This window comes from Marmota flaviventris, chromosome 3, assembly GCF_047511675.1.
Source record: "Marmota flaviventris isolate mMarFla1 chromosome 3, mMarFla1.hap1, whole genome shotgun sequence".
In the NCBI taxonomy this organism is placed as follows: Eukaryota; Metazoa; Chordata; class Mammalia; order Rodentia; family Sciuridae; genus Marmota; species Marmota flaviventris.
Window position 1 is genome coordinate 127857399 of NC_092500.1, and position 121443 is coordinate 127978841.

General features: G+C 36.7%; 2 long non-coding RNA genes and 4 pseudogenes across 2 annotated transcripts; 2 read left to right on the top strand and 4 right to left on the bottom strand.

Annotated features, from left to right (window-relative positions):
- Window positions 1–14360: 14360 nt before the first annotated feature.
- LOC114104420 (uncharacterized) lies at window positions 14361–37596 on the bottom strand. The gene is made up of 6 exons (XR_003584840.2): window positions 37447–37596; window positions 35627–35799; window positions 33289–33414; window positions 18493–18671; window positions 17712–17821; window positions 14361–15217 (listed from the first exon to the last, which is right to left on the bottom strand). It is a non-coding gene; the product is annotated as an uncharacterized lncRNA (long non-coding RNA).
- An 8753-nt stretch (window positions 37597–46349) lies between these two features.
- Window positions 46350–74180, bottom strand: LOC114104430 (poly(rC)-binding protein 2 pseudogene; annotated as a pseudogene).
- A 3871-nt stretch (window positions 74181–78051) lies between these two features.
- On the bottom strand, window positions 78052–80111 carry LOC114104439 (uncharacterized). Its single transcript, XR_003584844.1, has 3 exons — window positions 80047–80111; window positions 79824–79954; window positions 78052–78468 (listed from the first exon to the last, which is right to left on the bottom strand). It is a non-coding gene; the product is annotated as an uncharacterized lncRNA (long non-coding RNA).
- Window positions 80112–85697: 5586 nt separating this feature from the next.
- Window positions 85698–86761, top strand: LOC114104431 (rab5 GDP/GTP exchange factor pseudogene; annotated as a pseudogene).
- Window positions 86762–89946: 3185 nt separating this feature from the next.
- On the bottom strand, window positions 89947–110679 carry LOC114104419 (C-type lectin domain family 4 member A-like; annotated as a pseudogene).
- LOC114104432 (rab5 GDP/GTP exchange factor-like) lies at window positions 104878–113234 on the top strand (annotated as a pseudogene).
- The last annotated feature ends 8209 nt before the right edge of the window (window positions 113235–121443 follow it).

The window sequence follows — 121443 nt, forward strand, 5'->3', positions numbered from 1 at the left end:
ATTCATCTTGAATTATAGTTTAAACATTAATATTATTATTTTTCCCTTTCTCAAAAAACTCCATTCATATAGTACAACTACTTTGTCTGCTTTGCAATGCAACCACATTGCCTATGACCTGTTTGTATTCACTGTTTTATTCTTCTGTTTTTTTTTCAAAACTGCCTTTAAAGTTTTCTTTTGACCATTTTCTCTTGAGGTCTTTTGTACTTTCATATTTGCATTTGATTTTTTTTATTTCATCTATTTTGTAGTAGTTCAATAATTTTTTATGTTTTTTTTGTTTGTTTGCTTCACCCATTTTTATTCTATATTAAATTTCTGATTCACAGTGTTTTAAAATACCCAAATGACCAACATGTGAACATTTCATTTATACTGCTGTGTTTGGATATGGCTTTTATCTATTTAGTAGAATACTAGAGTGGAGAAATTTCATCAGCTGAGATGTTTTTATTTGCAGTTTTTATTTCTCTTATAGAAGTTTTATATAGAGTTTTTTTTCCTAATTCTTAATAGTTTATGGGTAGTGTTCATAGGTAAAAATACCTTTTATGTTATTTTACAAAAATGCTTTTTTTTTTCTTTGTACCCAGGATTGAACCCATAGGTGCTTAACCACTGAGCCATATCCCTAGCCCATTTTATGTTTTATTTAGAGACAGGTTCTCACTGAGTTTCTTAGGGCCTCATTAAGTTTCTGAGGCTGGCTTTGAACTTTTGATCCTCCTTTTGTAACCTCCCAAGCCACTAGGATAACCGGGTGTGCCACTGTGCCCTGCCAAAAATAATTTTTAATGAAAAATTATTCTTTTGTTTCTGCAGTCCTTAATAGTATCCCATTGCATCCTTTCCTTCTTGTCTGCCCTGCCTGCAATAGTCAGTACCCCTTCTCTCTTGATCAAATTATTTTCCAGTACAAATGTTGGACTTTCTTTTATTTTGAGTTGATTCAGTGTGTTTCTCCTAATTTCCATGTCATTTTCTTTTATTCTTGATTCTCTTAAACTTTCCCTCTTCAGTTCTAAACACCCGCAAGTGTTGAGCAGTAGTAGGTGCTGTTATCTTCCACTAACAATTGGAAGATCATAGAATTTGTCTCTGTGTCTTAGTCATGTTAATGATATGTCAAGAATATTATTACTTGCTCTTTTTTTAAGTTTGTATTTTCTTATGAAGCTACATGAGAAGATTTAGAATCAAGCAGTTAATATTATCCTCTGGACCTGGGAACACCCATAAATCAAAGGCATTTCTGCATATCAGTGATAAATCCTCTGAAAAGGAAACAAGGAAAAACTGCCACATTTTTAATAGCCTAAAAAAAAAGAAAAAGAAAAAGAAAAAAAAAAACAACAACTTGGGAATCAACTTAATTGCAGAGGTGAAATACCTCTACAAAGAAAACTACAGGATGCTAAAAAGAATAAATTGAAGAAGACATTAGAAGAAGACCTTAGAAGATGAAAAGATCTACCTTTGTCTTGCATAAGCAGAATTAATATTGTCAAAATGACCATACTACCAAAAGCACTATACAGGTTTAATGCAATTCTAATCAAAATCCCAATGACATTCTTCAAAGAAATAGAAAAGCTGTCATGAAATTTATCTGGAAAAATAAGAGACCCACAATAGCCAAGCAATCCTTAGCAAGAAGAGCGAAGGAGGAGGCATCACTACAATAGACCTTAAACTATACTACACAGCAATAGTAACAATAACAGCATGGTATTGGCACCAAAAAAGACTTATGGACCAATGATACAGAACAGAACAGAGACAAACCCACATAACTACAGGTATCTTATATTAGATAAAGGCGCTAAATCATACATTGGAGAAAAGATAGCCTCTTTGACAAATTGTGCTGGGGAAACTGGAAATCTATATACAACAAAATTAAATTAAATCCTATCTCTCACCTTGCACAAAACTGAATTCAAAGTAGATCAAGGATCTAGGAATAAAACCAGAGACCCTGTGTCTAATAGAAAAAAAGTAGGCCCAAACCACCATATATTGGATTACATCCAGATTTTCTTATTAATACTCCTATAGCTCAGGAATTAAAATCAAGAATCGATAAATGTGATGGATTCAAACTAAAAAGCTTCTTCTCAGAAAAACTAAAAATTAGTGAGGTGAATAGAGAGCCTACATATTGGGAGCAAATTTTTAATACATGCATATCAGATAGAGCACTAATCTCTAGGATATATAAAGAACTTAAAAATCTAAATACCAAAAAAATCATAGAACCCAGTCAATAAATGGGCCAAGGACCTAAATAGACCTAAACGTCCTATTCTCAGAATAGGACGATCAATCAACAAATATATGAAAAAGATGTTCAATCAATCAACAAATATATGAAAAAGATGTTCAACATCTCTAGCAATTAGATAAATGCAAATCAAACTACTCTAAGATTTCATATCACTCCAGTCAGAATGGTAGCTATTAAGAATACAAACAACAATAAGTGTTGGCAAGGAAGTGGGGAAAAATGCACACTCATACATTGCTGGTGGGACTGCAAATTGGTGCAGCCAAATGAAAAGCAGTATGGAGAATACTTGAAAAACTGTGAATGGAACCACCATTTGACCCAGCTATCCCAGTCCTCTGTCTGTACCCAAAGGACTTAAAAACAGCATACTACAGTGACACAGCCACATCAATGTTTATAACAGCAAAATTCACAATAGCTAAACTGTGGAACCAACCCAGAAGCCCTTCATTACATGAATGGATAATGAAAATGTCATATATATACAAAATGGAATATTATTCAGCATTCAAAGATAATAAAATAATGGCATTTGCTGGTAAATGAATGGAGTTGGAGAATATAATGCTAAGTGAAGTAAGCTAATTCCAAAAAAAAACAAATGCCAAATATTTTCTCTGACCTAAGAATGCTGATTCATAATGCAGATGAACTCTAGATAGGGAAAAGAGGGGGAAGAGAAGAGAGTGGGCATGAAGGTAGAAAAGACAGTGGAATGAAATGGACATCGTTTCCTAAGTATATGTATGAAGACATGAATGGTGTGACTCTACTTTATGTAAAACCAGAGATTTGAAAAATTATGCTCTGTATGTGTAAAATGAATTATAATGCATTCTGCTGTCATATATAACAAGTTAAAATTTTAAAAAATAAAATTATATAAAACAACATTGTAAAAGAAAATTAATTATGTGTAATTTAAAATGATTTATAAGTTTTGAAATTATCAGTATGATTCCATACTTATAAAATATGTACATCTATATTTATAGAAAACAGGTTAGAAGGCAATATACTAGATGTTCACAGCAGGTATCTATGGACTATAGAATTTTAAGAGATTCTTATGTATAATTTTTAATATACATATTTGTTACAGTGTCTCTAGGCAAAAGTTAGATAAGATGTTTTAATCTTCAAATTAATCCCAGTTTTTCATTTGAATACCACCCTATAAACTTTAAATATCTGTGTTTTTCTTTTTAAGTTGTAGTTAGACACAATACCTTTATTATTTTATTTATTTGTTTTTATGTGGTGCTGAGGATCTAACCTAGCACCTCACACATGATAGGCAAGAGCTCTACCACTGAGCCACGAGCCCAGTCCTACAAACTTTGGTATGCAATTTTTTTTCAGTTAATGCAAACTAGTTGACATAATTCAATGTCACATCCAAAGCACGAAATGAACAAATCAAGAGAAACTTTAACACCTTCTTGACGGAAGGTGTTTAAAAGTTTTTATATCTCATGTTGTTACCCTCTAAATAAGTTAGTGTCTCTTAATTGTTTTTTTAAAAAATATAGATGTTTAGTTCTCAGTGTAGAGAGTAACATAAAATTTTTATAACATATTTATATAATTATAAAATAGTAAATGATATAATAAAATTTCAAATAGTTTGTTATTATTATATATGTTTGTAAGAGAGCATTATATAAAACTTTACTTTGGAGAGCTTCAGCTTAGGAAAATGTTCTTTTAAACCTTATATTTTAAAGACATATTTAGGGCTTTCAGTCCAGCCTCCTCCTTCCTGCCTCTGTGTTGGGTCAGATAAGGACTCAGACCTCTCAATTTTTTTTCCCCTTCTACTTTTCAGCCCAGATGATGTGATTCCAAGGCTTCAGTTCCCATCTGTATTTTGAGGGCTCCTAATTGTACAGACCCTGTGACTTCACCTGAATTCCAGATGTATGACAAATGAGTGAAAGGCTGTCTGTCCTGGATACAGAGCCCAGTTCTCTGTTCTATGCAGAATCTGAAAACAAATCACAGGGAGAATGGTGAGAACCCTGAAAGCCAGGAAATGAATATCCAGAAGAAGGAGGAGAATTAATTGAAGCTTCCAGATTATTCATGAAGGATGGTCCTGGAAATATAAGAACATAAAGACCAGGGTTTCTATCTCCCATCAAGAAAGTCTAGAAAAAGGACCCCAGAGTATCTCTCAGATTCTCTCTCAGAATAGTGTTTGGCATTCATTTGGTGATGCACATCAAAGAGCAAAAGATGGTGTAAATGGACATATAGAAGCTGAACCTCTTTGGTTCTCATCATCTGAAGAAGAGGAGGAAGGTCTTAATGATTCCAAAAATAAGCAGCCGTAGATATTTTCTGAGGGTAATCCACAGATGTGTGTTTCTCACTCATGTGGAGAGAAACAACGTAGACCAAAAGAGAAAGCAGATGGACATGTCCATGAAAAGTTAGTAATGTAATAGAAAATAATTTGGGGACAGCCAAGCCAGACCGGAGGAGGAAGCCCGGTCCTGCCCTGTGTGCTAGTCCAGAGGAAGCCCATCAACCCTTAAAACCCATCAAAGGGGGTGTGGCTACAAGCACGGTTCTGTGGCTGATCCAGGTACCCGGTTTCCAACTCCCCCACCCTTAGCTGCGATAACTCAAAATATTTCCCACAAGCTTTTGGGGGTTGTAGCTATCAACACAAAACAACAACTATACAGGCACCTGGTTTCTACCTCAGAGACTAGAGTAGGGAAGATACAGGTGGAAGCTCATTTCCTTTCACAATGGCTATACCCACCACCCTGAATACAGAGGCTCAAGCTAGGAATAGACAGCATCACCTACTGGAAGCAAGGAAAACAGTGTTCTGAGAGACTTTTTTTTTCTTTTCTCTTTCTTTCTCTCTTTTCTTCTCTCTCTTCCACAACTTCAACCAAGAACTGTGAATGAACAACCGAATTACCAAAGTAATATAATATAGAGGAATTGCATATACCCCACCTTCCCCTGATTTTTTTTCTTTATTTCTATCTTACTTTCCTTTTCCTTCTCTCTTATTTCTCTTTTCTTCCTTGTTATTTTTTTTCTTTTTTTTCATTCGTATTCTCTCTATCCCACTTTCAATCTCCTAACTTTTGCTATCTATACATAGAGTAACTATCTAAATACAGATAGGAGGTTGAGGCTATACATTCTTCCATAAATTACCAGTCTATTGGTTAGAGTTCTCCAAAGGTGCTAAGTTAGTTTAACCTCATACCCTCACTCCTTTCCCTCTAAGTATAACATCCTTCGTCTGAAATTAAGTTTTCTATATGCCACCAGATATGGTATGCCTTTTATGAAACTAATGAATATATTCTTAAGTAATAATTAAAACCAATATCTATAGACTTAGAATCTAACTATACATGTATTAATAATGAAAACTTGTGCTTAGATGATGTACTGTTGATATTGGGAACTGTTAACATTGTCTTTCTCTGCAAAAGAGGGATTTTGGAGTTATACAAGAACAATACAAATATATAAGGGGAAAAACATTTACACAACAGTTTCACAAAGCTAGAAAGAATCATGAGCAGTGTGAAAAGACAAGGAAAGAAAGGACCACAAACAATACAGGTCAATTCAAAATTAGATGAGGTAATATCTGCAGCTGATGGAATGTCAGACAAAGATTTCAGGATATACATGCTTCAGATGATCTGGAGTCTCAAGGAAGACATTATACAGCAAATTCAGACAATGAAAGATCACTTTGACAATGAATTACATAAACAAATCCAAGAAGCAAAAGATCAACTCTATAGGGAGATAGAGGATATAAAAAACAAACAAACAGAAATCCTGGAAATGCAAGAAACAATAAACCAAATTAAAAACTCAAATGAGAGTCTTACCAGCAGAGTAGAACACTTGGAAGATAGAACTTCAGACAATGAAGACAAAGTTTTTCTTTTTTTTTTCTTTTTTAATTTTTTATTAAGAACATAGACAGCTCAGCTTGAATGTTAAGAAATCATGAGTAGAACATCCAAGAATTATGGGATAACATAAAGAAACCAAACCTAAGAGTTATTGGGATACAAGAGGTTATAGAGGTCCAAACCAAGGGAATGAGCAATCTATTCAATGAAATAATACTAGAAAACTTCCCAGAATTAAAGAATGAAAAAGAAATCCAAATACTAGAAGCCTACAGGACACCGAATGTACAAAATCATAAGAGATCCACACCAAGACACATAATAATGAAGATGCCCAACATACAGAATAAGGAGAGAATCTTAAAAGCCACAAGAGAGAGGAAGCAGATTACATTTAGGGGTAAACCAATCAGGATAACTGCTGATCTTTCAACACAGACTCTGAAAGCTAGAAGATCCTGGAACAACATATTTCAAACGCTGAAAGAAAAAGCGTTCCAACCAAGAATCATGTATCCAGCGAAATTAAGCTTCAGGATTGAAGATGAAATAAAAATCTTCCACAATAAACAAAAATTAAAAGAATTTGCAGCTAGAAAACCAGCTCTTCAAAACATCCTTGGCAAAACATTACAGGAAGAGGAAATGAAAAATAACAATGAAAACCAACAGCGGGAGGTAGTACAGTAAAGGAAAAAACTAATCATAGAGGAAAAACAAATCATTTTAAGTAACATACATAATCAAATATGGCTGGAAATACAAACCATATCTCATTAGTAACCCTAAATGTTAATGGCTTAAATGCACCAATCAAAAGACATAGACTAGTAGATTGGATTAAAAAATGATCCAACAATATGCTGCCTACAGGAGACTCATCTGATAGGAAAAGACATACACAGACTGAAGGTGAAAGGTTGGGAAAAATCATATCACTCATATAGACCCTGGAAGCAAGCAGGGGTGTTCATACTTGTATCAAATAAAATAGACTTCAAGCCAAAGTTAATCAAAAGGGATAAACAAGGACACTACATACTGCTCAAGGGAACCATACACCAACAAGACTTGATGATCATTAATATATATGCCCCAAACAATGGTGCAGCTACGTTCATCAAACAAACTCTTCTCAAGTTCAAGAGTCAAATAGACCACAACACAATAATCATGGGAGATTTTAACACACCTCTCTCACCAATGGACAGATCTTCCAAACAAAAGTTGAATAAAGAAACCATAGAGCTCAATAATACAATTAATAATTTAGACTTAATTGATATATACAGAATATACCACCCAACATCAAGCAGCTACACTTTCTTCTCAGCAACACATGGATCCTTCTCAAAAAATAGACCATATATTATGTCACAGGGCAAATCTTAGCAATTACAAAGGAGTAGAGATACTACCATGCATGTTATCTGATAATAATGGAATGAAATTGGAAATCAATAATAAAATGAGAAAGGAAAAATCCTACATCACATGGAGATTAAGCAATATGCTACTGAATGAACAAAGGGTTACAGAAGACATCAAAGAGGAAATTAAAAAATTCTTAGAGGTAAATGAAAACTCAGACACAACATATCGAAATCTCTGGGACACTATGAAAGTAGTACTAAGAGGAAAATTCATTTCATGGAGTTCATTCCTTAAAAGAAGGAAAAGCCAAAAAATAAATAACCTCACACTACACCTCAAAGCCTTAGAAAAAGATGAAGAAATCAGCAGCAAATACAGTAGAAGGCAAGAAATAATTAAAATTAGAGCTGAAATCAACGAAATCGAAACAAAAGAAACAATCGAAAAAATTGACAAAACTAAAAGTTGGTTCTTTGAAAAAATAAATAAGATTGATAGACCACTACCCACGCTAACAAAGAGAAGAAGAGAGAGAACCCAAATTACTAGCCTATGGGATGAAAAAGGCAACATCACAACAGACAATTCAGAAATCCAGAAGATAATTAGAAATTATTTTGAAACCCTATACTTTAATAAAATAGAAGATAGTGAAGGCATCAATAAATTCCTTAAGACATATGAACTACTCAAATTGAATCAGGATGATATAAACAACCTAAACAGACCAATATCAAGTGAGGAAATAGAAGAAGCTATCAAAAGCCTACCAACCAAGAAAAGCCCAGGACTGGATGGATATACAGCAGAGTTTTACAAGAACTTTAAAGGAGAACTAATACCAATACTCTATAATCTATTTCAGGAGATAGAAAAAGAGGGAGAACTTCCAAATTCATTCTATGAGACCAATATCACCCTGATTCCCAAACCAGATAAAGACACCTCAAAGAAAGAAAACTACAGACCAATATCCCTAATGAATTTAGATGCAAAAATCCTCAATAAAATTCGGGCAAATCAAATACAAAAACATATCAAAAAGATCGTGCACCATGATCAAGTAGGATTCATCCCTGGGATGCAAGCCTGGTTCAATATACAGAAATCAATAAATGTTATTCACCACATCAATCAACTTAAAGATAAGAACCATATGATCATCTCGATAGACGCAGAAAAAGCATTCGACAAAGTACAGCATCCCTTTATGTTCAAAACACTAGAAAAACTAGAGATAACAGGAACTTACCTCAACATTGTAAAAGCTATATATGCTAAGCCTCAGGCTAGCATCATTCTAAATGGAGAAAAACTGAAGGCATTCCCTCTAAAATCTGGAACAAGACAGGGATGCCCTCTCTCACCACTTCTATTCAATATAGTTCTCAAAATACTGGCCAGAGCAATTAGACAGACAAAAGAAATTAAAGGCATTAAGATAGGAAAAGAAGAACTTAAATTATCACTATTTGTGGCTGATATGATCCTATACTTAGAAGACCCAAAAGGGTCTACAAAGAAACTACTAGAGCTAATAAATGAATTCAGCAAAGTGGCAGGATATAAAATCAACACGCATAAATCAAAGGCATTCCTGTATATCAGAAACAAATCTTGTGAAATGGAAATGAGGACAACCACCCCATTCACAATATCCTCAAAAAAATAAAATACTTGGGAATCAACTTAACAAAAGAGGTGAAAGACTTATACAATGAAAACTACAGAACCCTAAAGAGAGAAATAGAAGATCTTAGAAGATGGAAAAATATACCCTGTTCATGGATAGGCAGAACTAACATCATCAAAATGGCGATATTACCAAAAGTTCTCTATAGGTTTAATGCAATGCCAATCAAAATCCCAACGGCATTTCTTGTAGAAATAGATAAAGCAATCATGAAATTCATATGGAAAAATAAAAGACCCAGAATAGCAAAAGCAATTCTAAGCAGAACGTGTGAATCAGGAGGTATAGCAATACCAGATTTCAAACTGTACTACAGAGCAATAGTAACAAAAACAGCATGGTACTGGTACCAAAACAGGCGGGTGGACCAATGGTACAGAATAGAGGACACAGAAACCAATCCACAAAATTACAACTATCTTATATTTGATAAAGGGGCTAAAAGCATGCAATGGAGGAAGGATAGCATCTTCAACAAATGGTGCTGGGAAAACTGGAAATACATATGCAACAAAATGAAAGTTAATCCCTTTCTCTCACCATGCACAAAAGTTAACTCAAAATGGATCAAGGAGCTTGATATCAAATCAGAGACATGCCGTCTGATAGGAGAAAAAGTTGGCTACGATCTACATATTGTGGGGTCGGGCTCCAAATTCCTTAATAGGACACCCATAGCACAAGAGTTAAAAACAAGAATCAACAAATGGGACTTACTTAAACTAAAAAGTTTTTTCTCAGCAAGAGAAACAATAAGAGAGGTAAATAGGGAGCCTACATCCTGGGAACAAATTTTTACTCCTCACACTTCAGATAGAGCCCTAATATCCAGAGTATACAAAGAACTCAAAAAATTAAGCAATAAGAAAACAAATAACCCAATCAACAAATGGGCCAAGGACCTGAACAGACACTTCTCAGAGGAGGACATACAATCAATCAACAAGTACATGAAAAAATGCTCACCATCTCTAGCAGTCAGAGAAATGCAAATCAAAACCACCCTAAGATACCATCTCACTCCAGTAAGATTGGCAGCCATTATGAAGTCAAACAACAACAAGTGCTGGCGAGGATGTGGGGAAAAGGGTACGCTTGTACATTGCTGGTGGGACTGCAAATTGGTGCAGCCAATTTGGAAAGCAGTATGGAGATTTCTTGGAAAGCTGGGAATGGAGCCACCATTTGACCCAGATATTCCCCTTCTCAGTCTATTCCCTAAAGACCTAAAAAGAGCATGCTACAGGGACACTGCTACATCGATGTTCATAGCAGCACAATTCACAATAGCAAGACTGTGGAACCAACTTAGATGCCCTTCAATAGATGAATGGATTAAAAAAATGTGGCATTTATACACAATGGAGTATTACTCAGCACTAAAAAATGACAAAATCATGGAATTTGCAGGGAAATGGATGGCATTAGTGCAGATTATGTTAAATGAAGCTATCCAATCCCTAAAAAACAAATGCCAAATGTCTTCTTTGATATAAGTAGAGCAACTAAAAACAGAGCAGAGAGGAAGAGCATGAGAAAAAGATTAACATTAAACAGCGACAAGAGGTGGGAGGGAAAGAGAGAGAGAAGGGAAATTGCATGGAAATGGAAGGAGACCCTCATTGTTATACAAAATTACATATAAGAGAATGTGAGGGGAAAGGGGAAAAAAATCAAGGGAGAGAAATAAATTACAATAGATGGGGTAGAGAGAGAAGATGGGAGGGGAGGGGAGGGGGGATAGTAGAGGATAGGAAAGGCAGCAGAATACAACAGACACTAGTATGGCAATATGTAAATCAATGGATGTGTAACTGATGTGATTCTGCAATCTGTATACGGGGTAAAAATGGGAGTTTATAACCCACTTGAATCAAATGTATGAAATATGATATGTCAAGAGCTTTGTAATGTTTTGAACAACCAATCAATCAATCAATAAATAAATAAATAAATAAAAGACATATTTAGGAAACAGAGATACAATTTATAGATAAAAATAAGAAATAATTGTCATTATTACATTTATGTTTTCAAATCAATCAAGTATAGCTTTAAAAAAAGCTTTAAATATAAAATTTAAAAAGAATTTTAAGAGAATAGTTGTTGTCTTGTCAAAATTATATAAATTTTATTTTTTTTAAATTAGCCCTGTTTTAAATAATAGAACTTACCAGGCATAAAAAATTATTCTATATTTTGGTTTACATTTACATATCAGTATTTGATCTTGGAGAAAAACCTTAAATATTTTTTATTGTTCCATATATTCACTTGCAACTTAATTACACACAAACTTATTACTTACAAACATTTTTAATTACTTACTTAGAATTTCCTGTATATAACCATACAAAGATTTTCACATTTAGAAAAATCTCTTCCTTCCTACTATCAAAGTATTTAATATATAAAGACTTTTTTACCCAGAGACATTTTCTTTCTTGCTTCTAGAACTCTCCATTTTTTTTCTTTTCTCTGTGTGGAAGCATTGTTCTTTCTTTCTAGAATTTTGTAATATGTCTTTCTCATCTGTAGAATCCTCTGTGATTGTATTCTAGAATTATCCCTATAAAACTCTGAATCTAGACAAATTATTATATTTTAATAAGAGAAAATATTCCAGTTAAAATGTAGCCAAAACTTTTGGACACTTTTGTATAAAGAATTATATCTATTAGGACTTAACTTTTAGAAGCCTTGTTCTTAGTGATGGCATAAGACAATCATAAATGTGTACTTTTTTTATAAGCTTAAGAAAACATTAATAATCTAAAATATGTTACTTTATGTCATTTAAGGAGCTAAGTGTACTTGATATTATGTCGAATAGTTAGCCTCTTAATATTTTAAGTCAATAATTGTCTCTTGTAATGAATATTTATATAATTAATGTCATTTACCTTAAATTTAATAGTCAGGGCATGAGGTAAATGCAAATAATAATATTAGTTATGTTTTTCCTGTTGAATGAAAGTGTTACAATAAATGGATATAAACATTATTATAGAAATTAGAAAACAGATCATTTAACCAGCTGGAAAATGTGTATTAATGATAAAGTCATTGTTTTTTTATTATTGAATTACCCAATTCAAATTGAACCTTATCAAATCATGTGAATTAAAAGTATTTTTATCAATTTTTATTTTATTTTTATATTGTGAGTGCATGCATTTATTAATGCTAACTTTGATATTATTGTAGTAGCACCCCCTTCTCCACAGAAAATCTTAATTAGTTTTTTTTCCCAGAAATTCACACCATAATTGATATTAGAAATATTAGCAAAAGAATCTCTACAAAAGAGTTCAATGTAGTTAAGCTTTCTATTTTCTGTTGCTCTATCTTACTTGGCCATAGGACTGAAAGAGATCAGCATTCCAGGTGCTAAACACCACTTACTAGTTTTTTTTGGTTTTTTTACAACATTTATGGACTATTTTGTATTGGAATAATATATAATAGTTTTCAAGTGGAAAGTGTGTTTGCAGATGCAAAGTGTGATAAGAAAGACAGATGATTTAACAAGGCCTCTGTCTTTGGGCCAGAGCTTTACAGAGATGTTTACATTTCAAAGATAAGAGAAGATATTACTAATTGGGCCCCATTGTAACAGCTGATAGGAGGAAGGGAAAAAGGGGAGAAGAGGCTCTTCCCTTCTCAGGTGCTCTCCTTGAGGATTAACTTGCCCAGAACAGTGAAAGAAAAAGCTGCTTTTGTGTGAACTTCTGCAGATGTGAACTTCTGAGTCCTCCTCTACACATTGGGTGGAAAGTTCTGAAACTGCCTGAACTCAGGATTCAGAGGGAGTAACTGATCACAGTGAAAACTTTTCCCTCTGAGCCTGGTTGCAACCAATAAAAATAAATCATAAATCTGCTTCCTGCTGTCTTTAAGTGTCCTGTCTCCTCTGTCTCTACAACATTTTGTAATGTAGTTATAATGTAAACATAATTGTTGTATACATACATTTAATAATCAGAAAAATAAAAAAAATGGCAATTATGAAAACTTTGTGAAGCAAAATATTTCAGGTTTCCAGCTTTTTGTTTTCATAATTGTCAGATTAACTTTTAATAACATTTCTAAAAACCAAAACAAACAAACAAACAAAAAGTCTTAGAAAACATAAGTAGAACAGCTCTTGTTAAAGCTACAACATTTTTGGAACTCTAGCATTGTAGCTTTAAAGACAATTTCATGAAGAAACCTGTTGATGGAATTGTGAATTACATTTTATTAATGAAGCATTGAGAATAAAGGAGAGCCAGGCAGGGGTAAGTTCAAGGCATGGGCAGGAATTTCCAGCAATATTAAACATCAAAGTATGGTCAGGCCAAATAGAAATCTTAGTATTTTACAGTAAAACAGAAATAAAGTTTTCATGACTTTGTGATAGAGATGGCTCCCAATCTTCCAATCTTAAGATGGATTCAGGATGAGTAAATCATATATATATTTGTTGTTAATATTTATTTGGAACAGAAAAAGAAAATTTGCACCTGAGTGCTTACTTTTAAGAAACAGAGGTTGTAAGATGCAGGCTCTGTGAAGCAGAGCTGGAAGGCCCCTCTGAGCGATGGTGGGAGGGACTGAGAGGAAGCCAGCTAAAGCACACTTTGTGTGGGCATGCCATGCTGTGACCATGGAAGGCAGGGTTTGGAAGAAGCCTGCACAAAAGAAAACTCATTTGTGTGGAAACACCCTTCTGCTGCTGCTGTGTGGCCAGAGTTGCTTTTCTATGTGATCTGAAAATATGACCACAGCACTGGGCTTCCCACCCTCTCTGCCATCTTGCCCAGAGCATTTCCCAAATTTGCCCATCTGAAGTTACAATATCCTTTTTTGGTGGAACTCTGTTGGGCTGGGAGCCGCCATGTTTGTTCTGTGCACCACAAGCAAGTTGGCTCCAACTACCCAGTGATGGTTTTGCCTTGCCTTCTCAGATTGTATCCCCCTGTGGCAGCGCTGTGTGGCCCCATAGGCCACTTCTCTTTGCCCCTTGCTGGCTCCTTGTGATACTGTGGTTATTGGTGATGAGTCCTGTTTCCCCACATGTTGAATTTTGAACATCAGAGAAGCACGCCAAGGCAAGCATATGAAGCAAGGTTTATTTGAAAAGGGGTAACATAGACTTCTCCCACAAAGGAGAAGGGGGTCATAGCTGGTATCCTGGCATTCCAAGAAGCGAAGAGGTGTTCTCCTCTTTTTATATGTCCTAGGATTCCTATGTTCTCCTGCCTTCCCACCCTTATCTTTCTCCTTCCTGAGTACTTGACTAGGCCCAGAAATGCTGAGTGTGATGGCCAAAAGGTGTGAAATATGTGGGCTGAAGGGGGAAGGGTGGGGTGTAGTAGCCAAGGACACATTAACAACCTTATAGCTCCATGTAGGGAGGGGAAATTCCTGGGACAGGTTACCTTGACATGATGTTGGAGCAGGGGCAGGTTCTTGATAAGATCTCTGGGGGTGGGGAAGGGGTAACACAGTCTTCAACTTCCCAGACTCACTCAAAATTAGCCTCCAAGACCCAACTGACTCGATCTACCTATCTACAATGACTGCCTGTCTAATTCTGGCTTCACTTGCTCCAACTTTCAGCACCAGTGGTGGGCTGTAGTGGTGGGGTTTGTTGTAGCCTAGGTTCTCCCTGCCCATGGACAGTCTTGGCCAGACTTTTTTTAAAATGCGAATGTTTCTGTGAAGGCCTTGGATAAGTCTTATCTCACAATGCTTCTGCAAACATACCTTCACCTGAGAATTCTTTTGCAGGAATTTTTGCCAAAAGTCTAAGAATAATTATGGTAAGGGTTTCTGGAGAAGCTTAATTAAGATTTTTTTGTGGAAGAGAGGGTGTAACGACACTCTCTGTGTAGTTCCTGGCACTGCTGATCCCATTACCATTCAGGTAGGTACATCCTCCAAATCCTTTGATGGAAAACCTAAAATCTGACACAAAAATATTAAATATTCATAGGCTGGACATCCACATTTCCTTCTCCACTACACTGTCCAGCATCAACCCTCCATGTTTTTTAATGTGAACAAGAGAAATGTGCCAGTGGTAATATATACTATTTCTGCATTTAGTTTCCTTTACATTCTCAAGGTCTTTGCTTGAATAACACAAGTTTATCATTCATCTATCCCAAGCCCACTTATGTGTTATTGATTAGGTATTTAACTGGTGCTTGCTGTTGTCTCCAAACTGTTGTCATTGGTGGCTTTTTCTGAAGATTATTTTTAGTTTGATCTCCACTTGTTTCATAAATGTCTGAAGATATTTAAAAATCACTTACTACTAAATTCCTAAGAGTTTAACATTTATGATGAAAGTGATTGTGCCCCTATATTTTATCTGTTCTGATAGATGATTACTTTACCATCATTGAAATGTTTATAACAATTTAAAGGTGCTAAGATTTCTTTTGGCTCATTGTTTCAGTCCATGGTCAGCTAGGTCCAGTGCTTTCAGCCTTATGTGTGTTGAGAGCTATCCATGGGCTCTGTGGACTCAATTGTATTCCACAGACTAGTGAAAAGGATAAGATGGTGTCTAGGAACTTCCAGTGAACATTTCCTCTTCTGAGACATATTTTGAGCTCCATTGAAGCTCTGTCAATGATCCCACAGAGCACTGTATATGGGGTAACCTGCTGTAGCCACACAGCCCTTCTGAGATGGGTGTGACCTTCCAAGATGCCAATCAACATGCTGACTACAAGACATCATGAAGTATGGCTCTACTCCTGAAAACTTGTCCCTGCCTTTGGTGTCCCTTTATATAAACCTCAGGAGTCATTTTCTAATTGTCTAGCTCCAGCTCCTGTGTGGACTGGACCTATCAGGGGCTCCAAGTTTTTGAAGATAGCTTTCTGACTTTGTCTTTTGTTCTTCATTAATTCTTATAGACTTTCATTTCTTAGGAGGCTTATCCCTCCAAACCAGTAAGAATTCATTGGCAAGGTCCTGGCCACCCCAAGAGATGTGAGGATGAGCATCATGGTAGAAGAGCATGGCAGAGGTAACCTTCTCAGCTCATGGCACTCAGGAAGCAGGGATAGGCACAGCAGAAGGGACCAGGAGCTAAGATTTCCCCAAGTACATACCCCTAGTGTATGCCATTTATCTATGGAAGGATTCTGTGTCTGGGATTGAGGTCTCTAATAGCTTCATGACTGTGGCATGGTGGTTGACTAGGAAGTTTCTGTGCAAAGACACAGAATACCTGGCTGCTGGGAAAACTTCTGTACAAAGACCCAGAATGTCCAGCTACTGGAGCAATGTCCTTCAGGAGGAGGCTCTGAGTTAGTGTCTTATCAGCCTTGACCTTGATCTCACACACACAGCTCCTGGGAATAATGGAACTCTCTTATTAGACAACTACAGTGTTTCACTGTGCCTAAATCTGTCCACATGACAGTAACTTTATACAATGGACTTTCTTGAGAACTACACAAAGCTCCTAACATTGCCCATTGCAACTTAGTATGTAACTGAGGAATAAGCTTCATAATATTGCTGAGTCTGTTACCTGCCTAGTAATACAATGAACAATATGTACCAATGATGTCAATGATCTAAAGTAATCTAAGGATGTAAATAAAGCTAGCAGCTTGGGCGAGCAGCTTTTGCTTTTGCCTAATAACTATGCTTCTGTCTCCTTTTTTTTTTTTTCTTACATATCTATATTTAAAAATTTGGGAAATTATCAGCCTATGTTTGTCATTCCAGCACAACATTTTTAATTCCCCTTTCAATATCCAACATATGCCATTGGGGATGACAAATTATCTAATTACTATATTTCAAAATAGAAGGAGAATAGTGTATTTGATGTTTCAGATTATTCTGTCAATGTACCTACTTCCCTGAGCCATGCCCCAGTTACCAAGAATCCATTAAAATTATTACCCATCAAATGGATTTATCCACTGATTTCCTTCTGATAATGAAACATTAGAAGAGATTCACAATGTTTCTCTGGAAACTTTGCTTTTATGAATGGATGCAGCAGTGTAAATAGTGGACATATATGAGTCTTACAAATGTCAGTCCTTCAATGGCTAGATATCACAGTCCTCTCTGTTTATCAGCAAAGTTCTAAATTAGTGTATGCATGAGACTACAAGAACTATGCTAGATGCCATCATCCTGCTAAAGATGTCAAGCAAAATCACAATAATATAAGTTCTTTCTAAAGACACAGGTAGTAAATGGAAGAGCATAAAAATATTTATATTTTGGGTGTGTGTGGAGTTTAATGGGGATGGAATTTTGGGCCTTGAGCATACTAAGCACACTGTCTACTACTGAGTCCAGGATTCATATTTTTTTATCTGCTAGTGCAATGCACTTTACATGTGGATAATTTTCTCATCTCAAACACACAAATCACACACATGAACACAATGGAAGTAAAAAAAAAACTCTGAAAACTTACCAGGTTTTACATTTAGTGTTGTTTGTCCACTTCCATATGTGATATGATGCTTTTCTGTTAAGGCCAGTCCAATAATCAGAAAGACCTTTATATCTTTTCAGGAAATTCTGCTATACAACACAGAAAGTGAAAACATGTGTTCATATTTTTTAACATTTTTTTAGTTATACATGGACACAATATTTTATATTTATGTGGTGCTGGGGATCGAACCCAGTGCCTCATGCATGCTAGGCTAGTTCTGTACCTCTGAGCCACAACCCCAGCCCTGTGTTCATGTTTTTAAAAAGATCTTGAGTTTATTTCCCTACAGCCTTCTCTTTTGGAGGTGATATCATGGTATAATTGAGAAGCACAGATTTTGAAGTAAGACCAGTCCTCAATTCTCAGTTAAGTCATTTAATATCCGTGATCCTAAATTTCTTCATAAGGGACCATATATTCATTTCTATCATTCCAGCAAAATGTTTTTAGTGCCCACCTTCAATATCCAACATGTATCAATGCAGATGACAAATTATCTGATTAGCATATTTCTGAGTAGAAGGAGAACAGTATATCTAAATTTGCAGGTTAATATGTCAACATATCTGAAAGGACTCACAGAATTCCAGGCCAAGTATATACCTCAACAAATGGCACACACTAAAATGTTTCTCATGCCCCAAATTCTGTTTGAGATGGGGTCCTTTCTCATATTTCAGCTTTAGCTTTATGCAGCCCAAACCACTCAGGGGGCAAAGAATTCTAAAAAGAAAAGTGATCCCAAACCTTTTCTTACCAGTTCCTCCTGGCTTTCAAACTGACCAATACCGGCTTCAAAGTTAGCGCAAAAGGTCTGGCTGAATGTCCAATTCCCCATATCTTCAGCAAAATATAAACACTGGCTTCCAAATGCTATCCAATCTTTTGGGCAGGAAGACAACACAGAGTTCTCTAAGGTCTGCTCCTTATTTTTTTCTAAAATTGAGACAACCAGAAGGAATGATAATTAGCAAACTTTTTTATCTCTTTTATTTAGTTTTTTTCTATTCTAATTCTGAGTTCCATTTTGAAGTATGCTATTGATTATTGCTTTCCCGATTCATCACCAAGTCTTATCCCAAGTGTAATCATCATGTGCCCAGTGACCTTCAATTTAGGTATCTGCTCCCCTTTCTGTGGACAACCTCCATGTTCTTAACAACAGAAAGGAAAACTCCTTACCTGTCCTCGATTTTACTATCATGCATTTATTGAGGGATGAAGAAGCTTCTAGTATACAGTGTATGACACCATTCAAAATACTGGTTTTGATACCAAAAGTACGATCAAGGACTTCCTAAATTTTCTGGTGTGTGTGTGTGTGTGCGCGCGCGAGCGCGCTATTAAATATGTGCAAAAATATTTTGACCAAGGCCACTGTTAGATATCCTGAAACCAACAGGATTTCAGAGTATAGCTTTCTAGAAGAACACATATTTTAATTCCGTAGCTCTATAATTTCTCTCCCTTAACATCTAAAAATTTTAAATTGCTTTTTAGAATGTTTAGTGAAAGCAAAATGAAAAGAGATCAGGCAAAATTATCAAATAACAACAATGACTTATTTTCCTTTAGATTTTTTTTTTTTTTTTTTTTTTTTCCTGGTGTGATATAATTTATTTACATAATTCTGGAAAATCATGAGCAAACCCAAGGAAACCTTCTTGGAGAGAAGGAGAAAGCAATTTTATGAAAATTTCAAAATTATATATATATATATATATATATATATATATATATATATATATATATGTATGTATATGAATGCATTTGAGTACAGTGCATGTGTGTATAAGTCCACAGATATAGACATGGGTATAGACATATACATACTTACAAAGATTTACATATATAGATATTTTAAGACAAAAGTAAATTTAAATGACAAGCCTGGTTTCTAGCCTGTTTTACTTTTTGCTGAATGATCACCCATGGGATTTAAGACTTTGGCAACCCTAAAAAAATAGATCTCATCATTGATTATGGTGGAATGTGATGGTGGTTTATAATTATTCCAGTTTCACCTTTTGCATATGTAATCATCTTTTTGCTAAACTGACCTGTTACAAAACTAGAGAAATCCTTAAAAGCACTGACCAGTTGGCATCTCTCATCACAGAAACATTGTAAAAGGAGGAGAGTTTACCTTTCATGGTTTCTGGAAAAAAAAAAGGGAATTTCTTCTCACAGTGTAGAGTGGTGAAGAAAAGGAAGGTAGAATCTCTCTAGAAGAATAAGTGACTTGTTCCCTTTCTTTAAAAAGTGTACTTTTCATTTCACCTAACATAGATCATAGGCTGCCGTATTTTACTTATTAATTTATTTGCTTCCTGTTTTATCTAACCCTTTTTTTCTCCCTTATTTCCTCCCCCCCTCCTCTAGCTCATTCTTTCTTTTTTTTTCTCATCCCCCCTTCCTTCCTTTCTTCTTTCCTTCCCAATTTCAGACTTTAGAAATTTAGGCAATAGAACTGGGAACAGACAAATCCTGATGAGAGAATTCAGGTGAGAGAAGAGAAGATGAAGAAAGAAATCAGGTGAACTTTTTCGTTACAGATAACTTGAATCATGCATGAGTCTTAAATACCAAGCCACAGATGGGAGGGCTAAAGATTTTGGTTACTTAGCAAAAAAGTTGTGTCATTTTGCTGAACTAACTCATATTGTTCTAGAAAAACCAAGACGGATCTATATTGATATTCTGCCATTCAGGTTTATTCTAAATTTTATAAATACTCATTTTGATTCTTCACTATTTCATAACTGATGATCATATTCCTAGGTAACATGAAACTAAGAATAATTGCTACTTGATAATCATTCTTTTTAGGATGCTGAAATTTTTTCTTGTTCAGAATGGGAGAAGATACTGAGAAAAATAATAAAGTTAAAATCAAATCATTGACCACGATGGAGAAAATAAGTTTAAAAGTGGTCATGATTGGTTTTTTCTCCATAATTGGATTCAACTTCCTTATAAATCTCATATTCGAAATGTAAATAATGTAAGCTACATTCAGATACTGGGACAACTTTTAAGCCTCTTGCAAGATCTTTGTATTTGTAGGACGTTAGAAGGGAAGCTTTGATGAGAAACTTAGAAATCATCTGTACCACACTTGAGACCAATAAAATGTCTTCTAGAGGCTTTGTTCTCTGATCTTGAGAAGATAACATACCAAACTACTCTAGAAGCCGGTAAAGTCAGTAACAAAAGCTTATGTACTGGGAGTGTGTTTAGGTATGGACTATTCATTGGTAGCCCTCTGCATCAACAATACTTTTCAAAATCTATTTTCCATATAAGAATTTTCACCTGATTTCTGTTTACAAATAATATCCACGCACAAAAATTGTTGATAACATTTTGGTTCTGCCACTGAAATAAGAATAACAAAATAAAAAGGTGTGAAAGCAGATGAAAAACTACAGCAATTTTTATGAGGGCTCCTTCTTTTATGAGCTCAACCTTTTATTCTAGAAATTCAATAATGTGTCGATTTTATTCATTAGAAACTCTTCTACTGATGTCTTTTGGGGTTGGGGTTGAGAAAGACTCTGCAAAGAGCCTATAGACTTATTTGTAAGACTGGATTTATGTTCCTGCTAAATCTATGGCTAGAGTGGCTCAGTATGAGTAACACAGTTATCTGTGTTGGACCAAAAATATCAAGAGAGGGATTTTAAAAAGATAGTTGAGAAAAAGAACTACTTGAACATCTGAGGAGGGCTTGAGATATAGTTTAGTGCTAGAGTACTTGCCTATCTTGCACAAGACCCTTAGCATTGAAAACTTAGAAATCATCTAAGCAATGGATCTCTAGCACTGGAAAAAGAAAAAAAAAAAAAGATGAGGGATAGCTTCTGAGGGATAAGAAAATTGTAGAAAAGGGTCAGTTGGATTGTTTTCTCAAACTTACTCTTGTCAAAATCAATCAATAATCCTTTAAGGAAACAGCTGCTTTTAAATCAAGTTTGAACAGTATATTGCATTTTATAAATGAGAACCTAAGGTAAGTTTGAGCCATTGGCATGCCTGAATTATATGGATTACAAGACATGTCTTTTAAACCTATATAAAATATAGTTTTAAAAATAAGAGCTATACCTTTCTATAAAAATAAGAACTATATCTTTCCTCTATAAATCTTCATGTCTTGTTGTTTTATGTGCAGTAGATGATGGTGGAAAGATTTCTAAGCTTATTGCTTTTCAGATACAGGGATATGAGTAAAATTCCTCAAAATATTACAATTGTTTATAGTAACTTCCATTTGTCAACTACCTTAAAGTTTATAGAAGATCTTCCCAGTTTGTTATCTTTGTATCATATCACTTTTATGTCTGCTCTGCAACAGAAGGATGTGCAAACATTATCTATAATCAGAAAGCATTCTATTTTGTAAGCAAGCATAAATTCACTCTAAACACCAAGTTGTTTTTGAGCCCAGATAGAAGTCTACTGGATACTGAGGGGTAGTGGTCTTTTTTTTTTCTGTCTTGTTTATTTTTTTTTTTTTTTTTTTTTTTAACAGATTTTTTTTTTATTTATTTATTTTTTTATTGGTTGTTAAAAACATTATAAAGCTCTTGACATATCATATTTCATACATTAGATTCAAGTTGGTTATGAACTCCCAATTTTACCCCAAATACAGATTGCAGAATCACATCAGTTACACACCCACGTTTTTACATATTGCCATACTAGTGACTGTTGCATTCTGCTACCTTTCCTATCCTCTACCATCCCCCCTCCCTCCCCTCCCATCTTCTCTCTCTACCCCATCCACTGTAATTCGTATCTCTCCTTGTTTATTTTCCCATTCCCCTCACAACCTCTTATATGTAATTTTGTATAACAATGAGGGTCTCCCTCCATTACCATGCAATTTCCCTTTTCTCTCCCTTTCCATCCCACCTCATCTATCTGTTTAATGTTAATCTTTTCTTCCTGCTCTTCCTCCCTGCTCTGTTCTTAGTTGCTCTCATTATATCAAAGAAGACATTTGGTATTTGTTTTTTAGGGATTGGCTAGCTTCACTAAGCATAATCTGCTCTAGTGCCATCCATTTCCCTGCAAATTCTATGATTTTGTCATTTTTTAGTGTTGCGTAATACTCCATGGTGTATAAATGCCACATTTTTTTTATCCATTCATCTATTGAAGGGCATCTGGGTTGGTTCCACAGTCTAGCAATTGTGAATTGTGCTGCTATGAACATCGATGTAGCAGTATCCCTGTAGTACGCTCTTTTAAGGTCTTCGGGGAAAAGTCCAAGAAGGGCAATAGCTGGGTCAAATGGTGGTTCCATTCCCAGCTTTCCCAGGAATCTCCATACTGATTTCCAGATTGGCCGCACCAGTTTGCAGTCCCACCAGCAATGTACAAGAGTACCCTTTTCCCCACATCCTCTCCAGCACTTGTTGTTGTTTGACTTCATAGTGGCTGCCAATCTTACTGGAGTGAGATGGTATCTTAGGGTGGTTTTGATTTGCATTTCTCTGACTGCTAGAGATGGTGAGCATTTTTTCATGTACTTGTTGATTGATTGTATGTCCTCCTCTGAGAAGTGTCTGTTCAGGTCTTTGGCCCATTTGTTGATTGGGTTATTTGTTTTCTTATTGTTTAATTTTTTGAGTTCTTTGTATACTCTGGATATTAGGGCTCTATCTGAAGTGTGAGGAGTAAAAATTTGTTCCCATGATGTAGGCTCCCTATTTACCTCTTTTATTGTTTCTCTTGCTGAGAGAAAACTTTTCAGTTTAAGTAAGTCCCATTTGTTGATTTTTGTTATCAACTTTTGTGCTATGGGTGTCCTATTAAGGAATTTGGAGCCCGACCCTACAATATGTAGATCGTAGCCAACTTTTTCTTCTATCAGACGCAGAGTCTCTGATTTGATATCTAGCTCCTTGATCCACTTTGAGTTAACTTTTGTGCATGGCGAGAGGAGGGGATTCAGTTTCATTTTGTTGCATATGGATTTCCAGTTTTCCCAGCACCATTTGTTGAAGATGCTATCCTCCCTCCATTGCATGCTGTTAGCTCCTTTATCAAATATAAGATAGTTGTAGCTTTGTGGATTAGTCTCTGTGTCCTCTATTCTGTACCATTGGTCCACCCTCCTGTTTTGGTACCAGTACCATGCTGTTTTTGTTACTATTGCTCTGTAATATAGTTTTAAGTCTGGTATCGCTATACCGCCTGATTCGCACTTCCTACTTAGAATTGCTTTTGCTATTCTGGGTCTTTTATTCTTCCATATGAATTTCATGATTGCTTTATCCATTTCTACAAGAAATGCATTTGGGATTTTGATTGGCATTGCATTAAACCTATAGAGAACTTTTGGTAATATCGCCATTTTGATGATGTTAGTTCTGCCTATCCATGAACAGGGTATATTTTTCCATCTTCTAAGAACTTCTTCTACTTCTCTTTTTAGGGTTTTGTAGTTTTCATTATATAAATCTTTCACCTCTTTTGTTAGGTTGATTCCCAAGTATTTTATTTTTTTTGAGGATATTGTGAATGGAGTGTTTTTCCTCATTTCCGTTTCAGAAGTTTTGTCGCTGATATACAGAAATGCCTTTGATTTATGCGTGTTGATTTTATATCCTGCCACTTTGCTGAATTCATTTATTAGTTCTAGTAGTTTTTTTGTAGACCCTTTTGGGTCTTCTAGGTATAGAATCATGTCATCTGCAAATAGTGATAATTTAAGTTCTTCCTTTCCTATTTTTATGCCTTTAATTTCTTTCGTCTGTCTAATTGCTCTGGCCAGTGTTTCGAGAACAATATTGAATAGAAGTGGTGATAGAGGGCATCCCTGTCTTGTTCCAGATTTTAGGGGGAATGCCTTCAATTTTTCTCCATTGAGAATGATGCTAGCCTGAGGCTTAGCATAGATAGCTTTTACAATGTCGAGGTAAGTTCCTGTTATCCCTATTTTTTCTAATGTTTTGAACATAAAGTGATGCTGTACTTTGTCGAATGCTTTTTCTGCGTCTATTGAGATGATCATATGGTTCTTATTTTTAAGTCTATTGATGTGGTGAATAACATTTATTGATTTCCGTATATTGAACCATCCTTGCATCCCAGGGATGAATCCTACTTGATCATGGTGCACAATTTTTTTGATGTGCCTTTGTATCCGATTCGCCAGAATTTTATTGAGAATTTTTGCATCTAGGTTCATCAGAGATATTGGTCTGTAGTTTTCTTTCTTTGAGGTGTCTTTGTCTGGTTTCGGAATCAGGGTGATGTTGGCCTCATAGAATGAATTTGGCAGAGCTCCTTCTTTTTCTATTTCCTGAAATAACTTGAAAAGTATTGGCATTAATTCTTCCTTAAAGGTTTTGTAAAACTCTGCTGTATACCCATCCGGTCCCGGGCTTTTCTTGGTTGGAAGTCTGTTGATTGCTTCTTCTATTTCATCTATTGTTATTGGTCTGTTTAAGTTGTGAGTATCCTCCTGACTCAGTCTGGGTAAATCGTATGACTTAAGGAATTTATCGATGTCTTCACTATCTTCTATTTTATTGGAATATAGGTTTTCAAAATAATTTCTAATTGTCTTCTGTATTTCTGTAGTGTCTGTTGTGATATTGCCTTTTCCATCCCGTATGTTAGTGATTTGAGTTCTCTCTCTTCTTCTCTTCGTTAGCATGGCTAAAGGTCTGTCGATCTTATTTATTTTTTCAAAGAACCAACTTTTAGTTCTGTTAATTTTTTCAATAGTTTCTTTTGTTTCAATTTCGTTGATTTCCGCTCTGATTTTGATTATTTCTTGCCTTCTGCTACATTTGCTGTTGTTTTGCTCTTCCTTTTCTAGGGCTTTGAGGTGAAGTGTGAGCTCATTTATTTGTTGGTTTTTCCTTTTTTTGAGGAATGACCTCCAAGCGATGAATTTCCCTCTTAAAACTGCTTTCATTGTGTCCCATAGATTCCGATATGTTGTGTCTGTATTTTCATTTATCTCTAAGAATTTTCTGATTTCTTCCTTTATGTCTTCGGTAACCCATTGATCATTCAGTAACATATTGTTCATTTTCCATGTGATGTAGGATTTTTCCTTCCTTCTTTTATCATTGATTTCCAGTTTCATTCCATTATGATCAGATAAAATGCATGGTATTATCTCCACCCCTGTATATTTACTGAGGGTTGCCCTATGGCATAATATATGGTCTATTTTTGAGGAGGATCCATGTGCTGCTGAGTAAAAAGTATATCCACTTGATGATGGTTGATATATTCTATATATGTCAGTTAAGTCTAGGTTGTTGATTGTGATATTGAGTTCTATAGTTTCTTTATTCAGCTTTTGTTTGGAGGATCTGTCCAATTGTGAGAGAGGTGTGTTGAAGTCACCCATAATTATTGTGTTGTGGTCTATTTGATTCTTGAACTTGAGGAGAATTTGTTTTATGAACGTCGCAGCACCATTATTTGGTGCATAAATATTGATAATTGTTATGTCTTGTTGGTGAATGGTTCCTTTTAACAGTATATAATGTCCTTCCTTATCCCTTTTGATTAATTTAGTCTTGAAGTCAATTTTATTCGATATGAGGATGGCCACCCCTGCTTGCTTACGAGGACCGTGTGCGTGGTATATTTTTTCCCAACCTTTCACCTTCAGCCTGTGTATGTCTTTTCCAATCAGATGTGTCTCCTGGAGGCAGCATATTGTTGGATTTGTTTTTTTAATCCATGTTACCAGCCTATGTCGCTTTATTGGAGAGTTTAAGCCATTAATGTTTAGAGTTACTATTGATATATGGTTTGTACTTCCAGCCATGTTTGATTATTTATCTTCTTCTTTTTTTTTTTTTTTTTTTTAATTTAGTTTGTTTCTCCATGGTTAGCTTTCCCCCCGCCCTCTGTCTTTATAGAGGCACTTCCCACTGATGGTTTTGGTTATTGTTTTTCATTTCTTCCTCGTGTAGTGTTTTGCTCAAGATGCTTTGCAATGCTGGTTTTCTGGCTGCAAATTCTTTTAGCTTTTGTTTATCATGAAAGATTTTTATTTCGTTATCGTACCTGAAGCTTAATTTTGCTGGATACAGAATTCTTGGTTGGCATCCATTGTCTTTCAGTGTTTGAAATACGTTGTTCCAGGATCTTCTCGCTTTCAGCGTCTGTGATGAAAAATCCGTTGTTAACCTTATTGGTTTACCCCTGAATGTAATCTGCCTCCTTTCTCTTGTAGCTTTTAGTATTTTCTCTTTGTTCTGTATATTGGATATCTTCATAACAATGTGTCTTGGCGTTGGTCTACTGTGATTTTGTGTGCTCGGTGTCCTGTATGCATCTACAATTTGTATATCCGTTTCCTTTTTTATTTCTGGAAAGTTTTCTGTAATTATTTCTTTCAGCAGGTTACTCATTCCCTTGGTTTGAATCTCTGTACCTTCTTCTATCCCGATGACTCGTAGGTTTGGTTTCTTTATGTTATCCCATATCTCTTGGATGTTTTTCTCGTGGTTTTTAACCAGCCTTTCTGAGTTGGCTAGGCTCTTTTCAAGATGATATATTTTGTCTTCATTATCTGATGTTCTGGCTTCTACTTGCTCCACTCTGTTAGTGATACTCTCAATTGAGTTTTTAATTTGGTTTATCGTTTCCTTCATTTCTAGAATTATTGTTTGGTTTTTTTTTATAATCTCAATCTCCTGATAAAGATGCTTAACTTCTTCTTTTATCTGTCTATGTAATTCATTTTCAAAGTGTTCTTTCACTGTTTGAATTTGCTGTCTCGTATCTTCTTTAAGGTTCCATTCCATCTGTCTAAGGTATTCCTTGAGTTCTTTATATGACCATTTTTCTGCTGACTCTAGGTCCTCCTGAATATTTAGGCTGTCCTTCATTGTTTGTACTACTTTTCTTCCTTGCTTTTTTATGCTGCTCATGTTTCTTCTTGTTCTGTTTGACTGCTGAGTTATTGTTTACTCTTGTAGATTTATTTGATGCTTGAGAGGAAAGATATTAGAAGGGAAGGGAAGAAGTCACTAAAGAGAATGAGAGTAGGCAGGTAGAATTCAAGGAAGGGGGAATAAGAAAATTGAAAAGAAATGAAAAGACAAAAGAAACAAGAATAACAAAGATTAGATAATAAAGAAAGAAAGGAAAGATGAAAAAAAATTTTTTTAAGAAAAATAATAGTGATAATAAAAAATTAAAATTAAAATTAAAAAAATAATAATAAAATAAAAAAAATTAAAAAATATAGAAACATTGAAAAAAGTTAAAGAACAACAACAAATAAAAATTGAAAATGAAAGAAAAAGAAGAGAAAAAAAGAAAAAAAAACAAAAAAGAAAAAGAAAAAAAAATGATAATAATAATAATAAATGCAGTCCTAGAGTTCTATTAACTTCTCTTCCAGTAGGTGGCGCTGTGCCCACTGGGCCAAGCTTCTCCTCTCAACAGGTGGGAACCATTCACTGTGCAGCCGCTCTTTCTCCTAGACTGGGCGGGTCTCCAATCCTGAGTGTCTAGGGCCTTGTCTTGTGTTTCCTCAAGCCAGGCCGTGCTCACCTGTGGCGCTCACCACAATACTGGCTACACACCAGGTCTGCTGCTCCTGGGAGCCCTGTTTTCATGAACACCTGGGCTCACTCTCCCTGTTTGCCTCCCTCAGACCCTAAGTTTGTAGAGCTTGGGGCTGAGATCCCCCAGCGAATTTGCTTGCCCTCCTGTAGCCACGCCCCCGGTAGCTGGTGCAAGAGACCTCAGTTGTCAGCACTGGTGGGAGCGGTAGCCGGGAGTTCCGCGCCGCGAGTCCCGCGCTACTCCTGATTCCCTCGGTCTGGTTATTGCGTTCACAGGAGAGCTGGGAGTGGCCCTTAAGTTTTCCCTGCTGTGTGGAGAGAAATGACTAGGGGATTACACACCTGTCGCACTGGTTTCAATGCAGTTATCTCCTCCGCCCGTGACACCGTTTCTCTGCCATGGTGATATCCCATGCAAATGGTGACCGTTTGTTCCCTTTGCCAGGTGACCAATGCAACGGGTGGGTCCTAACTGTCTCTCCCAATCCCCGTTTCAGTCCTGTGGCCACTGCCTATGAAGGCTCGGTTGGCTTTTACCTCTGTAAGTTCCTAAGGGCCGGCCAATTATTTCAGCGGGATCGTTAGTGCTGAGTCACAGGAAGCAGGCGAACCGGAGCTTAATTGCTTCCGATTCGGGCTCTGTGTGTGTGTTCTGAGGGGCCCAGCCTGTACACCCCAGATCCACGTCAGCTCAGCATTGCCTAGTGATCCTGAGCAAACAGCATTTAGACAGTTTACGGCTCCCTATGCCCGCGCAGTTGAAGATGTCAGAGACTTGATCTCTCTGCGCCTGCCACCATGTTACATCTCCTCAATGCTATTCATGTTGCCCTTACAGCTTCCTGGTATAAGCAAGTTCTTGGGATTATACAAACTGCTGCTTCTGTTTCCAGTCCAGATTTCTAGAAATGAAACCCTGCCGCTGTCGCTGTCTCTGGGCCACGCTTGTCTGCGACCGTAGCAGAGCCGCCCTGGCTTCCGCAGCTCTTCAGCCCTGTGCCCGGCCCCAGGGGCCCAAGCAGCTGCCGCCGCGGCTCTCCGTCCCCCTCCTCCGGAGCACGGGTCCCCTGGCAGGGGGGTGCAGAACGACCCCAGAGCAGGCTCTGCCCGAAGGTGCAGCGGCGAACAGGCCACCGAGACACTCAAGGCTGCAGTCCAGCCTTCGGAGGACAGGGCTCGGCACGCAGCCCAGCTCCAACCTCTAGGTGCGGCTGCCGGACAGTGTATACAGAGCCATCAAGACAGCAAGCAGAAAGCAAATGGCGGCTCCCACGGAGTGGATTTTCGGCACAGAAACCACAGCCCCGCCAACAAACCCAATCCACAAACTCTCCCTGTATAAAAAGTATTCAAAAAAAAAAAAAAAAAGGCGGGGCGCACTGAGCTTTCTTTGCCTCGGGTACTTACAATCCACTGCTGATTACACATTCAGCTTCTCCGCCCGGAGCGAAGCGAAAGAGGAAGCAGATGGGAGCAAAGCGCCCACGGCTCTGGGCAGCCAAGCGTCTCTTTTTCGATTTCTTTGTTCTTCCTGCTCCTTGGCAAAGTGGTCCGCTACAGATTAACGGTGAAATGAGCTCTAACAGAAATCTCTATTAAAGCCGCTGCTTTGAGCACCACGCTCAGCACTTCAGCAACCCCCGTACGCAGCGGCCATCTTTTCCCTCCCCCTCCTTTAGATTTAATAGTAGGAAATTCTTTACAGCTCTTCCTAACTCTGATCACTAGAATAAGTCATTAGGTAAGAAGATAAAAACAAAGAGCTGTAAAGATTATTCTCACTGATTCCTTTTAAATTAACAGAATTATTTTCAGAGACTGCTAAATATTTTAGGCGACATTGAATAAAACCCTTTGGTAAAATATTTATCTGACTTTTAGACTTGTGTATTATTAATTGAGCTAGTTAAAGCTAATTTGAGAAAATAATGTTTTTCATATTATGTAGTTTTATGAAACAGTTACTCCAACTGTAGTCAATTCTCATCTTATTTCCTCATGTAAAATGCTTAGTATATTCTTTTGTTATTAACAAAACATAAAAGTAGATGATAAATGCTGGATGAATTAAATGTTGTGGGAGAGAATTAGCAAATTATACAATTCTCATATTCACAGAAAAAAATCATCAGAGGATGAGTTTCTTAATGAGAAAGTCTCTGAGTTTTATCAATCATTTATTTTAATTACTGTAGCAGGATCATACCAGAATCAAATACACTATGTGCAGGTATTTACTGAAGAAGTAGTATTCTTTCTGTCATACTCTCCAACTAATACATACTCATAATTTGAGCTACACATAATATTACATTATGGCAAATTGTTGAGAGCAGGATAGGTGCTAAATCACAATTTAAATTTTGATAAAAATTAAATTGCATTTTCTTTTGATAATTTTCAAAATTTATATCAAATAGTCTTTTTACTATTTTTTAATTTTACATACATGCAGTATCTTTATTGTGGTGCTGAGGATCACACCCAGTGCCTCACACATGGGAGGCAAGGACTCCACTGTTGAGTCACACCCCAGCCACCTCAAATTGTTTTAAAATATAAAATATTACTAAAATTATAATTCTAAATAATCTGAAAAAATATTTTAAGAGAGTCTTATATGATTTTTTAAATGAAACTTCTACATATTCAACATATTAAGCATGAAGAAATAAACAACTTTAAATAGGCATCTCATATTACACTATGATAAAATTCTAGGATATAAATACATTTGAAGAAAACAAATCGACCAGAATTTTCAAACATTAGAAAGGTTTTGCTTCATGTGTTTTTTTTATTATTAATTTTAATTCATTCATTTACTCATTCATTCATTCATTCATTTTGTGGTGGGGGAATCAATCCCAGGTCCTTATGCAGGCTAGGCAAGCACTCTACCACTGAGTTACACTCCGAGACACATTGTTCCTGCTTATTTAAAAAAAAAAAAAAAAAGTTAATTTTTTTTTGGGGGGGTGATTGGGTTTCAAATCATGACAAAATTTATATTCCAATAGATATATTTAAAATGACAATATAAAGATAAGTTTTAATATGCCAACATATTTGATGTGCTAGAAATTACATCATTTACAACTATTTAAATATCTGATGAAAAATTCCAGGTAATATATAGTTTTTAAAATTATTTTAGGTCATGTTTTAGAAATTGTAAGATGGCTTGGGAGGCTGAGGCAGGAGGCCAGTAAGTTCAAAGTCAGCCTCAGTAACTTAGCAAGGCTCTAAGAAACTTAGTGAGACTCTGTGTCTAAATTAAAACATAAAAAGGTCTGGGGATGTGGCTCAGGGATTAAGCATCCCTGAGTTCAATCCCCCTTCCAAAAAATGTGGATAGTAGAAGTTGTAGAAACAACAAAAATTTGAATACCACTTTTGTAAATCAAAATACACATATTTTCTCATGTAAAGTCATCTCTACCTGAGCAGTTCTTTAATAGACCCCAAGCAAAGCTGGTGATATATTGCTCCTATATATAAAGGATGAATATTTTTAAAAGAGATTTATAGTTCTTCTATACTGTCCTGCATTCTCAGTCTTCTTAAGTGTAAGATGAAATACTTCAGGTCAAAGGATAAGCCTCTGCCTGAGAATATTTCAAGTACATACTCTACTTTATTCTTTAATGGAATGACAATTCTGATTGGGACATGTCAGGAAATACTTACCTAAATGGAATTTCTATACCCACAGCTTTGCTCATATCAGTGAATTGCACTTGTATTCTTTCAAGCTCAAAAGAAAATTCTTAAAATTATGATTGACTTTTGTCTTCCTAATACTCAATATTCCATCTAATATGAAATACTGTTGGCTTAACTTCCAAAATATCCACCTTGCCCACAACTCCACACTTTTTTTCATCAGGCGTAAGCCATCATCATCTCAAGTTGATTTCTACAAGATTTTTCTGAAAAGTCTTCCTGCTTTTATCCTGGTCTCCTAAAAGTTTATTCTCAGTATGGAAATCAGTAATTCAGCCATTAAAGTTCAATGCTGCCACCTCTCTCTTTCTATTGCATTCAGAGTGAAAGGCAGTTTTTAAATAGCTTACAAGACTCCTGCTATCCATGGAAAATATCCCCAGTGGATGCCTGAAACTGTGGATAATACCAAACCTTATATATACTATGTTTTCTTTTTATTCCTATACATACAAGCAGCCCATTGATAAAGTTTAACCTTTTTATTTAAAAGGCGGTCGTTATGACTTCTCTTTGGTATATCCAAATTGCCAACATACTACTTTTGTGCTTTGGGGTACTGTTAATAATAAAAATTATTAGAACACAGATACCATGACCATGAATCTGATAATAGAGGCAGCTCCATTATCAGATGCATAGGCAGGTTGTGGATGCATTAGACAGAGGGATGATTCAAATTTGGGGCAGGATAACAAAAAATGGGACAAGATTTTGTTACATTATTCAGAGAAGTGTGTAATTTAAAACTTATAAATTGTTTAATTTCTAAAATTTTCCACTTAATATTTTTGGAAAACAGTTGACCATGTGTAACTGAAACCACAGGTAATGAGGGGATGCTGTACCTTCCCCTATTATATTCCTGTTCTCCATTCTTACTCTACTTTATCTACAGCACACTCCCAAAGTCTTAGGGCTTTACTTTACTTTTTCTTTCTGGAACAGTTCCCCAGTAAACCATGACTTTTCCATTCCCTTCAAAATGCTGCTAAATACCTTCCCAAAGAAGATCATATTGCAACCCTACGTATATTACAACCTGTTCCACTCTTACCTTTATTTGGTTTTACCTGTATTAAGAAATTAACTTTGAAGACAGCAGAAATTGTTTATTTTGGGGTGTGTGTGTGTTTTATATACTAATATATCTCAAGCACTTTACACAGTGCCTGACACATAACAGAGCTCAAAATTAAATAAATACTTATTGACAATATAAATGTGTACAAAATATTGCATAGTTTGGAGGAAAAGTAACTTACGTGACAAAATTACAGCAAGTGCAATGACATTTGAAATTAGGACTGAGATAATAGAAAAGCACGAATAAATTTTGATAGGAGTTACAGGATATATAACTGCTAGAAACTTTTCTTGAAGACTTTTACCTGCAAAACATAAATACCAAAATACTTTCTCTTAGGGAGGAATCTCTTAGGGAAGAAAAATTTTAATTAGCCACAGAATCAACTCCAAGTTTAGTTTGTACTCTCCTAGTGCAAGTCTCTTCTACAAAAGGTCCCGTCCATCAATAATATCCATGAAAGAGGGCTACAAACAAGGGAAATGGAACATTTCCTCTCCAGGATTTTCTAGTTATTGGAAAAAGGGGCAATGAAAGTATAAGACAAAAAAGAGGACAAATCAGGATGAAAAAGAGACATATAAACAATCCAGATTTGCCTCCATAATAAATGACCCAGTTAGAAGTACTAAGGGATACATTAGAAGATAAACCAACATAATTTACTTTTTTTCCATTTAAAAAGTTAGATTTAATTTTTAAAAAAGATAAAAAATTTTCTTTCCACATGCCTCTAAGTAAAATAACTTATGGTCTAATTTCTTCTTCTTCTTTTTTTAATCACTCTACTTGTTCTTTTTAGTTACACATGACAGTAGAATGCATTTTGACATATCATACATACATGGAGCCGAACTTCCCATTTTTGTGGCTGTTTATGATGTGGAATTAAAGTGATCATTAACATAGGAAATTTATGTCCAATTCATTCTACTATCTTTCCATTCTCATCTCCTCTCCCTTCCTGCCATTCCTCTCTGTCCAATTTGGTGAAATTCCACCACCTATTTTGGGTCATCTGCATATTAGAGAGAACATTTGGCCTTTGTTTTGGGGGGGATTGGCTTACATCACTTAGCATGATATTCTCCAGCTCCACCCATTTACATGCAAATACCATAATTTTATTCTCTTTTAATGCTGAGTAATATTCCATTTTGTATACATACCACAGTTTCTTTATCCATTCATCTATTGGCATCTAGGATGGTTCCACAGTTTAGCTATTGTGAAGGTGGTCTAAACATTGATGTAACAGTGATACTATAGTATGCTGATTTTAAGTCCTTTGAGTATATGCCAAGGAGTAGGATAACTGGGTCAAATGGTAGTTCCATTCCAAGTTTTCTGAGGAATCTCCATATTCCTTTCCAGAGTGGTTGTACCAGGTTGCAGTTCCACCATCAGTTCCACCAGCAATGTATGACTGTACCCTTTTCCCCACATCTTTGCCAACTCTTATTGTTACTAGTATTTTTGATAATTGCAATTCTGACTGTATGTAATGCACCATTTTAACAGAATAAGAAATGAGAGGACATAGGGGCATCCCAAGAAATATAGTAAAAGCATGTGAATTTTTAAAAAAAATACAACAAAATGTTTAATGAGTCAATTTGTTTTAGCAAATATGGAATTGCCACAGAGAGAAAGAGAGGGAAAGGGGCCATGGGACTAGGGTGTTAGAGAGAGTCAGGAAGGCCAAAGAGAACCAACTATTTAAGAAATAAGGGGAAACAGGTGGGGTACCATGGAGGACTGAAGGACCAGTGCTGTGGTCCTACAAAGGGGTGAGGGCAGGGCACCAAGGGCCAGTCAACAAAATTCAAAATAGTTTGGCCATAAAATATAAACACAGCATGTTCCTACCTACCATGGGAAGGGGAGAAGAAAAGGGGTCTAAGAGAGAAAAGGCTGTTTTAAGAAGGGCTGTGGGGGTCTTATCTCCCTACTGTGCACCCCTCCTCATCCCAACCCATTCCCTCTGTGTCTGTGTGGGCCTGTGTGAACTTCCCCAGTCCCTTCCCTGTCATAACCTCCCTACTCCCCACCCCCCACACTTAATTGCTGCCATTCCATTTTCTGCTGGCTATCAGGTGGTCATTTGGCTGTCACTCATCTTCAGAGGGGGAAAAGGGGAGACAAATGGGGAGAGAAGCCTCCAGGCAGCCATGCCCCCACCCTCCCCAGGCCACTTCTACCAGATGTCTCCGCAGTGGTTAAGAGTCAGGGGTCACAATATTTTTTGACAACCACTCTGTTGGTGAATTTGTGAAGGTCCTGCATGGATTTCTGACAGTCAGACACAGAGGAGAACTCCACAAGGATCTTGCCACAGTCAGGCACCTGGACACCATCCACAGGCCTGGGATCTCAACAGACGTGAGGATCTGTACTTGCTGCACTTATCCCACAGCTCCTACATGACCTCCTGTACTCCTCATTAGCCAGGAGTGCCTCTGGCAGCACCACTTCATGAGGCACAGGACCTCAGTAGGATGGGCCCCTATCTGTACCTGTGAGCTCATCAGGCCAGGCACCTACAGCATCACTGGTGTCTGATTGCTGGTGCTCAGCTTGGTGTTCTTGGATCCCATGCTGGTCCTCTGTATGAGCAGCTTTTTATCCCCACAGCTGTATCCCATTCAACCCAGCAATGACCTGATCCATGATGATGATATCAAAGAATCTACCAAAAGGATATTAGATGTAATAAATTAATTTTTACAAAGCTATGGTACAATCCTGATCTTTAAAAATAACTTCTATTTTCATATGCTAGAATTACTAAATGCAAATTAAAATACAAGATCAGGACCATTTATAGCAACACCAATTAAGATAAAATATTTAACTTGTAAAGCTATCAAAATATATTCATAATCAGTATAATGAAAACTATATGCAAAAACAACAAACAGCTCTAAGAAGACATAAATCAATAGAGAAATAAAAAATATTAATGGATTGGAATATTCAACTCATGGATTAAATATTCAAACTATTTCCAAACAGGTTTATAAATACAGTGCTATTCCAGTAAACATTGCACTATGATTTATTTTATTTTATTTTTTGGTAGAAATTAAGAAGGTCACTTTTTAATTATGTGAAAAGGTAAAAGAACCAAAATTGCCTAAATGATTTTAGGAAAAAAAAAAAAAGATCAGATTTGGAGAAATCAGAGTTTTAGATTTCATGACTTACAAAGTAACAACAATAAAGACAATGCCAGAATGGTAAATAAACACATAAAGTATGCTTGATGTTGATAGATTTTTGAGAAATTCAAATTAGAACCATAATTGGTAATCTCCATATGATTATTAGAGTAGTAAACAAAACTAAACAAAGTCACACCAGCAAGTGTTGCTGAAGAACAGACACAAATGGAAGGTCCTTGTATTGTGTTTAGCAAGGAAAAATGGTAAACATACGTATGCCACATGCCCTGTTCAGGTGCCCCTAGATGTTCTAAACAAGGGGAATAAAAACTCAAGTTTATATTCAAACCTGTACATGAACATTTATAGCAGTTTTATTTTTTATTGATTATTAAAAATAAAAAATTTTCAACAATTCAAATATTCTTCAGTTGAAGAATTGGTAAAAAAAACACTACTCAGGACTTATAAAGAAACAAAAAATAATAAGAGGAAAAGATAAAAAAAAAATGGAGGAGGTAAGAAAGAGCAATGAAATTGGAAAAAAAAATACTTTCTTACAAGTTTGTACAGATTTGACCACATCTGTGTCTAATTTCAAGTTTCTCTCCCAGGATCGCCTAAATGGAGACTTGCTCAAAAGAATAAATAATTGCAGGAGTCCCAACTCGAAAAAGCTTCCTCTATAGCTCATTTTAATCATCTTGCCCACAAAGAATCTGCAAACTTGAAGTTCCAGCTTTTTCAGGGTAAATTATCTTAGTAGGTGTATTACAGAGTCATTGGCATTGAAGTCTGCCATTAACCCGGAATATAAAGAGCATATTACTGAAAGTCATGGTGTGACCTACAAGTGTGCAAATTGCCAGAGACATAGGCAAGAGAGAGTACTAGTGCTCTGAACACAAGGAACAGTTTCCTCCTCCTCTTGCAACCAAATTCACTATTCATTAGTCTTGCTTCATGAATATTTAAGAAACATATATCATAATACAATAACTAATGTAGCAATTCTATATCTATCCTCACACCTAGTCTATTCCCCTCTCTCCGGAACTTCTTCGGAGATTGTAAAATACTAACATGTCTAAATTCAGCTCCCTTTGCAATTCAGGGGCTGGGGAGTAAAAATGCCCCTCTTATAATTTTTCTAATTTCATCAATTACTTTACCAGGTTCAGCTTTTTCCAGTCCATCTGTGAATCTAAGGTCTGTTTTTAACATTTCCACTGAAGCCTCTGTAGCTGTCATCTTGGTGCTCAGACCCGAGAAGAGTTCACTAGTGATCTCTTGGTGATGCTGGATTGTGGGTGAACCACAGATGCTCACCTCCTGACTGAGCAGGAAGCTGAAAAGCACTGTGAGACTAAAGCCCGCCATGGGAGAAACTTTGAAACCACATATTTAAGCAAATTTTCAGAACAATTTACTGATCTACAAATTTCCAGCCCTGAAAGAAGAAACGTTTCAAAACAGAGAACCACATTAAGGAAAGCATAAACAAAATAAGTTAAACTGATAAATGACTAACTAGAAAATTTGTATTAGAACCTGCATCTTATTACTTTAAGTTAGTTTTATGTTCCGATTGATACTGATACACAAAACAGAGCTCAAAATTAAATAAATTTTACTGACACTATAAATGTGTACAAAATACTGCATAGTTTGGAGAAAAACTTACCTGACAAAATAATGGAAAGTGCAATGACACTTGCAATTAGGACTAAGGTAATAAAAAAGCACAAATAAATTTTGATAGGAGTTACAGGGTATATAACTGCTAGAAATTTTTCTTGCAAAATTTTTTTTGCAAAAAATATTTTTCTGCAAAACATAAATACCAAAATACTTTCTCTTAGGGAGGAAAAAAGTTAATTAGCCACAGAATCAACTCCAAGTTTAGTTTGTACTCTCCTAGTGCAAGTCTCTTCTACAAAAGTTCGTGTCAATCAATAATATCCATGAAAGAGGGCTACAAACAAGGGAAATGGAACATTTCCTCTCCAGGATTTTCTAGTTATTGGAAAAAGGGGCAATGAAAGTATAAGATAAAAAAGAGGACAAATCAGGATGAAAAAGGGACATATAAACAATCCAGATTTGCCACCATAATAAACGACCTGGTTAGAAGTACTGAGGGATACATTAGAAGATAAACAATAGTAATTCACCTTTTTGTTTTCTATTTAAAAAGCTAGATTTGTTTTTAAAAAAGAATTTTTTTCACATGCCTTTAACTTCAAGTAAAACAACTTATGGCCTTATTTCTTTTTTTATTTTTAATTTTTTATCTGTTCTTTTTAGTTATACATGATAGTAGAATGTATTTTGACATATCATATATATATATATGGAGTAGAACTTCCCATTCTTGTGGTTGTACATGATGTGGAGTTACAGTGATCATGAACATAGGAAAGTTATATCAAATTCATTCTAGTGTCTTTCCCATTCCCATCTCCCCTTCCTTCCCACCATTCTTCTCTGTTCAATTTGGTGAACTTCCACTCCCCACCACCACCTATTGTGAGTCATCTGTATATCAGAGATAACATTTGGTCTTTGGTTTTTGGAGATTAACATGAGAGTCCTCAGTTCCATCCATTTTCCAGAAAATGCCATATTTTCCTTCTTCTTTATGGCTAATATTCCATTGTGTTAGATGTCCCATATTTCCTTTATCCATCCATCTGTTGAAAGGCATCTAGGTCAGTTCCATAGCTTAGCTAGTGTGAATTGAGCTGCTCAAAACACTGATGTGGCTCATCACTATAGTATGGTAATTTTAAGTCCTTTGGATATATGCCAAGGAGTGGGTCAAATAGTGGTTCCATTCCAAGTTTTCTGAGGAATCTCCATATTCCTTTCCAGAGTGGATGCACCAGTTTGCAGTTCTACCAGGAATTTCTCTTTTCCCCACATCCTTGCCAATTTTTATTGTTACTTGTATTCTTGATAATTGCCGTTCTGAGGGGATATAATGCACCATTTTAACAGAATAAGAAAAGAAAGGACATAGGAGCATCTCAAAAATGCAGCAAAAGCATGTGAAAATTTTTATTTTTAAAATTTTTATTTATTTATTTTTAATACAACAAAATGTTTAAAGAGCAATTTTGTCATAGGAAATATGAAACTGCCCTGAGAGGAAGAGAGGGACAGGGGCCTCAGGATTGTGGGGGTGGGAGCCTGTTGGGGAAGGCAAAAGAGAACCAACTAAGAAACAAGGAAAACCAGAGCTGGGACCAGGGAGGAACAGAGGGAGGGGGCTGTGGTCCTCCAAAGGGGAGAGGGCAGGGCACTAAGGGCCAGTCAACAAAATCCAAAATAATTTGGCCATGAAATATAAACACAGTGTGTTCCTACCATGGGGAGGAGAAAGGGGTCTAAGGTGGGGAGGCTATTTTGGGAGAGGTCCTGGGGGTCCTACTTGCCCTGCTGTGTGCCCCTCTCCATCCCAACCCCCTCCCTCTGTGTCTGTGTGGGTGCTTGTCTGTGTGGGCCTGTGTGCACTTCTGCAGTCCCTTCCCTTCCCTAACCTCCCACCCCTCCACCCCCCTGTCATTTTGTTCTCACTCCTCTGCCCATCATCTTCAGAGGGGGAGGGAGAGGGGGACAGGTGGAGAGAGAAACCTCTAGCCAGCTCTGCCCCTACCCTACCATAAGTCTCGCCCATGGTTAAGAGTCAAGATCACAATATTTTGTGACAACCTGGTTGTTGGCGAATTTGCAAAGGTCCATGGATTTCTGGTAGTCACACAGAGGTGAGCTCCACAAGGATCTTGCTACAGTCAGGCACCTGGATACCATCTGTATCCAGGTGGACTTGAGGAGCTGTACTTGCTGCACTCACCCCGCAGGTCCCCCACCATCTCCTGTACTCCTCATCCACCAGGCGCACCTCTGGCAGCACCACTTCATGAGGCACAGGACCTCAGTAGGGTGGCCGCCCATCTGCACCTGGGAGCTCATCAGGTCCTGCACCTGCAGGATCACTGGTGTCTGGTTGATGGTGCTCAGCATGGCCCTCTGCAAGAGCAGCATTTTAATCCCTCCAGCTGTACCCATTCAGCCTGATCTGTGATGATGATGTCAAGGAATCGAGCAAAATTCTAGTAGATGTAATAAATGAGTTTTGGCAAAACTGTAAGATACAATACTAATCATTAAAAATCATTTCTATTTTCATATACTAGCAATTATCAAATGCAAATTAAAATACAAATTCAGTACCATTTGTAGTAATATCAGGATAAAATACTTAACTGTAAAGCTATCAAAATATGTTCATAATCAGTATAATGAAAACTACATGCAAGAACAATAAACAGCTCAAAGAAGATCTAAACAATAGAGAAACAAAAGATGTTCATACATTGGAATGTTCAACTCATGGATGGAATATTCACACTATTTCCAAACAGGTTTATAAATCCAGTGCAATTCCAGTAAACACTTCAGCATGATTTACTTTATTTTATTTTTTGTAGAAATCAAGAAGGTCACTTTTTAATTATGTGATAAGGTAAAAGAACCACAATAGCCAAATGATTTTGGAAAAAAAGATCAAATTTGGAGAAATCAGAGTTCTAGATTTCATGACTTACAAAGTAACAAGAATAAAGACAATACCATAGTGGTAAATAAACACATAAAATATGCTTGATGTTAACAGACTTTTGAGAAATACAAATTAAAACACAATGGGTAGTCACCATATGATTCTCAGAGTAGCAAACAAAATTAAACAAAGTCACAACAGCAAGTGTTGGTGAAGAAAAGATGCAAATGGAATGTCCTTCTATTGTGTTTGGAAAGGCCAAAAAACATACATTTGTCATATGCCCTGTGGAGCTTGCCCCTAGGTATTCTACACTTGGGGAAAAAACTTGACTTTACACAAAAACCTATACATAAACTTTTTTTTAAGTTTTATTGATAATTATGAAAAACTGAAAAATTTGCAACAATTCAAATATTCTTTAGCTGGGGAGAGATAAAAAAAACACCACCAGGATTTATGGGGTGGGAGGATGAGGAAAAGTTAAAATTAAACTGGGGCAGTAAGAAAAAGCAAAGCAAAGAAAAAAAACCCACTTTATTAAAACCTTATACAGACTTGACCAAATCTATGCCAAGTTTCAAGTGTCTGTCCCAGGGCCTCCTAAAGTCAGACTTGTTCAAAAGATTAAAAAGGCTGCAATGTGCAAAAGTCCTTTATACCTCACTTGAATGATCTTAACCACAAAGCTTCTCTCTTTCATCTCAGGCTCTCTCACACACATATTTTTTGATAACAATTTTTAACCTCTTTTATAAAACCAAGGCCTCTTCCTGTTTGATTTTTGAGACACTGCATATTTTGAAATAAGTGCATTATTCCTATATCATTGGTCCTTTTGAATAAAGTCCCTCCTTTTCTAAATCCAAATTTGTTTGTAGATGACAAACTATCCATCCGTACCATAGTGTGGATTAATCTCAAATGCATTACTACAGACTCTACTGCAGGATTCTATTTATGTAACATTCTGGAAAAGCAAACAGAAAACAGACCAGCAGTTGGCAAGGGCTTGGAGCAGAGGAGGAGAATGTCTATAAAGGGGCCTGAGGGGATTGGGAGTGGGTTATGGATCTTTACCTTGATTGTGACCGTGACTTCATGATTATATGTGTTTGTCAAAACTCAAAATTCATACACCAAAAAAGTTAGTTTTATTGAATATAAGTTATGCTTTTAGAAAAGTTTCTGATGAGTTCCATTTCTCTATTACATTATACTCATTCTGCATACATCTCCAAATAAACCAGGGAGCCTCAGCTTAAAGCATACACAAGGACAAAGATATGTAGGATTATCTGATTTTAAGCACAGTGTTTTGTCATTTGGATTTTAGCTTGACATAAACATCTCAACTCATTATTTTTAGTTGTATAGTAAAAGTATCTTAACAAGTCAATGCATCCTAATTTTTATTTATTTTTTATTGTCATTGGGCTAGTATATAAATTTCTCCTTGAATTTCAATAAAGCTCCAACTTGCCCCTCTGACGAGTCTTCAAAAAGGCCCTCCTTTCTCATCTCCTTTTCCTTATAATGTATCTCTTCTTGGTTTTTTTTTTTTCTTACTTTTTTGACATTGAAAAAAATCTCAAGCATATACAAAAAGAAAACAATATAATAAGTTCCTATATAACTATTAACTTTTCACCAATTTTCAAAATTATCAACATATAAGCAATTTGTTTCATATGCATTTCTTATTTGCCCCACCATCCCCCCACACACATAGTCCTCAAATTAATTTAAAGCAACTCATTCAAATTTGATAGGGATGGAGTTGATTATGACTTCTGGGTTTTGCATTGTGTTTAAAAATTCTCTTCAAATCCAAGAAAATAATATTTGATCTATTTTTTTTTCTAGCTGGTCCCTGTATGATCCATTTTCTTTGGTTGCAATCTAAAGAGTTTAAGGTCTATTATTTTTAAAATACAAAACTTCCATGATATTACACATATGTTCAAAGTCTTCCAGTGTTTGTCTTCCTGGGCCTGACATTTCACAAGACTGAAATTTAGCTCCCTTTGTGATTTGGAGGCTGGAGAGTAAAAATATCCCCTTTAGTATTTTTCAAATTTCATCTTTTACTTTACCAGGTCCTGCTTTCTCCAGGCCATCTGTGAATCTAAAGTCTGTCTTTAACATTTCCACTGAAGCCTCTGCAGTTGTCATCTTGGTGCTCAGACAGGGGAGGAGTTCTCTAGTGATCTCTTGGTGAAGCTGGTTTGTGGGTGGAGCACAGCTGCTCACCTCCTGGCTAAGCAGGAAGCTGAAAACCACTGTGAAACCTAAAGCCCACCCTGGGAGGAACTTTGAAACCACTTATTCAAGCAAATTATCAGAATAATTTACTGACTGAGTTTCTGGCCCTGAGAGAAGGAACATTTCAAAATAGAGGAATTAGGGAACCAAATTAAGGGGAGCATAAACAAAATAAGTTAAACTGATAAATGCTTTAAGATTCTAAAATGCTTTCTTAACTTTTTGAAACATGTTTTTAAAATTTGATTATTATTATTATTATTATTATTATTATTATTATTTTAACTTCAGAGACCTCTCTCCTTCCAAGATGAAATAAAAAAGGCCAGTTTTAATCTTCTCCTGAAATCAGCTTTTAAAGAAAGCATAAAATGTATCTAAATATCCTTTCAAACTCAGGTATCATGCAATCAAGGAAAGTGATCTTCAGGGACAGGGGGAATAGATAAGCCTAAGGTGTCCAAGTCCCTCATCCTGACCTTTTTCTTGGTCCACACTCCTGCTACAGGCCTCTGCCCTCTGGGCTGAGCCTGCCAGTCTCACCAGCACTCTGTGGTGGGTTTGCTTTTAGTTTCCATACCTTTGTGTCTCTGTAATGTTAATGGATGAGGAGAAAACCCTGGAAACTGGAAAACAGGAAGGCAAGGCTTTGTAGGCTGGCCAAGGACACTTAACCCTCCTCTGACTGGCAGCTCCTGTTCCTAGATCTGCTGGACCCCCTAACCCTGTGATGAGGAATGGTGGGGGGACACCCCTGTCCCAATTTGGAGGCAGAACCTGGGGAATCAGGAAAACCAATCAGAGCCTTGGATCCAGGCCAGATTTCTGAACTGGGAGCAGAGAAAGATGTGTATGTGGAACTCAAGGGATTACATTTTAGATGGTGAAGCTATTCATTTAAAGGAGGAAAATTTTATTTTAGCTTAGGTTTTCAGAGGTTTCAGTCTGTGGTCACTTACCCCCATGTCTGTGGGCCTTTGATGAAGCCAGTCTGCTGGTGGAGCACAGCTACTCACCTTGAGACTGAGAGAGAGAGCCACCAATGGTCATCTCTTCTGTGGGTTTTACCCATTTCTTAATAGCATTAACTGATCACTGATTCAATGAGATCAGAGCCCTCATGATCCAATCACTTCCTGGACTCTGAAAATTGCTGCACTGGGGACAATTTGACACAGGAGCCTATCCATATCCAAACTGTAACACTACTCAAAATAAAGTCTATTATGCTTTTAAAAAAGAAAGAAAAGTAGATGTCTTTCAGTGAATTGTTTTCAGCCCAGTGACATAGGAACCTCTAATCATCTTCCACTTTGTAGTTTGCTGCTGCTTGTATATAGAAAAGACAGACGTCCTCTGCCACGGGATACAGTCAGATAACAATTTCATTCAGTGGCAATGCACTGGTTTCTGTCACATTTCAGAAGTAGCACCTCAATGACTTGCTGTAATTTTTGATTCTCTTAGGAAATATGATGTTAAAAACTAAAAATTTATTAGTTTATTCACTATGAAATATTTTACTATTTATATGTATGTATAATAATAATTTTATCCAATAGTTGAACTGATCAGCTATTTGGAACATAGATTTTTACCCCCATTTTTAATTTTTAAAATATCATATTTAGCTATTCGTTTCTATCTTAATTGTTTTTGGAAATAAGAAAGATACTTTTCATTATTTAATACATATAAATATAGCTGTTTTATTATTGCTTATTAGGGATTTTTCACTTTTTTGAGTAAGGATTTTTTTCAGAAATAAGAAAACTCATGCATTTCTCTGTAAAAATAAAGATTGGATAGGTATACCTAGTATAACATGCCTTTTATACAGAAAAGTGTCTAAGGAAACAGAGTTTGAGTGCATCATAATAGTTTGAAATTAACCCTTTTTGGTTCTTTTTTGAAACTCCAAAAGACAGGCATAAAGGATCTGACTGCAGGCCTTGCATGTTGACCATACTTCTCAGGAACATCATCAGAGAAGGCAGTTTTAATCAATGCCTATTTTATATATTCAGAAAGAAATTACTTCATGGGCACAGAGCTCTTAATTCTTGGAGCTGCATTCCAAATTCTCCTGTCCTCAGAAGAAAGGCAATGTTTTACCTCATGTATTATAATCTTTTGCTTGTAAGAAGGAGGGTACCTAAAAAAGCATGTGATCATAGATTTTTTTTATGACAGGCCCATAAAATGTAAATGGATTTTGAGTGAAATAATTATTTGAAAAGGTTGGGGAAGCTGGCTCAAATCTTCTTTATTTATTATGATCTAATTGAATTAACAAATTGCAAACATATGTGTGAAATGTGATATATAAAGTACTAGATGGTGAAACTGTAATAAAAAGGCCTAAAAGAGAAAAAAAAACTAAGATATTTTTTATTGAAATAAAAAACATTTCTGGGATTTTATTGATCAGCTTATATAGTAACATATCCAGAGTTTCTGTGATAATGATATCCTCATCAGGGGCTGGGGTTATGACAGTGGTAGCAGCTCAGTGGTAGTGTACTTGCCTAGCATATGTGAGGCACTGGGTTCAATTCTCAGTACCACCTTAAAAAAATAAAAGTATTGTGTCCATTTTTTAAAAAAAGATCCTGATCATAGCAATTATAATTTATTTATGTCATATTTTGCCTTAGAGTGATGTTTGAAGTGTAATTGTGGACCAGTGGCAACCCATAAATTGTGTTACCAGTTAAAGGTGAGTTAAATACAGAATTGAAAGTAACTATTTAAACTATAAGTAATAAATTGACATTTCCATGAGGACCAAACCTCACTGAACATGATATGGACTAACACAATACTATTTTCATCAGTGGTGGATCACTATGGCATGAGTTTCACATGAGGCATGAGTAGTAGGCCATACTATAAAGTGTGATGCTCCATTCCATCTTTTAAATTTTTTTGAAAATTTTTAGATATTACAGAATTAAACTAAAATGTATTAATAGTCTACTCTTGCATTTCCTTGACAAAAAGAAAAATTCATGAGCCAAAAAAAAAAGGAGAAGCTTATAAAACTAAATATACATCTCAGCTTTGATGGCAGAACAGAGAAAGGAATTAAAATGCTTTAGTTTAAAAATCACAAGTGAATGATAAAGTGTGTAGAAACTGAAAATTTACAAACTATTTACAACCTAGAATCCTTGACTGTCCAGAAACTACACAGATGGATCATGGTGAACAACAGAAAGGGATTATGGATGAATATGCATTGTTCTAGCCACTCCCCATGCCTCTCATCTGCAAGGAAAGCCTGACATTGTTTAGATACTGAGCCAAGCTAATGCTGGCAGCAGATCCAAGGATGGTAAGCTGCCTATCAGTAGATCCTTCCATGGGGTTTGCAATTTTGATCTGCACCCCAGCCATCTGATGGATCTCACCTTAATGTCACATTATGCAGCTGACCAAGTGATTTTGGATGGTGAGTTCATGAGAAGTAGTCTGAGCAGATGTGTACAAACCTGCCCATAGCGTTTCACCTCTGGAAAGCTGGATTCAATGCCACTGAATTTGGTGTTGTCATGCATCATAGAAAAATGAGACTGTTGCACTGCCAACTGGTGCAGAATGAACAAATCTGGCTGTAGAATGACATACCATCCTTGAATAATATAGGCCTGATCACCAGCAAATATGATAGGAGAACTTGAGGGCTTGGACCAGTAGGATATGGTCACACCCTTTGGGGTGGGGACAGAGAGAGTGTCTCCAATGTCACCTTGCAGATCTGTTTTGACACACTCAATAATGGATTGAGGAATGCCAGCAATAGTGGTGGCCTGCTCAGATGAATTGGGGAGCATATCCCCTGCCACCTGGACTTGAGCCCCTGTACTCTCTCATAATTTCCTTAATCTTGCAATTACCTTTTCCCATGAGAGAGCCACACTAACTTGCAGGCCCTCAGAGTGACAAGGGTTCAACTGGCAGCTGTGCTATTGGTCATAGAGCTGCTGAAGTCCTCTTCTGGTTTGTCCATGATCACAGCAAAGGCTGTGAAGATGGTATTAGCGGGTCCAGCCAAAGTGATAATTCTCCCAGGACAATTCCCTTCTGAGATATTGATATGGGCACCACTCTCCTCGTGCATCTTCTTAACTGATTCTGCTTTCTTTCCCATGAGACTGCCAGCTTCCTTTCCAGGTATAAGTAGCCCAATGGTGAGAGTGACATTGAATCCACCTTCAGTCACACCAGTGAGCAGCGTTATGGGGAGCTGGACTTTGAGTGGTCAAGTCTTTGGTCACTGGTGGGGGTGAAAGCCAAAAACTGCAGATGAGAGACCACTGCAGGGGGAAAAAAGGGAGATGGCCAGAAAGGAAGGCTGGAGGCAGAGAGAGGAACAATTAGAGTGAGCAGGAAGGCACAGGGGACCCACCAACAGGGGAGGGTGGAAAAGGGTGGGAAAGAGGCCCTTGGGCTGGGGAAGGCAGGAGGGAGATTGGGCAGGAGGGAAAGGGCACAGGTTGGAGCTGCTCAGGCTGCTGCTGGTCTCTCATTTTCTTAAGACAGAAAAAATTAATTATAAAATTTAAACGATAATTTATTGTAAGTAGTAATTGATAAGTTTTTACAGACAAAATTTGAAAATACATTATTATTTGAATTACTTTGAATAAGGTTTAAAGATAAATAAACTTAGCTTTTTGAAATTATCTTCAAACATCTTGTTTTAGTCTTATTGATTATATATATATATATATATATATATATATATATATATATATATATATTCGAATATATATATATATTTGAAATGGGTTCCTCTACTATGAGTGGCATTAAAATGAAACAGATACCATTACAGAGGAGAGTGACTATAGATAATAATAATGAATTAAATGTTTCAGAAAACTGGCTAAAAGTATTTTGAAAATTTTCACCACAAAAGTTGATGAGATAAACATGTTGAAGCTGATTTAAATATTTCATATTGTATCCATGAATCAAAATATCACATAATATACTGATTGATATGTACAGTTTTAATGTTCTAGTTCTTAGTTTAAAATAAATAATTTAAAAGTTTTTTTTAAAAATTTAAAAAGAAATTATTACTTCTGTGGGCAACCTCATTTGTCAAATTAAAACTTCACATATTGATATAAATAAAATAAAATTCATTAAAGCTACAGAGGTATGCATTTATTATGAGAAATAAAACTTCACTCCAACTTAGGAATAGTTACAGTTTCAGAATGTTAAAGTCTGGAATGTAATAGTAATTCTTCATAACAGTTATCAATAAGCACATAGTTTAATATTCCTTTCTCCCTGTATTTTTGTTCCAATCATATCAGTTGAAATATAGTTTTATGACTGTAGAATCTAATTTTAAAATTGATTTTTTCCTTGGTCTTTTTTTCTTGTTAAAAATTTTATTTCTGTAAAAATTCCTTTTTATTATATTTTATAAAAGTGTCAGCCTGTGATGGATTGGAGGAAAGACAGATATTTTATTACAGATAGAAGTTTAATTGATATTTGTTAAATGTTCATAATAGTATTCTTATCTCAGTTAATTCTTGCAACAATGACACAAAGTCTCATTTTATGAAAGAAATTGAAGCTTATGCTTAATAGCTTTCTTACGTTACATAGATACTAACAGCACAGTTATGTATGATTCAACATTTCGTCTATCTTACTCTAAAGCATGTAGATTTACTTCTATGTCTACACCACAATTGGACTCTTTCATTTTCCTTTAGTTTCATGCTAGTCTATTAGGTTTGAGATAATTCTGAAAGAGTAGAGCTTTCTTTGAAGCTGCAGAACTTTTGCAGAGCAAAGCGCTGTCTTTATAAAAAAAATGGGACATTCATAAAATCAATTCTAGTTAGTAAAAGTCTACATAGCTACAAGATTTGTGTTACTAAACTGAAATGTATCAAACACTCACAAAACAAAATGCACTATTTATTACTGTGTATCATGTGCTGTAACATCGCTTGGAAATGCAATTCATTTATTCCACCCATATATATTATTATGTGCCTGCCGGGCACTAGGCTTTAAAGAGCTGTGACTAAGACAGGAAATGTGCTGCTGTCTTAGAATTCTCATTCCAGCAGCTATGAAATGGGCAATACTAAAAATGCAGCAACAAAAAGGTGATTTCAGAGAGTGTTAGGCATGACAAATATGGCTGGGATAGAACATCTTGGAAGCAACATTAGACTGAAGCGTCTGGGAAGGTTCCTTGAGAATGTAAAGCATAGAGGTCTGAGCATTCCATCCCTAGAGATCAGCTAGAGCAAAGGGCCTAAGGCAGGAAGGAACTGTCTTATGCAAGAAATTGAGATTTTTGTGGATATTATACAATCATTACAGCAGCAGATGCAGAGGTGGGGAAGGATGAGCAGTAAGAAATGATGCTGAGGTTATAATAAATATTGTCAGCTCCTGTTGGACTTTGTGAAACAATTTTATTTTTCTTTAACTGCAGCAGGGAGCTACTGGAGGAGTCCTTTTAAATGAAGAAAAGATACTTTTACATTTTTATGGTTCAGAATATAATTGTGGCTGCTAGGTGGAAATGGTTTATGGAAGGGAAATGATGCAAGTAGAGGACAATGAGAAGTGTCAACCTAGAGTGCGTAAATGCTTAGATACGAATCAAATCTTTAATTTCTCTGAAATTTAGAGGAAAATAAGTGTCAGTAAGTTAAGAAACTGTGGCCCTTCAAGTGGGAAGAAGAGAATGTGGTGCTTTGGAAAAACATAAGGGAAAAAGCATTGGGCAGGGCTCATTTGTAGTTCTTCTCTTCCACCCTTTGAAAGACAAGGAAAATTATCCAAATTTCCCAATTACTCCTGCTGCTTTCCAATAGTGAGCCATAAAGAATGCCAGGAATATTCAAGAAGCTGAGTGTTATTATTATTTTGTATCACTATAGGCTGCTGTCAAAAAAGTATCACAGCACAGGCTTAAATAGGTAAGGAGGATTTTATTCAAGAAAGTTGTTATGAGAGTCAAGATTATTGCAATAGGGGAGAAAGATGAAATTAAAGTCCACTGGACAAATGACAGTAGAGTTCACAAGCCCTAGAGGGTACTAATGGAAAAGTCTTGGAGAATTTTAAGAGTTAGAGGAAGGGCTCCATGATTAGACCATCTGTGTTGACTGACTGGGACTTATGTAAATCAGATTCTACCCTCCTACACTGACAAACAGATAGAGATACTATCTTTGTTGATTATATTTCAAAGGGATGACTTGCAGAGAAAGATTTCTGGAATCTTTCTGTCCAAAGACTAAAGATTTACATTTCAAAAGATAAGAGGAAAAGAATTACAACCATAAATTTTCTCAAGTAAATTCTCTAAGAAAACAGATTCAGAAGCTTACAGTTGGGAGGAAAACTGTCTACAATGAAATCAATTTTAAGGGCTAATCTAAGGCCATTCAGATCACCATATACATGTTTAAATCTTGCTCAGAGTGATCCTGTTATTAACTCACCCTCAAAGTTTCTAGCTAAAGATGTGATAGAGTATTTTATTTAACTCTGTAAAGTCTAAATAGGGCCTGGGGATATAGCTCAGTTGGTAGAGTGCTTGCCTTGCATGCACAAGACTGGGTCCAATCCCAAGCACCACAAATAAATAAATAAAGTTCAGATAGTATGGGTTACATTTTGCAGAAGCCACAGACTATTAGCAAAGCAATATAATGAATATTTTTTTAATTTATTTGAATTGAGGCAGACTATTTAACTAGAAGCCTTTCTAAGCATGAAGCCCAGGCTCAGAAAAATCTGGGAAGCAGGTAATGTCTATGATTTGTTATTTCTAGTATTCTAAGAGCAACCAAGTGGAACTGTAGGTTGCAAAAGAAGCCAGACTTTTAGAGTTAGAAAATATAATTTACTGTTGTTATTCACTCACTGATAAAGTCAAGAAAACAATCCATAAATAATGCAGATATTATTTCATCAAAAACAATAATGATGATTTAAATGTTTTCCCAATTAACTTCAAATTTCTGACTTCAGTATACAGGTGTGTGTACAAAATGAAGGACATTGTAACATCTTCTGCTGGGAACTGTTGGTCTACATGTTCTGTAGAAAAGAAAAGAAAACATGGATCCTTTGAACATCCACAAAAGAAATCTCATTCTGGGGATAACTCCTTCATTTCTCTACATAAAAATACTTTCAAATGGACTGACAAACATCAACTACAAACTCTTTTTTTTAATTACTTACACATGACAGTACAATGATCTTGACAATTCATACATTTGAATCAAATTGGGTACAATTTCTCATTTTTCTGATTGTACAGGTTGAAGAATCACATTGGTCATACAGTCACCTATATACATACAGCAATAATATTATCTAACTACAAACTCTTGAGGAGCATGTCAGTGTTCATGTCCCCCCTCTCTATAACCCAACCACCTTCTCATATAAGCAGCCAGAGGTCCCGCTGAATGAAATTGTGAAAATAATGGACCAGATTATTTGCATCAATTACATAGGGGTTCTAAAAGTTCAATAAACTTGCAAATCACATGGAGATCTTATTTTTACTTCAAATCTATATTCATTGGGTATAGAATTCTACATTTTGAAAAAACATCCAGGTGAGGCTCCACTGCTGGTAGGAACTTGCAGAAACTTCCAAGGTTGAAATAGAAAGAAACACTTGCAGCCAGATTGGTAAAAGAAACCAATTCCCATAGACCTTAGAAGAATCATCTTCCAGTGCAGGAGGAGAAAGGGGGATCAGTAGAAATTTGCTTTGGGTAAGGAAGTGGGGTACAGCACAATATGAAGGGGGAAATACCCCCCCAGGTGAAGCAAGCATGTTATTAGGCTCCACCTCCCTGCCTCACACCCCACATCCTAGGGCTTATGATTAGGCCCAAAAGGGTCTCCGACCAATGACCTGGGACTGATTTAAGAATCTTTACTCTGATTTCTTCAAAGATGAAGAGTTATTCTGCCTAAAGCTTGACTTTTTCTGAGCCTGGCACTGGGGAAAAATAAAGGAGCAACTGTGTGGCTTCAAAGATGACAAATATGGAAAGAAACTTCCCTGACTTGGAAGGAGTGTTTTAGGAAAATAATGGAGGGATGGTGAGCTGTTCTGGGTCTTCCCTCCTGCCTCTGGTGTAGCTGAGCGATAGATAAAGAGAAATTCAACTCACAAATAGATGGAGAGAATTAAGGGTTTATGGAATTTTCAATAGATGGTGTCTCCAGGATCAGGTTACAGGACAAGGCAGGAGTTGGAGCAACCAGAACAAGGTGTCTATTTAGCTCCCTGACTCCACATCATGCAGACACAAATCAAATTGTTGACTGTTCAAATCAGGTTTTATGTCCTGTGATAAACATTAGTGCTTCCTTTACAGAACTAAAACTGAGAAACTCCTTCCAGATTAGAGAGAGAGAAAGAGAGAGAGAGAGAGAGAGAGAGAAAGAAAGAGAGACAGAGAATATGATTTTGTATCCCACTTTGCAAATTTATTGAATAATATTTTGTGAATGACTGAAATGTACCACATGTTCTGTACATGTATTATTTTACAATGACTGCTTAAGATAGTGTAGCCAACATACATGGAGCATCCTAGGCATGGGCCTACCATAGGCCAGAAGCTCTATTACAAATATTGTCTCAGTTTCCATAGAGCACTATTACCCCAGCTTGTTCTGACTAAAAGCAGATTTGAAGGGTTTCAATATCTTGCCTGAGCTAACAGAAAAAAGTAAATGGGAAAACTGGGTCGTGGTCTCATACAATCAAGTCTATGAAAACTTATGGTCCAAGGATTCTTATGATACCACTAACAGGTGCAACCCAAACCAGTTGTATAGGGCTCTTTCTAAAACTACAAACTCATTGCACTGGAATGTCTTAGTTCATTCAAGTCAAAAGTGTGTATGAAGTTGGCCTTAAGAAAAAAAAAAGTATGATTCCATGGACTACAGTGCAAAAGTTAATAAGTAGTATTTTTGCCTATTAAATTGTGAAATTAGAGAAATACAAATATAATATTAGAAAGTAATAAAAATAGAGTAGAATTGGCACAGTTACAGAGGCTGTAACTTCAGCAATATAACTTTTCAAATTTTAAAAAGAAGTATATGGAAACTACACACAATGCACAAATATAAAACAGAGATAATATACCAAATGGTACCTAAAATACACACATGCAAACACATACATTTACACACACAAAACAAATATGGTGATAAAATTATGAGAAGCCGAAATATCGACAACAATAAATGGAATAAAATCACATATGAATTTAAATTGATGCTTGTATCAATGAGACATTATTGATTATAAAATTCATTAAGCAAAATCAACAAAAATATTGAAAATAAAATTGTGGTCATGTACATACTTGGGACTTAAAATAAACTACAGATAAATAAGTGATTTAAAATAATATGTCTCCCCCATTTGACATGTATTAACACATTTGCCAATATTTCCTATGTATCAGGATGAAAATGAACAAATAAGATTTATAGATCTGAATAAAGATATTTCCCCTTTACTTTTTATCAGAAATAATATCTAATGAGATTTTTACATATTATTTGTGTGCTTGCTTTGTATGCATTTGCCATGAACAATTGATAAACAATATAGAGGATTGTTTTATGTAATTTTCTACCTTGTCTGATGTTGAAAACCGAAGCCTCTTGGTGGCTTGTTCTGGGACTTCTAGGGAGGCCTTTGTGGTAAGTATTTCCTGTTGTACAGAAAGGCAAGTGATCTCGTTTTGTTCACAGTTGGAAACTTATGAAGTTTGAACAGCAAAAGCATTTAGGCAATGCTTTTTCCTGTCATCCTAATTTTGAAATGTTCTGAATATTTGCACATATTATTACAGAACAAGCTGTAGAAGAATTGTCTATTTGAAAGGATTTCTAAGAGATATCTGTTCAGGTGGTGTTTGGAAACCGTGAACATATTTTTTTTATTTATTTATTGATGGGAGGTACTGGGAGTTGAACTCAGGGGCACTCAACCAGCCCTATTTTGTATTTTATTTTGAGACAGGGTCTCACTGAGCTGCTTAGCACCTCACTTTTGCTGAGACTGTCTTTGAACTTGAAATCCTCCTGCCTCATCCTCTAGAGCTGCTGGGATTACAGGCATGAGCCACTGCAGCTGGCCAGAAACCATGAACTTTTGTTGTAGCATCTGCTTATATTAATAGCTGTAAATTCTGTTATAATACCCAATCACATACATACACAAAAATCAGCTTTTTCAGACAAATATAATTACTAGACTGGCTTCAGTGTATAAAATTCATTTGAATATTTTATTAACCAAATCATGTCACATTCCCCCCAAACTTCATATGTTGGTACTTCAGAATGTGACTGTAAATTGAAATGAAGAATTCAAAGAACCTGTCCCTTAACAACTTCATTAACTTAAAATGAGGCTAAGTTAAAATGAGGCTGATAGGGTGAGCTATGACATAATATGACTGGCATCCTGACACACCAAAAAAGAGGAGATCAAGACACAGAGACATAAAGGGCAGACCTCGTGGAGACACACAGAGAAAACGGCCACTTAAAACACAGGACAAAGGTGTCTGAAGAAACCAACTTTGCCCACACTCCAGTTTGAGATGTCTAGACTCCAGAACTCTGAGAATTTCTGTTGTTTGAGCCAGTCTATCTGTGATACTTTTATGTAAGTCCTAGCAAGCAGATAAAGAAAGGGTTTTATATCCATTCCCCACATATAAGAATATGTGCTTATCTTATGCTTCTTATTTTCACTTCCTTCCTCCTTTATATATTCCCTCACATATTTCTTCATCTTTCAACTTGATTTGTGCAATGATTTTATGGCACTATAAAGACAGACATGAGTCAAGGGAAAATTTCCATGTAAAAACAAAAATGAATATAAATTGAAGTTACCGTATTGCAAACACATGATGTTGTACGTGCAAAATATGTAGGAATACAGAGAGAGAAGTAATTATTTGCTTATAATCCCATATTTGAATGAGCTAGTTATGGTGTACACAGACTCATGGGTCAATGTCAAATGAAGTAGACCATGAGCAAGGTGAGATTTCCACATACTCCTTAAAGTCTCACTCTTCCATCTCCATTGTTCTATTGCACTCCTTCAATGAGTCATTTTTCAATTATGTGAATAGGAAAAGAGCTGCTGGGATTACACTGTTCTTACATCTTCAGTGTTTTCATAGAATGTGCCTATCTTCCCTTATTTGTCATTACAAAACACTAGATTTCCCTCAGTTATGAAAAATTTCATTTGTAAATCTTTTATTGTGGCAAAAATGCACAAAATAAAATTTACCATTTTAAACATTTTTCAGTGTAAAATAGTGTTGAGTATATTGACACTGCTATGAAACAGATCTCCAGAACTCTTCCATATTGCAAAACTGAAACTAAGTACCTTTTAAAACCTACCTCTTCACTCCACTGCAGGCAAACCCCCAGAAACCACTTAGTTTCTTTTTGTCTCTGAATTAAATTCCTCTAGGTATTTCATAGAACTAGGTTCATACTGTGTTTGACTTTTTTGTAAGTGGTTTCACTTAGCATAATATTCCCAAGTTTCATCCATATTGGAGCAAATGTCAGAATTTCCTTTTTTAAGGCCAACTAATATTCCATTGTATGTTGATGATAATTTTTTCCCATTCATCTACCGATGAACAATACTTGGGTTGTTCCACATTTCAGTTCTTATGACTAGTGTTGCAATAAGCAAGGATATGAAACTACCTTTCTGAAACTTAGTCTCTTTTTGCAGCTATAACAAAATATCCCAAGCTGGGTAATTTCTAAAGAACAGAAATTTATTTGTTACAGTTCTGGAAGCTTGTAAGTCCAAGATCAGGGTGCCAGTATTTTGGTGTCTTGCTGCATCTGCACATGATGGAAGAGGTGAAAGGCATGAGGTATAAATGATGTGACCTCACATGGCAGAAGACAGAAGGGAAAAAAGGGCCTAAACTAGTTTCAGCCCTTATGTAAGGTACTGCCACTCATGAAGGCAAGGTCCTCATGACGTAGTTTTCATGACTCAATACTACCATAATGGGATTACATTTCAATATGAATTTGGGGTAGGATATATTCAAACCATAACAGAGAGAATCTGCTTTCAGTTATTATTAGTATCTACCTAGGGGTGGTAATCCAGGCTCACATGTTAATGCTATTTTTAGTTTTTTTCCTTTAACATTCATTGACTGAGTTTTTATAGATGAATTATAATTATACATAATAGTGCATAGAAACACACCTTATTTCTGCATGTTGATTTTGTGTCCTGTTATTATGGTTTGGATGTGAGGTGTATCCCAAAAGCTCCTGTGTGAGATGACGCAAGAAGGTTTAGAGGAGAAATGACTAGGTTATGAGAGCCTTAACCCAATCAGTGAATTAATCCCCTGGTGGGATTAACTGAATGGTAACTGAAGGCAGGTTGGGTGTGGCTGGAAGAGGTAGATCTTTGGAGGGGGGCCTTTAGGATATATATTTTCTATCTGGCAAGTAGAGTCAGTGTCTTCTTTCTCTCTCTCTCTCTCTCTCTCTCTCTCTCTCTCTCTCTCTCCCCCTCCCTCCCTCCCTCCCTCCTTTCTGATGTGATGTCTTAAACCACTTTTCTTGACCATACTCTACTGCCATGATGTTCTGCCTCACCTTGAGCCCCTAGAAATGAAGCCAGCTGTCTATGGATGGAGATCTCTGAAACCCTGAACTCCCAAGTAAACTTTTCCTCCTGCAAAATTGTTCTTGTCGCAGTGATATTGTTGAATTTCTTCCTTAGTTCTAACAAGTTTTTGTGTATCTGTATGTGAGTGAAATCTTTAGGATTTTCTAGGTGTAAGATCATTTCTGGTGGTAGAGACCATTTTACTTCTTCTATTATAATGTTATGTCTTTTTGTCCCCTTGCCTAATTTCTCTGGATGGAACTTCTAGCACCAGGTTGAATAGATGGAGTGATAGTAGGCATTCTTGCTTTGTTTCTGCTTTTAAAGGAAAAGCTGTCAATTTTGCCATTAATATTAATTGTTGGCCTTTCATAAATGGTCTTTATTATGTTTATATGTGGTTATTTTCCTAGTTTGTTGTGTTCTCATGAAAATAAGTTTAGTCTTGTCATCCATCAAGATAAATATGTGATTTCTGTTCTTCATTCTGTTAATGTCATGTATTACATTGAATTTCATGTGACAAAACATCTTTGCTTTCCAGGAATAAATCCCATTTTGCTCATGTTGCATAACCCTTTATTAAGCTGCTGAATTTGGTTTGCTAAACTTTTGTTGAGTACTTATCCATCAGCATGGCTATGGTTTGGCTATGGTATAAGTGCTCCCTCAAATGTTGATATGTTGAAATTTAATACCCTTTGCAAAAGGATTGGAACTTAATCTAACTATGATTTAGAAGTGTGCCATTCAGGGGATGAGTAAAATTAGACAAGTGTCCCAACCAGCAGGACACATCAACGTGGGCAGCGAACCTAGATGGGGAGGAATGAAGGGACAAGAGACACAGAAGGATGACAGCAAGACAGGAGTTCTGATCAAGCTGCAAACTTTTATTGTTCACACAGGGGTATTTATGGGCTGGGAATGGGGGAGCTCTCTTATCGGCAGTTGCTGGATGTCTTCACAAGGTGAGATAACCGCAGGATGTTTCAGGAAGATAGGTGGCCGCAGGATGTCTCAGGGAGATAGATGGCTGCAGGGTGTCTCCCAGGCAGGATGTCTCCCAGGGGGCTGTTTCTTGTAATTGTCAGGCTATTCTTTGAAGGAGAACTCCCTTCTAGTCCCTGGCAGACAAGTTCATCAGGGTGGAGGTTCCATGATTATTAGTAGTGGCTTTGTAAGAAGATGGAAGAGAACAGAAGAGACGTACACAAATTCACTTCCTATCTCTTGTCACATGATGCCCTGTTCCACCTGGATACTTTGTTAGAAGACCATCATCCAATGCAACCTTCGAATCTCCAGAAGTAATAGTCTCTTTGCTTTAATACTTATACAGTCTCAGATATTTTGTTGTAGTAATAACAATGTAGTAACATATCCATTTATCATGGAAATTGGTCTGCAACTTTCTTTCCTTGTGGTGTCTTTGCTTGAATTTGTATCGTATAATGCTGACCTCTTAGTACTACTTGGGAATATTCCTTCCTCTTCAATTTTTTTTTTTTTTTTTAAAATATCAGGATGATTGGTGTTAATTTTTTCTTAAAAGTTTGGTAGAATTCTTCAGTGAAGCCATTTGGTCTAGTACTTTTCCCTTTGTGGGAGTTTTTCTTTATCAGTCTTCACACTAGTAATTCGTCTATTCATATAGTCTGTTTCTCCATGTTTCATTCTTGGTAGTTTGTTTGTTTCTAGGAATTTTTTCTTCTCATATAACTTATGCAGTTTTTGTCATACAATTGTTCATATAATCCTTTATATTTCTGTGACATTTGTTCTAATATCCTTTTTTGTTTCTGATTGCAGTTGTTTGAATCTTCTCTTTTTTTCTCTTAGTTAATCAGACTGTAGCTAAAGGTTTAAAGCTTTTGTAGATTTGTTCAAAAACAGTCTCAATGTTGTTGATTTTTTTCTACTATTTTTTTTATTTTGTTTATCTCCTTATTAATCTTTGTTATTTCCCCTGCTCCCTTCTTCTAAAATTGGGTTTAGTTTGTTCTTATTTTCTAGTTTCTTGAGTTGTATACCCTTAGGTAGGTGTTCAAGATAGTTCTTCTTTTCTTTTAATCTGTCCCTTTTCAGGTATGAACTTCCATTTTACCACTGCTTTTACAATGCAAATGAGTATTGGTATATTGTGTTTTGATTTCATTTGTCTCAAGTTATTTCCTAATTGACACTGTGACTTATTCTTTGATCCTTTGAATTCTTAAGGATGAATTATATTTTTAAATACTTTTATTAGTTGTTAATGGACCTTTATTTTTTTTATTTACTTATTCATATGTGGTGCTGAGAATTGAACCATGTGCCTCACCACTGAGCTACAACCCCAGCTCCAAGAGTGAATTATTTCAATTCCACAAATTTGTTGAATTTCCACTTTTTCTTAAGCTATGGATTATCAATTTACTTCACTATGACTGGAAAAGGCACTTTGTGTCATTTCAATTTTTTTAATATTTATTTTTTAGTTGTAGTTGGACATACTACCTTTATTTTATGTTTTATTTATTCTTATGTGGTGCTGAGTATTGAACCCAGGGCCTTGCACATGCTAGGCAAGTGCTCTACTGCTGAGCAACAACCCCAGCCCTCATTTCAATGTTTTTAAATTTGTTAATGTTCTTTCATGGCTTTATACATGCTCTATCCTGCAGAATGTTCCAGGTGCACTAGGAAAGAATGTATATTCTGGTGGTGGTGGTGGTGGTAGGAGTATTCTGTACCTGTCTGAGAGGTCCAGTTGGATCCTAGTGTTCTTCTAGCCCTTTATTTCCTTATTGATCTTCTGTCTGGTTCTTTTGTCAAGTATTGAATATGGGGAATTGGGATTTCCTTCTAGTATTGTATCTACTTCTCTTTTTAATTATTTTAAAATTAGCTTCATATATTCAGGAACTCATAGTTTTGGTACATAAGTATTCATAATTGACACTGTTCTTAAGAAATTAGCCTTATTTCCTTAAAAATTGTCCTTCTTTGTCTTTTATAATGGTTTTTATTTAGATCATTTGCCTGATATTTGTACACCAATCTTGCTCTCATTTTGTTACAATTCACATAGAATATTTTTTAATATTCAATATATTCTTAGGTCTAAAGTAAATCTTTTAGCATTTAATTGGATCTTGCTTTTTTATCCATTCACAAAGCTTATGTCCTATGATTGGGAAGTTTAATTAATTTATATTTAAAGTAATTACTCATGGAAAAAGACATGTTCTGCCATTTTCTTCATTTTGTGTAGGGTTGTGGCTTTTTTCCTCACTCATTTACTCTTTTACTGATATGCTTTATTGATTTTGTGTAGTTATAATCTTGAATTCTCTTCTTATTTCCTATTGTTTATTGTAGAGATAATTTGTGATTATGGTTGCAATTATTTAAATCATCCTAAAGATATAATATTCTTATATCTTTAAACTGATAGTAATTTAATCACATACAAACACAGTACAACTTTGCAGATCCACCACTCCAACACTTCATGTTACTGAAATTGCAAATTCTTGTATGTTGCACAGCATAAAATTATACTTTTTGTATAGTTTTCTCATTTGAAACTTCTATACCAAAATGATAATTGCATGGGTTATGGTATTTGCTCATATTTGTAGTTTAATAGTTTTGTTTTGCTGCTTACTATTGTTTTGATTCCAAAGAATACTTTATCATTACCTTTGAAGCAGGTCTAGTAATAATGAACTCTCTCTCTCTCTGATTTTGTGTATTTGAAAAAGTCTTAATTTCTTCTTTATTTTGAGGGATAGTTTGCTGAATACAGTATTCTTGTTTGACATTAATTTGCTTTTCAGCACTTTGGATATATCGTCTGTATTGATTCATTTTTGGTTTCTATGGTGAAAAAAAAAGTGAGGTTGGGGAAAATATAAAGAAAAGAGGTTTTCTTATCCCACAGTTTGGGAGGCTGAAAGTCCAAGTTCAGGTGCTCCCATCAGTTTAGTCTCTGGTGAAGACCTTATGATGTAAAGCATCACACTGTCTAGAGCATGAAGGTTTATGTGTTTGTGTGTGGTGGGGACACAAGCCAGCACTATGAATTTGAGGCCTATTTTTGTTTTCAATGAGAGGAAGGAGCCCCTGTATAACCGAGGTTGTTCCTCCTAGTTTCTCTGCAGTATGATGCATAGGAGAGGTGCATGAATGAGATGCCAACTGTCACAGTTTCTCTGCTATTTTCTTTGTAATCTCTTCTTGATTTTTATGATAGGCTGGTGTTGTAATTTCTCAACAAGTCTTTAGACTTCTCACAGAGGCCTTCTTGTCTATATAGTGCCAATACAGTGTCTCTGGGGGAAGAAGGTCTTCTAACTTCTTAGTGTGCCATCTTCTGATATCATTCCTTTCTTGTGTATTTTACAGCTTGAAGTTCATTCTATTGGCTCATAATTATCATTTGCTGGCTTTTGTATTTTTACATTCTTGCTCAAAATTATTTCTTTACTCCTCTTATTTTTGTGGCCATCTACTGGCCTCTTTTATACTTTTTCACATCAAGAATGATATTGTTTATATTTAAGCTCTACATTTCTATATGTGCCAACTCCTGGAGTTACCTTGGCCAAGTTCAGTATCAAAATAGGTTACCTGGTCAGAAACATGTCTTTATTATTCCTTGAGATACTTGACTTTAACTTTATTTCATTGCATTAGACAGCCAAGGATTACTTGTGATAGTTACCATTTGAATTTTTTAGCTCTGAGCACCTTACGTGTGTATAACCCCTCCTTATATTTTATAGTGACAAGATCAAAATATTCTTAAATTCTGATATATTTTGCAATAAAATAGTCATTTACGCAGTTAGGAGCTCAAATGAATTTAACACAGCCTAGATAAATTCTTCAGGTGTGAATTCTCAGGAGGGGTTTATTTTTAGGTATGATCTATAATATGTTTCATGCTACATATGGATGAGTGAATTGGTTAATATCCCTAATTAGCTTACATTTTTGGAGCTTAGAGGCATTTGAAAACATCTGTCTGAATCTTCTGTTGAAGAACATTTTACCTTACATCAGTTATTCTTAATATTTCCTTTGTAAATGCCTACAAGACACAGTCATGCTTCAGAACCTTAAGTTGAACTTCAGTGTCCCAAATGCATTATTTTAATCTCCTGACTAGATTCCCAGAGTGACTGGAAAGTCACTCTATTGATCTTTCTAATATATCCTTGATTTTTCACTTGCTGCTTAATTGCTTCTTTAAGCATGGCCCATAAACAAGCTGAAATACTTGGAGTGATTTAGCATTCTCCATCTCAGTACAACAGTATATTGGGCTTCTTTGTTTTGTTTTACAAAAAAATATGCATTACTTGAAAGTTGAAAGGCAATTTCTTTTTTTAACTATATTTTCAGTTGTAGATGGACATAATACCTTTATTTATTTATTTATTTTTTAAATTTGGTGCCAGTATCATGTTTGGCGAGCCCTCTACCACTAAGCCATAGCCCCGGCCCCTGGCAGGTGATTCTTACATATCCTGAAACTTGACAATTGTTCTATAAATACATAGAATTATTCTATGTGTTTGACCACATTTTAGTCAGCTTTGTGTCACTGTGGCCAACAGACCTAACTGGAAATATTTAGAGAAAGAAAAGTTCATTTTGGTTCATGACCTCTGTGGTTCAGTCCATGATTGGCTCCCTTCATAGTTCTAGGTCCAAAGTGAAGCAGAAGAATGTGGCAGAGAAAAGCTACTCAGTTCATGACAGCCAAAAAGCAGAGAGAGAGAGAGAGAGAGAGAGAGAGAGAGAGAGAGAGAGAGAGCGAGAGCACTCTACTCATCAGGGACAAAAGGAGCACTCCTTGTGACCTTCTTCCTCCAGTCACACCCTGTCTGTCCACTGCCACCCATTTAGTCCATTCAAGTGGATTAATACACTAATTAGGTTATACATTTTATAAATTGATCAGTTATCCACTGAAAATTCTTGCATTGTCTCACAATGAGCTCTTAGGGGACACCTCATACTCAAGCCTTACCCAGTACATTGTGCTATAACTCCTAAAAATCTTAAAAATTTGGATGAGGTATATAGCAGAACCATTGTGCTATCATAAGTAAAATGACTGCTCATTATCGAGTAATAAGATAGTTGAAAAGCATTTCAATTGAATCATTAAAAATTGGGTTGTGTGACACTCACACATCTCATTTCATGGTGATCCATAATGATCTTTAGGGAACAAGTGTGTGCCCCATGACTGACAAACTAAACATTTTCAGCTATGAATGGATCCTTCCTATATTCTGGGGTTCAAGGCCTGAAGACTGCTTTTACTGTCAAGTAATTGTGTGGACCTAATATAATTCTGTTCTGATCACAGAAAATGACTTTGGGGAAATATTTGAGTTTCCCCTTCCTTTTCATTTTTAATGTAAGAAAGTCAGATTTGCTGGCGTTTAAGTTCATGCTCTAAGTTTAGGCCTGAAAATCCTTGATATAGTTGAAAAATGCCACAGACTCAAGTCCTCCACTTTCTCTGATTCTGAGAGATTTCAAATACTTATCCTCTTGTGGAGACTTATTAATCATGTGTGCCTTAAAACTAAGTTAAGAGTATTCTGTTGATCTTCTTCTCATTACTTTTTTTGTTGTATTATTAATAATTCTTTCCCAAATTGGTAGCTTCACTTTTTTGAATGTCATAATTTTCTTTCGGGCACAAATATTTTAGAAATACCATAGAACTTCAGTTCAATTCAAATAGTATTATGGACTTTTTTTGGTGTGAATTTATGTACTTTGTATTAGGCATTATTTATCTTAATTGCTTAGTACTTGGGGAATATCTTTACATTTGAACCTTACATAAGTGCCTCATTTGCTTCACTCTGGGCTTGGCCCCCAAAATAGTAGAACAATAATAAAGATGCCATTCCAGAATTTTGTTATGGAACAGACCAATTAATTAAAAAGACAGATAACACATGTGTAAGTAAAGTGGACACCAGTAAATGGATTAGCTCAATAGTTTATGAAAACCCTCAAAGAGAAGTATGGGGAGTGGGGACATAATAGAGATACCAAGGCATTCAGATAGGGCATTTCCTTTTCCTGAACTTGCCTCATAGAACTTCAAACTTGCCCTTCTACACAAATTTGTTCCATATTCCCCAGTCTGCAATGGACAGACAGGGGGTATATGCTGATTTAAGCTTATCCAGGGGGCCAATGCCCTGAGAGTTCTTTACCTCTGTTTCTTCCCCAAGGTAAGTGGCTTTATGTCTCCTTTTGGCTTTTACATAATCAGAGTTAGATTTTTCTTTTAAGTTCATGGTTTTAAGTTATTTCTGGAAAGAAAATCAGTTGTTATATGTTACTGTTAGGTGTAATATAGTTTGCTTGTAGATAATGATTTTGGACAAAAAAAGTGTGTAAATTTATTTTATCAAGGTATTCAGCATGAAATATGATCATGTGGCTTATTGAGTCTGAGATGAATGACCCTAAAACATATTATTTTACATATATGAACAAAGGAAAGTTTTAAGAGAGACATTGTAAGCTTTCTGTAATAGCAACTTAGATTATTCTAAATCCCACTACAAAATAATAATACTACAATTAAGTTGCAGTGCAGTTGCATCTACAGCATTTCTGTCAGTATACAATGTTCAGACTTAGTAATTAACACCCTCTTTCTTCCAAAGACAAGAGAGATAGTCATATTCAAGAATAAAGACTTGAATTATAATTCCAACCCAATAGTTTCTAACTTGAAAAGTGTAACTTAAATGGTCACAAGATACTGGAGCATATTAGTAACAAGCCCATTTAAATTCTGTGGAAATTGCCACATTTCTTTATGTCAGGTGATTTAGTAATCTTAGTGAAAGAAATAGAAAGGCTGAGGAGACATAATATATGATGGCCTGACCTGGGGACACATAAGGAGGCTAGAAACTGAAGCAGAAAATGTGTATAAAATTGCCATGATGTAGTATTACCTTCTGCAGTCTAGTTGAATTTATTGACATCAGTAACATTACAATTGATTTCCAAGTTAATATTCATTTCATATTGTCAAAGTCATATGAATCATAACTTTTAGTAATTCTTGTTGTAAGTTTGAAACTATTAAATTAATTTATGAAGAAGAAAATCTTACAGTCATTGAACAAGTTGCACTATAATCAACACTTGGAATAAGAGGAAATCAGAAGATTTTGATAACTACAGGGAAAATTTGAGTGAGCCAGTCATTTTTCTGATGGGACAAAACAAGTCTCTGTTTTCCTCTGTTCAGGCATGGGAAAAGTGGATTGGTGGGCTTGTTTAAAGGGGGATCAGAAAATGAACTGAACATAGAGAAATGTTTTGAGGCTACATTACCTTTTGTAATCTTGGAAAATTTGTCTACTCTGATTACAATTGTTCTCATACAAAATATCACCCTGAATATAAATCTCAAAAAAAAAATAGTAGAATAAAAACCAGAGCAAATGGATTGTCTATAGAATACTGAAGTGACAGTGTGAAGATTGTTCTATTATGGACTCTTTGGCTAAACTGTTTGTGTTGTGGCAAATGTGTAACACAGTGATGAGGTGAACCAAGGCAGTTAAGGAAACCAGAAAGGGAGAGGTGAGCAATGACCTGTTTCACTTGTGGTCAAGTGGCCAAAAAGGCTTTATGTATAAGAAAAAAAAAAGGGTAAAAGTTATGGAAACTGCCTCTAGAGGTTTTTTATTCATTCACAAAGAAGCATCTGCACATGGAATGCTCTAAACACTAAGGACAGGGAAGAAAACAAGATAGAGAATTTTTGTTGCTGCATACCATTTCTATTACCCTGGAGATATGCAAACAATAAACAAAAGCCAAAGTCTGTGTAGAAGAATTGATGGTGGTAAGTGCTAGTGAGAAAAAGTTTCAAGTGCAAATTTGTATTTAGGTGTTTGAGATGGTGTCACAGAAAACACAAAAATTATTAACAACCTGCGCTAGAAGATGATATTGAAGTCAAGGCCTTAGGAAAGTTAGGGAAAAAGCCATGCTCTGGCACAAAAGCCCCTTCCAGGAAGTTGGATGAGCAAATGCAGAAACCTTGGGATGAGAACACACCTGTTCATCAAGTAGGAGGAATATACAGGCAGCATGTATGAGCACATGGAGAGAAAAATCAGGTAATGCTGACCCAGATTGAAGAGAGATTTTCAAACCATTTTGTATACTCAGGTCTGCTAGATGGAAAGCTATTTAAATGTTTAGAACAATGGATGTAATTTAATATACTGCTTATACCCAAATACCAATTAGCCCTAAGCAGGTACCTTCAGTAACTAAATTTCACCTGGCCTCTTCCAGTGCTCAGCTGTAACTCCATTAAATTTAATCTCAGCAGAAACTCTTACTACCAGAGAGCAGGCACAAGATACTCCACTTGATTCCATAAATTTTAGCATGAATGAATAACACAATTTAAAATTCACTTAAGATGCCTTAAATTTTTTAGACAAAACAAAAACTGCTACTGATTGAATAGTTACAATGTCCCAGACTCTAGACTTAGAATTTTAGAATTATTTTATATAATTTTATACAAAACTGGTGATGTAGGTATTATCCACATTTTACAAGTGAGAAAATTTGTGGTTTATGAAGATTGAACATATTGTCTCAAATCTCAGGTCTGCTAGATTTGGAAAAAAAAAACTCTGTTCTTAATCAATTCTAGACTAGGTGATAAGCATTAATGTAATGACTGTATGAAATTTTCCTCATTTTGCAAACAAACTTGGAGTTCCAAGGAGAGATGAGTAAGGAAGAAAAAAAGACAGAAACATAAAATAATGTACATATATAAAACTAGAAGGAAATCCATCCTAGTGCTATTTTAGGCTTATTCACTGGGTTGAGTCACTCTGGGTCACAATAGCTTTTATTAGAAATTCTAGACCAATACTGGCTCTGGGGCCTTGGAGTCTCCTCCAGTTGTCTACTCCAATCTCCACCTCCACTTATTCAACAGGTGTCAAATAGTGCCGATGATAACTTACATTCCACTTCTTTGAGTCTAATGTAATGTTTCCTTTCATAGCATTCTTTTGTTGATTTTACTCTACAGTTATTCCTCAACATCCACAGGGAACTGATTTGAGAATCCCTGTATATATCAAAATCTATGGATGCTCAAATCACATTTAAATTTTTATAGTATTTGTATACATCTTATGTGCATACTCTTTCATACTTAAGTAATATCCAGATTACTTACAGTAACTAAGATAATTTAAACACTATTTAAATAGTTGCTAAGGTGTGTTGTTTAGGGAATAATGACAAGGAAAAAATATATATTTCCAGGATGGGTGCAATATGTTTTGCCTGTGAATATTTTTGATCTGCAGTAATTTGAATGTGCAGATATGAAATCCAAGGATAAGGGGCATGATTGTACTAAATTCTGTTTCTTTGAGAACATTTTTTAAAAAGCTAACTCATGTGTATAAATGTCATAATTTTAATAGGAGAGATCATTAGTGTTTGTGTGCAATTATACAACTCAATTTCCTCCAGTGGCAGTATTTAAAAAAAAAAAGTAGAACGTTCCATATAGGGCTTTTTGGAATATGTAATGTAATGAGAACAAAAGACAGTATTATACCTATTGGATGTTGAAATTCTTTAACATTTAACTCAAAGCAGGAAATCCTCTACACTAAGAAATATTAGAAAAATGGAAAACGCATATGTTGATAGCTAAAGATAAATTAGAAAACCTTTACTTCTAGTGATCTTGGTCCCAATAATAATTTTTAAAAACAATATATAAATGAACGTATGAAATACATTATAAATCAAATTGAGGAGATCTTACAATTAAACCACATAAAAGAGGTATTTAAGCTTAAGTTTGAACAGAATAGCTAAGAGGAAAACTATCAGAATTATTTCCTGCCAACTTGATTTAACTTGGGGAGCTGTATCCCAGTGTTTCTCCATATTTGTATTTTTAAAATAAGCCCCTTTTTATTGTTTTTCCCTATGAAATCTCTGTTTTTAACATTGTCTTGAAGCAAAATAAATTGATGTTAGATTAATTTATAATCACATTTCATAAATTAACATAATCTCAATGTCTGATAAACATGAGATATTATATAGTTATTTATATAATTACTTAGAAAAACAAAGATGTCTGGTATTTTGTTTAGACCATGCAATGTTTTAGGCATAAGTACATGTTACATTTAACAACTGCAGTCTCTCCTTATCTGTAGATTTTGTTTCTGCAGTTTCAGTTTCCTGTGGTCAACATTGGTCTGAAAATGTTAAATAGAAAATTCCAGACATAAACAATTCATGTTTTCAACTGCATGCTGTTCTCAGTAGCAGGATGAAATCTTATACCATCCTTCCCCTGGAAATGAATCACACCTTTGTGACCCACCTGTTAGTCACCAGTACTGGTGTTCAAATTACCCTTATCTGAATTGTGGCCCCCAGATGCAAAAGTAGTGGTGTGAACAATTCAGTTGTACTGAAGACAAGCCATAAAGAGCTTCCTATAAATGGTATTGTGAAAGTCCTCTAATTAAGGCAAGAACAAATATCTTATGCTGAGGTTGCTGATCTGTGTAATAACAAATCTTCTACCCATGAAATTGTGAAGAAGGAAAAAGAAATTCAGCTGGTTTTGCTTTCTCATTTTAAACAGCAAAAGTTACAGCCATAATGTGTGGTGAGGGCTTGGTTAACATGGAAAAGTGTGTGTGTGTATGTGTGTGTAAAAGACAGTGAATAGAGAACTTGTTACTGTTCATAGTTTCAGACATCTTTGAAGGGGCTTAAAACATCCCCTCAGATACGGGGGATCTACTGGAGTTGAAATACTGAAAATAATGTCCTCACTGACAAAACATTCTTCCTTGAATGCCATATGTTTGGCATGATTTGGAGATGACTATTCTAGAACAGTAAAGCAGAATGGAATTATTGTATATCAACAGTACCTAACATAGTAGTCAGCACTAAATGGAGCCTCACAAACTATATTTTGAGGGCTTTGGTTGTGGCTCAGCAGTAGAGTGCACACCTAGCCAAGACCCTGGGTTCCATCCTCAGCACCACATAAAAAATAAATAAATAAACTACAGGTATTGTGTTCAACTGCAACTAAAAAGCAAATGTTCTCCTTAGAATGCTTTGACTTACTGTCTACAGTAGCATATGCAATTTATTTTTGTATAGCGCTTGGGAATATTCAAAATGTCTTCACATCTATTGTATTTGATTTTCATACTAATCCTTTGTATAGAAAATATGTGTAAGTATATTTTATTAATGAGCAAACTCTTAGTGGGATCTAAGAATTTATCCTGTGTAATACTACTTTGAAGATGGTTGATAAAGGTTCTTTCCTGCCCCAAATAATCAACCTGTATCTCATGGTTTATATGTTGGATTATACAAAGCACCTGGGACCCCTTCTCTTTGGAGAAGTCTATCTCTGTATCTCTGTGGCTTTTGTAATAAATCTACTTCTTGCTTGCTACCTCTGTGTCCTGTTCTTCAATTCTTTGCTGAAGAGAAACAACAAATCCAGCACCCTTAGATGGTGATTGTCATAATCAAAGGCTTCTGAATATTTATAACAACATGTATGTGTGGTTGTTTGGGGTGCAGCAGGGACAGATTAGAAATACAACACTTATTTATTTCTTCTTTGTTTTTACTGTAGAGACACCACATCAATTATAGCGCTCTAAACATTGGCTTCAGCTCCAAGATAAATGCTTGACTATTTCTAGTTCTTCCAAAACTTGGAATGACAGTCTAGCTGACTGCTCCCAAGGAGAATCCAGTTTTCTGCTCATCCAAGATCAGGAAGAATTGGTAAATTGTTAAATAAAATTCTTTATATAACTTAACACATTTTAAAGACTGCATAAATACAGCTGGACTTCAACCAAAGTTTCTTTGTAATGCAAGTGGAAACTTTGACTTCAAGAAGCTCATAATTTGGGAGACTGAACAATTTAATATAATATAATAAATTCAAAATAAATAGAAATATATGTAGAGAGAAAAATCACAAAGAAGGAAGAAATATCTCATTGGGGAGTTGGGAATTAGGAAAGAACCAGGCCCTCTTACCAGCTAACCCAAAGCTCCTTTGTCCTCTCAGGAAGTGCCTGGCACCAAAGGATTGTCCAAGTACACGTCCCATTCTCACTTCAGGATCTTTTTTTAATTTATTTTTATTTCTTACATACATGACAATAGTGTAATGCATTACAATCATAATTATCCATTCACAGCACAATTTTTCATAACTCTGTATATAAAGTATGTTAACACCAAATTATGCCATTATACATGAGTTCCCTTTTTTGTATTACAATTCTTAATACACCTTTATACTACAATTTATCATATCTCTGTTTGTATATAAGGTATATTGACACCAAATTAACATCTTCATACATGTATTTTGTATAATGATGAGGGTCTCCTTCCACCATCCATGCTATTCCCCTTCTCCCTCCCTTTCCCTAACACCCCTATTCCCTATATAGTGGTAATCTTTCTCCCATGCACTCCCTCCCTACCCCATTTTGAGTCACCCCCCTTATATCAGAGAAAACATTTGGCATTTGTTTTTTTTTTTTTTTTTGGGGGGGGGGGGGATTGGCTAACTTCACTTAACATAATCTGCTCTAACGCCATCCATTTCCCTGCAAATGTCATGATCTTATTCTTTTTTAGTGCTGACTTATATTCCATTGTGTATAAATGCCACATTATTTTTATCCATTTATCCACTGAAGGACATCTAGTTTGGCTCCACAGTTTAGCTATTGTGAATTGTGCTGCTATAAACATTGATGTGGCTGTGTCCCTGTAGTATGCTATTTTTAGGTTCTTTGGGTATAGTCCGAGAATAGGAATAGCTGGGTCAAATGGTGGTTCCATTCCCAGCTTTCCAAGGAATCTCCATACTGCTTTCCAAATTGGCTGCAACAATTTGCAGTCCCACCAGCAGTGTATGAGTGTACCTTTTGCCCCCACATCCTCACCAGCACTTATTGTTGTTTGTTTTCATAATGGCTGCCATTCTTACTGGAGTGAGATGGTATCTTAGAGTAGTGTTTATTTGCATTTCTCTGATTGCTAGAGATGATGAGCATTTTTTTCTTATATTTGTTGATTATATATCCTCTTCTGAGAATTGTCTGTTCAGGTCCTTGGCCCATTTATTGATTGGATGATTTGGTTTTTTTGGTGCTTATCTTGTTGAACTCTTAATATACTCTAGAGATTAGAGCTCTATCTGATGTGTGAGGGGTAAAAATTTGTTCCCAGGATGGAGGCTCCCTATTTACCTCACATATTATTTCTTTTGCTGAGAAAAAAAACCATTTTAGTTTGAATTCATTCCACTTCTTGATTCTTGGTTTTAATTCTTGTGCTATAGGCATCTTATTAAGGAAATTGGGGCCTAGCCCCATGTAATGGAGATTAGGGCCTACTTTTTCTTCTATTAGACACAGAGTCTCTGGTTTAATTCCTAGATCCTTGATCCATTTTGTGTTAACTTTTGTACATGGTGAGAGATGGGAATTCAATTATATTTTGTTGCATATGGATTTCCAGTTTTCCCAGCACCATTTGTTGAAGATGCTATCCTTTCTCCAGTACATGCTTTTGGCACCTTTGTCTAATATGAGGTAGTTGTAATTTTGTGGATTAGTCTCTGTGTCGTCTATTCTGTAACATTGGTCTACTAGCCTGTTTTGGTGCCAGTACCATGCTGTTTTTGTTACTGTTGCTCTGTAGTATAGTTTACCAGATTGAAAAGTGTCTTGGATCCTTCTCTGGTAACTCTTCTACTTATATTAAGAAATTTTGATACCGCTCTCAGGCTTACAATCTTACCTGGCATGACATCTATGTTGTTCTATCCTCCACCCTTATGCAGGATGAGTAAGCCCGCATCCAGCAGTCTGCACGAGATCATGCTGATCAAATTCATCTAACATATATAACTCTCCCCTCTGGTGAAGCAACCATTTCCCTAACAGAACCCAACTGGGACTACAAAGATATCCTACAAGGTCACCGTCACTGCACTCACATGGTCCAATACCTTACAGCAGGCATGCAGGCAGTTTCCAATAAGGCAGTCAATTTTGAAAAGCTGAGAGAAATCATGCAGAATCCATCCTTATTTCTCAACCCCTGTACAGAGGCCCTCACCAAATATACTAAGCTGTATCCTGAGTCTCCTTCTGAGGCTACAGTGTTAGCAACCCATTTTATTACTCAATCAGACCCTGATATTAGAAAAAAGCTAAAATGAGCTGAGGAGGGCCCTCAGACCCTTATCCAAGACCTGGTGAAATGGCTTTTAAAGTCTATAATACCCGAGAGGAATCGGCTGAACTAGCCAGGCAGGCTCAATTGCAGAAAAAGGTAACACTCCAAACCCAGGCCTTGGAAGCTGCCCTGAGGCCTACGGCTCTAGCAAAAGCTTCACAGGGAAACCAGTATTCCTCTCCACCAGGGGCTTGCTGCAAAAGTGGATGCAAAGGTCACTGGGCTCACCAATGCCCAAACCCACGGCTCCCTCTCCAGGCTGTGCCCCACCTCTAAGCAGACAGGACATTGCAAGAGTGACTGCCCCATAGCTGGCCCTTCCTTGGCGCCTCCAAATGAGGGTATGACCAGCCAGAAGGTCCCATTTCTTTAACTACTGGGGTTTGCAGAAGTCTAAAGAAGCCCAGACTCGAGGACCCCCATCACTCTAATGGAGCCCAGGGTAACACTCCAGATAGCCAGTAAGTTTATAACCTTCCCTGTGGACATGGGGGGCTATGTATTCTGTCTTACTTGCCCACTATGGGCCTCTGTTTCCTTCCCAGGTCTCAGTTATGAGGATTGATGGAAAACCCTCCTTCCCAAACCAAACTTCTAAGCTGGCCTGTGCTCTGGAGGGACACTCTTTCACACACTATTTTATGGTCATTCCATCCTGTCCAGTTCCTCTCCTAGGCAGAGATGTTCTCCAATTATTAGGAGCCACCCTCCAACAATAACCCAAGAATACTACCACCATCTTCTTCTACCTCTAATTCTTACTTTCTCCAATAACCCAACAGTATCTACCGTGCCATTGCCCCCTGACCTAATTGATCTAGGACACCTCCAAGCTGGTCATAGCTTCCCACCACAAGCCTGTCCATATCCAACTGAAACCTCAAACTAAATTTCCTTTGCATCCCAAGTTTCCCATCTCCAAAACCCACAGGGAGGGGCTTAAACCCATCATAGACTGATTACTTGCCCAGGGACTCGTCATTCCTACTTACTCCCCCTGCAACACTCCCATATTGCCAGTACAGAAACCCTCAAGAGCCTGTCACTTATTCTAGGACCTCTGCCTAATTAATGAGGTGGTTATTCCCATCCACCGAGTGGTTCACAACCCTTACACTCTTCTTCTCACTTTACTGTCCTGGATCTGAAAGACGCCTTTTTTACAGTGCCTCTCCATCCTGACTCTTATTACCTCTTTGCCTTCACATGGGAAAACTCTACATCCTTTTGGTCTCAACAGCTGACATGGACAGTTTTACCCAAGGCTTCAGGAACAGTCCCCACCTCTTTGAGCAAGACTTGGCACAGGATCTAACTGCTTGTGGCTTGGGGGATAGCACTCTCTTACAGTATGTGCATGACCTTCTGCTATGCAGTTCATCCCTCAAGACTTCCCAAACTCACACTTCTCAGCTCCTCAATTCCCTGGGGTCCAAGATATATTGGGTCTCTCCAGCCAAAGCCCAGCTTACTACCTCTTCAGTCACCTATTTTGGTATACTCCTCACTCCAACCTCTAGAAGCCTAACATAAACAGAATTCAAGCTTTCTGTGACCTACAGCCATCTAAAACAGCGGACTACATCCTCTCCTTCCTGGGTCTGGCTGGCTTTTTCAGGCATTGGTCCCCAACTTTGCACATCCTGTCAAGCCCTTATACCAGGGAACTAAGGACACCCCTCATGAGCCCCTCAACTCCCCTAATCTAGTAGCCAACTCCTTTTACAAGTTCAGGGATGCTCTCACATCTTCTCCCACTTTATCTCTTACAAACCCTAACCATCACCACAGGCCTCCTCGCTCAAACATCTGGATCCTCCTATAAGCTGTTGGCATACCTGTCCAAGCAGCTTGATTCTACAGTTTGTGGATGGTTATCATGCCTTTGAGCATGGGCAGTAGCAGTGGAACTAATTATGAAAGCCTTAAAACTTACCTTGCTCCAACCAATAACTGTATTCTCCATTCATTGACTACAGGACCTCTTAAATCAAAATCTCTTCCCCTTCTGAGCCCTTCTTGAATTCAAGAATTCCACCTTCTCTTTATAGAAAACTTCACCATTACTTTCTGTTCTTCTTCTTCCCTCAATCCTGCCATACTCCTCCCACCATCCCCACCATCTTCGAATGCTAACCATTCCTGTGCACAGCTTCTGGAGAACCTGAAATCACCCCATGAAGACCTCTTTGATTACCCACTTCCCTTACCTGACTTAACCAGTGTTGTGAACTGAGGTTTGGTAATAGGTCACTGTAGATGGTGTAAAGATGCATACGCAGTAGTCACCGCGGCCTCAGTTCTAGAAGCCAGCTGCCTTTCTGAAGGGACCACCTCCCAGAAAGCTGAACTTTTTGCACTTATCAGAGCTCTCACTCTATCCAAAGACAAACATGTTAGCATATACACAGACTCCAAATATGCTTTCCTAATTGCTCATTCATATTCTGCTACTTGGAAGGAACATGGATTCTTGATCACAAAGGGATCACCAGTGGTCAATGCCAATCTGATTTCCAAACTCTTAGAGGCACTGCAACTGCCATCACTAGTGGCCATCATACTTCAGAGGTCATCGAATTTCCTCTGACCCTATAGCTATAGGCAACAACAAAGTAGACTCCATAGCACAAGAACTAATGAAAAAATTCTCAGCAGTCCCTATCCTATTCCTATCCTCCACAATTAAACCTAAATATTCCCCCACAAGAATGACAGGACCTAATAACAACACAAGGTGGCCATTTTGGGGAGAAAGGCCGGATCTTCCTGGGGGACCAAATTGCCCTCCCTAAACAGCAAGCTTACAGTTTATTGATGGACATTCATAACTCTCTTCAAATTGGCCCCAAATCCCTTTTCCAGTTTTTACAACCCCTCTTTTACTCCCCAGGAATAAGAACTACTCTCCAGCAGGTCCACTCCACTTGTTCTGTCTGCTCTACAGTATCCTCACAAGGGGGCATCAAACCTCAACTCCCCACAAATCAGATGAGGGGCCACCAGCCAGGCGAAGACTGGCAGCTCGACTTCACTCACATACCTAGGCACAAAAAGCTTTGCTACATACTTACTTTGGTTGATACTTTTTCAGGTTGGATAGAAGACTTCCTACCTCCCGGGAAACTGCTGACACCATCGCCTCCATCCTTATTGAGCAGATCATTCCCAGGTTCAGACTTCCTAACTCCATTCAGCCAGACAATGGTCCAGCCTTCACTTCTCAGGTTGTTCAACTAGTCTCCAAAGGCCTCAACATCACTTGGAGGCTCCACATCCCCTACCATCCCCAATCCTCAGGTAAGGTTGAGAGGGCTAATGGCATTCTCAAGGATCATCTCACTAAACATCTCACTAAATTTGTTATTGAACTCAGGCTTTCCTGGCCCAATTTCCTGCCGTTAGCCCTCACCCAAATTCAGGCAGGCCCTAGTGCCCCCTCAGGCTTTAGCCCCTTTGAGGTACTCTATAGGCACCCTTTCTTAATCAACCAAAGCTTTCCATTCACTCCCCCTCCCCTTTTGTTCTACCTGCCATATCTCACACTTCTACACAAACTCCTAATGGAATGCGCAGACTGGTGTCTTCCTGCACCATCCATTGCCTCAATCCCAGTGCAAGCACAAACCAAATTGGACCCTCTTCAACCAGGTGAAGTCTTACTTTGGGAACTGCATCCTCAATCATTGGAATCTTGCTGGAAAAAAAAAAACAATACAGTCATACTTACTATGCCAATGGCAGCCAAGATTTTGGGCCACTCCCCCTGATACCATGTCTCCTGCCTTAAAAAGACACATGTTCCAAATGTCCAGTCCTGGACTTCCACCATGCTGGGGCCCACCAAGCTCAAGATTTCTCATCAACACTCTTCTTCTTTTACTAATCATTAATCTCTCTCAAACCACAGAGGGTGCTTCCACATCCAAGTGACATGGCTACAGACAGCACCACCCACTCTCAGTTTATGGGTCAAGGTAATTGCCTTTCCACTGGCTGCAATCGGGCAGTCACTCTAATCATTACTGGATTCAACCAAGCCACCTTGTCCCACATACGTGCAGCAATGCTATACTTCATATCAGACCAAACTTAGGAATCTTATAAGCACTGGCCTAACACCTATGGTGGGTGCCCTTATAATTCATGCAAGACATGCTTTCTAGATAAGCCTTGCTATGAAAAATGAGCATACACCAAATTAACTATTTGGGACCCATGGGACATGAAATGAGCATGTGGTGTTCATGGTAAATTTTATTCCTAGGGTTTTGCCAAGCTCCCCTCAGCCTCTATCAGAATCTGGAGAACTTATGTACAAGTGTCCCCTAAAATTCATATAACCATCCAGGAGCAAGAGAAAGAACTCCAACACCAGCTGGATGCAGTTGCCCATCCTAAAGTTTACCCTTTTTCATGGATTGCCCTAGTACATCAGGGCCTTCAGCTTCTCAATTTATCCAAATTTAATAACATTTCAGACTGTTTCCTCTGCACAGGTTTGGATCATACTCCTTTACCTGTGATTCCCATAGATCTTCTTCTCAATACCTCAATCAACCCCCAAGAATCCCCCTCTCCAGCCTTTCAGGAAGTACCCCTTTTTCATAACTCATCAGGGAATTTCTCTTACTGCTACATTTCCTCTGGTTCAGTACCCTGTGACCAGATCATTTGAATCTCTTCCCCCACTTTTGCTCCTCTGGAGGTTCTTTTTCAGGTGCAATGGTACCCTAACAAAAAATCTAAGCCTCAGCATGCCCTTGTGTTCCTTCCACCTTGGTTCCTCAATTAACTCTGTACAGTGAGGCTGAATTAATATGGCTTGTTACTACTTCCCTTTCCAGAGCAAGATAAGCCATCATTCTACCAGTAGTAGTTGGACTCTCCCTAGCCTTCTCACTTGCTGCCTCCAGACTGGGGGCAGAAGGACTTGGTTATGCAGCAACCACTACTCAGAAGCTTGAACAACAGCTTTGGGAAGTGGTAGAGGCATCAAACACCTCTCTAACTTCCCTGAAAAGGTAAATAACATTGATTGCCCTAGTTTCACTACAGAACCATCAATCCCTAGATCTCCTGACAGCAGACAAAGGAAGAACCTGTCTATTCCTGAAAGAAAAATGCTGCTACTACATCAATGAAACTAGATTGGTCAAAAAGAAAGTCAACATTCTCCATTTTTGGGGTGAAAAGCTTAAACAGCAACAATCAAATAACCAGGCTGGCTAAACTCAACCCTCATTATGTGGCTGACTCCCATTCTCACTCCTATATTAGTAATTGAACTTCTATGAATAATTGCTCCCTCCCTACTCAGGTTCACCTGTAAGCGCAGGGGTGAAATTACCAGAGTGACCCACAACCAGATGCTCCTTCATGCCCACGATTGCCTCCCTACCAAACCAAAACCCAAGCCATCCACTTTTCCCCAGTACTCCTAGCAAGGAGGAAGTAGCCAGATGGAATTCGGCATCCTATATCATAAAAAAGGCTGGGATGTTAGGTTGATTTCAGGTGGCTAAGGAAACAAAGCACCAGGCAACCCAAGTGCATGAAAGAACAATCAAACAGGTGCCAACAGACAAGCAGTCCTAGTGCCTCATAACCAACTGTCAAACAGCGGGTTCTCCTGACCAATTTTGGAAGGACATGGATCTCAGGCAAGATCCCCTGACCAACCCCAGGAAGACAAGGGATTCTAAAAACCTCCCTTTCCTGTCCCAAGCCCTCCCTACCTGCCCTGAGCCCAATAAAATTCCAATCCTGAGCCTGGGCGCATTTCTCCCAGACCCACTCTTTGGACTGAAGGGTTTCTCCCAGGAATGAATCTCAATAAAGCCTTATTCAGCTGCTTTTAATCTGCCTCCTTTTGATCGCCAGTGCCTGTCCTTACAAGTTGCATACTTCCAATATACAATGGCATAAAGTAAATGTTCCCATTCCAAAAAGGAGGAATAAGGATATAGAAGGAAGGGACGAAACCAAAACTTAGGCAGATATTAGTTTCTAAAACTCCATGTCCAGCATCTTGGTAATATTGTGGTGAGATGTAATCTTCAAAGAGCTTCTGCAGCACCACCTAAATGGCCTTGCTGGTTGTCATCCACATGGTCTCTTTCTTAGGCTGACTCCATCTACAGCCAACAGCTTCCCTCAGCAGACATTCCACATTACTGGCATATCTTAATCCCTGGGATCTCCATTCCAGCTTCAGCTTCCCCTTCACAGCTTCATGCATGCCTTCTCAAGGGAATCCTGCAGGAATTCCAACACTGCTTCACTTTGAACCCTCAGGTCTTCCTTTGAAAACTCAGAGGAAGTTTCCATGATCCTCTGGCTGCCATCAGCTGAACAGCTCTACTCTGCCATGCCCTTCCACCATGATGTTCTGCCTCACCTTAGAGCCAGAGTGATGGAGCTGACTCACCAAAGACTGACTTCTGAAATGTTGATCCCAAATAAAGCTTTTTCCTCTAAGTTGTTCTTATCAGGTATTTTGGTCACAGTTACAAAAATCTAACATCTTTCTCTTCTACTCTTTAATTTTCTCCCATAAAGCACAACAACTACTACTGTGAATATTTGAAATAATATGAAAATTAAAATTAGAAAAAGTCAATTATGTTTATTATTTTTAAAAAACTTTATAAAATACCCAAAAGCACAGATTTCTACCATTGAGATTAACTATTGTTAATATTTTGGCACATGTCTTTTCAGAAATTTTTGAAGTGTGTACAACATATATGAACATTTTTCCATTTCATTGACATACACATTTATTGATTTCTGATTCACTATTTTCTTTTATACTGTATCATAAATACTTTTTCAACATAATCTCTTTATTAATATTTTGTTATGGTTGCTCATTACTTCATTACATATTTAAATAATCCTACGTCCAACTTATAATATGCTATACAAGATAAATTTATATGACCAAATTTCATGTTTTTACTATACAATCAGCATTTTAAGTCACTATTTCGTGGTCAGAAAGCCTTTTCACAACAGAGGGTATAGCTTTGTTCTACAGCAATTTTGCTTAGGATATACAAAACCTGAAAATGATCACTACCAAAGTTGTTGGGGGTCTTGCAGTCACTTCCATTAAGATAAAAGCACTAAGGGAGCTGGGGATATAACTCAGTTGATAGAGTGCTTGCCTTGCATGCACAAGACCCTGGGTTCAATCCCCAGCACTGAAAAAAAAGATAAAAGCATTAAATAAATATAAACAATTTTTTAATTATGTATATTGTCAATGGTGAGGAGGAACAACTCAGTATTATATTCTTTCAGTTCTGGAAATACAGGTACACACATTTTTATATATTCCTATATGGAATGATATACAATAAAATTCAAAATCTGGTTTTCTGTAAATGATAATAGTAAAGAAAGTATTATGGATTTTTCCCCACTTTGCAGCTCTAAAACACCTTCATTCCTACCTACGGGCAGCACAATCCTCAGAGATTCCTGGGTGTCCCCGACATGATCATTTCAGAGACACAGCAAGTAACATTAACTCTGCCCTGCTTATCAACTGTCTCTTCATCCTTCACCTCATAATTAACACTGACCACTGGAAAATGATCTTTTACCTGCAGGAGAATTTGAGTTGACGCCTGAGGACTTCAGTTCATTTTTCAAACTCACTTCAGCATAATTTGTTCCTAAAGCCATCTTGAGAAGAAACCTTCTTCTTTTTTCAGAAATCCCATGCCATCTTTTCCTTAAAACATATTACAAATGAGATTTCAGCCTGAGAGCAAATTACTCTACCACTTAACTAGATGAGAGCAGAAGTAATAAATAGACACATACCTGAGAGTGAAATCACTGAAGTCTGATCTTCAAGACAACCAGAATGATAATTACAGCCTCCAAACAGTAGATATAGATAAGTATAACAAAAGTGAGAACTCAAAAGAAATAGGAAGGAAGTAAAAGAGGAATCAGACAATTAGAGAAGAACTAAGAACTTCATTTCGTAAACTCACCAGGAAAACTGAAATTTATGCTTCCACATGCAAATGTAACTATTTAGCCAAACAATCTGAGCAACACTTGCTCATATTGCCTTCATGTTATCAGGTTTGACTAATCAGGCAGGTTTTTTGTGCCACATTCTAAGGTGATCATTGACACAAATCTCAGATGACAGCCTCCCCATGTTCAGAGCCACCTTCCTTTAGCATGGTGGGGAATGAAAAGTCTGAAGGTGTCCTCTGTGCTCTCTGCTTTCCCTGCTGCTCACAATCAGCACCATCATGAACCTTCATTCATTTTTGCTAGTGGCCACCTTGAGATCTCCTGAAATTCTTAGTAAAAGAGGAGACCACCTTTTATTCTTCACTAATTTCTCCTTTTACCCCCCACATCACCTTAGCAACATTCTCTGGAAGGTAAATATGAATGTACTTAACAGTTGGGAAAATTAAATGAAATCACATGTAGAAGAGGATGAACTTAAACTGAGTGCCAAATCTGATTTATTTTTTCAAAGGCCAAAATGAAAACAGTCCAAAAACTAAATCTTTCATGTGGCATCATTCCACAGAGCTGCTCTCAACCAACTCATGCCTGGGTTCTATACCTCAGTTCTCCCCAAATGAATTCCCTTCTTTTATAACCCTACATAACTCTTTTTTCTCTTATATCTATCTTCTTCTTTCCATATCTTTCCCTCTCTCTCACCTCTGTATTTGTTTCCACTGATTTCCACATTTATTTTATATCAAAATATACTGAAATCACTAAATTCACAGTAATACCCCTAATTCTAATTCAATGCCTCAGATTTCATTTTCATTTTCTTAATTTCCACATTTCTTCCACACTTCAGTGACATAAGGAAATCTGTGTTCATTATCTCTAACTTTTTACTTATTTGTTAACTCATTTGATTATACTCTGGATGTTACCAATCTCTCATCTTGTGCCATCATTCCCTAAGACACTGTTCTTCCTGATTTATTTCTTACTCCTTAATCTAATCTTCTGTCCCCTAGCCTAAAGCCCTCTTAGCTCTTATTGAGTGTTCCCACATAGGTCCAGCCAACCATACCCCACAAAATGAACATTCTGCTCACTTTGCTGAAGTTCTGATCCTGTGCTAAGCCACCTCTCAAATTTACAGCAAGCACGAAAGAGAGTCAATGTCCTACAAGATAGTATTCACCTGAACATTCTAGTCCAAGACCATGCATATTGTTCTTTTAATTTGCCTGGTTTCTTGGGAATACAGAGAAATGTGTCAGTGAGATGGTGTATTACTGCTCTACTTTTCTTTAAGGATGAATCAGATTCTTAAAGCTTATCTGTAGCTATCTTGGCCTGCCTGAGCTCTCACAGCCCACACAAGGTTACTCCCATGGATAGAAGTCCTCACCATGTAAGGATCAATTTCCCTTCTGGGGTTTGCCAATATGTGAAGAGCTCTCTTATCCAGCTCAGTTTATGAAAACCACACCATATCTCTCTTCTGTGTAGATATTTTCTTCATCCTGCTTGGGCTTTGATGTCCCATACGAAGTCCTAAATACCAGCAAGAATTCCTTCTTGAAACAAACAAGAATGTGTACAGAAGGGCTGGGGCTGGAGCTCAGCAGTAGAGTGCTTGTCTTGCATGTGTGAGGCCCTGGGTTTGATCCTCAGCACCACATAAATAAAATAAAGGTATTTGTCCACTTACAACTAAAAAAAAAATTTTTTTAAAGAAATGTGTACAGAAATCCTACAGATTGGGAGAAAATCTTCAGCACTAGTACATCAGATAAGACATTAAATTCAGGATACCCAAGGATGTACAAAGAACTCAAGAAACTTAACTCACAGCTGGGCTCAGTGGCACACACCTATAATCCTAGCAGCTCAAGAGGCTGAGGCAGGAGGATCACAAGTTCAAGGCCAACCTCAGCAAAAAGGAATGCACTAAGCAACTCTGTGAGACCCTGTCTCTAAATAAAAAAATACACAAAATAAGGATGAAGGTGTGGCTCAGTGGTCAATCACCCCCAAGTTCAATTCCCAGTACCAAAAAAAAAAAACTTAACTCAGAAATATAAATAAACCAGTCAATAAATGGGCAAAAAAAAACATTTCACAGAAGAAGAAATGCAAATAGTTAAAAAATATATTTAAAATATTCAATATCTCTAGCAAGTAGAGAAATGCAAATTAAGAATATACCAAGATTCCATCTTAATCCAGTCAGAATTGCATTTATAAAGGACACAAGTAACAATAAGTATTGGTGAGGATGTGAGGAGAAAGTTACTCTCATACACTGCTAGTGGGACTGCAAATTGGTGCAATTATTCTGGAAAGCAGTATGGAGATTCCATAGAAAACTTGGAATGGAAACATTTGACCAAGTTATAGCACTCCTCAACATATACCCAAATGACAGCATACTACAGAGATGCAGCCACATCCATGTTTATAGCAGCTGAACTCACAATAGACAAGCTATGGAAACAATCTTCAATGGATGAATGGAAAAATACAATGTGGCATATATACAGAATTGTATATTACTCAGCCATAAAGAAGAATTAAATAATGGCATTTTCCAGTAAATGGATAGAACTGGAGAATATCATGCTAACTGAAATAAACCAATCCAAAAAACACAAAGGCCAAATGTTCTCTATGATTTGTGGATGCTAACCCACAATAAGAGAGGTTGGAGAGGAAAATAATAGAAATAGATTGGACTAGCAAAGAGAGACAAAGGGAAGGAAGGAGGGAGGTGAATACGAAAGACAGTCAAATTAGTTGGTCATAATTTTCCTAGGTTTGTATTTGTATACATGACCAGTATAACTCCACATTCTGTATGAAACAAGAGTGGGAGCAAAAATAAAATAAGTTATACTTTATGTATGTATGTTCTGCCAAAACACATTCTTCATTCTACTGTCATGTAGAACAAAATTTTTTTTAAAAATAAGAAAAAAAATTTAATGCCTTCTTTACCTTGCTTATGTGGTGAGTTCTACATACAGACACCCTCTTTACCCTACCTGGTCTCTGAAACCCACACAGGTTTACCCTCTCCAAGGATGCCCTCCTCACCACACTTAGGCACTGAATCCCAACCAACATTGGAACTAACACTGTTCAGTGGTGTCTACTCACTGCTCCCAGATGCTGAGATTTCATGCCAGGCTGCACCTCTCCAGGACTCACCCTTCACCCAAAAGGGAGCCCTGACTTCTCACAGAAACTGACTTCATGCATAAATGACTTCCCTATCCTGCTTACATTCCCCATACCTGACCACAAGACCGCATAGATGGCCTCTTCTCACAGGCTGACATCTCACACCAGCCTTCTCCTATTGGGGACACCTCCTCAATTCTCCTGTCCTCTGCTACTCTGCTCTGGGCCACTGACACTTGTGGACAGCCTCCTCACCATGCTCAGGCTCTGATTATCCATGCCAGAAGACACTCCACCACCATGGTGAGGTTTTCTTCACTTTTCATGGGCTCCAATACCACTGTCAAGCCAAACCCCTTCATTGTCACCTTTCTCTGCTTGAGCTCTAAGGCCCTGTGCTACATTGATTTCACCTGCTCACCCCATCCTACAGCAAACACCTACTTTGCCCTGTGCCATCTAGTGCTTAATTTAGGACAGAAATTTTTAGTAGGAAAAGGGTGCTACAGTGCACAAAGAAGTCATGTTCTCTGCAATTAATTTTTGGACTTCACAAAGTACTCACATTTAGACAGTTGTGCATATACACACCCTCCTCCCAATAATAATAACTGATTCTAAAAGGTTTTCTCATCCAACTTATTTAAGAAAATATGTTTGTAAACTTATTTCTCTCTCCCTAAAATAAGTCATATTGTAAATAGATTACACTGTATCAGAAACAACCCCTAAAGCTGAGTGGCTTATAACATTTATTTCCCACACATATTACATGTGGGCTTAGGATGTAGATCCTAAACTGACTATAAGTTGACTTGGATCCTTTCTGAATGTTTTCTCGTTCTGGAAGCCATGTGGGAGGCATGATAAGGAGGATGTCCACACATGCAGTGTCCCACAGCACAGTACCAGGGTACAAGAGGATTGAAAAAGTATCAACAATCATTGAGTGGCTCCTTGTAAGTTGAACTGTGCAGCAGCATCCTCAATTTGGATCAAGTGCATATTATATTCATTCTGATCTATTGACCAATGGATGTCATCTGGATAAAACTGTGAATGGGCAGAAAAAGACACTCCACCATAGGAAAACACGTCAATAGCATCAAAGCTTAATCCTTTCTCAGAGAAGGATATAAACACTTGGGAATGGAGATGCAATCTATGTCCAAACCCTCTAAATTATATAGTCAACAGATCTCTTAGTGAACTTTAAAATTGAGCACAGGTGCCCTGATTGTTAAAAAAAAAAAAAAAAAAGAGGAACCACTAGGGCAGAAAGATAAAATACTAGAACTTCTATTTATATTTCCTTGTGATTTTAAGAAAAATAATCTTAACTAATATTTTATGGATTTAGTATCGTGTGCCTGTCATATATGTTATGTGAGCTCTCATGAGGGAGGCATGGAAGTTCCTAAAAAGTTATGTTGTATCTTTTATGTTGACTTTTTTGCTACAGGTTCCTTCATGAGCTTTTTGTAAATAAAAGTCATGTGCTGCAAATTTTGCTCACTTTTCAGTGCTATGAATAGTTTCCCAATAAAATGCTAATTAGCACATATTTAATTAAGCACACAAGCACATGTACACACAACCCATGCTCTCTGGGCAAACAAAATGTTCTAACAACAATTGAGAATGCAACTACATTATAAAAGACACATGTACTAGGGAGGGAAAATATGGAAAAAGGAACACACAAGAAATGTTATTGCCACTTTGTGATTTTTTTGTTTAAAGTGGAGATACAGTTATCTAACTTTATTTTTGAAATACCAAAAATAGAAGATTTCATTTGACCACCACATCTCCCCAAGTACAAAACTCAATTCAAAATGTATTGAAGACCTAAATTTAACACCTAAAAATATAAAACTACAGGAAAAATACATGGGGGAAAATTCAATTCATCCATAGAAGAAAAGATATTTTGGATAACACCCCAAAAGCACTGACAGCAAATAAAAACATAACATTATGTCTAGGAAACAGTACAGGAAACAACAGAGTAAAGATACAACCTACAGAAAAAGAGAAAATATTTTTCAATTAATTTTCTGACAGGAATTACTACAAGAATGTATAAGGATTCCAGAAACACAACAATAAAAATACATTGTCCAAGTGAAAATGGTCTGAACACACATTTCTTAAAATTAAAAAATGCAAATTACCCACATGTACAGGAAAACATTTCAGTATCACTACCCATTAGCAAAATGCAAATCAAGACCACAGTGAGGCATCTCCTGGAGCTGCACCAGGGGAGGTGGTGCTGACTCCAGGGGTCACCAAGCAGGAAGAAGATGAGTCTTAAGTCTGAGCACCTAGGAATTTACATAGACCAGTTGAAGCTCCTGTGGAAGAACGGTTGTGGGTATTATGGCAACCCTGCCCAGAAGAGCTTCTGCAACTACTGCTGGAGAGAACAGTACCACAGATCCCAGCAGAAGCTGATCCAGAAGGACTGGGAGCTGGCTAAAGGACTTCAGCAGGAGGAAGAAGAGGCCTTGGCCAGCAACAGTCAGCGAGCCAGGGGGCAGCCTTCATTACATTTTCCAAATTTGAAGAAAAGAAAACCAATGGAAAGGTCCACAAGGTGACCACAGTGAAGAAATTCTTTAGTGCTTGTTCCAGAGTTGGATCAAAAAGGTTAGAAATTCTGGAAGCAAAAGCTCCCATTCCTTCCATAAACTGGCAAATCAGGATTGAAACAGTGTCTAAGGCACTAATAGATTTCCTCAAGACCTTCCACAAAACCAAACAAGAGATCTATAAGCCGACCAAGATGTTTTGCGAAGGATGCATTACAAAAAGGATTTGAGCATTGAGAAGCAGTCAGAGTGTCGTTAGGAGTTTTACCAGAATGTGGCAGAAAGAATACTGACTCGTGAAAAAGTGCCTCCAGAAACAGTTGAGAAGATAATGGATCAGATGGAAAAGTACATCATGACTTGCCTCTCTAAATATGTGTTCTGTTCAGAAACTACTGACGAAAAGAAAGACCACACCATTCAGAAGAGGACCAGATATCTCTGATATGGATTCGAAGCCTGTGTCCAATACAAATTAGCCTACCAGACCAGGTGTAGCAAGCACAACTTTAATGCCATCAAGATCACCAATAATGAGCCTGCTTCTGCGGATGACTTAAGCCTTCTTCTGCTCCTTGCCCAAGCTTATCTACATTGTGCTGAAGGGCAAACCCACCCCATCAATTGGTGGAATTGCAAAAGAAGTTAAAGACATTGTGGAGAAATATCAATATGAAATTAAACCCCAAAGTCAACTGATAGCAGCTATTGACTCTGAAAATGTTAAAAAAGACAAAATTCTTCCACCATTGCAAACCCAGGTTTATGCACAATGATAAACATTATGTGGGTAGTATTTATGTGAGCCTGCATTGTAGGTAAGAGTACCGCAGCCTGAAAGTGGGACCTAGAATATACTCAGTTGCTCAATTGCTTATAAATGTCAGAGAATTTTTAAGGTACATTTTATGGGGGGTGTTTTGTAGGCTTTTTGTTCTTTTTCCTGGTAGGGGAAGCTTAGTTAATAATAAAGTACTGAAAAGAAAAAGGAATGAGAAATATATCACCCCAGTTCAAATACCTATTATCAATGAAAGCAAAAACTAACAAATCCTGGTGAAAACGCACAGGAAATGGAAGTCTTATACACTATTGGTGGGAATATAAATTATTATAACCATTATGGAAAAACTAAAAAATTTCCTCAAAAGTTAAAAATAAACTCTCCATATGACCCAACTATCTCATTTTCTGTGCATATTTGAAAAATTGCAATTGTCAAAAAGAGATAAATTCACTCATATTTATTGCTGCACTACTCACAATAGTCAGAATATAAAATCAGATAAGTTGTCCATCAACAGATAAATGGATAAAGAAAATGTAGCATATACACATAATTGAATATTATTAACTAGTATGAAAAATGAGATTTTTGTCACGTGTAGCAAATTGAAAGAAACTGGAAAATATTCACTAAAATAAGATAGGTGCAGAAAGACAAATACTGCATACTCTCCCTCACTTGGTAGCTAAAAAGTTGATCTTATAGATGGAAATAATATACTAGTTACCAGTGACAGAAATAGAGATTTGGAAAGCAGGTAGTTAATGGGTACAGGAACATTTAGTACAGTGGAAAAAAACAACAGTTCACAGCAATGAACTGAGTATTTTCAAATAGCCGGTAGAGAGGATTTTCAATTTTGTAGGAAAATGAAAATTTTAAAAGATGTGTACTGAAGTATTTGGGGACAAGGTGCCATATAAAAAACATACTCTCAGATGGTGCAACAAATACTATTTATGTAATTGGTCAAAATGTTAACAGTTCTCAGATATAGATGGTGGTTATGTGGAAGTTAATTATATATTCATTCAACTGCTGTTTGAAACTATTCATGATAAAAGTTGAGGGTAAAAACACAATGTCTTTGCATAGGTTTGGATTGAGTGAAAATTTATATGACCTATAATAGGGAAAAGACTCCTAACCACCAGTTGAATTTAAAAATCTGTCTACATCTGATAATAACCCTGAAAATTTGAAAAAGGCAAATGCAAAACCACTTCAAAGTATTACTCCAACAGCCCAACTAGATTGAGATTACTCAGGAGGAAAACTCCATCTAAAAACATACTCATGAATAAAAATTTTTTAAAACATAACAAAAGAAACCTTACTCCCAACAGAAAATCACAAACACAAGTGAGAAAAAGTGAAAATGACAGTAACATTGGTGAAGTGAAATTATTTAAGACAAACAGGATACAGAAAATGGCAGAGCAGACCAGAGCAGCAACCATCCACTCCTCTGCAGCCTGGAATCAAAGCAGGGAAAGAACAACTGACCAGAGAGGTGGGTGTCAGAGCAAGTACTCGAAAACTCAACATTGAACAACTTAAGACTTGGGCAACTTGGAATTAGATTATTAGATCAAAAAATAAGAAAATAATTCCTTTACCCAGAAGCTGACTATGGTAGGGCCAGGGAAAAGAACAAAGACAGAAAACCACAGGCAAACTTGTTTCCTGAACAATAGTTACAAAAAAAAAAAACAATCAAACACAGTTTAAAAAGGTTAGAAACAGCAAAGACAATGAAGGACATTGCACAATTCAACTTAAATTGTTGGCAGAAAATGGTGCTGGGAAGGACAACCGTTTTGTGGAAACCACACCTAGACTTAGAAGAAACTAAATCTATAGAGCTTCTCCCCATCTACAATTACAAATGAAAACATAGGGAATGCCTCAGAAGTAGGTTGTCCCAATAATCCATATAGAAGGACATTGTAGATGGATCACAGTTGGCAGCTGGCAGGGGGTTACCAAAACCCCTTCCCCTCACCACAGTCCAAGGACAAGAGGTGCAGCTTACCTGGAGTCTAATGGACTGAGACCTCTGACACTATGAGCCCTGAATAAACCTTTCCTTCTTTAACACTGTTCTTGTGGGGTCTCTTGGTCACAGCAGTAAGAAAACTGACTAAAACAGATGTTGTTCATAAAAAATGGTTCTCCATAAATTTTTTTAAACATGCATAATACTAAAATTAGATATAAATATCTAAATACCTTCAAAATATTGAAATATTCAAATACCATAAATGAAGCTTATCACAATTATCCCAATATAAGCTTTAACTGTTAAAACTTGGTTGTAATATAAGAGATATTATGTTTCTTTTATCTCTCATTGCCTTTTATTTGTCTTTATCCTGTATAAACATTATTGGGAGCCAAAAGGAAGAAAAAAATACAATTCCTATTGTAAAGTGATAAGGTCTATTAGATATGCATGTGAATAAATAATTTCAGCACAGTGGGAGAGGCACAATAACACATTATGGTCTATGCAGTTGTGGCAAAAAAAAGAGAAGGAAGAGACTGTTTCCACTTGAGCTTATCAAGAAAACTTCTATATTAGAAGAAAAAGGACCAATGCGAAAATTTTGGAGCACAGAAAGAAATTTTCTGCAACATTGACACAGAATAAGAGGAGTACTGAAGTCATGTAGTTATTTGAGGCAGAAAGACCAGAGGGTGCAAAGGCACTGAAATAATGCAGCATATGATTGCATCAGAATGTCTGGAATATTAGGATGAACATGGAGAGTCCCTCTTTTTGTAATGAAGGCATAGAGGTAGGCCACAATCAGTTAATTAGTTATTATCTTTCATACTAACATAGTGGCACTTTAGGTACAGTAGGAAGCTTTATTTACCCTCCCTATGTCTGTGTTCCTCAACTGTAAGACACATAAAACCATATTACCTGCCTTGGAGGTTTCTGTGAAGATTAAATGAGACTATTCATACAAAGCATTTAGCTAGTGCTTAACAAATAACTCTTGCTCAAAAAAATACAGGATGAGGAGGCAGTAGATTTTTGTTTTCTTTTTTGTTGTTTGTAGAAGATTTATCATTGTTTTTGTTTTGTTTCATTTTGTTTTCAAATTTTTAAAATTTTTCACATTTTTGTTTAATGTGTATTACACTGGATCTTAATGGTGGGATTAGGGAACAAATTTTGTTCCAAAAAATTTTGAAACAGGTACAGTCTCAGACTCCATAGATAAAGTGCCTGCACAGTCTTTATTTCTTTTTTTCTTTTAAACACTTTCATTCTTCAGGAAGTCTAAGCAATAATTCCTTCAATTGTTGCTAGAGGGAGCATGCCCTCTAGTGGTCCCAAGCAATCATGCAGCCAGATGCAACAGCCACACAGAATGCTGCAATGACATTTCTTTCCAACTCTAGGTGCAGAGGCAAAACATACCTAAGAACAGAGAAAATAATGAACAGCCAACAAAAAAAATCAATAGTTGGTCTATAGTGCACTACTTGTTTAATTGATAACATGATACTAACACTAGATTAACAGGGCAAAATATGAGATCACAATGGACACTTATTTTACTGCAGGCAATACATGTATATTGCACCTCATTAAAAAAACTGTGCTGCCTACACATCCAAAATAGGAATAAAATAATATTTTTTCATAAATAATAATAATTTTTGAAATAAATCCCAGTCCACAAAACCACTGTGAAAGACATCACAAGCATATACATCCCCATGTTTAAATACCCATGAGTATATATAATACTAATTTAATCTTTCTTTCTTTCTGAAGAGAATATATGGTTGATGGGAAGCTACTGGGTATAAGTTGCAGATTCACAAACCCATATATTTTCTTCAGGCACAATTAAGAAACAATAAAAAAAAAAAACATGGTTGTTAGAAGTTTACAAAAGAAAAAGAATCATGAGCAGAGTATGATAGAGCATAAGCCATTAATAGATCACATGAGAAAGACTGTAAAATATTAAATTTATCACAAGTATATTGCATTATAGCTTATGCTTCTTCCCCAGGCCCAACAGTCCATGTGTCAAAGTAAAATCTGTCTTTATCACAGGTTACCTGGCCTGTACATCTTGACTGACTCAGGAGCAATGAAATGAGATTTTCAGAACAATGACAGAAGCATATAAGAAATAGTCAAGTAGTATCACTAGGAGAAATTGAATTCATTTAATTCAATTTAATTAAAAGAATAAATACAAATATTGATGACTTATAGTCCCTCTGCACAGATATCACTAATTCAACAAGTACTTTGTGAATATCTGCCAACAAGAAAGATATATGGGAAGTAATGTAAGAAAATAAAAAATGTGATTATTGTGTAAAAAAAAGCTAACAAAATTAGAAGGATGATTTCAACATTGTTCTAAACAAAATGATGGAGGGTACCTTTCAGATGGGAAGTTTAGGTAGATGTTTCTTAGAGTAGTGTTTGAGGAAGGATTTTGACAGGCAGGTGACAAGGGAAGATGATTTAAGTGGAGGCAATTGTGACCAGCATTCATTCTGGTGTTTGAAGAATGACTGGCATGCCAGTTTACTGGAACATATTTCAACTGAAAGGAAAGCCAGAAAATTGAGGATAGACAGTACATTGGACTTCAATCTGCAATCAAATAATAATATGGGGAAGAGTAAGGAAGAAAAAAACATGAGCAGACCAGAAAAAATTTATTGTGCTGGCAACACATAAGTTGAATTGAAAAGAAGAGAGTTATGGGAAAGCAGACTGCATACAGTAGTGCAAGTGAGACATATTACAGGCTCACATTTTGACAGTGAAGGGAGACGTCAAATACATCTGAGGGAATTTACCTAGAAAAGTGATTGTCCACATTTTCCCCAACACAAAAAGTCTGAAAGTTAGAATACATTTCTATCAAAACACTTTTCTCAGAATCTCCATCATGACAAGAAAGAACACGGTCTGGGGAGTCACCTCTGCCCTAGTGTCTTACTACAGGTTTGGCTGCTATAAGGGAATCTCACACACTGGGAATTTATGAAGAACAGTTATTTGGTTCATGGTACTGGAGGATGGGAAGTCCAAGAATATGGTGTTGGCATCTGACGAAGGCCTTTGTGCTATGTCATCTCATCACACAAGGCAAAGTTCAAGAGTGGAGAAAGACAAGACAGCAAGTGTGGGTACAAGTACATAGAGAGACTGCATACATGGCATACCTTAAGGGTGTCTGAGTGGCAGGCCACTTCCCTCATTCTAAGCTTGTGAGCTGCAGGCTTCTTACCCCTGTAAGCATCCCTGTAGGCACAGCTCTGGGCATGAGGCCATGTGTTGCAGTCCCTGTGCTTGCTCCATAGCCACTCCTCCAATGGTCACTGCAAGGACACTTGGCAGACAATTGCATTGGTGGCTGCCTGTAATCTGCTTAGCTACACCTGAGTGTATATACATGGTAACTGTGCAATAAAATCAGACCTGCTTCCTGCTTGGTCTCTGGAGGTCTTAATTAGCGACTCCACAACCACACTCTCCTCTACCCTGTTCCAAGAACCTCCTCACTGCATGAGAGAGAGAGCCCAGGCAAGCAAGTGCTGTTTTTCATTTTGATACAGCGTCTAACTAAGTTTCTTAGAACCTCAAATGTGTAACCCACCTGCTTCAGCCTCCTGAGTCACTGAGGTTACAGGTGTGTGCCACGACACCTGGCCTATTAGTTCTTTCATTAAATTTTTATTATATGTAGTAGTGGGGTTCATTGTGTTATCTGTGGATATGCACATTACATAATTTGCTCCAATCCATTCCCCAATACTTCCCTTTTCCCCTCTCCTCCTCCCTTCCCCTATTCACTTTCCACTACTGTTCTGTTCTTCCTATATTCAGCCTTAAAAAAATGAAACTCTCTCATTTGCTGGTAAATGGGTAGGACTTTGGGGGGCATCATGCTAAGTGAAATGAATCAGATTTAGTCAAAAGTTGAATGTTTTTCTGATATATGAAAGCTGGAGAGAGAAAGAGGGAATTTTTAAAGTTGAATGGAAGATCTCACAAAAATAGAAGGGAGATCTAGAATAAAAGCAGAGAATCAAATCAAGGATAAGGGAGGAAGGGAGAAGAAGGGGAAGAACAGGGAAATAAAATTGACCAAATTATGCTATATACACATATGAACATATCAAAAGAAATTCTGCTTTTATGTAAAGTTAAAATTCACCAATGGAAACATTCCTTGTATCTCTAGTTCCTTCTATCTCTACTTTCTCCAGTGCTTTTATCACGAATGGGTCCTGAATTCTGTTGAAGGATTTCTCTGCATCTATTTAGATGACTATATAATTTTGGTCATAAAACTTATTTATGTGGAGAATTACATTCATTAATTTGCATTATGTTAAACCATCCTAACATCCCTGGGAATAAAAAAGTTTGTTCATGATGTACAATCTTCTTAACATGACTATGCTAACTTCCTAGATCAAATATTCACAAAAAATATGTATTAAAGGCATTGGAAATAAAAACATATGTAAACAATGTATATTGGCTTTAGTTGTTTTATTTTCCCAAATTGTTCTGAGAATATTGACCTGATAAAGTGCTTTGAAAATGTAAAGCATAGCCAATGTAATTCATGATCATCTGGTGAGATTTATGAAAAAATGTTGTGTAAGTATTCCTTAGAAATTGAGAAAACAAATAAGAACTAAATGAGAAATAGCAAACATTTTGCAAATTATTCCAGTTTTTATTTATATATTCAACAACATCAAAGAATGTCTATTATTGTTCATATCTAGTGAATGTCCAATGCTCATGTTAGCTGATGTAGCAATGTTCAAAGGTGGAAACATTGGGCTAAGAGAACTGTAACCCCATCAGCTGATTAATTCATTTGATGTACTAATCACTTGAATGTACTGTTGGGGGTTAACTAGGCAGATAAGAGTGAGGCTAGAGGAAGTTGGTCAACGGTGCATGCCCTTGGGGATTATGTCTTGTCCTAGATTCCCCAAGCTGAGATCTCTCCTCCACCATGCTCTTCTGCCATAATGTTCTCACTCATCTCAGGCTCAGAGTATTGGAGTCCATGAATTTAGACCTCTGACACCATGACCCCAAAATGAACTTTTCCTCCTCTTAGTTGTTCTTGTAACACCCTTTGATCACATCTCAAGTATCTAACACAATAACATAATCAAATTCTCATTTGGAAAACCACTACAAATAATTTTCTTAATATTTTACTATATGATCATGAATAGAGAACTAAAATTTTCAAAAACTTGGATGACTTTCTAGCAAACCTTATATCATTTCTATCTATTATTTAAGAGACCAAAATTTATCAGTTTGTATCATCAAGTTAAAAATTAGGAGTATTATTGATATTGTGATGTTGAAAACTACCTCATGCTAACAATAATATGATTTGATGATGGATAGATACATCAGATGGCAGTTTTTAAAATCCCATTTCACCTTGATAAGGTTTCAAATGGAATTTCACTTTATTAGTAATGTTTTATTAAAATTTATAGTAAACTCATGATGTGTTCAATATTGTATACTGATCATACTTATAACAATAAGCCAATCCAAAAGAATTTTTTACAACCTTAAAGCTGAACAACTCAAAGGAAAGGAAATTTTTAAACATGTACTTATGTATGTATTTAGTAGATAAGAGAAGTGTGACATAAATATTAGTCCAAGGGGGGAAAGACTGTAAAATATCTAACCACTAAACAAAACACTTTTTGTTCCAGAGGGAAAAGCCTTTTCACTCACAGCACTAGTGGTAACCAGAATAACAGAATTTTCACTTATTCTTCTTTTAATGGATCATGGGAGTTAATACTTTGTTATGGTTTATAGACCCTGGGAGATATATTTTTAAAAGAGGTGTAATCATTTTAAAGGTCAGTATTTACAAAGTTCCAAAGTTGAAACCTTTGCTTCTATAACATGAAGAAATATTTTATATGTAAAATTGCATAAGAGGCTACATGGTCTTTTAAATTTCCTTTCAGGAGTTGACAAGCAAAACATTCCTAAGGCCACTGGTCCAGGCAGAGTACCTCATGAAGGTGCTTTAATTCTACCCACACATTTTCTTTGTTTCACAAGATTTGTCATTTGCTTAGAAAATAAAAATTCTGCTCCTCTTGGCAGTACTACAGTACTTGACACCAGTATTGTTACAGGTATCAGTCGAGACAAATATTGGGCAAAGTTCAATAAAAATCCTCCCTCCTCATGTAAAGTGAAGCCTGAAATGGTTTACATTCAGAAGCAGACTTCAAGTAAATGACTTTGAGATCCTGCCTCAATATTTTTCAGGTTGTAGAAAGTAGATTATGTACATTTTTATTTCTTTAGTAGCATCAAAAACATATCCACATACTTAAGGAATCGTCTGAATACATGGAAATCTATTATGGATACATGGACATTGAACTAAGAATATTGGGTTATAAAAAGAAATATCCATTTGTTTCAATCCTCAGTTCTTGGAACAGAGATTCTAATACCTTAAAACTGATTAACTGTGTGTGCAACAGGACAAGAGTGAGCTGTTTTAGTTTCAGAGTTGATGCTGGAACACTCTAAACTTCCTGCATGACCCAGGACCCAGGATTCCTTTATCTAATTCTGTACTCACATTGCACCTTGGTTGTATGGGGTCTGATCAACCCATTGCCAGTGTCCATGACCCTCTGGATCTAATAGCCCCATAAAATAAGCAGCAGCTTTATCCATAATCTGAGTGAGGAAATCCTAAAGGAAAAGAAATATGAAAGAAATCATAGGCTTTAGATACTCAGCTAGAACTGAGGGTTTTTTTAATTTGACAAATCATGCTCTGTACTGGTATTAATAAAACAGAATGAAGTCCACTCTCATGTGTAAATATAATTCACCAATAAAAATGTTTTTAAAGAATTTTTGTGATTTATTTCTTCTTTCTTATTTTAATCATAAAATATATCAGATAACAAGTAATTTGACAGATATACACAGTGCATAATTATAAAATTGTCATAGTTAACATTTCCATCTTCTTTATATCTTTTGAAAGATTTTACTAACATTAATAATTATACATACTAAAGGTACAGTGTGATTTTTCAACTGAACTCTTTATGGTCATACAGAAATTAAAACAAAAGGAGATGGTTCAGGAATAACCAGATGGGGACCTCAGCACTGGAGATTTTTGAGCACAAAAGGATCAAAGACATCATCTGTGAGCCTTAATTTTATTAAATATGAAAGAGATTCATACCTACAACCACAATGAATTCTCATCTCAAATTCAACTTCCCTCTTTCTTCACTGAGAGAACATTCTTCAAAGTTGTTCAAGATAAAATTCTTACAAATTTAATCATTTTCCTTTCATTATATCATGTGGGTTTGTTGTTGTTGTTGTTGTTGTTGTTGTTTGTTTGTTTGGTACCCAAAGTTGAACCCAAGAGTATTTAACCACTGAGCCACATTCCCACCCTTTCTTATATTTCAATTAGGAACAGGGTCTTGCTAAATTGCTTAGTGCCTTGCTACATTGTGGAGGATTGCTTTGAATTTGAGATCCTCCTGCCTCAGCCTCCCAAGCCCCTGGGATTACAAGCATGTACTACAACAACAAGCACTTCACAGATTCTTAAAATTTCATTCCTGATTGCTGATTGTGAGTATTTTGATTTAACTTTGCCCATTCAAATTAATTCTCCTTTCTGTTAAGCAGTTGATCATTCAGAAAACAGTTATATATTGAAATAGCAACTGCTGTTTTAGGCAGAAACATTTTCATCCTTCCACTAACAGCCCAGATCCTACATATTGAATGCCACAATTTCCCTGGGGGTAGGTTAGTTACACTGAAGAAGGTACAAGTTGTGGAATGTGAAGGCTGAGGGAGCCTCTCCTATCTGTCTTATGGAAAGTCTTCTGCCACAGCATAAATATCCATTCTTAGCAAACACAAGTACAAAAGTCAGACAGGCTCATGACTCCATTGTCCCTTAGAAAGTACCTGCTCTTCCTTGCTGTTGATCACCACCAGGTGAGCCTCCATTCTAGAGGAGTTATCCTGACTCTCCTTCCAAGATTTTGCATCAGTAGAAAAAAAAGTAGCAACTGGAACTAAATGACTTCCAATTCTCTAGGCAACAGCTCCAGACTTTTCCTTTATTGGCAAGAAGGTAAAATCAGTGCAATATATAAAAAATTCTTTTTAAAGTGTGTGTATTATTAAATTTACAGACCTAGGGAAACAGCATGAAAGCTGCAGCTCCCATATTTACCCAGATATAACAAGGAGACCCCTTTCCTCAGGTGCCAAGGATTAACTAAGTCTGCCTCCACCAGGCAGCAATATGTCAGGTCCCCTATGTCCTGCAGGACTGGTATCAGGAAAAAAACAGCTAAAAATAATGTTTAAATAAAACCAAGACTCCAAAACCTCAAAACAAAAATATACAAGTTTCAACACAAAATGATTAATCATAACAAGAACCAGGAAGTTTTCAATTTTAGTAAAAAAAAATGATAATCAATAGGGGGGGACAGATAACAAAAATGTTACAATTACACAACAAAGATTTTAAAGCAACCATGATAAAAATGCTTCAACAAGAAGATACAAACAATCTTGAAACAAAGGAAAAGCTCTAAGTTACTTGGAAAAATCCCTGTGTTAAAACAAAAAATAAAAGGACTGGAATGTGGCTCAGGGGTTTGGCAGCCCAAGGTTCAATCACAGGTACCCAACACAAACCACCATCCCCAAAAAAGAAACAAAGGTGTTGGGTGTGGGAGACCTTGCCTTTTGGTTTTATTTCCCCAATGGGGTTTCTCCCCGCTGAAGTTAAGTTTCAGTCTCTGGAGAAGAACATCATGTAATCCCTTACCCCTCCCCCTCTCCTCACCAAAGGGCTCCAAGCAGAAGGGCACCAAAGTCAAAAGTTTTCTAGACCTATCCCCACAGGACACAGTGTCTGCTCGCCTGTTCCTGAGTCACCCTGCCAATCAGCACCCACCAACTCATCTAAGCAACCCTTCTTAAGCTGAAGCTTGCAGGCTCAGGCTGCTGCTCTCTTCCTTTCCTTTTTTTTTCCCTTGAAGCAGCCCCCCCAATAAAAATCTCTTGGTTGAATTTCCATCTCAGGTGATTCACTCCCCTTTCAAAAGGAATGCAAACTCATAATGGCAATGTGTGTGTGTGTGTGGGGGGGGGGGGCAAGCATAGGAGGAATGGAGGAATTTTAGATAGGGCAAAGGGGAGGGAGAGGTAGGTAGGGAGGGGGTAAAAGGGTAGGAATGATGGTGGAATGAGTTCGACATCATTATCCTAAGTACATGTATAAAGACACAAATGGTGTGAAAATACTTTCTGCGCAATCAGTGACTTGAAAAATTGAGCTCTATATGTGTCATATAAAATGAATTGCATTCTGCAATCATGGATAAGAAATTAAGATGAATAAATAATTTAATAAAAAAGAAAAGAAACAAAAAATAGACTCAACAAAAAAAACAGAAGATGTAAAAAATGGAAACTTTATCACTGAAAAATATAATAACCTTTTAAAAGCTTAACAGACTTTCTTTGGCCTCCTTCTGCCTACTCCTTCCTGAGTCTTCAGCATGAATGTTAACCAGATCAAATTTTGGACTTGTCAAGCCCCCACATTTCCATTTCCCAAGTTCTTTTTAAAAAAAAAATATTTTTTTTAAAGAGAGAGTTTTTTAATATTTATTTTTTAGTTTTCGGCGGACACAACATCTTTGTTTGTATGTGGTGCTGAGGATCAAACCCGGGCCGCACGCATGCCAGGTGAGCATGCTACCACTTGAGCCACATCCCCAGCCCCATTTCCAAGTTCTTAAAATAAATATCCATGTTCATATTGCTTCGTTCCTCTGGAGAGCACTAACATAATACACCACCCTAATAAATGGGAGCATAACTCCTCCATCATAAAACAGTAGCTGCACATAGCAACCTCCTTATGAACTGTACAGTGTGGGAATAGGAGAGGGAAAAGTAGCTTCACAATGGAGAAACCTGAAAACCACTACCTCAGGTGATCAAGTTCAGCATCAAAAGTCAACATTCACTTTGATAATATATACCTGGTGTTAGGGTCTGTAAACAAGTCAGGATAGCGCCTGGCATTTTGCCAGAGGGAGTGATTTGTGAAGTAACACCAGAGAGCCATTAAGTGTGGAGATTCCTTATTGGTTGACTGCTGTATCTAGTTTATGCTAATTAAGATAAGCTGTGTGTAATGTATATATACCCCTCCTGTCCTACAATAAACGGCTCCCACTCCTGCTGTATCAATGTACACAAGTTGTTCGTCACCCCCCAGTTATTTTGCTGCAGCCAGACTGCGGCAGATGGTGGCCCGTACCGGGAGCCCCGGGACACTCGGGGGTAAGTGACGGAAAAAAAGCTGCCTGTCCCTAGATAGGATGGGAGCAAATCTGCTTGTCCCTAGGCAGATAGGGAGAGAGGAAAAATGGCCATTTTGAAAAAATGGAGAAGATTGATACAGTACGTTTGTGTCTTGTTTTGTCTTGAAATGTTGTATTGTCTTTATGATGAAAATATGGAAGGGGTGAGAAGTAAATTACTAAGGGAAGGAGGCACCCCAGTGGAACCAAGAATAGTTAGGGCATGTGTTGATGGAAGCCCAGGAACTCTAGTCAGAAAGAAGAAAGTTCAGAGGAGGAAGGATTATCAGGAAAAAAGTTGCAACAAAAGGCTATTACTGCATACTTTTTGTTACCGGAGGGTGCGTGAATCGGCGTGGCAGCAGCCACGTGCGTGAGCAGGTCATGGCGCAGCAAGGACTTTCCAAGCAGCGGCAGTGGGCTCTTCCCCACCCCCCACCCGGGGAGCAGGAGGCCACTGCGAGAGCCCAAATCCAAACCTGACCCGGAGGCACAGTCTCACAGGCTCTTGCTCCCTGTGCCCAGTGGCAGTTTGAGTCCAGAACACTCCCCAGACTCTCCCTGGGGCCATCTGGGGCTGCCTGGGATGCTGCAGGCAGAAGACGCCCCCGCGTCCCTGAAGTTTGATCATTTCCAAGGCCAGTAACTACAATGGTTCTCCCACACCTGGAAGCTAATAAATAATGAGCACTATTAAGTCTTATTTCAAATGTAAAAAAACCTTGAGATAATGTACTAAATTGTTCAGAAGGTTGTTCTCTTAGTGGAATGCTACAGGATTTTCTTTAGCCAGCATTGCCGGAGTTCCTGCCTTCGTCCCAGTGCCAGTGAGGACGAGGGTGGAAGAAGTTCCAGTGTTGCTGAGAACCAGAGGAGACTTTGGATCAAGCTAGCTGCCTGCAAACTTACCTGGACTGTCATTTAAGCTAGCTGCCTGCAGAACTTACCTGGACTGTGATTTACCTGGACTGTGAGTTAATCTATTGAGACACTGCTTTACCTGGACTGAGACAACAAACTGTAATCTACAACAAATTGTAACTCGGTATCTTTGCTAACGGTGTCATTGCTGGTATAATTTTTCCAAGGGCTTCTTGCATGGAGCCATCAATTGGCTTGGTATTGTGACATTTTGTATCCTCCCCTTCTGCTTGTAGCAGACTGTTTGTGGTGTTTGTGTAAAAACCACTATGGTTGTTATTTAAATTAAACAAAAGGGGGAAATGTTAGGGTCTGTAAACAAGTCAGGATGGCACCTGGCATTTTGCCAGAGGGAGTGGTTTGTGAAGTAACACCAGAGAGCCATTAAGTGTGGAGATTCCTTATTGTTGACTGCTGTATCTAGTTTATGCTAATTAAGATAAGCTGTGTGTAATGTATATATACCCCTCCTGTCCTACAATAAACGGCTCCCACTCCTGCTGTATCAATGTACACAAGTTGTTCATCATGCCCCGGTTATTTTGCTGCAGCCGGACTGCGGCAACCTGGAACTAATGTGATGAATAGCATTTTATATCTGTGACCTTCCTCCCAAAAACAAATAATCCCCCTATAATCATTAGAAAAGCTTATTTTAACACAGAGACAACCAATAATATACAGAATGGTATTCCCCTAAATTGTCAGAGTCATCTAACAAGAAAGATTTGAAGAAATATCATAGCAAAGAGGAACATAAAGAGCTATGACAAATGGAATGTGAGGGACAGAATGGGATTCTAGTATAGAAAAAGAACAAGAGTTAAAAATTTGGAAAATCTTAGGGTGGTTTTGATTTGCATTTCTCTGACTGCTAGAGATGGTGAGCATTTTTTCATGTACTTGTTGATTGATTGTATGTCCTCCTCTGAGAAGTGTCTGTTCAGGTCCTTGGCCCATTTGTTGATTGGGTTGTTTGTTCTCTTATTGTCTAATTTTTTGAGTTCTTTGTATACTCTGGATATTAGGGCTCTATCTGAAGTGTGAGGAGTAAAGATTTGTTCCCAGGATGTAGGCTCTCTATTTACCTCTCTTATTGTTTCTTTTGCTGAGAAAAAACTTTTTAGTTTGAGTAAGTCCCATTTGTTGATTCTAGTTATTAACTTTTGTGCTATGGGTGTCCTATTGAGGAATTTGGAGCCCGACCCCACAGTATGTAGATCGTAGCCAACTTTTTCTTCTATCAGACGGCGTGTCTCTGATTTGATATCAAGCTCCTTGATCCATTTTGAATTAACTTTTGTGCATGGCGAGAGAAAGGGATTCAGTTTCATTTTGTTGCATATGGATTTCCAGTTTTCCCAGCACCATTTGTTGAAGATGCTATCCTTCCTCCATTGCATGCTTTTAGCCCCTTTATCAAATATAAGGTAGTTGTAGTTTTGTGGATTGGTTTCTGTGTCCTCTATTCTGTACCATTGGTCCACCCGCCTGTTTTGGTACCAGTACCATGCTGTTTTTGTTACTATTGCTCTGTAGTATAGTATCACTCCAGTTAGATTGGCAGCCACTATGAAGTCAAACAACAACAAGTGCTGGCGAGGATGCGGGGAAAAGGGTACACTTGTACACTGCTGGTGGGACTGCAAATTGGTGCAGCCAATTTGGAAAGCAGTATGGAGATTTCTTGGAAAGCTGGGAATGGAGCCACCATTTGACCCAGCTATTCCCCTTCTCGGTCTATTCCCTAAAGACCTAAAAAGAGCATGCTACAGGGACACTGCTACATCGATGTTCATAGCAGCACAATTCACAATAGCAAGACTGTGGGACCAACCTAGATGCCCTTCAATAGATGAATGGATAAAAAAAATGTGGCATTTATACACAATGGAGTATTACTCTGCATTAAAAAATGACAAAATCATAGAATTTACAGGGAAATGGATGGCACTAGAGCAGATTATGCTAAGTGAAGCTAGCCAATCCCTAAAAAACAGATGCCAAATGTCTTCTTTGATATAAGGAGAGTAACTAAGAACAGAGTAGGATCGAAGAGCACGAGAAGAAGATTAACATTAAACAGGGATGAGAGGTGGGAGGGAAAGGGAGAGAGAAGGGAAATTGCATGGAAATGGAAGGAGACCCTCAGAGTTATACAAAAGTACATACAAGAGGAAGTGAGGGGAAAGGGAAAAATAATACAAGGGGGACAAATGAATGTCAGTAGAGGGGGCAGAGAGAGAAGAGGGGAGGGGAGGGGAGGGGAGGGGGGATAGTAGAGGATAGGAAAGGCAGCAGAACACAACAGACACTAGTATGGCAATATGTAAATCAATGGATGTGTAACTGATGTAATTCTGCAATCTGTATATGGGGTAAAAATGGGAGCTCATAACCCACTTGAATCAAAGTGTGAAATATGATATATCAAGAACTATGTAATGTTTTGAACAGCCAACAATAAAAAATTAAAAAAAAAAATTTGGAAAATCAAGAATGCTGGGCTAAGAAAGTGGCTCAGTGATAGAGACGTGGCTAGCATGTGTGAAACCCTGAATTCAATTCCTACTAACAAAGGGAAAAATATCAATATTGGTTCATTTGTTGTAAAAAATGCCCTTACTTAGGATTAGCTTAATAATAATGGCCATTGTGTGTGCAAGGTAGGATTAAAATACACTCTTCTAATATTATCGCCTCAATTTTTCTGTAAATTTAGAAATGTTTTCAAAACACCCTATTTAAATGAAAAACAATTCACATTCACAATAATATATTTCTGTTCATTTTTATCATATTGTTTGACTGACATGTGAGAAAAACACTAGCCTTCCACAGAAAAATCAGAGAAGAACAGTCTGCAGAAATACAATAACAATATATTCTTTTTCCAAATTGAGCTTCACATGGACAACATTCAATATCCATATAAGAATGTTAGATTCTGGGCTGGGGCTGTAGCTCAGCAATACAGCACCTGCCTGGCACGTGTGGAGGCACTAGGTTTGATCCTCAACACCACATAGATATAAATAAATAAAGATATTGTTACCATCTACTGTCAGAACCCTCTGACAATCTGTAATTCCTGTTACAGCAGAGATGCTTAAAAAAAGACACACGCACACACACACACATTCAGTAGAAAATGAGCACCATCTTTATTTTTCTCTCCTTCTTTTATACACCATTGTTAATTAAAACAAGGGGAAAGAAAAAACATCCTTTCGGCAGCTTAATCCTTATAAGCATGGATAAACATTCTCAGGAAAATATTGTTTATGGTCACAGTGCTCCATATTTCTTATCAATTAAGTTGTGGTTAGTTATTCTCAGGCAAACACACACACACATACACACACACACACACACACACATATTTTACACTTGGGAGAACATTCTTTTATCTTAAGACAACAACAAGGACACAGTTCAAAGAGTTCACACTTTCTCACAGAACTTCTTGTTTTGCTAAGCACAACAAAACTTAACTGTTTGTGTGCGTGAGCACACAATCTACAACCAAAAAAATTAAAAAGAATGTTACATTCTATAAAATTGTACACTTGTAGCTTACAATGAGCAGGAAACTCCACTACTTAGTGTGTTTTACCTGGAAATCATAAATACTGATTTGGGAATCTTACATACTACAGTCAGCAACTGAATTCTAGGCACATGAAGTTTTATCTTTCATGGTTGAATTGATTCTTACACACTTCAAATTTGTGTGAATCATTTCTTTTATAAATCTTTTATAAATTTTGTCTTCAAACAGCTGAGCATTTTTTTTTTAAAGAAAACTGGAAAATAGAGTAAAAAACAATCATTTTTCTGGTAGCATTAGGTCATTGCTCTTTACATTGCTGTCTTGCATTCTATGGACAAAATCTACACATAGCCAATTACCCAATTGGACAGAGCCTGACAGAAAAAGTTTCCCCATGACCCCTCACTCAATGGAATCTTAATCCTACTGCTTTGGAAATATTAGGTATCTCCAGGAATAGCTGAAAGATGAGGAGTTGAAAGAAGACATGAAAGTTCCATCATAATGGGATCTGAAGGATGTTATCCATAGTCTCCTTCCAGAGTTAACCCAAGATGCAAACAAAGGCCACATTTAGAGGGATGGGAGTGGAAGTTATTTAAGGAAGTAAACAACCTGGGACTTTGGGGGAAGAAAGAATTTACTAACTTTAACAATTTCTGGGTGATCTTAAAGAACAGAAAAAAATGTTTTTCAAAAACCCAAAGATTAATCAAGAGGACATTGTTCTTCCTCTCTTTTGTGTGTCTCTCCCAATTTAGAACTAACTAAACTCCACCTCTAGAAATTGGATTTTCTAGACTGCAGTAGCATCTCAGTATCATAGCACTTGCCTATAATATGCAAGGCCCTGGGTTAATCAACACTACTGCAAGAAATTAAATCTCTTTTTTTCCCTCTAGCTTAATATTTGTTCCTCGACCCACTTCATTCAGGCTTTGGCATCCATCATTTCATTAAAACCATCCTCAGTAATTTGCTAGGACCATTTATTAGTCATTTCCTAATGTCCTTCTTGAAATCATTCACCGAGGTCTTCCTCCTCAGCTCTTGGTACACTGTTCTCTCCTGTTCCTGCCTCACCTTTCTTACTGCTGCTTCTTATTCTCTTTCATCAGCTCTCTTCCTCCATTCACATTTTTTAAAAAAATGTAACATATCCAAGAATTCTTTCCTAATCCCTACTTCTTGTTTAAAGTCCTCTTCTGGAGTGATAACATATATTCCCAGGTAGGATTTGCTATCATTATGTAAATCACTTTCTAAATTCCAGAACTCTGTCCTAAAATCTAGGCAAATATGCCTCCCACTGGACATGTACATTGTAGTTTAACACTTTGTAATGTGTTAAACATAACACATTACAATGTGTTAAACATAAGTAATCATCTCTCAAAAGAAGCCCACTATTTATCCTACACTGCCTACGCCTTTGAACAACATCTTCACTGCTGAGTTTAAAAGGTCAGAATATTATATTCACACTTAACTTCTCCAGGTCCTTTAATCCCTAATATACATCAAGCCTTGGCCTCCTTGTTTATATCTTCTTTATCCTTCAAAGCTTACCTGTCTTCTCTTTCTTCACTAACTCTTCCTTAAATGAGTCAATGTTTTCCATTGGTATAATGAATTAGAATCTCTCTGGTGCATTATTCTTATACGTCATAATAGGATGCACTGTTACATAGTCATACAGGCACATAACATTATTTGGTCAATTTCATTCCCCAGTACCTCCCCAATACCTTCTCTCTTCTGTCACCTGGTCCCCTGCCTCTACTCTACTAACTTTTCCCTCAATTTTAATGAGACCTCATCCCTTGTCCTCTTCTTGCTCCCAAATTATCATATATGAGAGAAGACATACAACCAATGACTTGCTCAGTCTGGTTTATCTTACTCAACACAATGCTGTCTACTTCTGTCCATTTTCTAGAAAATAATGCCTATCCTTATCTTCACCTTTGTCCTCTTAAATCCATTTACAAAACTCAGTAAAAGCATGCCTCCTTAAGTCAAATTTGATTATGTCACACCCCTGCCCAAAATTCAGCAATGACTCCACATAACTGACACACTGCAAAACTGGCCTCCATGTTCCACCCTTCTGGTATTTACATGCCTTTGCAATGTGACTTTGTACCTTCTCCAATCAAGAAATAGGGTCAGTTTCATCACTAATAGAATATGAGCTGCCTTTAAGACTCCATTTGACCAATAGAATGTGCAAAAGCAACCAGGATAGTTCCATATTGAAACATTAATGTGCTTGGTTTCCATTCACCCTTCATCTTTGAAGTCTGCAAGTGGCCATGTGAATAAGCCCAGGCTGGCCTGATGAATGATGAAAATATGGTAAAATTTCCCCTTTCATTCCAGTTGACATGCTCTTCTTCATAAACTGATACCTGTTATCGGTCCCTAATTTAATATGCATGAGAGAGTTCAGCCAGTACCAAAGAAACTCCCATCTGAGAACAGTCTAAATTGCCAAGCCACAGATGCATGAGCTAAATAAATAGCTGTTTCAATTCACTGTTTTAGGCTTGTTTGTTAAGTTGAAAATGATATTTTATAAAATAAACTTCAGGGGAAAATCAAAAATTTTTTGATAGTATATAACATTCTTCATGATCTGAATTCTGTTTATGTGGTCAACCTACAACTTCATTTCATAGTTTTTCACATCACACTATATGTCCCCCCCCCCAGTAAGGTATGTTTATATTGCTCCCAAATCTTCCATGTTTTAATATAATATGCCTATATCATTTTGATACTAACAAATGTAGGTGTCTCCTCCTTCAGGAAACCTTTCTAATCCTCCTGTGCTCACTTCTTACCTACACAACCCTTCCCATCTTGTGTTGTCAGCACTGGTATATATACACTATACCTTTATTTAATTTACTTATTTTTATGTGTGCTAAAGATCAAACCCTGGGCTTCACATAAGCGAGGTGAGTGCTCTACCACTGAGCCACAACCCCAGCACAGCACTGGATTTTTTGACTATTCTATTAATATCTTGAGACCAGTGGCTGTGGCTATTTCTGGATAACACAGTGCCTAGCAAACAATATGTATGGCCATTGTTACTCATCAAATGACCAAAGTAATGAATCAAATATCTACCCTAATAAATGCTGAGTTTTATGACTTTTGAAAACTTGTTAAACTCTGAAATACAGCATATGCATAAACCCACCTATTTGTGAATTTGATTTTTCCTGAGATCTCACAATGGGCCAGACAGAAACTACTAGAAGGAAATTCCCTGGGAACTCTCTGGAGTATTTCTTTCCATCACCTTCATGTCCACTTCATCACCCAAAAATATATCTGTGAAGTCAGATAAGATGAGCCTTATAAAAGCTATTAAGGAAATACAGATGTGTCCTCACACAGAATCTATTGTAGAACTGATGACCCATTGATTTCATTCTAACATCAAAACACACACACACATATCTACTCTTCAAATTTTCTCAATGAACATGAATTCCATTATTGGTGAAAAACAAAAATTCCCAGTGAAAACTCAGGAACTCTATCCCCCACCTCAGACAATATTTATTTTTCAAATGTCTGCAACATTGTGAAATATCAGGTTTTAATGGTTAGTTTCTGTTCATGAAAGGCAGGTATTGCTAACCAACTTCATTGGCATACTTACTGATAAAAGAGACAGACAATAAGATTTCCTTCAGCAGGAAAAGTATCAGCAACAACGCAAGAAGAAGCTTGGGAAAAAAATTACCTTGGTGAGGAATGGTGTTTTCCCTGGGATCTGAAGAATAAATCAAATTAACTCATCAGAAAGAAATTCTATCCTTATTTCCAAATCCTCCTCTAGGAGTTACCTTTTTGTCACTGTGACCAAAACATTTGACAAGAATATCTTAGAATAGAAAATGTTTATTTTGAGTTTTGATTTTAGAGGTGTCAGTCCGTGGTCAGTCTTCTCCACTGCTTTAGGCCTGAGGTGAGGTAGACCATCCTAGAAGAAGGGTTTGGTGGAGAAATGCTGTTCAGCTCAAGATACCCAGGAAGAAGAAAGAGCAAACCAGGAGCCAAGGTAAAAATATAATCCACTGAGAAATGGTATTGTCATACCATGTACATGTATACATATATAACAGTGAATCTCACTATTGTGTATAATTATAATTCATCCATTGAAAACATGGAAATGGAAACATATGATCTAAAGTCACGCCCAAGTGACCTAATTTCTTCAGCCACACCATACCTGATTACCACCCAGTAATCCATTATAATTATTAATCCATCAAATATATTAATTATGTACTGATTAAGTTATGATTCTCATAACTATTTTATCTCTGAACATTCCTGAATTGCCAAATAAGCTTTTCAGGGCACATCTCATATTCAAACCTTAACATCTGCCCCTGGTCCCCAAAAGTTCATGTCCATCTCACAATGGAAAATACAGTCAGTTGATCTCCAACAGTCCCCATAGTTTTCAAAGCTTGGCACATGTCCCTTCAGCAATTTTTGAAGTGTGTACAACATTTTTCCAATTCATTAACATACATATTTCCTGATTTCTGATTCAATATGTTCTTTTACACTGTAGAATGAACATTTTTCACCATAATTTTTATTAATATTTTAATATGGTTCTTAATATTTCATTACATATTTAAATAATATTTCAGATTGTGTCCAACTTATAAGTATGCTATAGAAGATAAAACTTTCTGAACAAATTTCATATTTTTAAGATAAAGTCAGTCTTTTAGTCACTGATCCATGGTTAGAAACCATTTTCTGGACTGAGGATATAGCTTCATGCTACAGCAATTTTGACCAGGATATACAAAACCCTGAAATTGGCCACCAACAAAGGGGAGGGGGTCAGGGGGTACACATTCCATTAAGATCATTAAGATAAAACCACCAAATAAAGACAAACAATTTTCTTTAAATTAGGTATATTGTCAATCTTGAGGAGAAAAAACTCAGTATTATATTCTTTCAGTTCTGGAAATATAGGCACACATATTTTTATATATTTATATCTGCAAGGATACACAATAAAATTTAAAGTCTGATTATTTGTAAATGATAATAGTAAAGAAAGTATTATGGATCTATTTTATCTGACTTTGCAAATCTACAACACCTTCATTCCTATCTACAGGCAGCACAATCCTCAGAGGTTCCTGGGTTTCACAGACATGATCACTTCACAGAAACAGTAACTAACATTACCTCTGCCCTGCTTATTAACTGTCTCTTCATCCTTCAACTCACAATTCCCTTTGACCACTGGAAAATGATTTTTACCTGCAGGAGAATTTGAGTTGGTGCTGGAGGACTTCAGTATATTTTGCAAACTCACTTTGGCATAATTTGTTCCCAAAGCCATCTTGAGAGGAAACCTTCTGCTTTCTTCAAAAATCCCATGTGGTATTTTCCTTAAAACATACTACAAGTGAGATTCCATCCTGAGAGCAAATTATTAACACTTAACTAGATGAGAGACCAAGTAATAAATAGGAACATACCTCTAAGAGTGAAATCATATGAAACCACTGGGCCACAAGGATCCAATCTTCAGGAAAACCAGAAAGGGAATTATAGCATTCTAATAGAATCAAAATAGATAAACAAATGTAACAAAAGTGGTAACTCAAATATGAAGAAAAGAAAAAGAGGAACTAAACAAATACAGAAGCCTTCCTAAGAAATTCATTCTATAAATTCACCAGCAAAACTGAAGTGTGTGGGTGTCCACATGCAAGTGTAACGTATTAGCCAACCAACCTGTTGTTGGTTATTGCCACTTGTTCCTATTGCATTCACATCATCATGTCCGACTGCTCGGGCCGTTTGGGGTTTTTTTTTTTACTCTTTTATTATTTTTACTTTATTTGGGGGGGGGATTTTTTATTGGTTTTATTTTTTAAATACATGACAGCAGAAAGCATCACAATTCTTATTACATATATAGAACACTTTTTCATACCTCTGTATATAAAGTGTGTTCACACCAATTCATGTCTTCATACATGTACTTTGGATAGTGATGTCCACCACATTCCACCATCCTTGCTAACCTTCTGCCCCCTCCCTTTCCCTCCCACACCTCTGCCCTATCTAGAGTTCCTCTATTCCTCCCATGCTCCCCCTCCCTACCCCACTATAAGTCAGCCTCCTTATATCAGAGAAAACATTAAGTTTTTTTTTTTTTTTTTTTTTTTTGGAGATTAGCTAACTTCACTTAGCATTATCTTCTCCATCCATTTACTTGCAAATGCCATGATTTTATTCTCTTTTATTGCTGAGTAAAATTCTACTGTGTATATATGCCACATTTTTTTATCGATTCATCCACTGAAGGGCATCTAGATTGGCTCCACAGTTTAGCTATTGTGAATTGTGCTGCTATAAATATTGATGTGTTGACCAGCATACCATATATGACAGGCACCTGATACTTAATCCATTAAAATGTAAGTGAAGCTTATTTTTTCTTATAATCATAAGGAAATATAAATAGAAATGTTAGTATTTTATCTTTCTGCCCTAGTGGTTCCTCGTTTTTAAAAACCAGGGCACCTGTACTCCATTTTGAAGATCACTCTCTAAGAGATCCGTTGGCTCTATAATTCAAAGGTTTTGGGCATAGATTGCATCACCATTCCCAAGTGTTTATATCCTTCTCTGAGAAAGGATTAAGCTTTGCTGCTATTGACATGTCTTCCTGGAGTGGAGTGTCTTTGCCCATTCACACGTTTATCCAGGTGACATCACTTGGTCAATAGATCAGAGTGAATATAATATGCACTTGATCTGAATTGAGTATGCTACTTCTAAGTTCAGCTTACACAAGCCACTCAATGATTGTGGATACCTTCTCAATCTTCTTGTTCCCTGGTACTGTTCTGTGGGACACTGCATGTGTGGACATCCTCCTCACCATGCCTCCCACCTAGGTTCCAGATTGAGAAAACATTCAAAAAGGATCCAAGTCAAGTTATATTCAACTTTTAGTAGATCCTAAGTCCACATGTACTGTGTGTGGGAAATAAATGTTATAAGCCACTCAGCTTTGGGGTTGTTTCTGATACAATGTAATCTATTTGTAACATGACTTATTCTAGGGAGAGAGACATAACTTTAGAAACCTATTTTGCTTAAGGAACTTGTATGAGAATGCCTCTTAGAATCAGCATTTGTATTTTTATTGTGGGATGTCTGTCATGTATGGTATGTGACCTATTGTGAAGGAGGCATGGAAGTTCCTAAGAAGTTGATGTTGTACCTTTCACGGTGACTTTTTTGCTACATGTTGCTTCATGAGCTTTTTGTAAATAAAGAGTCATGTGCTTCAAATTTTGCTCACTTTTTTTGGTGCTGTGAATACTTTCCCAATGGTATGCTAATTAGCACATGTTTAATTAAGCACATCAGAATGTGTTTACACGACCTATACTCTCTGGGAAAAGAAAATATTCTAACAAAAAATGAGAAGGAAATTACATTATAAGAGATGCTGACACTGTGGAAGGACAATTCGTAAAACTGAACACAAAAGACATGTTATTGCCACATTATGATTTTTTTGTTTGAAGTGGAGATAAGGTTATCCACCTTTTTAAAATTCTAAAAATAGAGGGTTTCGTTTAACCACCACCTCTCACCATGTATAAAACTCAATTCAAAATGTATTAAAGACCTAACTTTAAGACCTAAATTTATTGAACTACTGGAAGAACACATGAAAAAAAAAATTCAATACATACATAGAAGGAAAGATTGTTTGGATAACACCCCAAAAGCACAGACAGAAAATGACAACATAAAAATTAGGTCAAAGAAGAAGCATAGGAAACAACAGAGTAAAGATACAACCTACAGAAGAGGACAAAATATTTCCCAATTAATTTTCTGACAGGAATTACTACCAGAATATATAAGGAATTCTAGAAAAACAACAATAAAAATACAAATTATATAACTAAAAAAATACAAATCATCCACATGTATAGGAAAAAAATTTGTTATGAGTAATCATCAGCAAAATGCAAATCAAAACCACAATGAGGCACCTCCTGGAGCAGCCTTGGTGGCTGTAGTGTGATTCCAGGGGCCGCCCAGCAGGAAGAGATGAGCCTTAAGTCTGAGAGCCTAGGAATTCACGTGGACTCACGTGGACAAATCTGAGCTCCTGTGCAAGAAGTGATGTGGCTGTTATGGCACCCTGCCCAGCAGGGCTTCTGTTCCCAGTTCTGGAGAGAGGAGATCCAGAAGTACTGGGAGCTGGCTGAAGGACTTCAGCAGGAGAAGGAAGAGAACTTGGCCAGCAGAATTCAGAGCAGCCAGGGGGCACCCTTCATCACATTTTCCAAATTTGAAGAAAAGAAAACCAATAGAAAGATCAACAAGGTAACAACAGTGAAGAAATTCTTTAGTACTTGTTCCAGAGTTGGATCAAAAAGGTCAGGAAGCAAAAGCTCCCAGTCCTTCCATTAACCTGCAAACAACATTGAAACAGTGTCTAAGGAGCTCATAGAGTTTCTCAAGACCTTCCACAAAACTGAACAAGAGATCTATAAGCAGACCAAGATGTTTTGGGAAGGATGCATTACAAAAGCTATTTGGGCATTGAGGAGCAGTCAGCATGTAGTCAGGAGTTTTACCAGAGTGTAGCAGAAAGAATGCTGACTCATGGAAAAGTGCCTCCAGAAACAGTTGAGAAGATAATGGATCCGATTGAAAAGTACATCATGACTCCCTCTCTAAATATGTGTTCTGTTCAGAAGCCACTGATGATAAGAAAGACTGCACCATTCAGAAGAGGATAAGATATCACTAATAAGGATACAAAGACTATAAAGATCTATAAGCATACCAAGATAAGCTGGTCTGCTTCACCAGGTGTAGCAAGCATATCTTCAATGCCATCAAAATCACCAACAATAAGCCTGCTTCTGCGAATGACTTGAGCCTTCTTCTGCTTCTTGCCCAAGCTCATCTACATTGTGCTGAAGGGCAACCCCAACCCACCTGTAATCTTACATCCCTTACATCATCTGCTTCTGCAACATCAGCAAGCTGATGACGGAGAGGACAGATAGAATTTTATCAACCTGAACTGTGCTGGGGCTTTCATTGACATATTGGATGCCCAATCTTTGAATCCAAGTCAGGAGGATTTTGATTGCTACATGTCTAGCCACACCACTCCCAGGAGGCAAGAACCCAAGAGTTGGTCTCCTGATGCTTGCTTAGGTGTGAAGCAGATGTATAAGATCTTAGACCTCCTGTCTCAATTGAATGAAAGACAGGAAAGAATCCTGAATGAAGCCACAAAACTTGAGAAAGACTTAATACATTGGACACATGGAATTACAAAGAAGTTCAATACATTGTGGAGAAATATGTACTTGATATTAAGCTTCAAAGTCAAACATTAGCAGTTATTGACTCCGAAAATGTTGAAAATGACAAAATTCCTCCACCATTGCAAACTCAGGTTTATGTACAATGATAAACATTATGTAGGTATTATTTATTTGAGCCTCCATTAGGTAATAGTACTACAGCCTGCAAGTGGGACCTAGAATATACTCAATTACTTTCAAATGTCAGAGCATTTTTAAGGTACATTTCATGGGAGTTATTTTGTATGCTTTATTTTCTTTTTCCTGGTAGAAGAAGCTTAGTTATTAATAAAATACTATTTATTTAAAAAAACACAATGAGAAATAATCTCATTCCAGTCCAAATAGCTATTATCAGTGAGAGCAAAAACTAACAAATCCTGATGAAAATGCACAGGAAATGTAAGTCATATACACTGCTGGTGGGAATATAAATTTGTATAACCATTATGGAAAAACTAAAAAAATTTCCTCAAAAAATTAAAAATAAACTCACCATATGATCCAACTATCTCATTTTGGGTACATATTTTGAAAACTGCAATTGCCACAAAATAGATACATTCACTCTTTATTTATTGCTGCACTACTCACAATAGCCAAAATATAAAATCAGATAAGTTGTCCATCGACAGATAAATGGATAAAGAAAATGTAGCATATATACATATTTGAATATTATTCTCTAGTATGAAAAATGAGATTTTTGTCATGTGTAGCAATGAGAATGAAACTGGTAAATATTCAGTAAAATAAGTCAGGTGCAGAAAGACAAATACTGCATACTGTCCCTCAGTTGGTAGCTAAAAAGTTGATCTCATTGAAGTAAATAATATACTCATTACCAGTGGCTGAAAAAGAGGTTTGAAAAGCAGTGGAAAAACAACAGTTCACAGCAATGAACTGAGTATTTTCAAATAGCTCATAAAGAGGATTTTGAATTCTAGAGAGGAATGAAAATTTTAAATGATGTGTACTGAAATACTTGGGGGAAAGTTGCCATATATAAAACATACTCTCAGATGGTGCAACAAATACTATTTGTGTAAATGGTCAAAACGTTAACAATTCTCAGATATAGATGTGGAGTATGTGGAAGTTAATTATACATTCATTCAACTGCTGTTTGAAACTATTCATGATCAAAAGCTCTATGCATAGGTTTGGATAGAGTGAAAATATTATGTGACCTATAATAGGAAAAAGACTCCAAACAAACAATTTAATTCAAAAATTTGTCTATATCTGAAATACCTCTGCAAATTTGAAAAAAGGCAAATTCAAAACCACTTCAAAGAATTACTCCCACAAGCCAACTAGATTGAGATTACTTAGGAGGAAAACTACCTCTAAAAACACACTCATGAATAAAAAATTTTTTAAAACACACCAAAAGAAACTTTACTCCCAACAGAAAATCCACAAACACAAGTGAGAGAAAATGAAAATGACAGTAACATTGGTGAAGTTAAATTTTTTAAGAGAAACAAGATGCAGAGCAGACCAGGGCAACAACCATCAACTCCTCTGCAGCCTGGAATCAAAGCAGGGAAAGAACAACTGACCAGAGAGGTGGGTGGCAGAGCAAATACTCGAAAACTCAACATTGAACAACTTAATACTTGGGCAACTGGAATTAGATTGTTAAATCAAAAAATAAGGAAATACTTCCTTTACCCAGAGCTGACTATGGTATGGCCAGGGGAAGGAACAGAGGCAGAAAAGCACAGGCAAACTCACTTCCTTAACAACAGTTACAAAAAAAAAAAAAGCAAACAGAGTTTAAAAAGCTTAGAAGTAGCAAAGACAATCAAGGACATTGCACAATTCAACTTAAATTGTTGGCAGAAAATGGTGCTGGGAAGGAAAACCGTTTTGTGGAAACCACACCTAGACTTAGAAGAAACTAACTCTATAGAGCTTCACCCCATCTACAATTAAATGAAAACACAGGGAATGCCACAGAAGTGGGTTGTCCCAGCAATCCATATACAAGGACCTTGTAGATGGTTCACAGTTGGCAGGGGTTGCCAAAACCCCTTCCCCTCACCATAGTCCAGGGGCATGAGGTGCAGCTTACCTGGGAGTCTAATGGACTGAGACATCTGAAGCTATGAGCCCTGAATAAATCTTTCCTGCTTTAACACTGATCTTGTTGGGTCTCTTGGTCACAGCAGTGACAAAACTGACTAAAACAGATGTTGTTCATAAAAATGGTTCTCCATAGATTTTTTTAAACATGCATAATACTCAAATTAGATATAAATATCTTAATACCTTCAAAATATTGAAATATTCAAATACTATAAGTGAAGCTTATCACAATTGTCTCCCAATGTAAGCTTTAACTGTTAAAACTTGGTTGTAATATCAGTTACTCTTATGTTTCTTTTATCTCTCATTCCCTTTAATTTGTCTTTATCAATTACTAAACATTATTGGGAGCCAGAGGAAATAAATACAATTCCTATTGTAAAGAGATAAGGTCTATTAGACATGCATGTGAATAAATAATTTCAGTACAGTGGGAGAGGCACAATATCACACTACGGTCAATGCAGTGGTGGCAAAAAAGAGAATTGACTGTTTCCACTTAAGTTTATCAGGAAAAGTTCTATAGTAGAAGAAGAAGGACCTATGCAAAAATTCTGGAGCACAGAAAGGAGATTTTCTGCAACACTGACAAAGCATATGAGGAGTACTGAAGTCATGTAGTTATTTGAGGCAGAAAGACCAGAGGGTGCAAAGGCACTGAAATAATGCAGCATATGACTGCATCTGAATGTCTGGAATATAGGATGAACATGGAGAGTCCCTCTTTTTGTAATGAAGGCACAGAAGTAGGCCACAATCGGGTCATTAGTTTTTATCTTTTATACTAACATAGTGGCACTTTGGGTACAGTAGGAAGTTTTATTTACCCTCCCTATGTCTGTGTTCCTCAACTGTAAGACACATAAAACCATATTACCTGCCTTGGAGGTTTCTGTGAAGATTAAATGAGACAATTCATACAAAGTATTTAGCTAGTGTCTAACAAATAACCACTGCTCAAAAAAATGTAGGATGAGGAGGCAGTTAGTTTTCAGTTTCATTTTTGTTGTTTGTAGGAGATTTTGGTTGTTTGGGGTTTTTTTTCCTTTCATTTTGTTCTCAAATTTTTTAAATTTTTCCACATTTGTATTAGTGTATGACAGTTGTACATAATGGTGGGATTTGGAAACAAATTTTGTTCCAAAATCTTTGGAAACAGGTACAGTCTCAGACTCCAAAGATGAAGTACCTACACAGAGTCTTTATTTCTTTTTCCTTTTAAACACTTCCATTCTTCAGGAAGTCTAATAGTTCCTACAGTTGTTGCTAGAGGGAGCAGTTTCCCAAGTATTAAGTTGTTCAATGTTGAGTTTTCGAGTATTTGCTCTGCCACCTCTAGTGGTCCCAAGCAATCATATAGCCAGATGAAGCAGCCACACAAGAGTGCTCCAATGACATTTCTTTCCAACTCCAAGGGCAGAGGAAAAACATACCTAAGAACAGAGAAAATAATGAACAGAAAACAAAAACATCAATAGTAGATCTATAGTGCACTATTTTGTTTAATTGATAACATGATATTATCACTAGATTAACAGGGCAAAATATGAGATCATTATGGACCATTATTTTACTGCAGGCAATACATGTATATTACACCTCTTTAAAAACAATGTGTGCCTTCGAAATCCTATGTTTTTCAAAATGGGAATAAAATGATAATTTTTGAAATAAATACCAGACCACAAAACTACTGTGAAAATCATCACAAGCCTATACATCCCCACGTTTAAGAATCCAAGAGTATGTATAATACTAATTTAATCTTTCTTTCTCAAAAGAATATGTGATTAATGAGGAGCTCCTGGGTATAAGTTGTAGATTCACAAACCTATATATTTTCTTCAGGCACAATTAAGAAACAATAAAAGATGTGGTTGTTAGGAGTTTACAGAAGAAAAAGAATCATGAGCAAAGTATGATGCAGTATAAGCCAGTAATAGATCACATGAAACTATAAAGTATTAAATTTACCACAAGTGTATTACATTATACCTAATGCTTCTTCCCCAGGCCCAACAGTTAATGTTTCAGAGTAAAATCTATCTTTATCTCTGGTTACCTGGCCTGCACATCTTGACTGACTCAGGAACAATAATATGAGATTTTCTGCACTATGACAAAAGCATACAAGAAACAGTCGAGTAATATCACTAGGAGCAACTGACAAGAAAATGAGTAAAAGAAGGGAAATAAACATTCAACTGGATGACTTATAGTCCCTCTGCACAGATATCACTAATTCAAAAAGTACTGTGTGAACATCTGTAAGCTAGAAAGTTGTATGGGAAGTAATGAAAGTAAATTAAAAACTTGGTTATTGTGTTCAAAGAGCTAACAAATTTGGAAGGAGAATTTCAACATTGTTCTAAACAAAATGATGGAGGGCACCTTTCAGATGGGAAGGATAGGTGGATGCTTCTTGGAGTAGTATTTGAGCTAGCCTTATACAATAGGAAGGATTTTGACAGGCAGGTAAGGGAAGATGTTTTAGGTGGAGGGAATTTTAGCCAGCATTCAATACTTCTGGTGTTTGAAGAATGACTGACACACCAGTTTATTGGAACATATTGTAACCAAAGGAAAACCAAAAAGTTGAGGATAGACAATGCATTGAACTTCAATCTGCAAGCAAAGAATAATATGGGGAAGAGTGAAGAATAAAAAAACATGAGCAGAGCTTTCTTTCAGAAAGATTATTGTGCTGGCAACATGTAAGTTAATTTGAAAAGAAGAGAACTATGGGAAAGCAGACTACATAGAATAGAGCAAGTGAGACATATTACAGGCTTACATTCCAACAGTGAAGGGAGACATCAAATACAACTGAGGGAATTTACCTAGAAAAGTGATCGTCCACATTTTCCCCAAAACAAAAATCTGAGAGTTAAAATACACTTCTATCAAATGCACTTTCCTCAGAATCTCTGTCATGACAAGAAAAAACATGATCCGGGAAGTCACCTCTTCCCCAATGTCTTACTTCATGTTTGGCTGCTATAAGGGAATCCCACAGACTGGAAATTTATGAATAGCAGTATATTTGGCTCATGGTACTGGAGGATGGGAAGTCCTAGGGCCTTTTATGAGGGCCTTTGTGCTATGTCATCTCATCACAGAAGGCAAAGTACAAGAGAGAGGAAAGGCAAGAAAGCAAGTGCTGTTTTTTAATTCGATACAGGGTCTAAGTTGCTTAAGGCCTCAAATGCGTAACCCTCCTGGTTCAGTGTCCCGAGTCACTGAAGTTACATGTGTGTGCCACCACACCTGGCCTATTAGTTCTTTCATTAAATTTTTATTATGAGTAGTAGTGGGGTTCATTGTGTCATCTGTGGATATGCACATCACATAATTTGCTCCAATATTTTCCCCAATACTTCCCTTTTCCCTCTCCTCCTCCCATCCCCTGTTCACTTTCCACTACTGTTCTGCTCTTCCTATATTCAGCCATAAAATAATGTAACTGTCTCATTTGATGGTCAGTGGGTAGGAATGGAGGGCATCATACTAAGTGAAATAAATAATATTTACTCAATAGTTCAAAGTTTTTCTGATATAAGGAAGCTGGAGAGGGGAAAAAGTGAATTTTAAAAGTAGAATGGAAGAATATCACAAAAATAGAAGAGAGATCTAGAACAAAGGCAGAGAATCAAGGATAAGGAAAGAACGGAGAGGAAGGGGAAGAACAGGGAAATAAAATTACCAAATTATGCTATACGCACGTATGAATATATCAAAAGAAATTCTATTTTATGTAAAGTTATAATTCACCAATGGAAACATTCCTTCTATCTCTAGTTTCTTTACTCTCAACTTTCTCCAGTGCTTTTATCATGAATGGTTCCTGAATTCTGTTGAAGGGTTTCCCTGCATCTATTTAGATGACTATGTGATTTTTGTCATGAAACATATTTAGGTGGAGAATTATGTTCATTAATTTGCATTATGTTAAACCATTCTAACATCCCTGGGATGAAAACAATTTGTTCATGATGTACAATCTTCTTAACATGACTATGCTAACTTCCTAGATCAAATATTCACAAAAAAATATGTATTCAAAGGCATTGGAAATAAAAACATATGTAAACAATGTACATTGGCATTAGTTGTTTTATTTTCCCAAACTGTTCTGAGAACAATTACCTGATAAGGTGCTTTGAAAATGTAAAGCATAGAAAATGTAATTCATGATCAACTGATAAGACTTATGAAAAATGTTGTATAAATAATCCTTAGAAATTGAGAAAACAAATAAAAACTGAATGAGAAATAGCAAACCTTTTGCAACTTATCCCAGTTTTTATTCTTTACATTAAACAACATTGAAGAATGTCTATTATTGTTCAGATCTAGTGAATGCCAAATGCTCATGTTAGCTGATGTAGCAATGTTCAAAGTTGGAAAGATCAGGTTATGAGAACTGTAACCCCATCAGTTGATTAATTTATTTGATGTACTAATCACTTGAATGGACTGCTGGGGGGTAAGATAAGAGTGTGGCAGGAGGAAGTTGGTCACTGGTGCATGCCCTTGGGGATTATGTCTTGTCCCAGGTTCCCCAAGCTGAGATCTCTCCTCCACCATACCCTTCTGCCATAATATTCTCACTTATCTCAGGATCAGAGCATTAGAGTCCATGAATTTAGACCCTGACACCATGACATCAAAATGAACTTTTTATCCTCTTTCTTGTTCGTGTACTTTGGTCACAACAACAAATAGCTACCACAATAGCATAATTAAATTCTCATTTGGCAAACCATTACAAATAATTTTCATAATACTTTACTATATGATCATGAATAGAAAATTAAAATTTTCAAAAACTTGGGTGACTTTCTAATAAACCTCATTCCATTTCTATCTACTACTTTAAGAACCAAAAATTATCAGTTTTTGTCATCAAGTTGAAAATTAGGAATATCATTGATGTTGAAAACTACCTCATGCTAACAATAATATGATTTGATGATGGATACACCAGATTGCAGGTTTTTTTTAAGGGAGAGAGAGAGAATCTATTTTTTTTTTTTTTTGTAGATGGACACAACACAATGCCTTTATTTTTATGTGGTGCTGAAAATCAAACCCAGGTCCCGCCCATGCTAGGGGAGTGCTCTACAGCTGAGCCACAATCCCAGCCCCAGATTGCAGTTTTTAAATCCCCATTCATGGCTAAGATTTCAAATGGAATTTCACTTTATTAGTAATGTTTTATCAAAATTTATAGTAAACTCATATTGTATACTGATCATACTTGTAACAATAAGCCAATCCAAAAGAATTTTTACAACCTTAAAGCTTAACATCCCACAGGAAATGAAATGTTTAAATGAGTACTTATGTATGTATTTAGTGGATAAGAGAAGTGTGACATAAATATTATTCCAAGGGGGGAAAGACTGTAAAACATTTAACCACTAAATAAAACACTTTTTGTTCCAGAGGGAAAAGTCTTCATCACCCACAGCACTAGTGGTAACCAGAATAACAGAATTTACATTATTCTTCTTTTAAAGGATCATGGGGGTTAATACTTTGTTATGGTTTATAGACCCTGGTAGATATATTTTTAAAAGAGGTGTAATCATTTTAAAGGTCAGTATTTACAAAGTTCCAAAGTTGAAACCTTTGCTTCTATAACATGAAGAAATATTTTACATGTAAAACTGCATAAGAGGCTACATGGTCTTTTAAAGTTCCTTTCAGGGGTGGACAAGCAAAACATTCCTAAGGCCACTGGTCCAGGCAGAGTACCTCATGAAGGTGCTTTAATTTTACCCACACATTGTCTTTATTTCACAAGATTTGTCATTTGCTTAGAGAATAAAAATTCTCGGGGCTGGGGATGTGGCTCAAGTGGTAGCGCGCTCGCCTGGCATGCGTGCGGCCCGGGTTCGATCCTCAGCACCACATACAAACAAAGATGTTATGTCCGCCGATAACTAAAAATAAATAAATATTAAAAATTTTAAAAAAAAATTCTCCTCTTGGCAGGACTACACTACTTGAGGTCAATATTGTCACAAGTATTCTTCAAGACTAATATTGAGCAAAGGTCAATAAAAATTTTTAATCCTCCCTCCTCAGATAAAGGGAAGCCTGAAATGGTTTAAATTCAGAATCAGGTTTCATGTCACTACTCAAGGACTTTCATATTCTACCTCAATATTTTGCAGGTTGTAGAATATAGATTATGTAGATTTTTTCTTTATTAAC